The sequence below is a fragment of the Balaenoptera borealis genome, assembly GCF_965194805.1.
Source record: "Balaenoptera borealis genome assembly, chromosome: 2".
In the NCBI taxonomy this organism is placed as follows: Eukaryota; Metazoa; Chordata; class Mammalia; order Artiodactyla; family Balaenopteridae; genus Balaenoptera; species Balaenoptera borealis.
The window spans coordinates 128,461,565-128,604,904 of record NC_138867.1 but is presented as its reverse complement, the minus strand read 5'-3'; the positions used below and the strand labels follow the sequence as shown (position 1 = coordinate 128,604,904).

At 49.2% G+C, this 143,340-nt stretch overlaps 1 protein-coding gene, 1 long non-coding RNA gene and 1 pseudogene across 8 annotated transcripts; 1 reads left to right on the top strand and 2 right to left on the bottom strand.

Moving 5' to 3' along the window:
- Positions 1-45,457: 45,457 nt before the first annotated feature.
- On the bottom strand, positions 45,458-46,173 carry LOC309624011 (RNA guanine-N7 methyltransferase-activating subunit-like protein pseudogene; annotated as a pseudogene). The gene has a single exon. The product of its transcript is annotated as an RNA guanine-N7 methyltransferase-activating subunit-like protein pseudogene (transcript).
- Positions 46,174-52,080: 5,907 nt separating this feature from the next.
- Positions 52,081-137,671, bottom strand: NDST1 (N-deacetylase and N-sulfotransferase 1). 6 transcript variants are annotated; one of them, XM_082381479.1, is made up of 16 exons: positions 131,103-131,272; positions 130,737-130,794; positions 96,026-96,928; positions 89,249-89,743; positions 86,305-86,392; positions 78,840-78,994; positions 78,004-78,189; positions 76,225-76,353; positions 74,429-74,611; positions 73,403-73,499; positions 72,054-72,177; positions 69,964-70,138; positions 67,107-67,277; positions 66,335-66,444; positions 64,530-64,632; positions 52,081-59,733 (listed from the first exon to the last, which is right to left on the bottom strand). In XM_082381479.1, the coding sequence occupies exons 3-16, from the start codon at positions 96,536-96,538 to the stop codon at positions 59,614-59,616; spliced, it is 2,649 nt and encodes an 882-aa protein (XP_082237605.1). In that variant the 5' UTR covers positions 96,539-96,928; positions 130,737-130,794; positions 131,103-131,272; the 3' UTR covers positions 52,081-59,613. The 6 variants fall into 6 exon arrangements, with proteins under 6 accessions (XP_082237605.1, XP_082237607.1, XP_082237606.1 ...); XM_082381481.1 differs by lacking the exons at positions 130,737-130,794; positions 131,103-131,272 and adding an exon at positions 137,354-137,671; XM_082381480.1 differs by lacking the exons at positions 130,737-130,794; positions 131,103-131,272 and adding an exon at positions 131,526-131,757.
- Positions 96,843-125,299, top strand: LOC309624015. The gene is made up of 2 exons (XR_014241742.1): positions 96,843-96,947; positions 122,209-125,299. It is a non-coding gene; the product is annotated as an uncharacterized lncRNA (long non-coding RNA).
- Positions 137,672-143,340: the final 5,669 nt, after the last annotated feature.

The window sequence follows — 143,340 nt, the reverse complement described above, 5'->3', positions numbered from 1 at the left end:
CCTGGCCCCTGAAGTCAGCCCAGGACCTGGCCTCGGGCCTCCAGGTTCCCGCTCAGCTAGAGTAGTGTTCCCTGAGAACCTACTACATGCCAGGAGTTTTAGGTTGGCTCGTTTAATCCCCACAGCTGCCCAATGAGGTCCCTAGGTGCTATCCCTGGCCCAGTTTTATAGCTGAGGAAACTGAGACTCAGAGGGTGAAGGAACCTGCCAGAAGGCACAGAGCCAGCGGAACCCAGGCCTGCGAAAGAGTTGGTGCTCTACCCTCATCTCACTGCACGTGGCTCCGGGGCCCCTCCCCTCTGTGAAGTGGCGATCACACACCCTCCCTAAGTCAGCAGAGTTATCCTCAGTCCTGATACCTTTGAGCTGCTATTTATCGAGTGCCAGATACATTCTCTGCCAGGTCTTCTGTACCATCATCTCCTGACTCTTCATCACAACCCATTTTACAGATCAGGAAAGTCAAGCTAAGAGAGATGCAGGGACCTGGCAAGGTCCCGCAGCTGCAGCAGGAGCAGAGCGCGGGTCCACCTGATCTCTTTCCTTTTTCTTTTTTCCTAACCCAAGAGCAAACTTCCGCTTTCCTTTGCGTGAAAATATTGTCAGTAGATCTGAGTGTGACCCTATAGGTGAACTGCTTTGTCACCACTCCACACTCTGCGCGCGTAGCAAACCCGGGGAAAAAGAAATCAAGGTGAAATCTAAGGAAGTAGAGCCCCCGGGCATCACTTTGGGTAGATAAGCCAAGTTTAACTAGAATCCTCTGCCTCCGTTGGAACCCATGGCTGAGCCCACCACGGGGGACATGTTTAAGCAGACAGTGGTCATATGAAGAGTTTCATTTTCCAGATGAGAATGTTTCCTTAGGAAGAGGTTGCTCTTTAAGTCCGTGTCCTCCCCACTAATCAGTGCCACCTCCCACTCCCTGGCCAGGTTGATCTCTCTGTAATGATGCCCATAAGGCTGCCCACGTCTCCATTTGCCCTTGGCCTTGGGTGTAGCTGCTGGTAGTTCCCAGGGCCACTGAAAGCCAGTTAGAATGTGTTAAGTTCTGCAAGCAGGGACTTTGTCCCTGACCCCAGCCCGCTGCTTCCCCAGAATTTGAGACAGCTAGTCCAGCCCACAAGGGAACCTTGGATGACTCCGTGTGGCCCATCCCTGCTCAGGAGTCCCTCCCCAGACTCACAAGTTTTGTCCCCCCGCTCCTTCCCCAGAAAGGCACTCTTCTAGAGGAACAAGAACCCTCTAGAGGTAGTTGGATGTTGCTTCATCTTAGGACAGAACTAGAAAATTACTTTAGCCTCACTGAGGACAATGTCTCCTGGGGGCGGTAGGGACACTGAGACCCCAAAAGGTCAGGGAGCTTGCCCTGGGCTCCTTCGTTGGCACTTGCTGCCTCCCCAAGAAGGGGCCATGCATTCATCCCCACCAAGGATGCCATCCACATCCTTGAGCCCTCTGGATGCCCTCTTCCCAGTGCAGGATGAGACAAGTCAGGCAGTCTGGGAAGGTGCACTTCCTGCAGCAGGGAAATGTCGTGCTGGCCTAGAGGGCTGGTGATGAGACAAATCACCAATGAAGATCCATGAAAAAACAAACATCGTCCTGGGTAACAGTAACAGCGACAGTGAGCCACCCAGTGGGGTGGGGGTGAGGGGCATGAGGAGCACATCCTCAGTGGTGCCAGCACCAAGCAGCCCAGCCTGGAGGGGTGATGAGGCCTCTGCCAAGGGGCTTCCCACACGCCCTGCATCCTCCCGGGGCATCTTTCCTGGGCCAGTCCTGGGTTGGCACATAAAATGCAGCCAAGTGGCCAGGGAGCCAGGGCTGAATGACAGGAAAGGCTGAAGTTAGGGCGGCCCCTCGCCTACCCACCCATCCCGGCGATTCAGTGCAAGGCTGAGGCCGGACAAAGCACTTGGAAATGTCAGTCAGGGGACAATCTCTTTCCCCAGCTCCCTGCCTCTGACCTTGGGCACCTAGTCTCAAACACACACACACCCCACACTCCAAGGTGACACAGAATAACAGGGCTGCTAATCTGTGGAGGCCAAAAAATGATCTACACAGCAGATCACATCTTTAGGTCCTAGATAGCCAGAACTAACACTCTCATGAGCATTTAAAATGGTAGAAACATAAAGAGGGCCTGTTGCTAAAATGGAGAGGACCCCAGGGATCTCCTAGTGGACCTCAGTCTTCATTCATTTGGGTTGTTTATATTTTTATTTAAATCCACTCCCTGGTTTGACGTGCTTTTATGTATTTTCCCCTAATGGAGGGGGTGAAAATAACACACAACCCTTGTTAAAATGAAAACTGGCAGTCCCCGTGGCACCATCTCCTGAGCCGCTGGTGCTGTGCACACCACGCTTTGGGAAATACTATCTTGGTCCACACTTGCCTTTGTGGGGATGGGGAAACTGAGACCCAGAGTCAGGAGGAGACCCATCCAACATCCAGAGCAAGGCAGTGCCAGGGCCACCTCCAGGACTCAGAGCCCAGCTCCTGGCAAGGCTTGCTCTTTAGGGAGAGAAGACCCAGGACTCACGTCACAGAACTCCCCCAGAGCAGGATGACCCTATTTGCCATAGAATCTGAGTGCAACCTTTTTCCAAGGAGCCTTTGTCCCAGTCATCCCCTGACCCCTGCGTGTTTGGACAGCCCCCATACTGTCTCCCTCATGCCGTGGGCAAGCTGTCCCCTGTCTTGGGCTTGGTTTCCTCACCTCCAAGGGCTACAGTGAAGATGCCAAGCTCCCGAAGGCAAGCACTCTGAAAAAGATGACGGCAGACGTGGGAGAAGAGATTGTTGTCAGCCCCTTGCTCTACGCCTCAGCCTTTCTCTCTGGGAAATGGGTAGAGGTTGTGCAGGTGTGAGGAGACTGAACTGGGCTGGAGGCAAAAGGAAGGAGGGTGGTGGCTACAGGGTAGTCTCAGCATAGAAGGACCGCCACCAGCTCGGCTGGGTGTCCCCTCACCCCAGAGGACCCTCCCAGGAGGCAGCCAGCAGGCTCCCAGGCTCTGGGTGTTAGGTAGGAGTCCGCCCAGGACTCAGGCCACAGGAGGCCAAGGGGGAGACTCATTCGGTCCTGCGAGCAGGGACACCCCACCAACCTGCAGACACGCTTACACACACACCACCCCCCCCCCCGACACACAGACCACCCACCCATGCAACATGCACACACACAGAACTCAGAGTCACGCACGCTCTGGTACACATGCAAATGACCCCGACCCTCCCTACCCCTCCAGCCGCCCCGGGACACACAGTGGGGGCCAGCCTGCATCTCTCCTCCCCCCAGTCCCAAACGCCAGGCCTGGCGGCGTCTCTGTCCCGCTGCCTGGGAGACACATGTGGTTTCAGTTAGCAGCAGAGCGGGCATTTCCGTCCCAGACAGCCGGGCCCTGCCAGGGGCCCTGCCCCACAGGCACCCTCAAGAAGGTCCACCTTGGTCCCCATTCCTCCACTGGCCATCCCAGCGACCCTGGAGGCCCCTCTCCCCTGGAAGACCCTGCTCCCGTCCTCCATGGACTCCCCCTCACCTGGAGCCGGAATCCGCGCCCACTCTCGCAGGGACCGGCTGTGCCCGGGCTCCAGCCCTGCCCGCCTGCCTCCTGGCTCCTGCTCTGTCTTGAGCAGGCTGAGCGGGATGGGAGGAGGGCAGGGTGTCAGGGGCGGGCGGGAGGGAGGGGAGGGGGCGTGTGGAAATGAAACTTTAATAACAGAGCCCCTTTTGTTTCCGAGCATATGGGATATTTCATACATACTGAAGACATTAGCCGTCTATATTTTTAAGGGCTCGGGCTAAAGGATGAATAAATACAGCCCATGTTCTGCTCCGCAAACACGCACATGCAGAGTGCTGACTTCTGGAGCATTTCAAAACCCAAAGAAAAAGCCCCCGGTGACACCGGACACTTAAAAATAAATGTTTCCAAAACCTCAGGCTCGCCTTGCCCCCTCTTACAGCCACCTGGAGGCCTTGGGGCTCCTTTGCTCCCACTGCCCTCCTTCCACCCCCTCCACCTTCCACTCTACAGCAGGAAGGGCAAGGCCCTGGAATCCAGCTCCTATCCCAATTCTCTTTCTCAGGCCCCTCAACCCCCAGCAGGATCCCAGAGTGTCAGAGTTCCCACAGAGCTTGGAAATCTTTGCCCTCCTCATTTCAAAGACAGGGGTCCAAGGCCCAGAAAGGGGCAGGGACTTGCCTGAAGTCACACAGCAAATCAGGAGCTTGAGCCAAGGGGCAGTGCCTTCTTCTTTCACCAGGAGGGATCCCACACTTCCCCACCTCATCTGGGGGGTGGGGGAGACCCCAGGGCCCCAGAGGGAGGGCTGAGGTGTGGGCTGGGAGAGTGCCCGCCTGCCTTTTCCACTAGAGTGCTGCTCTGGGCACCCATCCAGGGGAGACGTCAGCAGGGCTGGAAACTGGGCTGGCCCCAGGAAATCCCCTTCAGGCCCGCAGATCCCAACAGGCCGGGAGGCCTCAGGTGAGGGACCCTCCCCCCCTGACAGCTCGGCTCCCAGTTCCCTTGTGCCTTCCATCTGTCCTCTGTGAGGAAAAACAGAGGCCCACGGAAGGCCAGTCCTTGGCCAAAGTCACAGAGCAAGATGATGGCAGAGTGGGAAAGTGAACTGGCCTCTTCAGACTCTGGGCTTGCTGGCATGCTTTGCTGGTGAGCTATTCCCCAGCTCCCTCCAGACAGGGCCCCTTCCTCCTGGTCTGCAGTTTCCCCTCCTGATGTTTATTCACCCCTCACTCTTGTTCGAGTCCAGGCTCTCCTCGCCAACTATCTAACCATCCATTTAGTTGAGCAATTAGCATGGTGCTTGACACAGAATAAGTGCCCATAATAAATGTGAACAGTTTATTAGGATGGTATTGACTGAGTTTCTACCCTGCACCAAGCCCCATGCCAGGCACAGGAGACAAGCCCACACCCTCCCAGCCTCCCTCTTTGGGAGAAAGTGAGGCTCAGAGAGGTTCTGATGCTTCCCCAGGCCACGCTGGTGGTAGGTACTGAGGCTGGGCCTCCAACCAGGATTTCCTGAGTCCAGAGTCAGTGCTTATAACTCTCTGGGGGCTCAATTGTCCCTTGCCCCACCCTCTACCCTGGTCCCAAGACTGCCCAGCACTGTGTTATTATTGAATGTCTCTATATGCAATAAGAACAGGCAGGCAGAACACCCCCAAACCCTTCCTAAAAAGGAGCACTGATGCAGGAGCTGGAGCCCTGGGTTCTTGGCCTTGTTCTGCCGTTAACAGCTGTGTGAGGTCCCATTGCTAAGGACACGGTTTTTCTCCTCTGTAAAGCAGAGATAGCTGTTGCACTGAATTATGAAGATCATGTGATATGAAGGATGCGAGAGGAGGGCGCTTTGCCAGGTACATGGTGATTTCCCTATCTGGAATTTTATGTTGTGGATGGATCCTGGCATTAAATCCTATCTAGGTTCTAACACGCTGTGACTGGCCTCGTTGCCAGTCAGTGGCCCTCGCTGGGACTCGCATCAGCCTCCAGGATCAGCTTCCTGAAGAAGCCCCCCTTCCTCTCATCCCTCCCCCATAGTGACCCCACAGAAGCCCCATTTGCCCTACAGCAGCCAATGAGTTAGAGGGGCAATCAAGACCCCCGGGAGCCTGGTCCCCACCTGAACCTCCCCCTCCTTCCCAGCCCAGACCCTCTATCCACGTCGGCCTGGCATCCTTGGGCCTCCAGGAAGCCTTCCTGCCTCCTAGTGATCTGAACTAGCACCACCACCACCCACCCATCTCTCCCGCTTCTATCATCAGTTTACTGATGAGGAAGGTCCACGAGCTTCAGGGCACAAACTTGCCACACTTTACTGGTGACAGCTCAGAGGGCTTTTTAGAAAGGGGTCTTCCGATGAGTTCTGTAAGGTAGGAAGGTTTCCAGGCAAGTGAGAGGTTGTTGTCCTGATGCTACTTATTTCATAAGATAATAATCCAACAGCCATTCGCGGAGCACTTACTCTGTGCCCGGCACTTGCTAGTGTTTCAAATGCATTGTCTGCTTGCTCCCGACAACCTGACAATGGCAAGAGGCAGGTAGGGTGGCTAACCTGTTGGCCTGAAGCCCTCCACCTGCACGGGGCAGAGCCGTACTCACCCATGGCCTGCCCAGCGCCAGCCTGGGCTCCTCACTGGCTTTTAGGTCAGTGTTTTCCATCTCACTGACAGTGGGAGCCTCTTGGGGGGGGGGAGTGAGATTCGGCCTCAGAGTCTTCGTCCTCCCCACAGCAGTGCTTTGCTCTTAACCAGCGTGAGTGAATTGGCTGAACACTGGACTGATCGCGGTGAGATTCTCTGATGGAAGGAGGTGGTGTGTCTGCACACGTATGTGTGCTGCTTCTCCAGCCTGGCAAGGCCAGCCCAGCCCACGCGGAGCTGTGACGATGCTGTGTCACCTGGAAGGCAGTGGGCACCCACGTGTGATCCTGCGGCTGCCGAGCGTGAGGGTTTTGATCCACTGTGCTTTCAGTCCTGGCCGGTTCGTCCCTCCTGTGGCAACCTGGTGGTCCCTGCTCCCAGGAGGTCACCATATTGAGGGGCACAGCGCACTAGCGCCTGGCGCACAGGAGGACTCAGCGACCCTCCTCTGTGTGTGGATGGTGAGGGGCAGGGAGGCTCCATGTCCAGGAAAACAGTTCTTGAGCAATGGGCTCAGGATAAGGGGTGTTAAACGCAGACTTGAAGAAACAGGAAACCCCAAAGCCCACTGCCCCCCACTCACCAATTTAGCAGAAGCCACAGGAAGATGGCAGGGATTATCTTGCTTCCCCAAGGACGGTACACCAAGACACCGCACTCGGTTCCCAAATCCTCACTATCACAGCCCTGCAGGTGAGCAGCAGCCCTTACCTTCCAGGCTGCCCTGCTAGCGGTCAGATTGTAAAGAGGGTTCACGAGGGTTGCCACCCTCACAGGCACCACTGAGTGGACACTTGGCTGTACCAACTGGTGTAAAATTGCTACACCACCTTCCTTCACCCTTCAGCCTTTATGCGTTGATCTGGGTCTTGAATGAATCAGGGGCCTGGGACGGAGCAGGAGGTGGCAGCCTATTCTGAGTCCCCTGCTCAGCAGGACACTGCTCACCAGGCCCTGTGTCTTCAGGGGCCAAAGGAAGGCCCCCCGGGGCTGTGAGAGGGGTGGATCACAGGGATGAGGAACCCTCATCTCTGGCAGAGCAACATTCACCAGGGCCCCCTCTGACACATGAGCCATCCTGATCAAATCACCAGTAATTGAGTTGCTTTGGGGGGTAAATTCCATCCAGATGTGGAGGGCGGGGTGGACTTCCTGAGCAGAGCAGGGGCGGGGTACTCATACACGGGGGCCATGCAGCCAACTTGCCAAGCGCCCAGGAGGCCTGGGATAGAACATCGTCTTCTGGAAAAGCCAGAAGTAGAATTTCAGGGCCAGGGCAACCCCTGCAGGGGCAGATGGGGAAACTGAGGTCTGGACTGCTTAGAGAGCAGAAGGGACTGGTCCAGCCATGACTGGGGGTCCCAGATTTCCTGCCTGGCCAGATCTCTTAAATCTGGGGGGTTTAGATGGAAGTAGGCAGGGTAGCCCCTTCCCCAGTAATTCCCATCAGTCCTTGAATTAGGCGGTCAGAAGTGGGGGTCAGGGAGTAGGGAATCTTTGGGTGGAGGAAGCTCTAATCACCTCCAGCTCAAACCCCCAAACCAGAGAGAGCTCTGCGTTCCATCTGCAAGGATTGGGACGGTGGGGGAAGCCCTCCCCTCACCACCCACGCCTGCACGTTGCCGGACAGCCTGTGGCCTGGGCCTCTTTTCCCAGGGGAGGCCCCCCCGCGCTTCTCTCCTTTGACCTCCTCAGGCCACATACCTTCCTGACTCCTTTGGGCTGACTTACTGGAAGGCAGGAAGAGGCCAGCCAGCCGTGGGGCGGGGAGGGTAGGGAGTCGGGGCGGGGTGGGGGGGGGGCATGAGAACTTGGAGAGAATGAGAGGAAATGAGGGGGGAGTGGGCTAGGGTTGGGGGGAGATTAAGAAGGGAATTTTTTTCCTCCTGCCTCATGTTTTGGCTGCCTCAGTGTGAACATGTCTGGGCGCCTTATCGCGAAGGCCAGCCTGGTCTGCACGAGAAAGAAAATAGTGTCTGCGGTGAGAAAAATTACATCTTGATAAAATATCCTTTTGGAATGGCATTGTGGGTCTCTTATCAGCAGGCGGCTGGGCCCTACATACCTCTTGTCTGACTGACCCCGGGTCTGCAGCCCCTTCTGTTTCTTCCCCCTCCCCTGCCCCTCTACTCTGTTGCCTCCCCAGCAAGTGGCCTATGCTGAAAATATCTGGGAAGTCAGGATACCCAAGTGCTGGTCCTGTCTCTGTCTCTGATGCTGTGTGACCTGGGCCAAACCCCTTTCCTTCTCTGGGCCTCAGTTTCCCCTCAGTAAAGGTCAGGGAGGGATGGATGAGCCAGATGTTTACTAAAGATCCTTCCAGCATTAACACTTTGTGATGCTGACATTTTCATACCTTGCGGTTCTCTGTGTTGTGAAAATTTCCAACTTCCACCCAAATGCCATCGCATGCTAAAAACTGTGCAAATCGCCTTCATTTCCATTAGACACATGAAGTTCTTACCTAAACCCAACCCAGAGCTTATGCAGCTGAGAAGCGTGTCCTTTCCAGCTCCCATCTGAGAACGCCCGGAAGAGCATGGGCTTTCAATTCTTTTTTAGACACAAATATTTTTTCCTCAAAATATTTCCTACATAGAAATCCACATGGAAAACAGACAAGTGAAGCAATTGTGCCCATTCTGACCCAGGCCCCATGTCTCCCACACTCTGGGAGCGTGCAAACCAGTGTTTCACATGGATGGAGGTCTGGACACAGCCATGGGAGCCCTGGCTCAGCAACCACCTTGCTGTGCGAACTTGAACGATCCTTTTGCCCTCTCTGAGCCTCAGTCTGTCATCTGAAAAAAAATAGGGGAATAGCACCCACCATGCCCACCTCACTAACCACCCAGCTGTTGCGAGATAAACTAAGTGGGAAATAGGGAAGTGCTCTGTAAACTGTAAGAGCTCCTCCTCCTCCTCCTCCTCCTCCTCCTCCTCCTCCCCCTCCTCCCCCTCCCCCTCCCCCTCCCCCTCCTCCTCCTCCTCCTCCTCCTCCTCCTCCTCCTCCATCATCATCATCATCATCACTGTTGAGAACTTGGAGTCTGTAAATGTGGCAGGGCTTTTAGAGACTGCGTATCCAAGTCCTTCCTCATACAGTTGGGGAAAATCAAGCCCAGAAAAATGGGAAGAAACTTGACAAAGGTCACACGGTGAGATGGCCGCAGAACAGGGGTCAAAAGGAGAGAGACAGGGAGATGGCGGGACCCCCTTCTTTGACCATCTGCAAAGTAAGAGATGCCATCTGTCAGGAAAGCCTCTCTGCGGGCTGGAGGGAGGACTTGTCGATTTGTAGAGATTTTACCCAGCTTGGAAATTCAATCTGAGCCCTCTGAGATACTCAGAGTCTGGGCTCTCCCCTTTTCCAGCCTCCTGGCCCTGCAGGGCAGAGAAGGGGAGAAAGCCCCTTTGTGTCGAAACCAAGCCCCAGCTCTGACCGGTGTTTTTGTTTCCTAACGACCTGCCCCCTGGCAGAGGAGCCCCATCTGCACTCCCTGTGCCCCACCCCGCCAGCCTCCCCTGCCACATTCCACACCACCTTCAAGCCCTGAGACTTGGCCTGCTCACAGGATTCCACAGAGCACCTCTGTCCTCCGGCCCTCTGGGTGGCAGGGCGTGGGCTGACACATGTGTGATAGTCTGCAGGCTGGAGAAAGACAGGGCCAAGGCGAGCATAATCATGCAAGGTACCTCCCTCCTCCCAGCAGGGACGGCCACTGCCCCGTATCTGAGTTCACCGAGCACCTCGTTCTGTCCTGCTTTGTCATTCCAGAGCCAGGCACTGCCAGAGCTGGCAGCCCCCTCAAGGCCACAGTTGGTCGTATGCAGCTCCTGGACTACTATGCCACTGCCTACACATGTGGCCTGATTTCCCTCTGGATCCAGACGTTGCCTCAGGATCCTTCTTATCACAGAAATCCAAGCCAGCACAGCACCAGTCGATCAGAACAGGCACAAATGTTTTTACTAGTAAGAACAGGCCAAGCCGTTCACAGTGCATAAAGCAGAGAGCTGAGGCCCAGAAAGGAGAGGGCACTTGTCTGAAGCCACACAGCAAGTTAGGGACTGAACAGGGAACGGAGCCCAGGGCTCCAGCACTCTCCTGCAGCTCCCCCGAGGCTGAACATCTGCAAGAAAGGAACTTCCCTCCCTGTCCTGGTCTGTCCTCGCCTCAGCTCCCAGCATTCCCCACAGACAGCCTCTTCCCTTGCTCCCTGCCTGTACACAAGTCAGGGCTACCCAGGCATTTCCCTACAAATGAGGAAGCCAGAAACCAAGCCATAAAGGGTGCAGTTCAAAGAAATGGGTCTATTCAGACTCCAGTGGGCTATCATTATGGATGACAAACCTCTGAAGGACCGTCATGGGGCAGAGGGGAACACTTCGTTCAGAGGGTCAGAGTGAGTCTACAGGAAGGCAGATTTCTGTTCAGGCTAAGGAAGAGCTTTCTCACAATCAACCTGCCTAACGATGAAAGAGATTCCTTAGGAGGTAGTGAGTGCCCCATCATTGGAGAAATGCAAGCAAGTTTCAGATTTCCCCATAGGGCGGGCAGGGACTGGGGGTGGTGTTAGAGGAGAGGCCCTCAAAAGCCCTTTTGTGTCCTGAGAGGGTGTGATTTGGGCAAACACACATAGTCGCTCATACTCACAAGCCACAGTCACGCCAACACAAGCCCCTCTGTCCTCTGAGAGCAGAGTCAAGACTTTATCCCTGAGGAGTGTCCTTTGTCACTCAAGCCCTGGCCGATGGGGGGAGGGGTGCCCAGAACCCCAAAAGACTGCTGCCCTGCCCTCGCTGGCCTGTAGAGTCCAGCCCCAGTGCCTCCCTCTCCTCCGGGGAGCCTCTCAAAATTTCCCCCAACTGCAACGCTCTTCCCCACCTCCAAATTCCCACACTAGTGTGTTTTGTTGCTCTAACTCCACCTTGAATCAGAACAGTTTTTGTCAAGATTATTTTTGGTGGCATAGGGACACCACATGCAAACATCTAATCTCTCAGCAGTGAGAAAGTTCTTCTTTGAAAAGGATAAAAGAATAACTCATCAAGGATAGGGTTGCCAGATTTAGCAAATAAAAATACATAATGCCCAGTTCAATATGAATTTCAGTTAAACAACAAATATTTTTTTTTAGTCTAAGTATGATCTATGCAATATTTAGGACATACTTATACTAAAATATTAGTCATTGTTTATCTGAAATTTAGATTTAACTGGGCATCTTGTATTTTATCTGGCAGCACTAATCAAAGAGGAAGTCTTAGTTGGGCGTTAGCCTGTCATTAACACAGCTCTCATATTTGCTTATCTCCCCCTACCTTTTTTTTTTTTTTTTTTAATCAAAGAAAGCAAGTCTCAGGCTCTAGCTAGAATTTAACATTGTTTATTGTACTTTATTTATATGGTTACTCTGTATAACAAGTGATACAAGTCTTCCATTTACAGTAGCAAATACGAAGTTCCTTTTTAAAGAAACGTATTCAAGTTTTTAAAAGTGAGTCAATTTAAAGAAAAGAAGTTATATAATAAGATCACAGGCTAAACTCAGATATGACCAAAAACCAGTAAGGTGGCAACAAGGGATAAGTCTTGGGGCTACCTGAGAAGGTGCTTCTCTCCTTCCCCATCAGTGGGCTCCCAGGGGCAGGGTCCCTCCCTCCCTGGCTCAGTCCTTGGTCCCCTGCTGGCACGGGCTGGAGGATGGAATTCTCCCACCCCCAGGGCAGGCCCTTGGGAAGTGCAGCGGTTCCGTCCCTCATCCGTGTGTGTTGCAATTCTGGGGGAGAGGTTTCAGCCCATCCTCCATCTCTGAGGTCCCCGGAGCCCCTTTATACAAAACAGCCTCCCCAGTCCGGTCTCAACTTCAGAGAGGCTGTTTCTGTGGAGGCAGCCGCCAGGGACTTCTCAATGTGTTTCCAAGTCAAATCCAGACCTTTTCAGCTGTGCCAGGAAACCGCCCCTCCTTTCCCACTCTGGCTGCCTCCTGGAGTCAGGGCTGCATTGGGGGGGGAGGGGGGAGTGGGCCTGCAGGGCCACATCCTCCCACAAAACCCTCCCCCAGGCCTCCCGGCCCAGACCCCATCGGTGCCCCCACCCCAGGCCTGGCACCCTCTTCCCATCCACACCCCCCAGCTGAGGCTCAGAAGAGAGCCTTGGAATTGGAGGTGGGGAGTTGGGAGAGGAGCAGAGAAGAACCTAATTCCCTGGATGGCAGTGATGGCCCCAGCGCCTCGTTAGAGCACCACTGGGCAGGAGTGGAGACCTGTATTAGCAAGTCTACTTCACGCTAGCCCCCTCTACTTAGAAAGCCCTTCCCCGGTCTTTTTATCATCAACAAGTAGTAAGAGCTCATTTTTTTTGAGAGTCTGTATCAGCCACTGTGCTAAGTACTTTCTTTTTTTTAATAATTAGTTAATTAATTAATTAGGCTGCGTTGGGTCTTCGTTGCTGTGCACGGGCTTTCTCTAGTTGCGGTGAGCAGGGGCTACCCTTCGTTGCGGTATGTGGGCTTCTCATTGCAGTGGCTTCTCTTGTTGCGGAGCACGGGCTCTAGAGCGCAGGTTCAGTGGGCTTGGTTGCTCCGCGGCCTGTGGGATCTTCCCGGACCAGGGCTCGAACCCGTGTCCCCTGCAATGGCAGGCGGATTCTTAACCACTGCGCCACCAGGGAAGCCCGCTAAGTACTTTCTTGAATCTTCTCATTTCACCCTTACAAGGACCCTCTGAGGTAGGAATTGTCTTTATCCTATTCTACAGAGGAGACAGTTGAGGCTCAAAGGAGTTAAGTAACTTGACCACGGTCACACAGCTAAAAGGGACGAGCCCAGGATTTGAATCCTGGCAGGGTGACTGCAGACACCTTCACTGAACCACCCGCCTCAGCTGCAGGGTGTTAGTACCAGAAAGTTTCTAGGAAGCAAAGTGGGAAACTGAGAGACCAACAACCAAGGGGCCGCTGGTCTCCGCCGATCCAGTCGGAATCCCCTCCACCAGTGTCTGCTCCACCTGCAAGGGAGCGCTTCACCAAATCGCTGTGTGGCCTGGGGTAGCCCCTTGCCTTCTCTGGGCCTCTGTGTCCCCTCTGGGCTCGATCACAGGGGTCTTGGTCAGGCCGTGATGGTCCCTCCACTCTCCTCCAGGAGCCTTTGGTCTCAGTGAGAGTGGAGCCAGGGGAACACGCTGGGCAGGGAAGGCCTGGGGACCATCTCAGTTTGACTCCCCTCTTGATCCTCAGCAAAGATGCTTCTCCCAAATGCAGAGGCAGGCTCGGCTCAGACATCAAAGGGCCTGCACGGCTGGAGCTTTGATGCCGAGCCTTGTAAAGTAATAGGAAACATGAGGATGACACTGTGCCCAGCCCAAAGTGCAGGACTTGGAAAAATGAAAAGAAGAAACTCTTGGCAGCCCTCTGCACGGGCTTTGGCTGAACTCGTGCCCCTCACAGCTGCCGGCAGCCTGTCCTCTCCCCGCTAGGCTGTTTGCAGCCCCCCTCAGGGGCGGGGAGGGGAGCGGGTCCTATGCACGGCCCCCAGTCTGGAGACCTCTCCCCACAGCAAAGGAACATGTCATCCCTTTCTCCCAGGCTCCAGAAGGCACTGCGGAGAGCACGGAGCTGGGAGCTCACAAGTGGACCTTCCTTTGAAGATCCTTTAGCCCATTTCAGACCTCGAAAGTGTGCGGCTCATAATCCAATACCTTGCTATTTCCATCCCTGCCTCAGGAGCTACTGACCAGACTGTAGAGGCCTGTCATTCCCCTGCTTGAAACCTTCTGAGGGGATAAATTGGGGGAGTGTACTGAACACTGAATGCATGTATCCTTTGACCCAGCAATACCACAGCTAGGAATTCATCCAACATATACTAGCCCATGTATTCAAAGGTGGAGGTGCAAGGATATATTCATTGCAGGACTGTTTGTGGAAGCAAAAGTCTAGAAACAAATGTCACTGTCCATCAGTAGGGACTAGGTAATGAAGTGCAGAGTGTCTGCATAGCCGGACGGCGGCATATGGTGGTAAGATCTGTGCTAAGAAATGATCTGCAAAACATACAACCCAACAGAATGGTGTGTAGGGTAGGCTTCCATTGTGTAAAAAGGAGGGATGGATACATTGAACAAATATAGCCTAGAATACCTCTTCAAGGATATATAAGACCTGACGATAAGGCTGCCTTCTAGGGAGGGAACTGGTGGCAGAGAAGAGAAATTTATTTTTTACTAAGCATTCGGTTGTACTATTTTCTGTTTTTTTCTTTTTTACAATAAGTGTGCAACATAAATTTTTTTAGTGTCAAAAAAAAATGTGAAAGCTTTTTTAAGAGAATGATTCCTTACTCTAGAGGATAAAGTCTAAAGGCCTCAACCTGACTTTATGGCCCAAGGAACCCCCATGACTGCCGCCCCAGCCTCCTCTCCTCGGCCCCTTCCTACACCGCACTCCACCCCACACCTCTGCCACGGGGCGTGGGGCTGTCTCCTCTCTCTCTCTCTCTCTCTCTCTCTCTCTCACACACACACACACACACACACACACACACACACACACACAGAACGAGATCTCCTCCTCTTTTGACTCCTGCAGTCCTGTGTCTGGGGCCTCTGAGTCCACTTAAGACCTACCTTCTTCTGGTGCAGCCACAAAGCCCCTTCCTTGCCGACACGTGGATCCCCTTTCCCTGGGGCTGGGGCTGGGCCAGGCACCCCAAGGCCAGCTCTAGGGGAGTTCTCCTCCATGAAGCACACTCCCCCCAGCTTCAGGGGCCGGGGTGCAGGTGTCCAAGTAGGTGAGGAAGTTCCAGGCAGGACGTGTGGAGCCGGAAACTCACTGGGGGGCCCTTCCACAACCTGCAGCCCTCGGGGCACACCTGAGAGTAGAAAATCATACGCTGGGATACGGCTGATGGGCAGGCCGGCTCAAGAGGGAGAGGGAGGCTGGTCCTCGCCCTGCAGACCTGGGGCCTCATGCACCACACTCCCAGGGGCTTGGAGTCCACCCTGACAGCTCCACCGGGCCTTGAGGAAGGTGGAGGGTATCTGTACCAGGCCTGACAAAATCCGGTGAGGCTGGCCTTCCCAAGAATGCAAAGGAAACCCTAGATTTTGCAACCTCTTCTTTTAAAGGGAAAATAGAGGTCCAGTGACTCATCCCAGATCACACAGAAACCACAGAAGAGACAGGACTGGAACAAGGGATTTTGACCCCATTTTCAAAGGCTGTTTTTGTATGATAGTTAGAAAACAGGGATTTAGAGTCACCAAATTTGCTGTGTGATCTTGGCTAAATCTGCTTTACCTTTCTGAGCCTGTCCATCTCTTATAAGAGGGAATTGAACTCTGTAATTGTCCCTTCTAATTATAATGCTGAGCTGTTTTATTCTAATGATATAATAAATAAAAAGCATCTGACTTTAGCAATCTAGAGTTTTATGATTATAAACATTCTAACAGTCTAACTTCTGAAGTTCCACCTAACCATCCTCTGCCTGTGCTTCTGTCCATCCACCCATTCATCTACCTTCCCATCCAGGACCCGTCCATCCACCTATCCATCCATCCATCCATATATACATACAACCCGTCCACCCACCCATTTGTTCAACAAATATCTATCAGGTTTTAACTATTTGCCAGGGCCTGTAGGTACACCAGTGAACATGACAGACACATCTCCTGCCCTCTCAGAGCTTGAAGCTAGAAGGTACCCAATATCAACCAAATAATCCCACAGATGAGAGTATAATTACAAACCATGCTAGGAGAAGCCCCAGTTCTGTAAATGCTATTCCAGAGGAATTTGGCTGCACCTCCAGTGTGTGGTGGGGCTTGCGGGCAGGTATCAGGGTGGGCTTCCCTAAGGAGGGGTCGCTTGAGCTGAGACCTGAAAGAGGAGGAGGCATTAACCAGAAGATGGGAAATCGGGGTGAATAGTGACCCCACAGGTTGTGGTTTAGGAGGTTCCTGCCTGAATCGCTGTCTGCTTCTCCTACAGTGCGATGGATTCTAAACCCTGTGGTTTGGGGATCTGGCTGAGCACACATCCCAGTGCTGGTCTCAGCTGCCCCGGCCTAGACGGAGACAACTGGGGAGGTGGGGTTCCCCTTCTCCCTCCTTCATTTCCAGCCTTTGCCTGGCACTCACCTCTGTTGCCTGGCACACTGGCCTGCAGTCAGCCCTGTGCCAGGGAGCTTGATGCCAATGTGTCCCAAGGACCTTCAGAGCCTGGTACCTGTACCACCCGGCAGTGTCCCCCTCTGGGGGTAGCACAGCCACTAGGGGCCTCTTGGCTCCTCCCCCTTCCATGGGTCCTGGTTAGTGACACCAGGGAGACCTTTGCCTGGCTAAGGGCCTCCTGTGGCTCCTCCAGGGCCAACCCTGGCAGAGTCCCCAGGAGCAACCCAGACCAGGGTACCAGGGCCAGGCTTGCCCTCAAGAAGGAAGGAGGATTGACAAAGGTCCGTGCGGCTCCCTTAGCCACGAGCCTCCCCTCAGGTTGGTCTGTCCCCTGGTTGGTGCGGGGCTCACAGGGACACTCCACCCCCATCCCTCGACTCAAGCCGCGCCCACTTCCTAGAATGCTCCTCTCTCTCCTCCCATCCTTCCCCCCATCCTTTTAAAAGACCGCTCAAATCCCAGTTTCTCAAAGCCTTCAACTGCTTGGTGCCCCAGTCTCTTCCTCGTTCAAGCCAGTGAGTGCAGCCTGGTGAGAGAGCTTGGGTTTTGGAGAAACAGTCCTGGGTTTGAGTCCTGACTGGCTGTAAGCCTTGGTTTCCTTATCTGTGAAATGGGGGAAAGATGGTAATAATAATATCTACTTTAGTGGGTTCCTAGGAGGAGTAAATAAGAGAAGCCATGAAAAGTACCTGCCACCCAGCCGTACCCAGCTACAATCAGCGTTAGTGCTGCTCTGATCTCCTGTAGTGTTCCATGTCCGAGCCCCATACTCGGAAAGCAACACCACCGTTAGTTCTCCTGGCGGGGAGAGGCTGTGCTACGTCTCCTCAAATAAAAGCCCTAGCCTGGGCGTGGGGAGACTTCGCTATTAGGCCTGGCCCTGCCGCTCACTCCTTGTGTGACCTCGAGCAAGCCCGTCCTCTGGGCCTCATATGACTGACGGAGCTGTCAGTCCCTCGAGGATGGGAACCTGGGCTACCTTCCCCACTATAGCCCAGCATTGACCTCAGTGCCAGGCACACAGGAAGTAGGTCCTCAAGGTTGGCTTGAAAGGGCAAAGGAGGAGAAAGAGGAGAGAGGAGGGAGGGAGAGGAAGGGAGAAGGGAAGGAGGCGGGGGAGGCCTGGGAAGGTAAAGGACTCAGGGACGGGGTCGGGGGGCGGGTAGGGCTGCCCCTTTCCAGCTCAGAAGCACAGGGCTGGGGAAAACGCTGGGTCTACACAAGAAGGCGAGGAGGTGGCTTACAGCCTGGATTTACTGCATCTCCAGCTGCCTGAATCTTGACAAGCCAGGTCTGTTCACTGTGTACCAAGGATTGGGAGAGGTGTGGAGGGATTTGTGTGGCCAGCACCCAGCCTGGGCAGGAAGGCAGCAGTCAGGGAACGGGAGTGGGCCAGGTGTGTGTGCGCCGAGGGCGGGGTTCCTCTGCCTACCACCTCTGTGACCTCAGGCAAGTGAATTCATCTCATCTGTGCAATGGAGCCAGTGATGGTGCCTGCTGTTGGGAGGATCAAACAGTGCCTGGGAAGTGCGGCACGTAGTAAACGCTCAATCAATGTATTAGTAAAAATATTTTTTAATCATTATTATTAATTATTATTATTACTCTTATTGTGTGTCTCAGCACGATCGAGCGTGCGAGGCAAGGAAAGTATAGGCTTCAGCGTGCGTGCACATGCGCACACGTGAAGGAAAGAGATGGCTGGAATGCTTCGGGAGTAATTGACGCTGAGTGGGAGTGTGTCACCAAAGGTGCAGTTTCCACGCAGTTCATGGGATTCTTGGGTTCCAGGAACCCTTGAGAGGTCACCTCCAAGGCCATTCGCCTCGTCCAGTGCTTTTCCAAGAGATCACGGCTCCTGCCGAGCTGTCGCACGCCCCTCTCCCCAAGGACCCCAGGAGTCTTCCTCAGCGGCTCGCTCAAGGCTGCTCTGCTCACCCAGCCTGGTCTTCCGTGTCTGTCGGGGGTAAGCAGGCCTGTCAGTACCCAGGCCCGGGCCTGGGGTAGGTGCTCAGGAGATGATGTCCTGCCCTCGTGGCTGCCACAGTCCCCACCTGAGTCACAGAAGTCCCTGCCAGATGGGCGGGATTATAGCGGAGATGCTGTGGTTCACAGACCCTATGAGCTAGAAGAGAACGGTGATACCGGCTCCCCCAGTTTGCAGATGGGCAAAGCGAGGACCAGACAGGATTTATCCAAGGTCCCCTCAGTTCCCATCCAGGACTCCCCGACCCCTAGCTGCCTTCTTGAGAACAGCAGGGAAGGATGTGTTTCTGGGCCCACAGGCAGACCCCCGCTGGCCACTGCAGGCACGGCCAACCACCTTCCTCCAAAGGTGGGGTCAGGCTCGTTGGACATGGAGGGCAGGTCCGGGATGAAGCAGGTGACCCGAGTTGGGGGAACAAGGACCTGCGCGTGTGCGTGAAATAGGCTCAGGCTTTCAGGAAGTCAGTTTCATCACGCGTCCCCCAAACCCCATACAGTATACTCTTCAACCGACCAATGTTACTTCTTGGAATTTACCCTAAGGAAATAATCCACATGCGTACAAAGGTATAGGTATTGTACAAAGGGATTCAGTGTCTCACTGTCCATATTAGGGACATTTTGGAAATCACCCAAAGCCGACAACATGGGGCAGCTGCACAATGGAAAGGCACCAACAAGGCTGCTGTGGATCTCCAGTCCTGGATGCGGGCAGGTGGTCATCGTGTGCTGCTGAGTGGAGGAAGGCAGGTTACAGGTCCAGGAAGCTGGATGTATACGATGAGCCCACTTTTTGGGAAACTGTGCAAACGTAACTATTTATATACATAAGCCCCAGAATATAAGTAAGAGAAGAGTTTACACAAATATGTTAGCAGTTAATTATTCTGCATGGTGAATCTTGGGGTGATGTTCTCTTTTTTTTGTTGTTCCTTATATGTATATTTTTCCTGTTCTCCTCTAATTATTACGTGTTTAATATTACAAATCATTAGCAGGCCTGGAGATGATGCCGTGTAAGTCTTTGCTACAGTCATGGGACTTGAGAGGAGCACGAGGCAATAAGCCTTGTGTCTTATCTTAGTGCTGGTGGAACCACCTTCTTGCCCAGAATCTGCCTTCAGACCCACTCCCCAAATCACAAATCCGGGGGCCTCACTGTGGTCTCCTGACCCCATGGAGGGCTCAGGCCCCGGTCATACCTCTCCATATGGCTCTGGGCGGAATAACACAAGAGCCTTGGGCAGGATTTTGGGGACATTTTTCTCTTTGGACCTTAAAGCCCTTTCCTGGGCAGCTATGTGCCTCTCCCAGCAGGACAGGGTAGGGGAAGACCATCATCCCCAATTCGGAACAGAGTCAAGTCCCAGGGAGATGTGGCCACTGGCCAAAGTTCAAAGCAGAACCAAAGCCACCTGAGTCCAGCTGCCAAAGAGAAGGAGGCAGAAGCTCGACTTCTGGGCGGCTGCCCCCTGGCCCACTGCCAGCCTTCCCTGCCCCCATCCCCGGTCCCCAAAGACCAGGAACATCTGGCTGCTGGCCTTGCTCCAGGAGGGGTGAGCGGCGGAGGGGCCTCCTTCCGCCAGGCCCTAACGCTGCTGTGATGCAAGGCACATCAATCAAGGCTGCAGGGCTGGCTGGTGCTGGGAAGGGAGCCGGCTCCTTCCCACCTCCTCCCCAGACATTCCTGCGTAATGGAATCTCCTTTCCTGTCCATTTATTACCAACCCGCAGAGCTCTGCCAAGCACAGTCTGCACATTCAAACCTCAGCAGTCCTGCCTTTTCCTGGGGAAAGGGGTTCCCCAGGGGGGACCTAGGAGGAACGCCAGACCCTAACCCTCACTAGCATGTCCCACCCTGTCCGTGGGTTTGCTCAAGGGGCCGGATCTAAGCTAAGCACTTCACATAAAGTTATCTCTCATGTCCATACCTGTGAGATGGGCGCTCTCTCATATCCTTGTGTTAACAGATGAGAAAAGTCAGGCTCAGAGAGATTAACTCACTTGCTCAGAGTCACACAGCAAGACAATGGCAGAGTCTGCCTGATCCCCAAACCCAAACTCTTTCCTTGCTCTTCTCTTCTTGAAAATACTACTCTTTCCTCATTGAATGGTCTTGGTGCCCTTGTCAAAAATTGGTTGAGCGCAGATGTATGGATTTATTTCTGGACTCTGACTTCTATTCCATTGATCTAAATGTCTAGCCTTGGGTTGATACCACACCACCTGGATTACCATTGCTCTGTAGTAAGTTTTGAAATTGGGAAGTGTGAGTCCTCCTACTTTATTCTTCTTTTTCAGGGTTGTTTTGGCTATTCTGGATCCCTTGAACTTTAGCATCAGCTTGTCAGTTTGTACAAAGAAGTCAGCTGGGAGTTTGATAGGCATTGCATTGAATCTGTAGATCACTTTAAGGAATATTGCCATCTTAATAATGTTAATGGAGTCTTCCAACCCATGAAGTTTTTCCACTTATTGAGATCTTTAGTTTACTTCAGCAATATTTTATAGCTTTCAGAGATAAATTTTGCATTTCTTTTGTTGAATTTATTCTTATGTATTTTATTCTTTTGGATGCTATTGTGAGTGGAATTGTTTTCTTAATTTCATTTTCAGATTGTTCATTGCAAATGTATAGAAATACAATCGATTTTGGTATATTGAACTTGTATCTTGCAAACTTGTGGAACTCGTTTATTAGTTCTAATAATTTTTCTTTTTTAAATATTTATTGATTTATTTATTTGGTTGTGTCAGGCCTTAGTTGTGGCAGGCGGGTTCCTTAGTTGCAGCTTGCCGCCTTCTTAGTTGTGGCACGTGGGCTCCTCAGTTGCAGCAGGTGGGCTCCTTAGTTGCAGCTCGCTGGCTCCTTAATTGTGGCATGTGAACTCTTAGTTACGGCATGCATGTGGGATCTAGTTCCCAGACCAGGGATCAAACCCTGGCCCCCTGCATTGGGAGTGCGGAGTCTTAACCACTGTGCCACCAGGGAAGTCCCTCTAATAGTTTTTTAGTGAATTCCTTGGGCTGTCTATATACAAGATCATGTCATTTGCAAAAGAAGATTCGTTTTACTTCCTCCTTTCCAATCTGGATGTCTTTTATTTCTTTTTCTTGTCTAGTTGTCCCAATTAGAATATCCAGTACAACACTGAGAGAAGAGGCAAGAGCAGGCATCCTTGCCTTGGCCCTTCTCTTCTGTCTGTGCCGTGTCTCCCCTTCCTTTCTCAGGCTGCCTTTTCCTCTCCTCCCACCCCAAACAGGGGTGAGTTTAGGGGTATCAGGAGAGAAGAATGTATGTACAGGTAGGTGACAAGTGTAAAATGAGAAAAAAGGAAATCAACTGGACACCTGAATCTTCAAGGAATATATCAGGATCCCCACTGTATAACTGAGAAAACTGAGGCCCAGAAAAAAGATGTAATAATATTTCTTGAACACCTACTATGTACCAAGTAGTCAGGATATAAAGATGAATCAGGCACTGAAGGGTCAAAGCCGGAATTCAAACTGAGATCAAAGCTCGAGGAAACCCACTTTACCATCTCGTAAAGAGGGAAAACATAAAAGGAACCTAACATCGTCACTCCAAAACCTCTTTTAGTTTCTAGAAGTGGCAGGCCCAGAGCTGTCATGAAGGCAGCAGGAGGAAGAATCTGATTCAGGTTGGGGCCCTGCTCCTTTACTTCCTGGCTGTGGGATCTTGGGCACACAATGAGCTTCCCTGTGACTTAGTTTCCCCTTCCGTAAAATGGGGAGAATTATAGTACCTAGTTCAGAGGGCTGTTATGAAGATTAAATTAGTTAATATGTTAAGTGTTTAGTAGAGGTCCTGGTGTGCAGTGGAGCTATGTGTGTGTGTTTGGCACCCATAGATGCCAACCTAGTTATGGTATGGGGTCGTGAAGCTGCTTGTTTCTGGGGACTTGGGAAGGGTCTTGTCCTTGCTGCTTGGGCCCCTTTGGAGTCATGAAAGAAACTGACATGACTTCTGCTCCCTTATGAGACAGGGCTCCATGTCATTTTCCAAGAGCCTACTATGTGCAGGCCCACTGCTGGGGACTTCTCAGAGAAGATGATAGTAACTGTTTTATTCTTTTTTTTTTTTTTTTTTTTTTAAATTATTTACTTATTTATTTATTTATGGCTGTGTTGGGTCTTCGTTTCTGTGCGAGGGCTTTCTCTAGTTGCGGCAAGTGGGGGCCACTCTTCATCGCGGCGCGCGGGCCTCTCACTGTCGCGGCCTCTCTTGTTGCGGAGCACAGGCTCCAGACGCGCAGGCTCAGTAGTTGTGGCACACGGGCTTAGTTGCTCCGCGGCATGTGGGATCTTCCCAGACCAGGGCTTGAACCCGTGTCCCCTGCATTGGTAGGCAGATTCTCGACCACTGCGCCACCAGGGAAGCCCCTGTTTTATTCTTATGTTAGTTTACTATGTGCAAGAGTCAGGGTTCAGCCAGAGAAACAGAACCAGTAGGAGGGACATATTAAGAGATTTATTACAAGGAATTGGCTTACACAACTGCAGCAGCTGGCTAGGCAAGTATGAAATTCATAGGTGATGGTTAATTTCATGTCAACTTGATCTGGTGCCCAGATATTTTGTCAGACATTATTCTGGGTATTTCTGTGAGGACGTTTTTGTATGATATTGACATTTTATCAGTAGCCTGAGTAAAGCAGATTGCCCTCCCTAATGTGGGTGGGCTGCATCTAATCAGTTGAAAGTCTGAGTAGAACAAAAGGCTGATGCTCTTGTGAGTAAGGGAGAATTCTTTCTGCCTGACTGTCTTTGAACTAAGACATTGGCTTTTTCCTGCCTTTGGACTCAAACTGAAACATTGGCTCTCCTGGTTCTCAGGCTTTTAGACTCAAACTAGAACTACACCATCAGCTCTCCTGAGCTTGCCAACTCACTAGACGCGCGTGTGTGTGTGTGTGTGTGTGTGTGTGTGTGTGTGTGCGTGCGTGTGTACATATATATGTATACATTCTATTGGTTCTGTTTCTCTGGAGGACTCTGCCTGATACAGTAGGGCAGGCTGTCAGGAAGGGCAGGCTGGAACTCTCAGGCACAGGTGGAGTATCTTCTTCAGGGAAACCTCAGCTCTGTTGCTAAGGCCTTCCAACTGATTCAATCAGGGCCACCCAGATTATCTAGGATAATCTCCCTTACTTAAACTCAACTGATTATGGACTTTAATTACATCTATAAGATACTGTCCCAGCAACACCTAGATTAGTGTTTGACTGAATAACTGGGGACGGCAGCCCAGCCTAGTTGGCACATAAAACTGACCACCACAGCATTGGCCAGATGTAATGCCAAGCCCAAGCTAGCTGGTTTGCTTTTCCAACAATCCCATAAGGAAGATTTTTTTAAACTCTTTTTTTTCTAGGAGAAAGTAACTTGCTCGAGCTCACACAGCAGAGAGGGAGGAGCTGGGGCTTGCACCCAGGTTCCCTCCAGCGCATGCTCCCACCTCTCTCGGGTTCTGCATCACAGCCCTCATTACAGCCCTGTGTGGTGGATTCTCTTCTCTGCTTTAGAAGCAGCTGGAGGCCCAGAGGAGGGTACGTGGCCGCCCCAGGCACTCAGCTGGGAAGTGGAGGGCTGTTCCACATCAGCTCAGGTTCCCCTCTTCACGACAGCCCTCTGCTTGCTCCCCCTGCCTCAGCCACCCACCCCAAAGGAAAACGCTTCTGCCCCTGAAGGCTCTCTGTGACACGGGCACCCCCTCCCTCCTGGCCTCAGCATTGCCCTGTGTCAGGAGGGGCAGGGCTCTTCCAGGTTTGTCCTTGGAAGGCCTGGCCTTTGAGTAGAGGGTGGAGTCTGGGGTCCCCTGTCTCCAGGGAGCTCTGTTTTGGGTCTAGTCTCATCCTTGGGGATGTCTCAAGGGCATCCCGTGGGAGATGCCCAGCCAGGACCAAATGCCCTCAAAGTGTCTGTCTCCCGAGCCTCAGGCTGTTCAAGGCCTGAGTTGCCCAGCAGAATGTGCATTCCTTGGGAAACCAGGGCGCCTTCTGGGACACCAAGCCCCTGAAGGGTCCCGGCTCAGCCAAGTCTGCGGTCAGTGCTGGCCGTGGCCTGGCCTGCCCACCCCTTCCTTTGGGGGCCTCGGTGCCAGGGAGGAGGCCCTGTGAACAATGCCCCACTCTGTTCTTGGCCCGGGAGGGGGCGGCTAATTCAGCCACACTCACACTGGCTGGGGATCCAGTGCTCCCGGCTCACCCTCACTAACTGGCACCTTGGGCCTCAGAGGAAAGCCAGACACCCTGTGCTAAGCACCCTCCCAACTCCCAGACAGGCCACAACTCAGCGGTCAGGAGTCAGGGCTGAAATGACTTCAGAGGCCCTGGGGCTGGGGGCTAGGGCCCAAAACCCCACCCCAGGGTGTCCTTGCTCGTGCGTTTTGACCAGGCCCCAGGCCTCACTTGGTGAATGAGGAGAGGAGCTCAGAGAGGCTGGGCAGCTTGCCTCTGGTCACACAGCCAGGAAGCAGCAGAGGTGGAACTCAAACCCAGGCCTGTGAGCCTCCAGAGTCCATCAGAGCGCCCTGTGGAAACCCTGAAGTGATCATGAGTCCAAGGGCTCAGGGCACCCTCCATGGAGGTCAGCACACGTGCGCGCACACACACACACGCACAGGCACACACGGGTACACACACAGGCACATGCGAGCACACAGTCCTCAGTTGCCAAACCCTGCCAAGGACAGCCCTGGGAAGGACCCTGAGGTGCTCCAGGCCCAGTTCCCCACCCTCACCTGGAGGGGCCTCTCTACTTCCCACATTCCCAGCCTGGGCACAGGAGTCAGGGCCGCAGCCCAGGGTCCCCTTGCTGTGTGCATAGCAGCGGGGAGGTCAGTCTTGCCCTGGAGCTCCCGCCAGCCCGCCAGGCCTGTGGGTCAGCTGGACCTCCTCCCCCAGGGCCCCCAGGCCCCGGGCCAGGCCCGGCTTCCGGAGCTGCCGCCACCTTGGCCGGCCTCACCACACATGGTTTCAATCAGCAGCCTGCCGGGATGAATGGTGCCTTGTGAGAGGGAGGCAGGCTTCACCTGCGCACAGGCTGGGCCAGGTGGGCAGCCTTGGAGAGGGAGGAGTGCGGGGACCTCAGTGGGGGCTGTGCTGGGGGGGACAGGGCAGCACCACAGGAAAGAGCCAGGGCCTGTGGTCAGAGGAGGGCCGGGTCCTGGGCCTGCCACCCACAGGCTCCGTCTGGGCGACACACAGAAGCTTTCTGGGCCGTGGCACCACCCTCGGTGTAAAGGGGGGTAACAGAGCCCCTTCCCGGGGCTGTGAGGATTCAGTGAGACAGGGCTTGGCGCGGAGAAAGGGCCTGGCACATAGTGTGCACTTTGTACCCAGAGTCCAGCCTGTCAGGGGCTCGCAAACTCAATGAGGAAGGGTAAGGACCCCAGCTTGGAGCAAGGGGGCTGGTCTCCGTTGTGACTTCCTTTGTGACGCGGGGAGGCTACAGTCCCCTCTGTAGTTCCATCAGCTCCCTCCACACTTCAAAAGGCCTCACCCAGGGAGCTTTAGAAGCAGACCTCAGCTCCATGAGGAGGCGGACCGGGAGGGGCTGGCTGGCCTCCCACCTCCACTGCAGCCGGAGAGGCTCAGGGCAAACAGCATGGGAATAACGAATGTTCACTGAGCCCTTGCTGGGCGCCGCGCTCTGTGCATTGCATGCAGCGTCTTACTTAATTCTCCTCCTCCTTCGATTAATGTTTGCATTACACAGAGCCAAACGGATTCAGAAAGGGTAAGCAACCAGGCCGCAGCCACACAGCTGCGGAGAGGCCGAGCACACAACGAGCTCCAGAGCCCGGGCTGGAGCTTCCACACCACCTGCTGCACGGGTGGCCGGCACGGGGCGGCCTGCCCGAGGGAGCTGAGAGCTCCTTCCCTGAGGGTCTCCAGTGCCTGGGGCTTCTGGAGGGCAGTGCTCCCGGCTCAGATTCCTTTCCCACCCACAGAGCTTCCCAAGGCCCAGTCTAGAGGCCCCGAGGACCCATGTCCTCCTTCCAGCACCCAGCACAGCCTGGCACAGAGGAGAGGCTCCTGGGCGTCTGAGAACAGAGGGGAGGGAGGAAGTGTCGAGGGGAGGCGCAAACCTTGTCACGTCTCTTTGTACCAAACCACGGTGGCAGTCCTGCCACCGTCGGGATAAAGCGCAGACCCCTTGCCCCTTGGACGAGGCCCCAAGGACCTGGCAAAAGTCTCCAGCTTCATCATCCCTCCTCCCTCACCCCTGCCCCAACCTCCACTCCCCAGGCTAAGGCCTTCAGCTTCTCGGTAGCCCTTGGCCCTCTGTCCCTCACCTTCAGGCTTTGCTCCTGCTTTCACGTGCCTGGAACCTTTCCTTTTCCACCCAGGCTAACCAGGCCTTCAAGACTCAGCTAAGAACCCGGTGCACCAGGTTGCCCCACCTGCCCCACTGGGCTCCGGGGCATGCCTTCCCCCCTTTTCCGAGGGCCAGGAGCAGAGCCCTGGGGCCTCGTGGGCCATGCTATGGGCCTGGCCCCAAATTCCGAATCTATCTCTGTGGAGGAATGAGAGGCTTCCTCTCTCCTCTGTTGAAGATGGGGCACTGCCTCTTTAGATCGGTCTTCTCTGTGCCTCTTCTAACTCAACCATCTAGGGAGTCCAGGGCGTCATTTGCTGAATGGGTCACTTCTAGCTCCTAGCCTTTCAGTGGTTCTCTCAGCTCTGCTGAGAAACCACTTCTGGAGGATGGTTTTATGATGAGCCGTCCCTTTTGTCTGCTCCATATACTACGCTGTCTCCCTCAAAGTGAGCTGAAGAGCCAACAGCTGGTACTCACATCTCACTGGTTGTCCCCCTTCACCCTGACCCCCATGCCCTTTGGTGTGAAGGGTCAGTGAGGGCCATTGGAGAAAGCAGCCCTGTGGAAATAACTATGGATGTGCTTAAGAGTTTGGCCGCAAAAATATTCAAGTGGCTTTGTTTATGATACTAAAAATCCATCATGTTCAACAATTAAGTAAGAATGGGACAGTCACAAAACTGAATCCCAAGAATGTTTAATGATACCAGGAGACAGTCAGAGAAAAAAAGCAAAAGAGGAAAACCCCCATGCAGACATGTAAAAGAAGCAGGAGGTGTAGTGTAAAAGCATAGACTCAGAAGCTACAAGGCCTGGTCCAAAGGCAGACTCTGCCACCCTGTAGCCAGGAGACGACGGACAAGGCACCAAACCTCAGAACCGAGTTGCATCATCTGTAAGATGGGGATGACACTGCTTTTTGATTATAGACACCAAAGTGTGTTATGAGTGATTTTAATTTTCTTAGGTTTGCTTATTTGTATTTAACTTTTTTTCCTGTAACGAATGTGTATTACTTGTATTAATTTGAAAAATAAAAACAAACATGACTTCCTAAGGAACCAGACCAGTGGGACTCATGCCTGTGATTCCTGCCAGCATGTTGTTGAGGACATTGCTCATTATGATGCGCTGATGAGATTTTCTGGGAGAAACTGATCTGTTTTCGGTACCAGGTGATTTCCCTGACCACACTGGCTGCCCGTGGGCTTCAAGCCACAGCCAGGTACCTAACCTCAGTGTTCAATGTGAGGGGATCATTTAAATAAGCTACAACACAGCTCTACAATGTGCATAGGAGAGCGTGTGAAGGAGTCCCACCAAAGAGTTAGAAGTGTTAGCCCAGGGACCGGGGCAAGAGAGACACTTATGCTTTAGATTTTGTGCACTTCACTGATGACTGCAATTCTTTCACAATAATCTTGTATCACAATAATAATGGAAATAAGTTGATGTACTAGAAAAATATTTAGTAACATGTAAAGATGTTGACAATTTATCACGATTAAAAAGAGTTTTGCAAAATAGAATGTTGGTATATTCTCATTTCTACAAAAACGATTTTATACATCAGACAGAAAGGAAAAGTCCTAAAATATGAACAGTGGTTGTCCTGGAGTCATGGGGTACAGACATTTTCATTTTCTTCTAATTTGTCTGTATGTTCTCAGTTTTCCACAATGGACATCTATAACTTTTGTGATTAAAAAACATGTATTTTCTTAAAAGGAAAGATTTGGCCCAAGGCTTTGCCTGCATTAAGTGTCTAAGTCACGGCAGCCTGCATTTTTAGCCTTTTTCTTGCCTCTACTTTCTCCTCCTTCTCTGTGTGCCTGTTTTCTCACCCACTTTTAATTGGTGCCATCTTGCTGTCCTTCCTGCATCCTTGAAAGAGGTCTGAAATCCTTGTTAAACCGAGGCTAGGCAGAAGCCAGGGCTCAGGTCCAGCCGATGGTTTCCCATCCAGTGGTCCCCCAGCACCCCATGCCGCCTCCAGGAGTATTGTTCTAATTAGAGTGGGGATGCAAAGCAGACCCAAAGGCGGAACTATAAACACCAGAACTATAAACATCTGGGTAACTGACTGCAGCTGTGTAGATGGCCCTGGCCCTCGTGCACACTGGGAGCTGGATGGGGGCTGGGCTGACCGTTGAGGACTTGCCTTGGCCTCACCTCCTTAGACCACAAGCTGCTATGAGCTGGGCAGTTAGAGAACTAGGTGGGTCAATCGTGGGTGAGCTTACATCCAAATGAGCTGGGGGTGTGGGGGCCAAGCATCCTCAAAGTCATTTGAATTCTATTATCTATGCCCCTTGGCCTCAATTTCCCCTTCTGTAAAATGGGGGAGAGAGGAACTAAGAGATTAGACGAGGCTTCTCAGCCCTACCACATCATGCTTGACTCATAAATCTAGGCACTGGGACTAAATGCCTGTAATTATCTGTCTGTAATATAATAAAAATGTATACCATGTGATACTATAAACATATGGTATAATAAAATTATCTCCAGTATAACCCATACATTATATATTACTGTATCATACTCTTTAATATTATATTTCTATATTTTTAAAGTGACTGTGAATATCTGTGATCAGAGAGTATGTAGAGGCAAGCCAGGAAGACTTCCTGTAGGAAGAGAGATTTAAGGGCTATAAATTTGACAGGCAGAGGAAAGGAGAGCGGAAAGGGAAGAAAGAGAGTTGAAAGAGAGATTTATGGGTCTTTTTGGGGGGTGGTCATCTGGGACAGGGATCCATGTCTATACTCCACCCCAGAAACACACAGCCTGTTATAGTGGAGGGCAGGAAGAAAGCACACTGGATTAAAATGATCAAGACTTGCCAGCCCCAGCAGCTCCCAAACTTGGCTGCACAACAGAAACCCTGGGGAACTTGGTAAAACAGAGATTCCTGGGCCCTTTGCAGAGTTCCTGAATTAGAATCTGGAGCAGCAGCACCAGGTATTTGAATTTTGGAAATTGCCCAATTGATTCTGAGGCCAGAAGTGTCTGTGTCTGGCACAGGTGGGTGTTTGGGAACCTTGGCCCAGAGTTCCCAGTGTCTGTGGATAGAACGTGGGGTGGGGAGTCACTCACAGTTCTCACATCCTCCTCTGTTCCTGGCTATCCACATGCAAAAGAATGAAACTGGACCCCAACCCTACACGATATACAAAAATCAACTCAAAATGGATCAAAGACCTAAATGACCTATCTGTTAAGGGTCCAGTCTCCAGAATATATAAAGAACTCTTACAATTCAAGAAAAAATAACCAGACAACCCAATTCAAAAACAGGCAAAGGGGGACTTCCCTGGTGGTGCAGTGGTTAAGAATCCGCCTGCCAATGCAGGAGACACGGGTTCAAGCCCTGGTCCGGGAAGATCCCACATGCTGCGGAGCAGCTAAGCCCACAAGCCACAACTACTGAGGCTGTGTGCCACAACTACTGAAGCCCGTGTGCCTAGATCCCGTGCTCCTCAACAAGAGAAGCCACCGCAATGAGAAGCCCATGCACCACAACAAAGAGTAGCCCCCGCTCACCACAACTAGAGAAAGACTGCGCGCAGCAACAAAGACCCAATGCAGCCAAAAATAAATATTAAAAAAATAAATAAATTTACATAAAAAAAAGAATGAATTAGAAAACCGGGAAAAGGTCTTGAATAGACCTTTCTCCAAAGATATGCAAATGGCCAAAAAACACATGAAAAGATGCTCAACACCATTAGTTATCAGGGAAATGCAAATCAAAAACCACTTTGCACCCACTAGGATAGATACAGTTTTTAAAAATGGAAAATAAGAAGTTTGGGCAAGGATATGGAAAAACTGGAACACTTGTACATCGCTGGCAGGAATGCAAACTGGCTTGGCCACTGTGGAAAACAGTTTGAAGTACTGATTCATTCTACGACGTGGATGAACTTTGAAAACATTATGTTTTAGTGAAAGAAACCAGACACAAAAGGCCATAAATTGTAGGATTCCATTTATGTGAAATGTTCAGAATAAGCGACCCATAGAAACAAAGTAACTGAGTGTTTGCCAGAGGCTGGGAAGAAGGAAGAATGGGGAACGGCTGCTAATGGATATGAGCTTTCTTTTTGAGGTGATTAAATGTTCTGGAATTCGATAGTGGTGATGGCTGCACATCTTTGTGAACACTAAAACCCACTGGTTGTACACTTCAAAGGATTATTTTATGGTATGTGAATTTTATCTCAATTTTTAGAAGTCAGAGCTGCCTTTAATGCTGTGTGTGTATCTTTATTGTGCTAAAATATATATATCATAAAATTTCCCATTTTAACCACTTTTAAGCATTAATTACATTCCCAATGTTGTAATAACCATCACTCTCTATTTCTAACATTTTCCATCACCCCAAGCAGGAACCCTGGATCCATTAAGCAACAACTCCCCATTCCCTCTCCCCTCAACCTCTGGTAACCTCTAATTTACTTTCTGTCCCTATGAATTTTCCCATTCTAGATATTTCATATAGGAGGAATCATACAATATTTGTCCTTTTGCGTGTCTGCCTGTATGGTGAGGCCACTCAAGATGGCTGTTCTCTTGCTTTCTGTACATCCCCTGCTTGACCAGTCTCTGCTTCTCCTGCACCTACTCACTCGAACGTGCTTGCCCCCTGCTCCAGCTACTGATTGTTCTAATCCTCAGGCCAGAGTGGCTCCACCTGCTAGTTTATTAAAGGGAAACGTCTGCCCTCCTGATGGTCATTAACCTGAGGGCTGTGAGGGACGTGCCCCAGCCGCTGGTTTCCTTGGTAACTGATGAGCCAACGTGACGTCACTTCCCCCTATAAATGGCAACCTCCATCTCCCCATAGCAGTGCAGATAGCTTGCAACGTCCTGCCTGCCGGCTATCGTTCGCAGTGGGGGTGTTGCTCCAGGCCCCTTTGTTTTGGGTGCGTAAGATACCCCGTCCAATAAACCATTGATGTCTCTGTCACTGTTTCCAGGCCCTTTCTTCGGTCTTGAGGCTGAGCAACTACAACACTTGCTGGGGTGCAGCCCAACAATTGGCGAGCCGGCCAAGGAAACTCCTGGGAGCACTGAGATGTCTGGAAACGAGGACGGGGAACGGAAGGTTGTGAGAGTGATACCCGGGGTGGCCGTCCACTTGCATGTGGAGCCCTGTGGCAGCTGAATACCATGAGAAACGTCTTTCTCTTCCGTCATGTTGATGCTATCCTGTTAAACCTTCCCAGTTTAAAAGTAGCAGCCCTGTGCTCGTGGCTCATCTGACTACATGAGGTTGGCTGGTGAATACAGACAAAATGTAAGGACCTGGATTATCTTGGATGTTAACTGGTTGGGTAAAACAAGCATACCCCCGACCTAGCATCCCTAAACGATTACAGACACAGGCTTTAGGGATATTAACTCAGGGACAAGCTTGTGAACTGGACATGGCCAGTTACCTGGAAGGATTTGGTTGACCTGGAAGGATTTGGTTGCAGCCTGCAGCAGTGGCAAAATAATATGAGTACCCATTGGCTTCTGGTCCCAGCTATGGAAGGGGGCAGAGCAGTGGTATAGTGTGATAGAACACTAGCTATACGCGGTCTACAATGTGTTACAACAGGTGAAAGACATGGTGGAATTCAAACAATGCAAAAAGCCACTATTTTGGATCTAGAACGGCTGTGCGTGACATACAGGACCTCCACGGACACTGACAGCGGCCAAGGAACCCACTTTACCAGCCGTGAAGTTCAGGAATGGGCCGATAAAAATGACACACTGGCACTTCCACCTGCCTTACAACCCCACTGCTGCCGGGCTATGAATGGACTGAAACAACTATAGAGATGGGAAACCCGCTCTGTCAACACATGGACACATCCCAGGAGCACTCCTCCCCGTGCTCATGCCATGTTAACCCAGAGGCAACCAGTCAACACAATCAGAGCTCAACTGTTGACCACCAAAGGACCGTTGCCAACTATTCATCAGGACAACAGCTAGCTTTTGTCCTTTGCCACAGCATCTGCCCCCAGGGGAAGACGTTATAAAATGGCCCTGGAACTGGCAGGTAAGTGTCTGGTGGTTTGGGTTTGCCGCTTCGTGGGGAATAGGATTAGAAAGGGACTTACAGATTTCACCTGTGTTCTACCTGGCCCCGCCTAAGACTACTAAGGTGATTAATCTGGGCCCCTCACCGGAGAAAGGCACCATTGTATTAACCCTGTGGTCTGTTGTTAAACGACCTCCCCGGTATTCCGCACTGGCTGTGGGTACTGAGGGTGGACAGAGGGTACGGTAAGGCAGGCCAGGACAAAAACCACAGGCAGGGCTGCTATTATCTCAGAATCCTCTTACTGCTTGTATTTTGCTTAATGGTCATGACCGTCCCTGTGTTGTGCCTGTTAAACAGCTCACATTTCGTCCTGTGACGAACCAAAGTACAGAACCAAACTTGGGTCCGCTCGCCCACATTGCAGCAAAGCCAATCTACTGACACCAGGTTGTGATGAAGGAAAGTGCAGTGCGGATTGCAGGGCACCAAGCAAGGAGTCCAGCAGCTCTGCTCAAAGGGCCCGAATTCCCCCAGGGCTTTCAGGGAAAGGTTTATTAAAGACAGGGTGAGGGAGAGGGTTACTGGGTATGGACATTCTTCTGATTGGTTGTGGAGAGGTAATTGGGAGTCAACACCATCAACCTTCTGGTTCCAATGGGTCTGGTGTCTACATGCTTGCGGTCAGCATACAGTTAACTTCTTCCACCTGGTTGGGGTTTCAGTATCTGCAAAACAGCTCAAAGGACTTGGCTCAGAGTATTATCTATAGCCCTTGAGGAGGGGCTAAAGGTCCTTGACTTTGTTTAATAGCTAAATTATTATTTTGTCTTGCTTGACTGTTTTCCTTTTGTTTCTGCATTTTCTTACTTCTCTGAGTAAATTTATGCTATGGAACTTGGAGAAGGCCTAGGAGGCTCAAGTTTTTCTACAAAGAGATAGGCGGAGGACTCAGAGGGGGCTCTGTCCCAGGAAGGCCCCACTGGGTCCTGCTCACTTACAGTCCACAGTCTGAGGGGAGGGAATCTGTTGGCCAACTGGGGGACAACGGTGCCCTCACTGCGAAAAGACTCTGTCTGCTGGGTCTACAGTGAGATGCTGTTGTCGTCCTCCTCGAATTCCATGAAAAATTGACCCGATATGCGCCTGGCTCCAAAGTTTGCCCACCTCTTAGACTCTAGACACTCTCTAGCTGCTGGTGTCTGTATTGCATTTGTGGTATTTGGCTGCAGTGCCCCTCTGCACACCTGACCTCACGGATAGAGTGGAAGATGGGCGGACTGAGATGGTAAGGGTCGTGCAGGGCATATAGTGGTGGAGTGTATGGTCAGGCCACTCAAGATGCCTGTTCTCTTGCTCTCTGTACATCCCCCTGCTCGACCAGTGCCTTTTTCTCCTACACTTACTCACGTGAACGTGCTTGCCCCTGCCCCAGCTGGTGATTGTTTTAATCCCCAGGCCAGAGACGCTCCACCTGCTAGTTTGTTAAAGGGAAACATCTGCCCTCGTGACGGTCATTAACCTGAGGGGCTGTGAGGGAGGTGCCCAGGCTGCTGGTTTCCCTGGTAACAAGTGAGCCAACCTAATGTCAATTCTCCCTGTAAATGGTGGCCTCTGCCCCCGAGTAGCAAATTGCTGCCATGGCCTGCCTGCCATCTGCCGTACTTGCTGGGCTATCCATCTAGGACCCTTAGTTTTGGAGGTGGAAGATGCCCTGTCCACAAAATCTTTACCTCTGTCACCGTCTCAAGGCTCTTTCTTCTGTCTCAAGGCTCTTTCTTCTGTCTCGAGGCTGGGCAAATACAAGGCTTGCTGGCTGGTAGGGTACAGCCCAACACTGCCGTATTTCACTTAGTATAATGTTCTTAAGGTTAATTCACACTGTAACATGTACCAGAACGTCATTCCTTTTTTTTTGACAGAAACGTTTCACTGTAGGTATATACCACATTTTGTTTATCTGTTCATCTGTTGATGGATGTTTAGTTTGTTCCCATCTTAGGCTATTGTGAATAATGTTTAACTCTTTGAGGAACTGTTTGCCATAGCAGCTGTACCATTTTAGAGACACACCAGCAACGTTTGAGGGTTCAAATTTGTCAACATCCTCAGCAAAACTTTTCATTTAAAAAAAATTATAGTGATTCTAGCAGGTGTGAAGTGGTTTTGATTTGAATTCCCTTATGACTAATAATAAACTTCCTTGATGTCTATGCTAATGCAGTACCACATTTTTGCAAGATTATTTTGGCTCTTTGGCCTCTCTTGGAACTCCATATGAATATTAGCATTGTTTTTCCCATTAAAAAAAAAAACTCTGACATTTAATAGGGATTGAATTGAATCTGTATATTGTTCTGGGTAGTTATTATTATTTGAACAATATTAAGCATTCTAACCTTTAAACATGTGTTATTTTTCATTTATTTAGGTCCTCTGAAAATTAAGCAATGTGTTGTAGTTTTCAGGGTACAAATCTTTCACCTCCTTGATTAAATTATGTAATATATTTTTTAAAATTTTTATTGAAGTATAGTTGATTTACAATGTTGTGTTAGTTTTAGGTGTACAGCAGAGTGATTCAGTTATACATATACATATATTCACTCATTTTTAGATTCTTTCCCCATATAGGTTATTCAAAAATATTGAGGAGAGTTCCCTGTGCCACACAGTAGGTCCTTATTAGTTATCTATTATGTATATATATATATATATATATATATATATATATATATATATATATATATATATATATATATATATATATAGTAATGTGTATATGTTGATTCCAGTCTCCTAACTGATCCCTCCCCCTGCCCCCTTCGGTAACAATAAGTTTGTTTTCTACATCTGTGACTCTATTTCTGTGTTGTAAATAAGTTCATTTGTACCATTTTTTTGAGATTCTGCATATAAGCAATAACATGTGACATTTGTCTCACTTAGTATGAGAATCTCTAGGTCCATCCATTTTGCTGCAAGTGGCATTATTTTGTTCATTTTTATGGCTGAGTAATATTCCATTGTATATATGTACCACTTCTTTACCCATTTGTCTTTTGATGGACATTGAGGTTGCTTCCATGTCTTGGCTATTGTCAATAGTGCTGCAGTGAACACTGGGGTGCATGTATCTTTTTGAATTATAGTTTTTCTCCAGATGTATGCCCAGGAGTAGGATTGCTGGATCGTATTGTAGTTCTATATTTAGTTTTTCAAGGAACCTCCATACTGTTTTCCATAATGGGTATACCAAGTTACATTCCCACCAACAGTGCAGGAGGGTTCCCTTTTTTCCACACCCCCTCCAGCATTTATTGTTTGTAGATTTTTTGATGATGGCCATTCTGACTGGTGTGAGGTGATATCTCATTGTAGGTTTGATTGGCATTTCTCTAATAACAGCAATGTTGAGCATCATTACAAGTGCTGTTGGCCATGTGTTTGTCTTCTTTGGAGAAATGTCTGTTCTGGTTTTTGGCCAATTTTTGAATTGAGTTGTTGGCATTCTTTAAATATACTGGATATTAAACCCTTAGCAGACCTATCGTTTGCACACATTTTCTGTCATTCTGTAGGATTTTTTTTGCTCTGTTGATAATGTCCTGTGATGCACGGAAGGTTTTAATTTTTTTTTTTTAAAGGAATTCCTTTATTTTTATTATTTATTTATTTATTTATTTATTTATTTTTGGCTGTGTTGGGTCTTCGTTTCTGTGCAAGGGCTTTCTCTAGTTGCGGCAAACGGGGGCCACCCCTCATCGCAGTGCACGGGCCTCTCACTATCGCGGCCTCCCCTGTTGCGGAGCACAAGCTCCAGATGCGCAGGCTCAGTAGTTGTGGCTCACGGGCCCAGCTGCTCCGTGGCATGTGGGATCTTCCCAGACCAGGGCTCGAACCCGCGTCCCCTGCATTAGCAGGCAGATTCTCAACCACTGAGCCACCAGGGAAGCCCAAGTTTTTAATTTTTATGAAGACCAATGTATCTATTTTTCGTTGTTTTCTGTGCCTCTGGTGTCATATTTAAGAAATCATGGCCAAATCTAAGGACATGGAGATGTGCACCTATGTTTTCTTCAATAGTTCTATAGCTTAGCTCTAAAATTTAGGGCTTTGGTTGATCTTGAGTTAAGTTTTGTATATGGTATGAGGTAGGGTCCAACCTCAAGGTTCTGCATGTGAGATCCAAGTTTTTCAGTACCATTTGTTGAGTCTGTTCTTTGCCCAGTGAGCAGTCTTTGCACTCCTATCAAAAATCAAGTGAAAATCGATGTGAGGGTTTGTTTCTGGGGTCTCAAGTGTATTCCATGGTCTATACATCTACGCTAATGCAGTACCACAATTTTGCAAGATTATTTTGGCTCTTCGGCCTCCCTTGGAACTCTATATGAATATTAGCATTGTTTTTCCCATTTTTAAAAAAAAGAAAAGAAAACAACAACTCTGCGATTTAATAGAGATTGAATTTAATTTGTATATTGTTCTGGGTAGTAGTATTATTTGAACAATATTAAGCATTCTAATCTTTAAACATGGGTTGTTTCCATTTATTTGGGTCCTCTTTAAATTAAGCAATGTGTTGTAGTTTTCAGGGTACAAGTCTTTCACCTCCTTGATTAAATTCTGTAATATTTTTATTTTATTTTTTAATTTTTATTGGAGTATAGTTAATTTACAATGTTGTGTTTCAGGTGTATAGCAGAGTTATACATATACATATATTCACTCTTTTTTAGATTCTTTCCCCATATAGGTTATTTAAAAATATTGAGTAGAGTTCCCTGCGCTACACAGTAGGTCCTTATTAGTTATGTATTATGTATATAATAGTGTTTATATGTTGATCCCAATCTCCTAATTGACCCCTCCCCCCTTCCCTTTTGGTAACCGTAAGTTTGTTTTCTACATCTGTGACTGTATTTCTTTTTTGTAAATAAGTTCATTTGTGCCATTTTTTTAGATTCTGCATATAAGTGATATCATATGACATTTGTCTTTTTCTGTCTGACTTACTTCACTTAGTATGAGAATCTCTAGGTCCATCCATGTTGCTGCAAATGGCATTATTTCCTTCACTTTTATGAATGAGTAATAGTCCATTGTATATAAGTACCACTTCTTCTTCACCTGTTCGTCTGTTGATGGACATTTAGGTTGTTTCCATGTCTTGGCTATTGTAAATAGTGCTGCAGTGAACATTGGGGTGCATGTATCTTTTCAAATTATGGTTTTCTCCAGATGTATGCCCCAGAGTGAGATTGCTGGATCATATGGTAGTTCTATATTTAGTTTTTTAAGGAACCTCCATACTGTTCTCCATAATGGGTGTACCAATTTACATTCCCACCAACAGTGTAGGAGGGTTCCCTTTTCTCCACATTCTCTCCAGCATTTATCCTTTATAGATTTTTTGATGATGGCCATTCTGAATGGTGTGAGGTTATATCTCATTGTAGTTTGGACTTGCATTTCTCTAATAATTAGCAATGTTGAGCATATTTTCATGTACTTTTTGGCCATCTGTATGTTCTTTGGAGAAATGTTTAGATCTTCTGCTCTTTATGACTGGGTTGTTTGTTTTTTTGATGTTGAGCTGCATGAGCTGTTTGTATAGTTTGGAGATTAATCCCTTGTTGGTCACTTCATCTGCAAATATTTTCTCCCATTCTGTTGGTTGTCTTTTCATTTTGTTTATGGTTTCCTTTGCTGTGCAAAAGCTTTTAATTAGGTCCCATTTGTTTATTTCTGTTTTGATTTTCATTACCCTAGCAGGTGCATAAAAGCAGATATTTCTGCGATTTATGTCAGAGAATGTTCTGCCTTTGTTTTCCTCCAAGAGTTTTATAGTATCTGGCCTTACATTTAGGTCTTCAATCCATTTTGAGTTTATTTTTGTGTATGGTATTAGATAGTGTTCTAATTTCGTTCTTTACATGTAGCTGTCCAGTTTCCCAGCACCACTTATTGAAGAGACTGTCATTTCTCCATTGTATATTCTTGTCTCCTTTTTCATAGGTTAGTTGACCTTTGGTGTGTACGTTTATCTCTGGACATTCTATCCTGTTCCATTGATCTCTATTTCTGTTTTTGTACCAGTAGCATACTGTTTTGATGACTGTAGCTTTGTACTATAGTCTGAAGTCAGGGAGCCTGATTCCTCCAGCGTTGTTTTTCTTTCTCAAGTTTGCTTTAGCTATTCGGGGTCTTTTTTGTTTCCATACAAACTGTAAAAATTTTTGTTCTAATTCTGTGAAAAATGCCATTGATAATTTGATAGGGATTGCATTGCACCTGTATTTTGCTTTGGGTAGTAGAGTCATTTTGACAATGTTGATTCTTACAGTCTAAAATCATGGTATATCCTTCCATCTGTTTGTGTCATCTTTGATTACTTTCATCAGGAACTTATAGTTTTCTCAGTACAGGTCTTTTGCCTTCTTAGGTAGGTTTGTTCCTAGGTATTCTTTTTGATGTGATGGTAAATGGGATTGTTTCCTTAATTTCTCCTTCTGATCCTTCATTGTTAGTGTATAGGAACGTAAGAGATGTCTGTGTATTAATTTTGTATCCTGCAACTTTACCGAATTCATTGAGCTCTAGTAGTTTTCTGGTAGCATCTTTGTGATTTTTTTATGTATAGTATCATGTCATCTGCAAACCTTGACAGTTTTACTTCTTTTCCAGTTTGGATTCCTTTTATTTCTTTTTTTTCTCTGACTGCTGAGGCTAGGACTTCCAAAACTATGCTGAATAAAAGTGGCAAGAGTGGATGTCCTATTCTTGTTCCTGATCTTAGAGAAAATACTTTCAGCTTTTCACCGCTGAGAATGATGTTAGCTGTGGATTTGTCATATATGGCCTTTATCATGTTGAGGTAGGTTCCCTCTATGCCCACTTTCTGGAGAGTTTTTATCATAAATGGGTGTTGCATTTTGTCAAGAGCTTTTTCTGCATCTGTTGAGATGATCGTTTGGTTTTTATTCAATTTGTTGATGTGGTGTATCACATTGATTGATTTGCGTATATTGAAGAATCCTTGCATCCCTGGGATAATTCCCACTTGACCATGGTGTATGATCCTTTTAATGTACTGTTGGATTTGGTTTGCTAGTATTTTTTTTTTAATATATAAATTTATTTATTTATTTATTTATTTTTGGCTGTGTTGGGTTTTCGTTTCTGTGTGCGGGCTTTCTCTAGTTGTGGCGAGTGGGGGCCACTCCTCATCGCGGTGTGCGGGCCTCTCATTGTCGTGGCTTCCCTGTTGCAGAGCACAGGCTCTAGACCCGCAGGCTCAGTAGCTGTGCCTCACAGGCTTAGTTGCTCCGCGGCATGTGGGATCTTCCCAGACCAGGGCTCGAACCCGCGTCCCCTGCATTGGCAGGCAGACTCCCAACCACTGCGCCACCAGGGAAGCCCGGTTTGCTAGTATTTTGTTGAGGATTTTTGTGGCTGTGTTCATCAGTGATATTGGCCTGTACTTTTCTGTTTTGTGGTATCTTTGTCTGGTTTTGGTATCAGGTTAATGGTGGCCTTGTAGAATGAGCTTCAGAGTGGTTTTTCCTCTGTAATGTTTTGGAAGAGTTTCAGAAGGATAGGTATTAACTCTTCTATAAATGTTTGATAGAATTTACCTGTGAAACCATCTGGTCCTGGACTTCTGTTTGTTGAAAGTTTTTAAACCGTAGTTTCAATTTCATTACTTGTGATTGGTCTGTTCATATTTTCTATTTCTTCCTGGTTCAGTCTTGGAAGGTTGTATCTTGCTAAGAATTTCTCCATTTCTTCTAGGTTGTCCATTTTATTGGTGTATAGTTGTTTGTAGTAATGTCTTTTTTTAAAAAATTTATTTTTTTTATACAGCAGGTTCTTATTAGTTATCCATTTTATACATATTAGTGTATATATGTCAATCCCAATCTCACAATTCATCACACCACCAGCCCCCCCCCGCCACTTTCCCCCCTTGGTGTTCATACATTTGTTCTCTACATCTGTGTCTCTATTTCTGCCCTGCAAACCAGTTTATCTGTACCATTTTTCTAGGTTCCACATATATGCGTTAATATACGATATTTGTTTTTCTCTTTCTGACTTACTTCACTCTGTATGACAGTCTCTAGATCCATCCACGTCTCTACAAATGACCCAGTTTCCTTCCTTTTTATGGCTTAGTAATATTCCATTGTAAATATGTACCATATCTTCTTTATCCATTCGTCTGTTGATGGGCATTTAGGTTGCTTCCATGACCTGGCTATTGTAAATAGTGCTGCAATGAACATTGGGGTGCATGTGTCTTTTTGAATTATGGTTTTCTCTGGGTATATGCCCAGTAGTGGGATTGCTGGGTCATATGGTAATTCTATTTTTAGTTTTTTAAGGAACATCCATACTGTTCTCCTTAGTGGCTGTATCAATTTACATTCCCACCAACAGTGCAAGAGGGTTGCCTTTTCTCCACACCCTGTCCAGCATTTGTTGTTTGTAGATTTTCTGATGATGCCCATTCTAACTGGTGTGAGGTGATACCTCATTGTAGTTTTGATTTGCCTTTCTCTAATAATTAGTGATGTTGAGCAGCTTTTCATGTGCTTCTTAGCCATCTGTATGTCTTCTTTGGAGAAATGTCTCTTCAGGTCTTCTGACCGTTTTTTGATCGGGTTGTTTGTTTATTTACTATTGAGCTGCATGAGTTGTTTATATATTTTGGAGATTAATCCTTTGCCCGTTGATTCATTTGCAAATATTTTCTCCCATTCTGAGGGTTGTCTTTTCATCTTGTTTGTAGTTTCCTTTGCTTTGCAAAAGCTTTTAAGTTTCATTAGGTCCCATTTGTTTATTTTTGTTTTTATTCCCATTACTCTAGGTGGTGGATCAAAAAAAAACTTGCTGTGATTTATGTCAAAGAGTGTTCTTCCTATGTTTTCCTGTAAGAGTTTTATGGTGTCCAGTCTTACATTTAGGTTTCTAATCCATTTTGAGTTTATTTTTGTGTATGGTGTTAGGGAGTGTTCTAATTTCATTCTTTTACATGTAGCTGTCCAGTTTTCCCAGCACAACTTATTGAAGAGGCTGTCTTTTCTCCGTTGTATATCCTTGCCTCCTTTGTCATAGATTAGTTGACCATAGGTGCGTGGGTTTATCTCTGGGCTTTCTATCCTGTTCCATTGATCTATATTTCTGTTTTTGTGCCAGTACCATATTGTCTTGATTACTGTAGCTTTGTAGTACAGTCTGAAGTCAGGGAGTCTGATTCCTCCAGCTCCGTTTTTTCCCCTCAATTATGCTTTGGCTATTCGGGGTCTTTTGTGTCTCTGTACAAATTTCAAGATGTTTTGTTCTAGTTCTGTAAAAAATGCCATTGGTAATTTGATAGGGATTGATTGAATCTGTAGATTGCTTTGAGTAGTATATTCACTTTCACAATGTTGATCCTTCCAGTCCAAGAACATGGTATATCACTCCATCTGTTGGTATCATCTTTAATTTCTTTCATCAGTGTCTTACAGTTTTCTGCATACAGGTCTTTTGTCTCCCTAGGTAGGTTTATTCCTAGGTATTTTATTCTTTTTGTTGCAGTGGTAAATGGGAGTGTTTCCTTAATTTCTCTTTCAGATTTTTCATCATTAGTGTATAAGAATGCAAGAGATTTCTGTGCATTAATTTTGTATCTTGCAACTTTACCAAATTCATTGATTAGCTCTAGTAGTTTTCTGGTGGCATCTTTAGGATTCTCTATGTATAGTATCATGTCATCTGCAAACAGTGACAGTTTTACTTCTTCTTTTTCAATTTGTATTCCATTTATTTCTTTTTCTTCTCTGAATGCCGTGGCTAGGACTTCCAAAACTATGTTGAATAATAGTGACTAGAGTGGACATCCTGGTCTTGTTCCTGATCTTAGAGGAAATGCTTTCAGTTTTTCACCATTGAGAAGGATGTTTGCTGTGGGTTTGTTGTATATGGCCTTTATTATGTTGAGGTAGGTTCTCTCTATGCCCACTTTCTGGAGAGTTTTTATCATAAATGGGTGTTGAATTTTGTCAAAAGCTTTTTCTGCATCTGTTGAGATGATCATATGGTTTTTCTTCTTCAATTTGTTAATATGGTGTATCACATTGATTGATTTGCATATATTGAAGAATCCTTGCATTCCTGGGATAAATCCCACTTGATCGTGGTGTATGATCCTTTTAATGTGTTGTTGGATTCTGTTTGCTAGTATTTTGTTGAGGATTTTTGCATCTATATTCATCAGTGATATTGGTCTGTAATTTTCTTTTTTTGTAGTATCTTTGTCTGGTTTTGGTATCAGGGTGATGGTGGCCTCACAGAATGAGCTGGGGATTGTTCCTTCCTCTGCAATTTTTTGGAAGAGTTTGAGAAGGATCGGTGTTAGCTCTTCTCTAAATGTTTGATAGAATTCACCTGTGAAGCCATCTGGTCCTGGACTTTTGTTTGTTTGAAGATTTTTAATCACAGTTTCAATTTCATTACTTGTGATTGGTCTGTTCATATTTTCTATGTTTTCCTGCTCCAGTCTTGGAAGGTTATAGCTTGCTAAGAATTTGTCCATTTCTTCCAGGTTGTCCATTTTATTGGCATAGAGTTGCTTGTAGTAGTCTCTTAGGATGTTTTTTTTCTGTGGTGTCTGTTGTAACTTCTCCTTTTTCATTTCTAATTTTATTGATTTGAGTCCTCTCCCTCTTTTTCTTGATGAGTGTGGCTAATGGTTATCAATGTTGTTTATCTTGTCAAAGAAACAGCTTTTAGTTTTATTGATCTTTGCTGTTGTTTTCTTTGTTTCTATTTCATTTATTTCCGCTCTGGTCTTTATGATTTCTTTCCTTCTACTTACTTTGGGTTTTGTTTGCTCTTCTTTTCTCTAGTTCCTTTAGGTGTAAGGTTAAATTGTTTATTTGAGATTTTTCTTGTTTCTCGAGGTAGGCTTGTTTTACTATAAACTTCCCTCTTAGAACTGCTTTTGCTGTATCCCATAGGTTTTGGATCGTCATTTTTTCATTGTAATTTGTCTCTAGGTATTTTTTGATTTCCTCTTTGATTTCTTCACTGATCTCTTGTTTATTTAGTAACGTATTGTTTAACCTCCATGTGTTTGTGTTTTTTACGTTTTTTTCCCCATAATTGATTTCTAATCTCATAGTGTTGTCAGAAAATATGCTTGATATGATTTCAATTTTCTTAAATTTACCAACGCTTGATTTGTGACCCAAGATGTGATCGATCCTGGAGAATGTTCTGTGTGCACTTGAGAAGAAAGTGTAATCTTCAGTTTTTGGATGGAATGTCCTATAAATAGCAATTAAATCTATCTGGTCTATTGTGTCATTTAAAGCTTCTGTTTCCCTATTAATTTTCTGTTTGGATGATCTGTCCATTGGTGTAAGTGAGGAGTTAAAGTCCCGCACTATTATTGTTTTACTGTCGATTTCCTCTTTTATAGCTGTTAGCAGTTGCCTTATGTATTGAGGTGCTCCTATGTTGGGTGCATACATATTTACAATTGTTATATCTTCTTCTTGGATTGATCCCTTGATCATTATGTTGTGTCTTTCCTTGTCTTTTGTAACGTTCTTTATTTTAAAGTCTATTTTATCTGATATGAGTATTGCTACTCCAGCTTTCTTTTGATTTCCATTTGCATGGAATATCTTTTTCCATCCCCTCACTTTCAGTCTGTATGTGTCCCTAGGTCTGAAGTGGGTCTCTTGTAGACAGCATATTTATGGGTCTTGTTTTTGTATCCATTCAGCAAGCCTGTGTCTTTTGGTTGGAGCATTTAATCCGTTTACATTTAAGGTAATTATCGATATATATATTCCTATGACCATTTTCTTAATTGTTATGGGTTTGTTTTTTTTGTTTTTTTTGTTTTTTGTTTTTTGTTTTTTTTTTTACTTACAAGCATTTTATTTGAATAAAACCATTATAATGGCCATTAAAATGATGTGAAATACAATGATCACTCTGAAAGGAAGTTACAGCATCACTGGATTTACAGAAGAGGAAGCAGCAAAGGTGCACATTTGGAGGTGAACATAACATTGTAAAATCAACCCACATTAAATACCATAAAAGTAAATACAAAATGCAGCATTATTTACGTATGATTGAAAAGGAAGGGAACATTGCAGAGTTAAACTTTTGTATAATGCGTGAATTTTGACCTGGTATGTTTAAGTTAGCAAAAAACCTTAGAGTTTGTATAAAATTACTGTGTGCCTTAATCCCACCTACCACTAGATCAAGACATTGAAACTGAGAATGATTCCTTCCTGATTTTACAGCTTTATTCTTGATATCCCTCTAAAAAGAAACCAAAACGATTGTGAAGATGATTCATACCTATAGAGTAATTACAAAGTACCACAGTCACATAATAACAAAAGCCAAATGAAATATACTATAACTGTTTTCCTTTCAACTACTACTATGTACAATATATCACAAGTAAGCATAGCTGTGCATTTAGGAGCTGATTGTACTACTTCTGTAAAATATTAGGAATGAGCACATCCGAGTACAGGGATACTTCCTTACCTTACAAAGTAAAAGCAAGCATTTTCTATGTAAAATTTTTATTTCTGTGTAAAACAAAGAACTCCTGAAAGTCAAACAAGGAAAAAATTCACAACATTCAAAGCACTATTAAGTCATGAAATAAAGAAGAATCTGAGGTAGAAGTCAAGCAATATAAGCCACAACCTTTTTAGGGGAGTATTTATTGATATTTCCAGCAGCCATCATATCTCTCCAGTAAGATCTAATTTAAAAAATGTCTCAAGTTCCAAAAAAATCAATCCACTCTCTACAATCAGATGTAAAACTATGACCAACAGAAAATACAACATAAACTTTTGTCATGTTAACAGAGTAAATGGTTTTACTAAAAGCTGCTGACATTTCTATCAGTAGTAGCAATAGGGAGGCCGTTGGTTGTAACCATAGTGTCCATATTGATGGGGGTAGTAAGATTCTTGTCTGTGCTGTGGGTAACTGTTACCCCAGGATCGTCCATGCCACTGATTGGATCGATTGTCACTTGGCCACCCCCGTCTTCTATCCCTACCCCTAAACTGTCTGTTATCTTGCAACCGATTGCCTCTATTTCTTTGGTTCCCACCAGCTCTGCTATTCCATTCCTCAACAATTGGAGGGGACTCAGGAGGGCGTTTCAGGTATTCCTGGTACTCTTTGTCATCTTCTGTGAATCTACTGGCAAACATCTCTTCAAAATTTGGAACAGCTTCGGAAGTGTCAGTCATTCTGAAATTCCCAGGGATTTGAGGCAGCTGTACTGTTTAATGTTTAGATTGTTTAGATCTCCGGCCCAGAACACCGTCACAGGACCTCTGGACCCCTTCAGCTCTCCAAGGTAACAGGACCTATGGGTTTGTTTTTGTAGGTCCTTTTCTTCTCTTGTGTTTCCCACTTAGAGAAGTTCCTTTAGCATTTGTTGTAGAGCTGGTTAGGTGGTGCTGAATTCTCTTAGCTTTTGCTTGTCTGTGAAGCTTTTGATTTCTCCGTCGAATCTGAATGAGATCCTTGCTGGGTAGAATAATCTTGGTTGTAGGGTCTTCCCTTTCATCACTTTAAATATATCATGCCACTCCCTTCTGGCTTGTAGAGTTTCTGCTGAGAAATCAGCTGTTAACCTTATGGGAGTTCCCTTTTATGTTATTTCTTGTTTTTCCCTTATTGCTTTCAATAATTTTTCTTTGTCTTTAATTTTTGTCCATTTGATTACTATGTGTCTCGGCGTGTTTCTCCTTGGGTTTATCCTGTCTGGGACTCTCTGAGCTTCCTGGACTTGGGTGGCTATTTCTTTCCCCATGTTAGGGAATTTTTCGACTATAATCTCTTCAAATATTTTCAGGGGTCCTTTCTCGCTCTCTTCTCCTTCTGGGACCCCTATAATGCGAATGTTGTTGCGTTTAATGTTGTCCCAGAGGTCTCTTAGGCTGTCTTCATTTCTTTTCATTCTTTTTTCTTTATTCTGTTCTGCAGCAGTGAATTCCACTTTTCTGTCTTCCAGGTCACTTATCTGTTCTTCTGCCTCAGTTATTCTGCTATTGATTCCTTCTAGTGTATTTTTCCTTTCAGTTATTGTATTTTTCATGTCTGTTTGTTCTTTAATTCTTCTAGGTCTTTGTTAAACATTTCTTGCATCTTCTTGATCTTTGCCTCCATTCTTTTTCCGAGGTCCTGGATCATCTTCACTATTATTATTCTGAATTCTTTTTCTGGAAGGTTGCCTATCTCCACTTCATTTAGTTGTTTTTCTGGGGTTTTATCTTGTTCCTTCATCTGGTACATAGCCCTCTGCCTTTTCATCTTGTCTATCTTTCTGTGAATGTGGTTTTTGTTCCACAGGCTGCAGGACTGTAGTTCTGCTTCTGCTGTCTGTCCTCTGGTGGATGAGGCTATCTAAGAGGCTTGTGTGAGTTTCTTGATGGGAGGGGCTGGTGGTGGATAGAGCTGGTTGTTGATCTCATGGGCAGAGCTCAGTAAAACTTTAATCCCCTTGTCTGCTGATGGGTGGGGCTGGGTTCCCTCCCTTTTGGTTGTTTGGCCTGAGGCGACCCAACACCGGAACCTACGCAGCTCTTTGGTGGGGCTAATGGCGGACTCTGGGAGGGCTCACACCAAGGAGTACCTCCCAGGATTTCTGCTGCCAGTGTCCTTGTCCTCATGGTGAGCCACCCCCCACCTCTGCAGGAGACCCTCCAACACTAGCAGGGTAGGTCTGGTTCAGTCTCCCATGGGGTCACTGCTCCTTCCCCTGGGTCCCGATGTGTGCACTACTTTGTGTGTGCCCTCCAAGAGTGGAGTCTCTGTTTCCCCCAGTCCTGTCGAAGTCCTGCAATCAAATCCTGCTAGCCTTCGAAGTCTGATTCTCTAGGAATTCCTCCTCCCATTGCCAGACCCCCAGGTTAGGAAGCCTGATATGGGCCTCAGAACCTTCACTCCAGTGGGTGGACTTGTGTGGTATAAGTGTTCTCCAGTTTGTGAGTCACCCACCCAGCAGTTATGGGATTTGATTTTATTGTGATTGTGCCCCTCCTACCATCTCATTGTGGCTTCTCCTTTGTCTTTGGATGTGGGGTATCTTTTTTGGTGAGTTCCAGCGTCTTCCTGTCAATGTTCAGCAGTTAGTTGTGATTCCGGTGCTCTCGCAAGAGGGAGTGAGCGCAAATCCTTCTACTCTGCCATCTTGAACCATCCTGTAGTAATGTCTTATGATCTGTGTATTTCTGTGGTGCCCATTGTAACTTCTCCTTTTTCATTTCTAATTTTATTGATTTGAGCCCTCTCCCTTTTTTTTCCTGATAGTCTGGCTAAAGGGTTATCAATTTTTATTATCTTTTCAAAGAACCAGCTTTTAGTTTCATTGATCTTTTCTATCGTTTTCTTCATCTCTATTTCATTTATTTCTGCTCTGATCTTTATGATTTCTTTCTTTCTACTAACTTTGGGTTTTATTTGTTCTTCTTTCTCTGGTTGCTTTAGGTGTAAGGTTAGGTTGTTTATTTGAGATTTTTCTTGTTTCCTGAGGTAAAATTGTATTGCTATAAACTTCCTTCTTAGAACTGCTTTTGCTGCATCCCATAGGCTTTGGATCATCATGTTTTCATTGTCATTTGTCTCTAGGTATTTTTTGACTTCCTTTTTGATTTCTTCAGTGATCCATTGGTTGTTTAGAAGCATATTGTTTAGCCTCCACGTGTTTGTGTTTTTTTATATTTTTTTCCCCCTGTAGTTGATTTCTAATCTCATAGCTTTGTGGTCAGAAAAGATGCCTGATATGATTTCAATTTTTATTAAATTTACTGAGGCTTGATTTGTGGCCCATGATGTGATCTACCCTGGAGAATCTTCCATGTGCACTTGAGAAGAAGGTGTATTCTGCTGCTTTTGGATGGAATGTCCTATAAATATCAATTAAGTCTATCTGGTCTAATATGTCATTTAAAGCTTGTGTTTCCTTATTGATTTTCTGTCTGGATGATCTGTCCATTGGTGTTAGTGGGGTGTTAAAGTCCCCCAATATTATTGTGTTACTGTTGATTTCTCCTTTTACGGCTGCTAGCATTTGCCATATATACTGAGGTTCTCCTATGGTGGTTGCATATATATTTACAATTGTTATATCTTCTTCTTGGACTGAACCCTTGATCATTATGTCGTGTCCTTCCTTGTCTCTTTTAAGAGTTTTTATTTTAAAGTCTATTTTGTCTGAGTATTGCTACTTCAGTTTTCTTTTGATTTCCATTTGCCTGTAATATCTTTTTCCATTCCCTCACTTTTAGTATGTATGTGTCCCTAGGCCTGAAGTGGGTCTCTTGTAGACAGCATATATACAGGTCTTGTTTTTGTACCCATTCAGCCAGTCTATGTCTTTTGGTTGGAACATTTAATCCATTTACATTTAAGGTAATTATCGATATGTATGTTCCTATTGCCATTTTCTTGTTTTGGATTTTTTTTTTAGGTCTTTATTCTTCCCTTCCTCTTTTGCTCTCCTCTCTTTCGGTTTGATGAGTATCTTTAGTGTCGTGTTTGGGTTGCTTTTTCTTTTTTGTGTGTGTACCTGTTGTAGTTTTTCAGTTTGCAGTTCCCATGAGGTTTTGATATAGCAGTTTATATATATATACAAGGTTGTTTTAAGTTGCTGGTCTCTTAATTTCAAATGCAATTCCCATTTCTCACATTTGTACTCTCCTCTTCTCACGGTTGCTGGTTTTGATATCATATTTGTGTGTGGATGATTTCCTACTTGACATATTTTATTTTTTGATAGTATTATAAATGGAATTGTCTTTTTAATTTCCTTTGGGTTATTGATAGTGTTCAGAAGTAAAATTGATTTCTGTGTGTTGATTTTGTCGCCTGCAACTTTACTGAATTGATTAGGTCTAAGGGTGTTTGTGTGTAGATTCTTTAGGGTGTTATAGATAGAAGATCACGTCATTTCCAAGTAAAGATAGTTTTACTTCGTTTCCAGTTTAGGTGTCTTTTATTTCTTTTTCTTGCCTAATTGCTCTGGCTAGAAATTCCAGTACACTGAATAGAAATTCCTGATCTTAAATAGAAGGGGGAAAAAAGCAGTCAGTCTTGTCTTGCCCGATCCAAGTGGAAAAGTTTTCTGTTTTTTAACCATCGAGAATGATGCAAGCTGTGTTTCTCATATATGGCCTTTGTTATGTTGAGAAAGTTCCATTCCATTCCTAGTTTGAGTGTTTTTATCTTGAAAGGGTGTTGGATTTTGCCAAATGCTTTTTCTGCATCAAGTTGAGATGATCATGTGGTTTTTCTACCTTCATTCTATTAATGTGGTATATTACCTTGATTTTTATATTGAACCACCTTTGCATTCCTGAGATAAATCCCACTTGATACTGGCATATAATCATTCTAGTTAGCTGCTGAGTTTTATTATTATTTTGTTGAGAATTTTTTGCATTTGTTTTGATAAGGGATGTTGTAGTTTTATTTTCTTGTAGAGTCTGTGTCTAGTTCAGTATCAGGGTAATGCTAGACTTACAGAATGAGTTAGGAAGTGTTCCCACCACTTCAGTTTTTTTGGAAAGAGTTTGAGAAGGATTGGTGTTAGTGCCCCTTTAAATACATGGTTAAATTCATCAGCAAGGCCATTTGATCCTAGGCTTTTCTTTGCTGGGAGTTTTTTGATTAGTGATTCAATCTCCTGACTTGTTGTAGGTCTATTCAGATTTTCTATTTCTTCTTGAGTCACTTTTGTTAGCTTGGGTATTTCTAGGAATTTGCCCATTTCATCTAAGTTCATCCTATTTGTTGACATGCAGTTCATAGTGGCCTTTTATGATCCTTTGTATTTCTGTGAAGTTGGCAGTTGTATGTATATTTTGAGGGGTCATTCTCAGTGTCCTAGATCACCTAACCAATTTGATTTCAAGGGTCCCAGAAAGAACAATCATATGCAGTGAGTTTCCACTTTGGGTGTGCCTCTTGGTCCTTCAGCCCCATCTTCATCAGCCTCAGGACAAAGGTGGCAGTGTCACCCCCAGGCTGAGGCATGGGAGCTGCATGAGTCTGATGACAAGAACTGGATCAGGCTTTACTGAGCACTCAGCATGAAGCAGGTTCAGGTGAGGGCTTTCCAGGCACTGGAAAAGTAAGGCACTCCTTAATCTTCACAATAGCCCTGGCACCTGCCACCCATTACTATTCCCATTTCACCAATGAGAAGTCAGCCTCAGAGACATGAGGTACTTGCTCAAGATCACATAACCAACATGAACCTATCTGACATCAGGTCTGCCTATCTGTGCATATTTCAACAACTATGCTATGCAGCCTCCTCCCTTCCTGAGGGACAACGCCCTAGAATGGGGCAAAGGCTAGAGAATTTAAGCTCCAGCCTATCCCTCCCTCCCTCCCTAAAGGTTTGGCAGAGTGGAGCCTCCCCAGGTACCTCTAGCAGAGGAGAACCTCCATCTGTTACTACACAAAGCAGCAAATACCCCTCTACCCAGTCCCCAGTACCAGTGAAGAAGTGAAGTACAGAATAGCATGAGCAGTACAAGCCAGCAGAGGATGTTATGTGTACTTAGCTACTCATATTTGTAAAAAAAAAAACTTCTGGAAAGATCCACAGAAACTGGTGGTAGTGGTTTCCCCTGAAGAGGTGAGGGTCAGGGGGCTGGGGAAGAGGTGAGGGTCAGGGGGGTGGGTTAGAGGTGAGGGTCGGGGGTGGGGTGAGCTGTTTAGAGGTGGACTTAGATCTCACTGTAGGCAGTGTTGTGTTTTGTCTTCGTGGATATATATATATACACACATACACACACATACATACATACATACATACTTTTAAATGTCCAGCCTGGAGAGGGACAGGGTCAGGCTCAGTGAGTTCTCTCCACTTTGCCTCATGACAGGAGGCAGGACTACCCAGGGGGCTTAAGGCGGTGGAGTCTCACAGACCAAGGACTCGCAGCTCTGTGACCCTGGCAGAATCACTTAACCTCTCTGAATCTCAGACTCCTCATCTACATAATGGGAATGATGACCATCCCTACCTCAGAGTTGTGGCAAGGATGAAGAGAGACGGCACTTGACAAGCAGAAGGCCTTCCCGACAGAGTGAGAAATAGTTTTTATTATCCATGTCATTGAATTCTTTATAATATCATCACCTCACCACCATTAACTACCAGCCCAGTCTTTCCCGGGGAGGCTCACACCGACTCTAGCCCGTCAGAGACTGGGATGACAGTGTCCCCTGGTGGACATGTTGTGAACTGCACCAGATAAGTCTGACCCATTGGAAAAAGACCATCAGTCAAAATTCAGCTTTATTTTTCCCTTTTACCCATCAATATTTCAGCATGTACGACTTAAGGGCAATGACATACTCTTACAGAACAGTAATCAAAATCACGTAATTTAACATTGATAAAATACTATTATCCAAGTACACAGTCCATATTCACATTTTGCCGGTTGTCAATATGGTGTTCTTTATAGGTAACTCTTTCCTGGTCTAGGACCCCTCCAGGATCATAAATGACATTTGATTGCCAGGTCTCTTCTGTATCCTTTAATCTTGAACCATTTCTCCGCCTTTCTTTATCTTCCATGACCCTGACAATTTTAGAGTTCAGGCCAGTTATTTTGCATAATATCCCTCAACATGGATGTGCCACTGTTTTCTCCTTGGGTAGGTTCATGTTAATGTGTTTTTCAGGAATTTCACAGGTGTTAGGCTGTGTCCTTCTCAGGCAAGCAATGTTGGTTTGTCCCAACACTGGTGTTCACTCTAACTCCCCCATTTGTGAGCATGTGGGAGCTGGGAGTCACCTATAGTCACACAGCGAGTCGGAATCCTCAGCTCAGGGGCTTGACAAGCGCTCAGGATACCTGCAGCAAGGCAAGAGCTTCCCCCCAACAGCCAGGGCCTCCTCTGGCCCTGCACTTTGGGTGCCTGTGGGCTGGGGGAACAGCAGGGTTGCTTTCATGGTAGCATCCCACAACAGTCCAGCTGCCTGGACCCCCTTTCTGCTTCACCCATTTCTAATTACTTTTAAGACTTTTTCATTCCATAACTGACACATGCATTTTCATTGTTTTTAGTAAAATATTTCAGCCAAAGCTAAAGTCCCCTTTGAAATCTTCTCCCCTTTCCCTGCCCCCTCTACCAGAGCTAACGAGTTATCAGTTTGGCGTGAGACAGAGATAGCTAGCTACATTGCCAGGAAAAATAATGCAGAATAGCATAAGCAGTACGAGCCAGCAGAGTATGTATGTGTACTTAGTTATGTAGCATTCTCTTTCCACAAATGGTCACACTTAGGTCAGTCTCAAAGATATTTCCTGGTGGGACCTGGAGACTGAGCTGATTATTCTCTCCTCCATCATCATGTTTCAGCATGTGGCCACACGAGTGGCTATTTAGCTGATCCCCTCTAGGTGGACATCTAAGTTGTTTCTAGGGCTTTGCTATTATGGAACACACTGCCCTGTGCACCTGATCCAGGGCTTCTCTGAGGGAAATGCCCACTTTCAGGATCCAACACTGCTCCTGGGGCACCATGTCCCCTGAGTGGTCTCCTCACTTAGGGGATGAGGAGGGTTCGATGTGTCTTTGTTCGCTCAACCTGTTAGAATTGCAGGACTCTTGGGACCTCTGAGAGCACCTGGGCTGGGCTTTCAGAATGTGTTTCAAGGATTCCTAGGGTTCCAAGATAGTATGGTGACAGGAGTTGAACTGATGACAGCCCAGATACTCACCCCAAATCCAACCAGAAACACCCTTCCTGCCTCTACCTGGTTTTCAATTAAGTTTCTCTTTAAAAAACAAAAGGCTGTTTTAAAATTCAAAAATCTCTGATGTAGCCTGACCACCTACCCAGCACCGGAATCCTATCTGTATCATGCAGATCCACTGCTCCCATTAATGCAGCCTCCACCCATGTTCTTGTTGCCCCACGACCCATACCAAGCTCCCAGCTGGCAAACCCCAAACAGGTGTCTGCAAGTGCCGCCCTTGTACCATTGGGGTTGGTGTTTCGCTGTGCTCCCGGCTGTGTCCCAGCACGCCCAGCCGTCCACAGTTCTGTGGAGCTTCTGTGGCTCATCCTTCGTGGCCTGATTCAGTGTTCCCACACTTTCCTGTGCGGCAGGGAGTTTGTTTAAAAGCCACATTTCTGGGTCTCTCTGCCAGAGGTTCTGACTGAGTGGACGGGACTGGGGGAGCCTGGGAATGTGCATTTCATAAAGTTCCACAGAGGCTCCTGCCTCTCTGCTCCCTGCCTCTGCCCCTCCCCCGCAAATCTCAAGCTCAACCAGGCTGGGAGGGCTAGGAAGTCATTTGTTTTTACCCAAAGTTTTCATTCCTCGGACAGCGGGACTCTGAATTAATTAGAACCCGTAGAAGCCCTCTATCTGAGCCAGGGTTTCCCAGAGTGCTGGAGAGGTTGTTAAAATGCAGGTGCTCGGGTCGCACCCCACATCTGCCAGAGAGGAATCTCTGGGGGCACAGCCAAAGAATCTGCATTTTAAGCAAGTTCTCCAGAGTAGCCACTGAGTCCAACTCCTTCCACACCCCTAAGAGATGAGGGAAACTGAGGATCAAAGCATAAGAGTGACTTGGCCCGGTCACATCACACACTGATAGCAGAACTAATTCTAGACTGAGGCTCTTCTCAGTGCTCCATCCCCACCACTTCTCAACCATCTAGCGTGGCTGAGGGCCCTTTGTCACCTGAGACACCCCACTTGGCTGTCCTGGGACAGGCCTCTGCTATCTAGAAAAGCTTCAGTTTACAATCCATTGAATTGATCTTTGATTTGACAAAGTCACCTTGTGTGTACGGGGGCGGCCAGACTGGCTGTGCATGTGAACATCCTTCTCTCCACCCTCCCCTGCGGGCCTTACAAAAGCGTCAGGCAGACGGACAGACGTGACCAACGTGTACAAACAGAACCCCACTTTATTAGCAGTGAGTTCAAGATTGTACATTAATGGAGGGAAGGTTCCCATTTTTAACACAACCCAAAACGGCTGGTTTGAGAGCCCTGACCAGGTGAGCGGGGTAGCGCCCCCCTCTCTACTCCTCTCCCCACTCCCACAAGGGAAAGAAACCTCTGCCTGCTCCCCTAATGTGCCCCGCACCCTCTCCAGTCAGCCCTCTCCTCTCCCCAGGAAATGACATGAATTTCATGCACAAATTACAAAAGGAGCCCTCTTGCTGATAAGAAAAGCTAGCACAGTCATAGAAAACCCTCTCCGCCCTCGTTCTCCTCAAGGGCCACAGAGAGGAAGGAGAGAGGGAGGGATGAACTTATTAGGATAAAACACAGCCAGAGTCTCCCCATAGGCCCTTGACATTGACCCCCACACAAAGCCCATGCCTCTCCCTTGTGGGAACTAAAAAATGTCTCTGGTTGTCTGAGCTGGCGAGGGGAAGCCTCTGGGGGCAGGCAGCCCTGGGCGAGCAGCCTGGGGACCCAGCAGTGCCTCGCAGGCAGTGGTGAGGGGGGCCTGGGACCTCCATCCTCACTTTAACTACAGCAGACCTGCTTCCTTCTTTGACGTCTGAAAATCCATGCTGTAGGCCCATCTGATCATTCTAGATGGAGAAATTGAGTCCCTGGGAGGAAAACTGTCACTCAGCTACTCAGTGTACTCAACTGGGACAAAATTTCACATCTCCTGCCTCCAGCCCAGTGCTCTCCTCCGCAACCGCAGCTTGGGTGGGGCAGCGCCCCCGCGGAGCCCTTCTTTGGTGCATCCCAGGGGCTGGCTCTGCTCCAGTGCACATAGACCATGGGCCTCCAGGAAATGAAAACCCAGAGACCACAAAACAGAGAGAAAGAGAGATGCTCTTTGGTGCCCTGTGTGCCATCACCAGGAGCAAAGCGGGCAGCACAGGATCTTCTGAGTCCGGGATATCTCATTCCCAACAGGCCCACACTGTGTGGTCCAGCCTCTTCTTTCTAGACCCTCCCAGGCGCGGCTGTGATGCTTCCCCCCTCGCCCTCTCCAGCTCTGGCCGGCCCCTCTGCTGATTTGGCACTTGGTACCGGTGACAGCAGAGGGGCATCTTAGGATGGACTGAAGTTTTCAAGTCAGCACAAAAGGTACCAATCCCCATAGCCTAAATTACCCTTGCCAATACAGGGGTTAGAGGAACTTGTTCTATGACACCATGAAGAAACAGACAAATCCAGCATGTGGGACTTCTATAAGACAGCAGCCTGCTAGCCTCCGAAATAATGTCATTCAAACAACCAGAGTGAGCAGAAGGGAAAGTTTACTGACTTGAAAGAGATTTTAGAAAACACAGTTCCAAGATGCAACATGTGTACCTTAACTAGTTCCCGATTCCAAAACCAGGTATAAGTTATTTGGGAGAACTGTGAATATGGATTGATTAGCAGATGTTGCTAGGAAATTACTGTTGTGATACTGGGTGTGATACTGGGCCAATTGTAGGAGAATGTCCTAACTCTTAGGAGATGCAGGCTGATGCATTTGGGGTGGAGTCTCATTATATTTGCAACTTTTAAACTAGTTCAGAAAAAATATGCTTGTACAGAAGGAAAGATTAAAATGTGGCAAAACATTAATTTTAAGTCTGAATGGTGGGCAGTGGGAGTTCATTATAAAATATTTGGTACAACATTTACTTATTTACTTGCTTTTTCTCCTAACAAACCTGCGGGGACAGCTCGATGTTGGGACCGGCAATCTCTGCGAGTCAACCTAGCGGTATTCTTCTACTGGGGACAAACCACTGCTCCCCCAGCTGGGCCCCAGAGGCACTGGCTGCTCCTACTTAGAGCTCGAAAGAGATCAGTCTTTTTAAACCTCAGACTCTTTCTCCCGGCACAAGAGGCCCGCACTGTGGGCAGCTCTAGAGCCCCGAGTGACGGAGGCAGCTGCAGGTGACACATGCCACCTGCACCGAGCTTGAGGCACAGGTGTGTGGAGGAGATGGCAGAAGGGATGGTAGAGTTTTTTTTCTTGTTTTTGGCCAGTGACTTAGTAAACATGGAAGATGCTGAGGATACTGCGCCCACTGACCTCTGGTTTTCTCCTCTCGTTGTGGGGGGGGGGGGGGGGCGTGGTCTGTGTGCTCAGCGGCTGAGAGAACCTAGAGGGACTTCTCTCCCCTCCCCAGTACCTACCGGTCCTGGAAGTGGGCTCTCGAGAGAGATTCATTAGTGGGAAGGGAAAAAGTAGCAGTGACAAGACAGACTTAAAACATGTGACAGGTCAAGTCCCCAGACTCCCAGAAGGGCCTGGACAAAAGTCTCCAGCATTTCCTCTGCTACCACAGGGCCTCAGACCTGCCTGTTTCTTCCTCAGGCCAGAGGACAAGGGGAGCGGACCTGCCCGCCCCACGAGGACAGGCTCCGGGCAGCCTGCCCAGGTGTCCAGGCCCAGAGGGAAGATCTCAGACGGTGGGAGCTGTGACGTCCTCGCGGGTCACGGAGCAGAGCCCTGCGCTGACAGATGGGAAGTGAGGCCCAGGTTTTGCACCGCGGAAGCCGCTGCCCGCTCTGGGAGTCTGGTTCCTGGTGCAGGTAAGTCTTCACAAGCGTACACGCAGACACGCCACCCTGCCCTCAGACACTCCGCTCCTCATCTCCTGCAGGGTTAGCAGCGCCCAGGGTTCCCGGGTTCTAAGGCCCCAGTGAGAAGCATGATGGAAACGCTTCACTCAGGAGACAGCAGAGCCATATGCAGCCGGCCCCGTAGGACATTCCACTTCTCCATCCCAGTGGAGACCCTGGGAACTAAGACCCAGGCTCCCAGGCTGGGAAAGGACCTTTTGAGGTGGGGAGAGCACGACAGGGATGCAAATGCAGATCTGCAACTGAGAAGGCTCAAAGGCACCCTGGCTGGGAAGGAGTGGTTTGTCCCCATATCCTGGAATGACCAAGGGCGTGACTAAAGGAGGGACAGCAACCTGGCACAGAGTAGGGTCCCAAGGATGGGCTCAGAGGCAGTGTGGCATTGGAAGAAGAGCACTGGGCTCGGAATAGGGAGCCTCGAGTTCAGTTCTGGGCCCTGCTCCCCATCAGTTCTGTGACATCAGCCCCGGAGGCCATCTCCCATTTCTGGACCTGTGTCCATACCCGTTGAAGGACCCTTCAGCCCCAACATGCTAGAGTCTTCTGAACAAGACAAGGCTCTCCAGAAAGGATTTCCCAGGTGTCAGTTCAAAGCTGAACTGGCAGTGGGAGGGGCTGGGGAAAGGCACCCCAGCCTTAGTCACTTCACATTGTTAAAAGATGGGGGCGGGAGGGGTGGGTAGGAGCAGGCCCCAACCAGAAAATAGCCCAGAGATCCCCTTGTCTGCAGGGGGCCTGGAGGCAGTTCTGTGGCTCCCAGGGCAGCTCCCAACCTAGCACCATGTGAGGGAAAGGGGAACAGGCCAGCCTTTAAGCCCCGGGGTCTCCTACCCCATCCTGGCTGTTTCCTTTGGCCAAAAGTGCCCCAGGGTCACCGCGCTTCATGAAGCCAGATCTCCTGGAAAGAGTAGGTCTTGCTTATGCATCTCGCCACCTGTTCACCCGGGGCAGCCATGGCACTTGACCTCTCCCAGGGCACTTCCATACTGTGTCCTTGAGGCCTCCACACATGAACATGGACCCCCTGCCCTTCCATCCCATTCTCTAGCACTGAGATATGACGCACTTTGGGACTGGGGTTTGCCACCATTTTGTACGACTGAATTAAAAACAAACCCAACCAAAAAAAATATAATATATATATATACATGTTATATATATATATGTAACACAGTGCGACCCCAGCACCCAGGGCATAAACTCTGGCACCAAGAAAAAAAAATATTAAAATACTTTAGCTTCTTAGTATTTGGGAGGTTAAGGGGCTCTCTAGAAACCCTTGGCCACAGGCAGCTGGGCGCAAAGCAGGGATGGCGGTCTCCTCAACTCTGCCCAGCATCTGCCAGAGGCCAAGGCCAGGTGGGCTTAGGGACAACATATGTACACTGGAACATGTATACGGCCGACTCCATGACCGCCTCAGTCTTTTACCACAGGAAACACCACACATGTCATATCCCAGGGGGAAGAAACGGGGTAGGGTTGAGGCCTGGGTCTCTGGGTCCAAATGCATGGCAGTGCCCCAGGGCCCTGAAGGAGGCCTTTAGGACTGGGTGGGTACTGTAGGAACCAGCGATTCTTTCTCTAAAGAGGGAAGGTGAGATGGGAAGGTATGAAGCAGAATGGGTGTGGAGGTCAAGCGTTCTCTCGAGGTGGACACACTCACACCCAGCCTAGGGGACCACCTCTGGGTTCCCAGCTGACCCCTCTGAAGAGCCTGGCTTGAACCATCAGGGAAACGTCCAATCTCTCTCCCTGGTTTGGCAAAAGCCCCAGCTGGGCTCTTCTCCTCGTTGGCTGGAGGACAGGGAAAATAGGGCAGCTAATACTGAGTGGACACCCTACTGGAGCAGGGAGTGATGGGACGGAGAGGGTACGGTGGGTAGAACACAGGGACGGAAAACAGAGTCTTGTGGACTCCTTCCTACCAGCTTGTGGTCTTCCACCAACAGGAAGTGGCCTCCTCATGAAAGACTATGAGCAGAATGGACCCCAGTTGGCGAAGGAGGTCCTAGAGGCCACCAACCCAGCAACCCAGCACTGGACGCTCTGAGGCGCGTGTGGACCTGCCTGGGCTCTTCTCCTGGCCCTGCCTGGGCCGCAGCAGAGTATTGCTTGTAAGTTGCTTGGCCAGCCCGGGCCCAGCTCCCCACTCTGCAGGTCAGTCTGGCTCAGCGTGTGGCGGGACGTCCCTGCCGTCACATTCAGTCTGGCGGTGGTGGCCATGGCTACCTGGTGTTCTGGAGCTCCTCCCGTAGCCAGGTGGGCAGTGTCTGGCCCATCTTGTACAGCAGCTTGGAAAGCTCGACATTGTGGTCCCGGTAATAGTCCTTCAGGAAGGCGCGGGACTGTAACAGGAAGGAAAGCTCAGATCCTGGTCGTGTGCTGACTCAAGAGTGACACCCCCCCCCCCCCCGCTTCTTTAAAACCACCATCCTGTTGGCATCCTCCCACACTCCCGTTATTTATTCACAATCTTCTTCAAAATCACAACCTTCAAAAGAAAACTCATATAGTAGGAGCACCAAAATATAGCACACAAAGTCAAAATTCTTGTGATAGGGAGAAGAGAGACAGAATTAAAACTAGGAGCAAACAAGAAAAGAGAAACATAGTATTTTGTTGAGGATTTTTGCATCTATGTTCAGGAGTGATACTGGCCTGTAATTTACTTTTTTTGTGGTATCTTTGTCTGGTTTTGGTATCAGGGTGACAGTGGCCTCATAGAATGAGTTTGGGAGTGTTCCTTCCTGTGTAATTTTTTGGAAGAGTTTGAGAAGGATGGGTGTTTGCTCTTCTCTAAATGTTTGATAGAATTCGCCTGTGAAGCCATCTGGTCCTGGACTTTTGTTTGTTGGAAGATTTTTAATCACAGTTTCAATTTCAGTATTTGTGATTGGCCTGATCATATTTTCTATTTCTTTCTGGTTCAGTCTTGGAAGATTGTACCTTGCTAAGAATTTGTCCATTTTATTGGCGTATAGGTGCTTGTGGTAGTCTCTTATGATCCTTTGTATTTCTGTGGTGTCAGTTGTTACGTCTCCTTTTTCATTTCTAATTTTATTGATTTGAGTCCTCTCCCTTTTTAAAAAATACTTATTTTATTTTTAATTTTTGGTTGTGTTGGGTCTTCGTTGCTGTGTGTGGGCTTTCTCTAGCTGCGGCGAGCCGGGGCTACTCTTCGTTGTGGTGCGTGGGCTTCTCATTGTGGTGGCTTCTCTTGTTGCGGAGCACTAGCTCTAGGCGCCTGGGCTTCAGTAGTTGTGGCGCACGGGCCTAGTTGCTCCGCAGCATGTGGGACCTCCCCAGACCAGGGCTTGAACCCATGTCCCCTGCATTGGCAGGCGATTCTTAACCACTGCGCCACCAGGGAAGCCCTCCCTTTTTTCTTTGAGTCTGGCTAAAGGTTTATCAATTTTGTGTATATTCTCAAAGAACCAGCTTTTAGTTTTATTGATCTTTGCTATTGTTTTCATCTCTATTTCATGTATTTCTGCTCTGATCTTTATCCTCAACAAAATACTAGCAAACTGAATCCAACGATACATTTAAAGGAGCATACACCATGATCAAGTGGGATTTATCCCAGGGATGCAAGGATTTTTCAATATCTGCAAATCAATCAGTGTGATACACCACATCAACAAATTGAAGAATAAAAACCATACGATCATCTCAGTAGATGCAGAAAAAGCTTTTGACAAAATGCAACACCCATTTATGATTAAAAACTCTCCAGAAAGCGGGCATAGAAGGAACCTACCTTAACATAATAAAGTCCATATATGAAAAACCTACAGCTAACATCATTCTCAACGGTGAAAAGCTGAAAGCATTTCCTCTAAGATCAGGAACAAGACAAGGATTCCACTCTTGCCACTATTATTCAACATAGTTTTAGAAGTCCTAGCCACGGCAATTAGAGAAAAAGAAGAAATAAATTGGAAAAGAAGAAGTAAAACTGTTACTGTTTGCAGATGACATGATACTATACACAGAAAATCCTAAAGATGCTACCAGAAAACTACTAGACCTCATCAATGAATTCGATAAAGTTGCAGGATACAAAATTAATACACAGAAATCTCTTACATTCCTATACACTAACAAAAAATGAAAGATCAGAAAGAGAAATTAAGGAAACAATCCCATTTACCATCACATCAAAAAGAATAAAATACCTAGATGTAAGGCCGGATAGTATAAAACTCTTAGAGGAAAACACAGGCAGAACACTCTGACATAAATCGTGGCAAGATCTTTTTTGATCCACCTCCTAGAGTAATGAAAATAAAAACAAAAATAAACAAATGGGACCTAATTAAACTCAAAAGCTTTTGCACAGCAAATGAAACCATAAACAAAACAAGAAGACAACCCTCAGAATGGGAGAAAATATTTGCAAATGAAGTGACCAACAAGGGATTAATCTCCAAAATATATAAACAGCCCATGCGGCTCAATATCAAAACAACCCAATCAAAAACTGGGCAGAAGATCTAAATAGACATTTCTCCAAAGAAAACATACAGATGGCTAAAAAGCACATGAAAAGATGCTCAACATCACTAATTATTAGAGAAATACAAATCAAAACCACCATGAGGTATCACTTCACACCAGTCAGAATGACCATCATCAAAAAAAATCTACAAACAGGGGCTTCCCTGGTGGTGCAGTGGTTAAGAATCTGCCTGCCAATGCAGGGGACATGGGTTCAAGCCCTGGTCCGGGAAGATCCCACATCCCACGGACCAACTAAGCCCGGGCACCACAACTACTGAGCCTGTGCTCTGGAGCCCGTGAGCTACAACTACTGAGCCCATGTGCCACAACTACTGAAGCCTGGGTGCCTAGAGCCCATGCTCTGCAACAAGACAAGCCCCCACAATGAGAAGCCCGTGCACCACAACGAAGAGTAGCCCCTGGTCGCCACAACTAGAGAAAGCCCACACACAGCAATGGAGACCCAATGCAGCCAAAAAAAAAAAAAAAAAAAATCTACAAGCAATAAATGCTGGGGAAGGTGTGGAGAAAAGGGAACCCTCTTGCACTGTTGGTGCGACTGTAAGTTGATACAGCCACTATGGAGAACAATATGGAGGTTCCCTAAAAAACTAAAAATAGAATTACCATATGACCCAGCAATCCCACTACTGGGCATATACCCAGAGAAAACCGTAATTCAAAAGGACACATGCACCCCAATGTTCATTGCAGCACTATTTACAATAGCCAGGTCATGGAAGCAACCTAAATGCCCATCGACAGACGAATGGATAAAGAAGTGTGGTACATATATACAGTGGAATATTACTCAGCCATAAAAAGGAACGAAATTGAGTCATTTGTTGAGACGTGGATGGATCTCGAGACTGTCATACAGAGTGAAGTAAGTCAGAAAGAGAAAAACAAATATCGTATATTAACGCATGTATGTGGAACCTAGAAAAATGGTACAGATGAACCGGGTTGCAGGGCAGAAGTTGAGACACAGAGAACAAACGTATGGACACCAAGGGGGGAAAACTACGGTGGGGTGGGGATGGTGGTGTGCTGAATTGGGCGATTGGGATTGACATGTACACAGTGATGTGTATAAAATTGATGACTGATTAAAAAAAAAACAAAAAAAACAAAAACGGAGTGGTGCAGAAGACCTAAATAGACAGTTCTCCAAAGAGGACATACAGATGACCAACAGGCACATGAAAAGACGTTCAACATCACTAATTATTAGAGAAATGCAAATCAAAACTACAATGAGTACCACCTCACACTGGTCAGAATGGCCAAAATCAAAAATCTCCAAACCATAAATGCTAGAGAGGGTGTGGAGAAAAGGGAACCCTCCTACACTGTTGGTGGGAATGTAAATTGGTGCAACCACTATGGAAAACAGTATGGAAGTTCCTTAAAAAACTAAAACTAGATACAATATGATCCAACAATCCTCCTCCTGGGCATATATCCAGAAAAGACAAAAACTCTAATTTGAAAAGATACATGCACCCCAATTTCATAGCAGCACTATTTACAATAGTCAAGATGTGGAAGCAACCTAAGTGTCCATCAACAGATGAATGGATAAAGAAGATGTGGTATATATATACACTATGAAATATTACTCAGCCATAAAAAAGAATGAAATATTGCCATTTGCAGCAATGTGGATGGATCTAGAGAATATCATACTAAGTGAAGTCAGACAGAGAAAGACAAATACCGTATGATATCACTTAATATGTGGACTCTAAAGAATAAATCTATTTACAAAACAGACTCAGAAAACAAACTTATGGTTACCAAAGGGGAAAGGGAGGGGGGAGGGACAAAGTAGGAGTATGGGATTAACAGGTATACTGCTATATATAAAACAGATAAGCAACAAGAATTTACTGTATAACACAGGGAACAATATTCAGTATCTTGTAATAACCTATAATGGAAAATAATCTGAAAAAAAAATATATATATCACTGAATCACTTTGCTGTGCACCTGAAACTACCACAATATTATAAATCAACTATACTTCAGTTCTTAAAAAATTATCAAGGGGTAATGGAAAAAAAAGGGAAATGTAACCAGAGTCACAGTGTGTGCCCTTTCCCCTATATCCTTATACATGCCGTCCTTTCCTACAAGAATGCCTTATCCTTCCATGCCATAGGTCCAAATACTACTCCATCCTTCCAGGCCCAACTCGAGAGACACCCCCCCACCCCCCCCACCTCGTCTGAGAAGCCTTCTTACCCATCCAACTTCAAGTGGCATGTCCTTGTTCTGAAGTCTCACAGCACTTGTTCATACCTAACTACACAAAACACTTCCTCCCTTGTATTCTACTTATTGGCACATGTGACTCATTTCCCTCCTAGACTAGGAGCTCCTTGAAGGCAAAGAACAGGTCTGATTCATTCTCAAAGCCCCGTAGCATTCAGCCCTTGTAGAAGAAATACTCATTTGACTAAATCAATTCTGATCCACCATATCCCCTAGCCCACATTTCCTCCTGCTAAGAACACCACCCAAGAAATGCCAAAGCCATTGAGTGCTGGGTGTCAGGTAAAGAGAAGACTCCCTCCAGTACAGGGACCCCCATCATTTATTCCCCTGCCGCAGGCAGCAGGTCTGCTACTTACATCCAAGTCCATCTCTGGGTACTTCCGGCCCTTGCTTTTGCCTAGACACTTGGTTTTTCCTCCTTCGAGCAGTTGGCACCAAAATCCTTTCTTTGGATCAAACCTGTGAAGGTGGGGAAAGCCTGTGGATGGGAGCTGGCCCGGCCCAGCCCAGCCCCTTCCCACTTCAGGCAATGTTCACAGACCTCAGGAATGGCAGAGCCTACTAGAAAATCACAGGATCCACTCCCATATGCACACTCTGGTCTGTGGGACTGATACTTGCATCTGTTTGCCCAAGCTTTGGCTCTGGGCTCCACTAAACACACCTGCCCCCTCTTCCCAGCAGAAGGCAGGCCGCATGCTCTGAGATCTCTCTTCTCCTGACTGGGCAGGCTCAGTTCCTGCAGCAAATCCCTAACATGAACACTTCCCATCCTTCCTTATTCTGGGGATCCTCTTAGCACTCTCCAACTCAGGGGTGAGAACCCAGTAGGGGGAAAAAAGTTTAGTGGAGGTTCTTTTGCTTTTTAATAAATGCAATCTTTATCAAGAAATGCTGTATCTACAGTTGCATTTAAGCATGTGCGTCACTGGAATGTTGTGTTTTTTTTAAAATAAATTTCAGAAATGATAGAGCAAGACTGCCTTCAGAATTGAAGTCATGCTGGACCTTCAAAGGTACTTTTGGGAGAGGACATCTGATGCTGTCATGGGGAGGAGAGGCATAATGGCATCAGAATTCAGTCCCAGATCAGGAACCATTAGGAGGTTCTTGGGCATGAGGACAGAAGGAAAACAGAGTTCACATTTGGCAGGAAAGGGAGACGGGGATTTTTGAATGGGTCCCAGGGTAGGCACACGTGATGGTAATGGTGGTGGTGATGATGATGAGAGTAGCTATCATTTACTGAGATTAGTACATCCCGTGCACTGAGCCAAGAGCCCCACCCACATGCTTTCATTCAAGACAGTGACTCTCCAGAGGTAGGAATTATTACCTTTATCCCCAATTTACGGAGAAGGAAAGTGAGGCTTGAAGGAACTAAGACACATGTCCAAGGTCCACAGTTAAAGAAGATGTCTGGGATCCTAACCCAGGCATCTCTACTGCCACAGCCATACCCTCAGCTGCTGCTCCTTTCTACCCTCAAAGGGAAGGACTGACTACCGTTCTCCACCTTCCGGTTTCAACTTCCAAAGTAAGGAGAAGGGAATATTCTTGCTGAAGGGCTTTCCTAAGAAGGTAGCTGGGGAAGGTGACTATTTCTCCTTCTCTTGAGACCCCCTCATTCAGATGTGTGTGTCACCTGTCTGTGACCCTCGGAGACAGCCTCTCCCCAGCCCTGAGCCCCTCAACATAGGCTGGCACTTATCCATCTTGGGACAGCGTTCTCAGTGCACTTGCACTGGGTTTTGAGTGATGGGAATGATTAGTCAATGACAATATTTATAGTATCTTTTTCCTTAAATTATATGTAAGTCATAATCTAATGATAAGAAACCCTTGTGGGAATTGGAGTTGCTCATTGCTGGTCTAACTTACTTAGGTAAAACACTCTGAAAATGTTCAGCCCAGAGTGGAAAGAACACCCCAGGTGTAGGACTGACCAGAGTCATCACATCACTTTTTCTTGAGTCAATATCTTTATTAATATGACTCAAGTCATATTAACTTTCCTGCTAAACTGCCATCAGGGACATGCATACTTTCTCACACTTGCTGACTAATCTGTGTTTTTCTCCTAATCATTCAAGCCTTTGGCTTTTGGGCCCAGGTGCCTGCTCAGGACATCCCCCTGTTGAAAGGCCAAGGTAACACTCACGCCAAGGTTTTGTGGTAGTCAATGGTGTTCGTCACCCCAAGGAACTTTTGCACTGTGTCCATCACTTTGGCAGGTTCTGTTCGCAGCAGTTTGCCATCCAAGACCAGAATCTGGAAAAAAAGAAAAAGGAGAGTGTGATCTGAACCTGTTTTCACTCCAGTGGCAAACAGGCCCCCAGTCTTCTGGGTCAGCAGCCATGGTTATAAATTGGGGACCCCACACTCTGTAGACTGCTTCTTCCTCCACCTGTGGACGGGAGATGTCCCCATGCCTCAGTCCTGGGCAGTCTAACTCCCTGCTTTCTGCCGGCTTCCTCTGACCGATGCCATCCTCTCCTAGGGTTTAGGCTGTCGGCAAAACCCTGCCTGCCCCTCATATCCCTGTGACATCCCCTCTCTGCCTCTCTCCAAGTTTCCGGACCACATGTCACTCTCCTGCCTAAATCCTCCAAGGGTTTCCCTAAAATGCCTCAGCAATCTGGCCCCATCTACCTCTGCAACCAGGCTCTCCCTCCGTCACACACGCCTGTCTCCCTCACTCCCAGGGGCCTATCCCAGAACTTTCTGGGTCCCCTTAGGGATACAGAGCCTGTTGTGATGGGACAAGGGCTTGGGATAAACAAGACTGAAACCTTTGAAGACCCCAAAGATCTAACTCTCCAATGACACCATGTCTGGCCCTGTAACTGGTAAAAGAGATTTTGAGGCTCTCTGCTAACCGCCCAGAGCCAGGGCTGTGATTGCCCTCCCGAGGGTCAGGGACAGGCAGCTACCTGGTTGGCGTGAAAGGCGCTGAGCCAGCGCTCGATGTGGGTGGCATACCAGCCGGGGACCAGGCAGCGGTTCTGGAGGGCACGCAGTTTCAAGGATGCATCGGGCGCAGCTGTGATCACCTCGTGGAAGGTGTACTTCAGGGCCACCGGGTCATCATGGGCTCGCTGGTGCTGCAGACAAGGGGAGAGAGAGGGTCAGCATGTCACGTGGAGGGACCAAAGGAAGAGGCTTTTGTGGGACAGAAACCAGGAGGCAGCCAGAAGACCCTGAGCTGGAACCAGGAGCCCCGGGTTCAAGTTCTGGTTCTACCTGTCATTACCCTTTGACTTCAGGGAAGTCATAGCCCCTCGGAGCCCTAGTTTCCCCATCTTTGCAAGATGGGAGTTGGACTAGATCAGAGCTTCCAAATGCTGGTTGCTTCACACCATCTATGCAATTTCTGCCATATCCACAAACCACCTGTACGTGCCAAGTCAACCTAAGTTTCTTTACATTGAATCATCTTTCTTATTCACGTAAATGTATTTCAAAATAAAACTCAATACTGCCTCCATAAATAGAAAACTAGAATCAGTTGTCATATATAAAGGTAATCATTCATAAATACAATAAAAATAAAGCAATGTTCTCAAACACCAGGCAGATACAAATGTCTGCTACCGGCCCTGATACAGTCAGGAGGGTGGGGTCCCTGTGATGGGATTGGTGCCCTTGTAAGAAGAGGCACCAAAGAGTTCGCTTGCTTGCTCTGCCATGTGAGGACACAGTGAGAAGGTGGCTGTCTAAAAGCCAGGAAGAGCGCTCTCACCAGGAACCAAACCGACGGTCACCTTGATCTTGGACTTAGACTTCTAGGCTCCAGAACTGTGAGAAAAAAATTCTGTTGTTTAAGCCACCCAATCTATAATATTTTGCTATGGCAGCCCAAGCAGTCTAAGACAGGAGGATTGGGGAAGAATTGGAAAGGGGAAAACACCAGGTTTGAACCACCTAAAATAATGCCACGGGCAGTCAGCATCTGCAGAATTCCCAAGTCCAGAGATCAGGAACCTGTCCACCAGGGGTAACCCTCACGAGCCCCTACACCTCCACTGAGGACCACACAGAGCTCGGGTGGGGGAGGTGCAATAATGGTGCATAACAGCTCCCCCTCCTGACCTCCCCTCTGAGGCAGGCCACTGTCCTTCCTCTCCCTCCAGCACCTTCCTGGATCCTCCTGGTAGGAATTAGTCCCCCTTCTCCTTATCCCGCCTCGACCATGGACAGAAGAAAGAACAGGGTCTTAGACCTGGAGGAGCTGGGTTCAAAATGGCAGCACATGAACTTGAGCTAGTCACCTGGCTTGCTGAACCTTGGTCTTCTCATCTGTGAGAGGGGACATGCACAAAGCCCTCTGCCCTCTAGAAAACTGCTGTGACGCTCCAATGAGGTGAAGATGTAGAGCAGGAGCATTAGAACAGAATGGGGACGGACTTCAGCCAGGGCCGCTTTCCCGCTACAGCCTTCTCCTTCCTCTTTCCTTCCCCCATAAGCGCAGACAGCCAATCTCTGCTCATTGCCAGGAGGTGGGGAGCACTCGGCAGAGCAGAAAAGAGAAGTGGCCTTTGTTCCCCCACAGACAAAGCCCAGAGGGAAGGAGAATATTGGGATATAGATAGAAAGTCCTAGAGAAGCAAGTAGAAGAGAGAGATTGCCCACCAGATGAGGAGGGTCCCCAGGCTTGGGGAGTGAGAGGAGAGAGAGAGGTCTGTGGGAACAGGGAGCAAAGAAGGTCTGCACCTGCCTCCTGCCAGCCTGTGGCCACAATGAGGCCCCAGAGACGAGGCTCAGAGGGTGGCCAGACCTAGAGGGGCCTTCCTGGACCGGCTCTAGACGAGGAAGCCCCACACCCTGGCACTGTGGCATAATCCTAGGAAGACTGGTAGGCAGGGGAGGAAACCCCCAAAAGGCCAGAGCCTAAGCTTTCCTGCAAGCCCAGTGGAATGATGTTCAGAAAAAATTAAGTCAGGTCATTGAAATTAAAGAACCTTCTAGTTCTTACATAGTCAAGTAGGAACTAGGAGTCACACTCTCTAGCACAAACCGCAGTCCACGTAACTTCCTTACCTGATCGGGCATTTGCATTCTCCACTAAGAATGGCAGGTCCTGTGTCTTGTTCTTCTCTGACTTCCCACCCCTCTCCCGCCCCGTGCCCAGCAAGGAGGCCACGGTTAGTATGAGCCCAGATCACTGTTCACCAAATCTAGGCTTCATCAAGATGGAACCAGCCTCCACCTCTTGTTGGTGTCAGAGGCAGGTCCCCAGATGAAGCTGGGACGGTGAGCAGGTAACTCGGCTGGGATTCAACATGGATTTCTGCCTGGCTTCTCCTCCGGGCTAGAAGCGCAGTGGAGGCGGGGCCGTTCTTACCCACCACAGCATTTCAGGAGCCTACTGAGGGCTGGCACAAAGGAGGCGCATAATAAATATCTGCTGAGGGACTTCCCTGGTGGCCCAGGGGTTAAGAATCCGGCTGCCAATGCAGGGGACACGGGTTCGAGCCCTAGTACGGGAAGATCCCACATGCCGCGGAGCAACTAAGCCCGTGCGCCACAACTACTGAGCCTGTGCTCTAGAGCCCACAAGCCACAACTACTGAAGCCCATGCGCCTAGAGCCCGTGCTCCGCAACGAGAGAAGCCACTGCAATGAGAAGCCCGTGCACCACAACGAAGACCCAACACAGCCAAAAATAAATAAATAAAATAAATTTAAATAAATAAATAAATAAATAAATATTTGCTGGTATTTATTGGTGGCTGAGTGGTAGACAGAGCCCGTACCCCCACCCAGGGCCCCACCCCGACCCCGGCTCACCTGGTACCAGGAATAGGCTCGGTCTGCTGGGTTGATGAGGATGGTCAAGACCTTGGCCTTGGGTAACAGGGCAGCCGCCCGCCGGGGAGCCACTTCTGAATCAAAGTAGTTGGCGCTTTTCTCAAAGTAGAAGTCAGAGGTGGTGTTGGAGGGGATAGGGAAGAACTCCATGTACCTGCAGGAAGCCCAGAGAGGAGGGCTCACAGGCAAGACCCAGGATGAAGGGGTCTGAGGGACGCAGCTGGGAGGGCCGCGGTGGCTGGGGGTGGAACTTGAGAAAGCAAGCAGGCACATGGCTCTCAGTCAAACAAGGACTCACTTCTGGCAGGGGTCCTAGACGGAGTGGCCACTTGGCAGTCTCCCTTTTATGAATTCATTCCTTTTTCGGGGAGACTCTGGGGTCAGGAGGATGTGAAGACTTGTGGGTATGGTATGGGTGGCAGCGTATGGGAAGGGGGCTGCATCTTTCCATCCTAAATGGGATGGTCCCAGAGTGAAACTGGCAGGGCCCTAACTCTCACTGCCGCTAGGGGGCACGCGGGGATGCCTCTGACCCGGGGACGCCAGCACTGAGGGGAGGGACGCCCTCTGCTGCCTCCAGACTGACTTCTGATGGTGCTTTCTAAGCTGCTACTGTGGACCAGGAGACAAGGCGGGGACGGGGTTCACCTCCTGCCACCCATACCCCCTCCCCGGCCTCATGCGGGAGAACCTGATAGCTTCCCAGATGAACCTCCCACGTCCCACCCAGAGTGACTGTCCACACCAGTCCTGTGAGACCACCTGTAGGTTGAGGGCCCCTCAGAAAACTAAGTGAACACTCCAGACCCTCCCAGGAGCACCTACTGAGGCAAAATAGAGGTACAACTTCAGGGGTGTGTGGGAACCAAAACCCACAAAGCCTACCCTAGTTAAGGGTGTAGGATCCCTACTCTATCCTGTGAGACAGGGTTTCTCTGAGGTGGTCCCAGGGACCCCTTTATCAGAAATCAGAATCACCTGGGGGCTTGTGAGATTTCTGCACCCCTACAAACAAAATCAAAATCTTGAGAATGGAGCCGAGAAACTGCTAGCTCTCTCACATTTCTGAATTTTCTTTACAAAATAGCATTTTTACGTCCACAATCCATTGTTTGTTATATCTAAATGGAGAAAGCTCTGAGAAAGAAGCTTTTTTCCTAAGTTTGTAGCAAAGACATTTGGCAGCAAAACCTGACTTATGAATCTTACTTGGCATAAATATTCACATACTTTGCTACAGATATATTAATGTATTTGCTAATGGGCACTGCCCCAGACCTTGGTGAAGGTGCTGTTAAATATATTGTGTCTCTCTAAATCCAGAAAGAGATGACTTTCAATAATGCATCTGGCTACAGTGGGTTTTAGATAAGAGACTGTGGCAATATTGGAGCGAGAAATAGACAGGTAGATTGACAGACAGATGATTGGCTGATTGAAAGATAGACAGCTAGAAAGAGACTGATGGAAATACACACAGAAAAATACCACAACACAAACAGAAGAACGCCCATGATATCTCTACTCAGGTAAACCACTGACATAAAAATAATAAACAAGAGTAATACATGTGTTACAACCGCTGGTGAGAATCTGCAATTTCAACCACCTCCCCAGGAGACTCCCTGAAGGCTAGCAAGCCACCTCTGAAGGGCTCACAAGAACACCTCCTGCTCCACAGTCAGCCATCCACAGTGGGAAGGGCCAGCCTTCGGGTCAGAACCCTTGGATTTTAGCCCCAGCTCTCGGGACCTCGGGCATGTCCCTCTTCTCCTCTGGGACTCAGGGTGTTTCTGTGCAGGCAAGGGAGGGGCTGGGCTCTGATTTCTAGTATTCTCTGAGCCCAGGCAATAATGTAAAGGGGCAAAGGGCTTCCCCATCAACTATCCCATCTGTGACCAGGCTCCAGCATCATGACTCAAGGGTCACTGTGTTTTGTCCCTGTTTACAGGAACTAGCTGTGTGTAAGCGAGCTCCAGCTGCTTCCTGCTATGGCCACAGCAGACCTCCTCCTGGGCAGACTCCATGGTGACCATCCCATCCCACTGTTGACAGAAAGGCCCACTCACCAGTCGATGCCTTTGTGATAGTTGTGGCCGTTAAAAAACTGGATCTCCTCAAAGGTCTCGGAGCTGGGGTAGTTGCTGCTGAGGTCGGGGTGCACGCCCAGGAACAGGTAGAGGGCCGTGGTGCCTGGGGGGAGGGAAGGTAGGTGAGACCTGGGCCCAGCACCCCAGCACAAAGATGGAGTCTGAAATTCTGGGTTCTGGTCCTGGCTCTCCATTACTCACTGGGAGATACTGGAAAAGTCCCTCCCCTTCTCTGGGTTTAGTTTCCTCATCTCTACCATGAAGGAATCATACTAAACTCAGGATGGGCAAATACATGGCTTGCACGTGGGCATGCCAACTCCTGCATCCACTGCAGACGTCACTAATCCATCACGGCATTCTTCATCACTAAACAAAGACTTGGCCTCAGAATCCTCTCACCACTGTACTCCAGCAGTCATGTCCACTTGATTACTGTCTCCTCATAATCCAGGAATTAGACGGTTTCTGCTGGTCCCTTCTGGCTCTGGGCCTCTGTGCTCTATGGCACTTGGGAGGAACTCAAGGACAAGGGAGTTCCAGACTCTTGTGTGCTGATAAGAAATTCTTGAAGGGCTAAGAAATCTGGCTCAGATGCCTCCTCTTTGGGTACCCTTCCTTCACTCATACTCCCTCCCCTAACTGACAGTACAGGACCGACCCCCTCCTTTAGAGAGTTCATTCCTTTCCTACGTGTGAGTCTACAGTTAATATGCTATAATGAGAGGTTCTAGAAGAGAAGGAGACTACAGAGTTTGGTGATCAAGAGTGTAAGTTTTGGGGTCACAGAGACCAGGGTTCCAGACCTGGATCTGCCATTTCCTAACTAAATGTGTTAGGGAAAGTCACTTAACTTCTCTGAGCCTTGAGTGTTTTGTCTGTAACATGGGAGTACCCATCCATGCCATATAGTGCGCATGGTAAATGCTTAGCAACCATCTCTCCACTGCTCCCTCCTGCACCTCTGGCAGACATGACTAATTGATCACAGTCTTCTTTGCTCTGAACCAGTTTTGCCTGGCACTGCTCCAACTTGCAGAGTAGCTGATCTGGGCTTCTCTGATTTGACTCTGAGACTCCCAGCAGGACACAGGGAGAGCTCCCTGAGGCTGTGGTTCAGGACAGATAGGAGAATCCAATGCCCAACCTCTATCCTCTTCCCACCTCCACACTGATGGGCAATTCATGTTCACCCCAGCTTCACTCTCACTTCCTAGGAAAGAGGGGGCAGATTACTGGGGAGTGGGACTAGGGCATGGTGGCCCTCAGAATTCTGTGGCTGAGAGAGCAGGCACTGGGAGAGGCTGGTCAAGAGTGGAGAGACCTGCCTGTTTTCTGGGGGCCAATGATGAGGAGCTTTGGGAAGCGGTCACATGTCTTCTCCTTGGACCAGATGTCTTTATGGCGTTTGTCTTCACAGGGATCCTAAAACAACAGGGGAAGAGATGTCAGGGGTGCCCAAGAATGGACACTGGACTCCCACTGCACATGGATATGTGGATCTTACAGCCCTGAATGACAAGTGTAACTGCATGTGTCCTTGTCACATCCCCATCTTGGGACACTGAACGGCTGGCAGGCAGCGACCATGTCTAGTCAGTCTCACGCTCCCAGACATAGCTTAGTAAAATGCTCAGCACAGCACTTGGCTCATGAGCTCCTATTGTTGAATTTAAAAGTTCAGCAAGAGGTCAGCAAACTTTCTCTATAAAGTTTAGTAAATCTTTTGAAATGTTTAGTAAATATTGTATTTTAAGCTTGGGTACTATCCGGTCTGTTGCAACTACTCAACTCTGCTGTTGTAGATTGAAAGCAGCCACAGATGGTATGTACAAGAATGAGTGTGGCCATGTTCCAATAAAACTTTATTTACAAAAACAGACTGCAGGCCAGACTGGCTCACAAGCCATGGTTTGTGGACCCCTGAGACCATCAATTCCAGCTTCTGCTTCCAGTTTTTGACAGCGCCCTGGGGCAACTTCCCCAAGAACTGTCCCCCAAGCCCTGTGATCAGTCCCCTTTCCCACGCTCAGAGCCTGCTGGAGTGAGAAGGTACATGCCAGGCAGGGCAGCTGCTTTCCACACTTGTTTACACTGTGTTCACCTACAGTTCTGTGGTGCTGTTTTTCAGAGGCTGTGAGTATGCATGCACATAGGTCTGCGTGGGAGGTCTAGTGTGCACAAGAGCAAGCAAGCATGCCCACGCTGGTGAGCAAGTGTGCACCTGAGTTTACACTTGAGAGAGCATGAGGGCCTGAGGACTGAGTCCCTGAGACCATACCTGGGGTGCATGCCCGTGGGTGGTAGGCCTTCCATCCCTGCAATGAGGCACCCAGGCCACCCATCCCACCCACCTGCCAGAGCGGGTCCTTCTCCTCAGAGAAGATCTGGAAGTACTTCTGGGCCAGCTGCACCGGGGGCAGTGTCTGCAGCCGGAGGTTGGTCCAAGAGTGCAGGAAACGCACCAGGTGCTTGAAGGTGTACAGGCCCAGGCGGTCGTTCCCGTAGTTGGACAGGTGCGTCATGAAGATGCTGATCTGCTCCGGGGAGGCAAGATGCGAGGCGGGGCCAGTTAGCCTCTGAGCCCCTTTCACTACCTTCACCCCCACTTCTGACCCTCTGGTCTTGCTTGAGCTTGTAGGGCCGCTCAATGACCAGTCCAAGGTTCACCGGGGCCGTCAATAAACTCACAGCGTGACCTTGGGCTAGGTACAGCCAGGTGAATCTGGTCTGACTGACACCTGAAAGGGGAAGCTGACCTCCTGTGCAGTCATATGGGTGCTCTTTTGTACTTTTTTGGCAGGAGGGTGAGGGGGTGCATGGAAGATAAGGTGTACACGGTTACCCCATAAAGCTGATAACACCACCACTTGATATCTATCTAATATTATTAAAGCATGGATGATTATTTCCATTTTACAGATAAGGAGAGACCCAGAAAGTTCAGCTGAACTTTCAGCTGAACTATATATATAGTGCATTTTAAACTATCTATCTATGTAGATATATAGTTTAATATATACCTTAACAAATTCAGTTTACTATGTATATTAATATACAACATTTATATATTTATACACACACACAAAGACTGGAAAAAGAACAGACAAAAATGCCAACACTATTGGACTTCCCTGGTGGCGCAGACTAACAAGAACCTGCTGTATATAAAAATAAAATTAAAAAATTAAAAAGAAATAAAATAAACACACAAAATAACAAGTTTAAAAAAAAAAACAACGAATCCGCCTGCCAATGCAGGGGACACGGGTTCAAGCCCTGGTCCGGGAAAATCCCACATGCCGTGGAGCAACTAAGCCCGTGCACCACAACTACCGAGCCTGCACTCTAGAGCCCGTGAGCCACAACTACTGAGCCTGCGTGCTGCAACTACTGAAGCCTGTGTGCCTAGAGTCAGTGCTCCGCAACAAGAGAAGCCACCGCGATGAGAAGCCCGCACACTGCAACAAAGAGTAGCCCCCGCTCGCCGCAACTAGAGAAAACCTGTGCGCAACAACGAAGATCCAACGTAGCCAAAAATAAATAAATAAATAAATTTATTTTTTTAAAAAAAGTGCCAACACTATTGTATGGAAGTGCAAGATTATAAAAGGAAAACAAAGACTGCTCAGGGGCTTCCCTGGTGGCGCAGTGGTTGAGAGTCTGCCTGCCAATGCAGGGGACACGGGTTCGAGCCCTGGTCTGGGAAGATCCCACATGCCACGGAGCAACTGGGCCCATGAGCCACAACTACTGAGCCTGCGTGTCTGGAGCCTGTGCTCCACAACAAGAGAGGTCGCGATAGTGAGAGGCCCACGCACCGTGATGAAGAGTGGCCCCTGCTTGCCACAACTAGAGAAAGCCCTCGCACAGAAACGAAGACCCAACACAGCCATAAATAAATAAATAAATAAACAAACAAATAAATAAATAAAGTCTTTCTTAAAAAAAAAAAAAAAGACTGCTCAGATTCTCTACCAAGGTCATGCAGCGGAGCGGGGACACAGCCAGGGCTAGAGTGCGGGTTTCCCAACTCCTGGCCGCATACTTGCTCCTGTCCGCCCCCCCAGGCCTGGGAAGGCCTCCCTCAGCTGCAGACGACTGTCCTCCCTGGCTCTTCACCACCAGCCAAGGGCTGTGGAGCACTCACAGGGTTGAGGAGCACTGTGAGGAAGAGCTCGCCCCCGTTGATGATCTTGTCCAGCTCACTGGAGCCGCCTGGGTACTCGTTGTAGAAGATCGTGTGTGTGAAGAGGCCGCAGGTCTGCCGCGGGAGGACCTGAGGATGGGGTGGGAGAGAGGAGCTATGGCTTCTCCAGGGACAGATGGTGACGAGCAGGGTCACCAGAAAGGTGACCTCAGAAAGGCAGCCTCTTGTGTGACCACACAGCCCCCCAACCCTTGGGGGTCTTCTCCACCAAAGACCTGCAGCCTGTGACACTCCCCCAAGTGACCCCATGGGCCCTTGCCATTTTACATATGTACACACTTTTCATATTTCTCTCTACAAAATGAGCAGACTCCAAAGTAACAGGGGCAGGCAAGTGAGAATCTTTCTGGAAACTTGGACTGTGTGCCCAGCCAGGGTCCCCGCCCCTCTCTAGAGCAGCTCTCCCAGGCACACTCTGTGACTTCTCTCCTGGCTTTAGAACCTGCCTCGTAGCACTCTTGGTTGTACACTGGTTTAGCTGTTTAGTATGCGATCCAGGAGGGCAGAGAACTCACCCGTCTCGTCACCGCCTCATCCCCAGAGTCAGTAGGAACGCCTGGGAGGTCAGTGGATAGATGGATGCAGGCATGAATCTGGCCTTCCCATAGCTGCCCATCTGGACTGATGAGAACCATCTAGCCACTCCAGTGGCTGAGGCCAAATACCTGGAGTCATCCTTGCCTTACCTCTCTCTCCCATACTCTATATCCAACTCATCAGCAATTCCTGTTGGCTCTAACTTCTAAATATGTCCAGAATGTGATCAGGTCCCAGCATTGCACCCTGGTCCAAGCCACTATGCCTCAACAGGAAGACTTCAGCGGCCTCCTAACTGGTCTCCCTGCTCCCCACTTGGCCCCCTACAGGCTTTGCAACTCATAGCAGCCAGAATGATGGAAATCCTCTTAAAATATGAGTTAGATCATAAGAGCACTCCATTCAAAACCCTCCCATCACAGACTAAAAGCTAAAGTCCATCCAGTGGCCTTATGTTGCCCTGCATGATCTGGTCCATCAATCACCACTCTGACCTCATCTCCTACCACCTCCTCCCAACTTGCTCCCTTCCAGCCATACTTGTCTCTTAGTTGGTCCTCAAAACCACGCAGCACAAGCCTGCCTCAGGGCCTTTGCACTTGTTTTCTCTGCCACGCATGCTCTTCCTCATGTAGCAGCATGGCTCATTCCCAGGAAGGTTCTCCCTAACCATCCTGTTTAAGCTTCTCCTCTCCTCAGCACCCCCTGTCTCCATTCCCTGCTTGATTTTTCTCCACAGCACTTATGCCATCTGACCATTGTATACTTTACACAGTTATGAACGCACTGTCTCCTGCCACTAGAATGTCAGGTCTACAAAGGTGAGGACTTTTGTTGATTTTGTGCACTTCAGTATTCCCAGATTTTGTGCACTTCAGTATTCTGTAGAAAAGGGACAGACACACATTTTACATAAGCCAACAAATGGATGAGACAGAAGCCTATCCCAGGGCCTCATTAGAGGCCCCTTAAAGAATGCTTATCTCCTGATCCCCTGTCACAAAAGCATAGGAGTAGCTCATGAAAGAGGCAGACTGGCAGTCCTCCTTCCCTGGGATAGAGAGCCTCAGGTGACAGAGGGGACAGTAGAAAGTGGCCTGAAACCCCTAACCAGCTCCCCAGACTTATGCTTCCCAGGATAGCATGTGCATACCCGCCTCCCAGGCTCTGGGCCGCACTCACCATGATGCCGTTATGGATGAAGCCGCGGCGGTAGCGGGCTGGCTTCAGGTGGGGGTACTCCTCCGTGCTGGTCACGCGGATGTTCCACACCTGCTTCCAGGCCTCGTACAGCTGCACGTGCACAGGGTACACGCCCGAGTGGTGGGGCGCCACTGCGTACCCCATGTCTGTGGGAATGCCGTGCTCCTGGGGAGAGGAGGGCCAGGGCAGGGTGAGCACAGGATTTCTTCCCCTCTGGGCTTTATCTCCCCTTTGCAGAGAAAAATCAGGGGCTAGAACGGCAGAGCAGTGGGTCTGAGCCCTTGAGGTGCAGATGGGGAAGCTGAGGCTCAGGGCCCAGAGTCTCGGAAAGAGGCACCAGCTGAGCCGGGACTCCAATTCGGCCCAGTGTTCACTTCCTCCAGCACCAGGAGTGAGGAACAAGGACAGGTGCTGTTCCTGCCTCTCTTGGCCTCTGACTGGCTGGTGGCTCAGGCTGAGCCAGCAAGCAGGCCTCATCCCCTCCTTGCTGGGCATCTCCTCCAGCCTTCTGGGGTACCCACTCTAGCCTGAAGATGAGAGCTTGGGCTCAGGAAGCAAACAGGCCTGGGTTTAAGTCCTGCACGGACCTCTTATTAGCTGGTGTGGCCTCCCAGAGCTCCAGTTTCTTGTTTAAAATGAGGCTATTGAGATACCGGCCTCTTGGGATCCCTGTGAGGCTTCAGTGAGACAGCAGCTATAAAGATGTTAATAAAAAGCTGTCAGACGAACTGCAAAAGCAGCACAAGGCCAGTAGTTCTGACCCCCAGCCCAGCCCCAAGCCCTCCCGGCTCTGCCCTGTAGGGAATCTTACTCACGACAGCGAACTTCTTGTTCAGGGCCATCTGCTCAGCCAGTACGGACTGGTTGTGGAAAAGGTGGGGCTGCATGTGGCTCCACATGTGGGGGAACCACCAAAACTCCTTCACGTACGACAGCAGCAGGTCGTCCCCCGCGTCCTCAGCATCGGTACCTACAGCCCGAGCACAGGCAGCTCAGCCCGGCCCACCTGCCACGAGGCCCAGGGATGGGTGTGCACGGCCACAGCCCACCTGAGAGCTGCTTAGAGTAGTTCTGTGAGCTACAGTGTGGGGCAGATAGAGCCCCAGTCCAGGGCCCTGGATTCGAGTATGGCCTTGACTCAGTGGGTGACTTTGACCAAGTACTCCCCACCTCTGGCCCTTGGAGCCTGTCTATGCAATATGCAGTTCAGAGGCAATGATTCTAATGGTTTCTTCTAGCTCTGACTTGCCTACTCTGATCCTATTCCTATTTTTCTACTGGGTCATTTGTCTTTTACTTATTGACTTGTAGATGCTCTTTGTATATGTACAAGATGTTTAACCCTGTCTTGTGTATATCACTACAACTACATCTGATATACTAAGGGTTAAGAATATAAAAATACACACAGACAACCAAGTGTTGCTCTTATTTGGCTTTGGAGCTATGCTGCAGACTTTCCTCCCAGAACTTCAGACTAATAGGGTTTGCCTAGAATTCAAGAGAGGCTGTCCTCACTGTGGCCCACGCAAAAGGCAGCTCGAGGGAATGCTCACTACAGATGACTACTCAGAGGCTGTTCCCTCCTGCCCAGTCCCAAGGGGCAGCTTGTGAGGACCTTGGGAAAGCCCCCAAGAGGAGGGCAAGTATGAACCAGGTGACCCTGAGCCTTCAACCTCAACCCTTAAGACTCAAAAATAAAAAATAAACTCATTCAAGATGAAGGAACAAGATAAAAACCCACAAGAACAATGAAATAAAATGGAGACAGGCAACCTACCTGAAGAAGAATTTAGAGTAATGATAGTAAAGATGATCCAAGATCTTGGAAAAAGAATAGAAGCACAGATTGTGAAGATACAAGAGATGTTTAACAAAGAGCTAGTGATTTAAAGAACAAACAGAGATGAAGAATACAATAACTGGAATGAAAAATACACTAGAAGGAATCAACAGCAGAATAATTGAGGCAGAAGAATGAATAAGTGAGCTGGAAGACAGAATGGTGGAAATCACTGCCACAGAACAGAATAAAGAAAAAAGAATGAAAAGAAATGAGGACACTCTCAGAGACCTCTGGAACAACATTAAATGCACCAACATTTGCATTATAGGGGTCCCTGAAGGAGAAGAGAGAGAGAAAGGGCCTGAAAAAATATATGAAGATATTATAGCAGAAAACTTCCCTAACAGGAGAAGGAAACAGTCACTCAAGTCCAGGAAATGTGGAGAGTCCAATACAAGATAAACCCAAGGAGGAACATGCCGAGACACATACTAATCAAACTGACAAAAATTAAAGACAAAGAAAAAATATTAAAAGCAACAAGGGAAAAGCAACAAATAACATACAAGGGAATCCCCAAAAGGTTATCAGCTGATTTTTCAGCAGAAACTCTGCAGGCCAGAAGGGAGTGGCACGATATATTTAAAGTGATAAAAGGGAAAAACCTACAACCAAGAATACCCAGCAAGGCTCTCGTTCAGATTTGATGGAGAACTCAAAACTTTACAGACAAGTAAAAGCGAAGAGAATTCAGCACCACCAAACCAGCCTTAGAACAAATCCTAAAGGAACTTCTCTAGGCAGAAAAGAAAAGGCCACAATAGAATCAAGAGAATTACAAATAGGAAAGCTCACCAGTAAAGGCAACATAAAGTAAAGGTAGGAAATCATCCACACACAAATATGATATCAAAACCAGCAATCGTGAGAAGAGGAGAGTACAAATGCAGGATATTGGAAATGCATTGGAAATTAAGAGACCAGCAACTTAAAACAATCTTGTACATATATAGACTGCTATATCAAAACCTCATGGGAACTGCAAACCAAAAGTCTATGATAGACACACACACAAAAAAGAAAAAGCAATCCAAACACAATACTAAAGATAGACATCAAATCACAAGAGAAGAGAACAAAAGAGGAAGGGAAGAAAAAAGACCTCCAAGTCCAAAACAATTAACAAAATGGCAATAGGAACATACATTTCAATAATTACCTTAAATTAAATGGATTAAATGCTTCAACCAAAAGACATGGGCTCGCTGAATGGATACAAAAACAAGACCCATATATATGTCATCTACAAGAGACCCACTTCAGACACAGGGACACAGACAGACTGAAAGTGAGGGGACAGAAAAAGATATTCTATGCAAATGCAAATCAAAAGAAAGCTGGAGTAGCAATACTCCATATCAAACAAAATAGACTTTAAAATAAAGACTCTTACAAAAGACAAGGAAGGACACTACATAATGATCAAGGGATCAATCCAAGAAGAAGATATAACAATTGTAAATATATATGCACCCAACATAGGAGCACCTCAATATATAAGGCAAATGCTAACAGCCATAAAAGGGGAAATGAACAGTAACACAATAATAGTAGGGGACTTTAACACCCCACTAACACCAATGGACAGATCATCCAGACAGAAAATCTACAAGGAAACACAAGCCTTAGACCAGATGAACTTAACTGTTATTTATAGGACATTCCATCTGAAAGCAGCAGAATACACTTTCTTCTCAAGTGCACATGGAACATTCTCCAGGATAGATCACATCTTGGGCCACAAATCAAGCCTTGGTAAATTTAAGAAAATTGAAATCATATCAAGCATCTTTTCTGACCACAATGCTATGAGATTAGAAATTAATAACAGGAAAAAAAACTTTAAAAAACACAAACAGGGGCTTCCCTGGTGGTGCAGTGGTTGAGAGTCTGCCTGCCAATGCAGGGGATACGGGTTCGAGCCCTGGTCTGGGAAGATCCCACATGCCGCGGAGCAACTAGGCCCGTGAGCCACAACTACTGAGCCTGCGCGTCTGGAGCCTGTGCTCCGCAACAAGAGAGGCCGCGATAGTGAGAGGCCCGCGCACCGCGATGAAGAGTGGCCCCCACTTGCCACAGCTGGAGAAAGCCCTCGCACAGAAACGAAGACCCAACACAGCCATAAATAAATAAATTAAAAAAAAAAAAAAAAAAAAAAACACAAACACATGGAGGCTAAACAATATGTTACTAAACAACCAACAGATCACTGAAGAAGTCAAAGAGGAAATCAAAAAATACCTAGAGACAAGTGACAATGAAAATACAACAGTCCAAAACCTATGGGATGCGGCAAAAGCTGTTCTAAGAGGGACGTTTACAGCAATACAATCTTACCTCAGGAAACAAGAAAAATCTCTGAAAAAAGGTTATTCAGAGATTAATAGGCTAATAAACAACCTAACCTTACACCTAAAGCAACTAGAGAAAGAAGAACAAAGAGAACCCAAAGTTAGTAGAAGAAAAGAAACCATAAAGATCAGAGCAGAAATAAATGAAATAGAGACAAAGAAAACAATAGAAAAGATCAATGAAACTAAAAGCTGGTTCTTTAAAAAGATAAACAAAATTGATAAACCTTTTGCCATACTCATCAGGAAGAAAAGGGAGAGAATTCAAATCAATAAAATTAGAAATGAAAAAGGAGAAGTTACACTGGACACCACAGAAATACAAAGGATCATAAGACAATGCTACAGGCAACTATGGGCCAATAAGATGGACAACCTAGAAGAAATGGAGAAATTCTTAAAAAGCTACAATTTTCCAAGACTGAACCAGGAAGAAATAGAAAATATGAACATACCAATCACAAGTACTGAAATTGAAACAGTGATCAAAAAACTCCCAACCAAAGTCCATGACCAGATGGCTTCACAGGTGAATTCTATCAAACATTTAGAGAAGAGTTAACACCTATCCTTCTGAAACTCTTCCAAAAAATTACACAGGAAGGAATACTCCCAAGCTCATTCTATGAGGTCACCATCACCCTGATACCAACACCTGGCAAAGATACCACAAAAAAAGAAAATTAAAGGCCAATATCACTGATGAACATAGATGCAAAAATACTCAACAGAATACTAGCAAATCGAATCCAGCAACAGATTAAAAGGATCACACAACATGATCAAGTGGGATTTATCCCAGGGATGCAAGGATTCTTCAGTATCTGCAAATCAATCAATGTGATACACCACATTAATAAACTGAAGAATAAAAATCATATGATCATCTCAATAGATGTAGAAAAAGCTTCTGACAAAATTCAACACCTATTTATGATAAAAACTCTCAAGAAAGTAGGCATAGAGGGAACTTACCCCAACATAATAAAGGCCATATATGACAAACCCACAGCTAACATCATTCTCAATGGTGAAAAGCTGAAAGCATTCCCTGTAAGATCAGGAACAAGGCAAGGATGTCCACCGTCATGACTTTTATTCAACATGGTTTTTGAAGTCCTAGCTACGGCAGTCAGAGAAGAAAAAGAAATAAAAGGAATCCAAATTGGAAAAGAAGAAGTAAACCTGTCACTGTTTAAAGATGACATTATACTGTACATAGAAAATCCTAAAGATGCTACAAGGAAACTACTAGAGCTCATCAATGAATGTGGTAAAGTTGCAGGACACAAAATTAATACAGAGAAATCTCTTACATTACTACACACTAACAACAAAAGATGAGAGAGAGAAATTAATGGGACTTCCCTGGCAGTCCAGTGGTTAAGACTCCATGCTTCCAATGGAGGGGGCGCGGGTTCGATCCCTGGTCGGGGAACTAAGATCCCACATGCCGCATGGCGCGGCCAAAATGTAAAAAGAAAAGAAAGATATTAAGGAAACAATCCCATTTACCATCGTATCAGAAAGAATAAAATACCTAGGAATAAAAGTACCTAAGGAGGCAAAAGACCTGTACTCTGAAAACTATAAGACGCTGATGAAAGAAATTGAAAATGACACAAACAGATGGAAAAATATACCATGTTCTTGGATTGGAAGAATCAATATTGTCAAAATGACCATACTACCCAAGGCAATCTACATATTCAATGCAATCCCTATCAAACTACCAATGGCATTTTTCACAGAACTAGAACAAAAATTTTTTTAATTTGTATGGAAATACAGAAGACCCTAAATAGCCAAAGCAATCCTCAGAAAGAAAAACGGAGCTGGAGGCATCAAGCTCCCTGACTTCAGGCTATACTACAAAGCTACAGTAATCCAAACAGTATGCTACTGGTGCAAAAACAGAAATATAGATAAATGGAACAGGACAGAAAGCCCAGAAGTAAACCCATACACCTATGGTCAATTAATCTATGACAAAAGAGACAAGAATATACAATGGAGAAAAGACAATCTCTTCAATAAGTGGTGCTAGGAAAACTGGACAGCTACATGTTAAAGAATGAAATTAGAACATTCCTTAACACCATACACAAAAATAAACTCAAAATGGATCAAATAATGTAAGGCCAGACACTATAGAACGCTTAGAGGAAAACATAGGCAGAACACTCTTTGACATAAATCACAGCAATATCTTTTTTGATCCACCTCCTAGAGTAATGAAAATAAAAACAAAAATAAACAAATGTGACCTAATTAAACTCAAAAGCTCTGCACAGCAAAAGAAACCATAAACAAAATGAAAAGACAACCTACAGAATGGGAGAAAATATTTGCAAAGGAAGTGACTGACAAGGGATTAATCTCCAAAATATACAAAACAGCTCAGGCAGCTCTATGTCAAAAAAACAAACCACTCAATCAAAAAATGGGCAGAAGATTTAAATAGACATTTTTCCAAAGAAGATATACAGAAGGCCAAAAAGCACTTGAAAAGACGCTCAACATCACTAATTAGTAGAGAAATGCAAATCAAAACTACAATGAGGTATCACCTCACACTGGTCAGAATGGCTATCATCAAAAAGTCTACAAACAGGGACTTCCCTGGGGGTCCAGTGGTTAAGACTCCGTGCTTCCAATGCAGGGGATGTGGATTCAATCTCTGATCAGGGAACTAAGATCCCACATGCTGTGCAGTGCAACCAAAAGAAAGTCTACAAATAATAAATGCTGGAGAGAGTGCAGAGAAAAGGGAACCCTCCTATACTGTTGGTGGGAATGTAAATTGGTACAACCACTATGGAAAACAGTATGGAGGTTCCTTAAAAAACTAAAAATAGAACTACCATATGATCCAGCAATCCCAGTCCTGGGCATATATCCAGAGAAAACCATAATTTGAAAAGATACATGCACCCCAATGTTCACTGCAGCACTATTTACAATAGCCAAGACATGGAAGCCACCTAAATGTCCATCAACAGACAAATGGATAAAAAAGATGTGGTACATATATACAATGGAATATTACACAGCCATAAAAAAGAATGAAATAATGCCATTTTGCAGCAACATGGATGGACCTAGAGATTATCATACTAACTAAGCCAGACAGAGAAAGGCAAATATCGTATCACTCATATGTGGAAGCTAATTTTTAAAAAAATGATACAAATGAACTTATTTACAAAACAGAAACAGACTTACAGATAACAAAAATGGTTACCTAACTTATGGTTACCTCAGGGGAAACATGGTGGGGAGGGATAAATCAGGAGCTTGGGATTAACATACACTACCATGTATAAAATAGATAACCAACAAGGACCTACTGAATAGCACAGGGAACTCTACTCAATAGTCTGTGATGGGGGAATTCTCTGGTGGTGCAGTGTTTAGGACTCCACACTTTCACTGCTGAGGGCCTGGGTTCAATCCCTGGTCAGGGAACTAAGATCCCACAAGCCAGGCAGCACAGCCAAAAAAAAAAAAAACATCTGTGATAACCTTTGTGAGGAAAGAATCTAAAAACGAATAAATATATGTATAACTGAATGACTCTGCCGTACACCTGAAACTAACACAACATTGTAAATTAACTATACTCCAATAAAATTTAAAAAAAAAAGAAAAACTCGTGACAGTGCTCATCTCTGGGGTGGGTACAATTATAGGGCATTTTCATTTTCTCTGCTATGTATTTCTGTAAAATTCTTAAAATTCAACCAATTCCTTTCTAAGGCAGAAGTAGTATAAAGAATATTAAGAGGTGGTGGTGAGAGGGAGACAAGAGGGAGAAGATGCCCACCCCCTGAACAGCAGAGCCTGAGGCCCGGGGACAGATGGGTGGGGGCCATCGTGTGTCACTGCTGTCTCCAAATGCCCTCTGCCTGGGGCTGTGACTGCTCTGTGGGCTGTCTGGCTCTGGGAGAGGCCACAGAGGTCAAATGTGGCCCTAAGGGGGCCCATCCGCCCACCTGCTGACCCCATGGCATAGCACTCCGAGGGTCCGGATGTTGAGGGCCCCTGGAAGTTGCTAGTGGGGGCAGAGCCAGGCCCACTTACCTGTGTGGAAGAATTTCCCTGAGTAGCCCAGGTTGAAAGTGAAGTTTGGGATGTGTGTCCGTAGTTCGTTCTGCGTATCAAATAGGGCCTAGGATAGGCAGAGTGGGGAGAAAGGGGTGAGGGGAAGCCAGAAGTTCCCCGCTCCTCCCATAAGGGTCCAGAAGGGTCCTGCTCCTGCAGGACCAACTACAAAGTTTGCAGGGCTCATAGAAAAATGAAAATAGGCACCCTTGCTCAAAGATTGTTAAAAATGTCAAGAAGTAAATAGCAGAGCATTATCTTGAATGGGCCCCTTCCAAGCATGGGGCCCTGTGTGACTATACAGGTTCCATACCCATGAAGCCAGCCCTGTGCTGCCACCTCCACCAGGCCTCTGGCAAGACAGGACATAGACTCTAGCCTGGTTCTGCCATGCCCTTGAGAAAGCTTTGCAACTGCTCCAGGCCCCAGTTTCCCCAGGTGTGAAATAGGGATAATAATAGCTCCCTCATGGGGCTCTTGGGAGGATTAAATGAGATACTGCATGTAAAACAGCCTGGCATTTTGGTAAGTGATGAAAAATAGTGCCATTATCATGTCTGTGGTCACTGCCACTGTGAGCCTCATGTCTTCATCTGTCAAATGTGGGAGATTTCACCTCATTGGTGACTGCAAGGCTGATGTCAAAGGACCACGACTTTTCCAGAGGCGTACTGTGTGCCCAGCAATGCAATGTTTCCATGCACAGCGCACCCAGTGCTTTGCAAGTCAATGAAGGGATGCTGACACTTGTGAAACAAACATACAGTTGTCCTCTGCAGTCAGGACTCAAAAAAATCCCTACCAGGTATGATGCACAAGGCTGCTAGGAAACCTGTAAGAAGAGCCCGCTATCAGAACACTTTGCAAACAAAAAGTTCTGGCCTTCCTTGGGGCCACCACCGGCATCTTACCAAGGCCATGTACTACCTGATGGACCTTCATGCTCTAGCTGTGTGGCCTTGGGCCAGTTACTTCACCTCTCTGAGTCTTAGTGTCCACCTCTGTAAAATGGGATTTAAAACAATACCCACCTCACAGAGCTGCTGTGAGGATCAGATGATGCAACGCACAGAAAGGGCTGAGCAGAGAGCCTGGCGCTCGCCAAGCCTTGAATAAGCATTGCTGTTGGTGTCATTTAAGTTGCACTGTACAGACCGTACTGTACAAGTTAATGAGGCAACATTCATGTCTCTGCAAGAAAAGCTCAGTTGTAGCCAGTCCTTGGGATTAAAGGAAAAAAAAAACAACTGTCCTTTCTGACTCAAAAGGATGTTTAAGGCAAATGGGACCTGGCTGGCATAGAGCTCTGCAGTCTGCACTGAGCTGAGTACACTGAAGAGGGCATCTCTTTTGGTATTCTTAAGGCTCCAAACTGCTAGCATTCCTCTCATTCCAATAATGGGGAAAATAAGAACGAAGAAGGGCAAGCCCAGGGTTCACACAGGAGACACAGTGAGCCTGGCAGCCTGATTTCCTCATGAGGTCGACCCTGGACCAGTCTCAAGGACTCATCCTGGACAGCAAGAAAATACCTAGGTTACAGCAGGACAGAGCGAGGTTGGGCCACCCGAAGAACGTCCTAAGGAGAAAACAGAGTAATCTTCTTTGCTAGAGGTGGGTCGTGGCATTGCATGAAGCCTCAGAGCTGGAAGGCTCAACAGGAGCCGTCTCAGAACTTTCTTTCAATAGCGGAGCCCTTGAGGAAGTGAAATCTCAGGAGCAAACACAATGGGTAAAGCAGATCAAAGCAACACTGCTCTGTCCCAGAGGTAGAGCCGGGAGGGCTCAGAGCCTGGCATCTGCACATGCCCCCTCACCCCAGCCATCCGGGCCCTTCCCATCCACCCCATCTTGTCATTTCACCGCTGAGGCTCAGACAGGGGAAGGGACTTGCCCAAGTCACCCAGTCAGTTAGGGGCAGATTGGGACTGGAACCCAGGTCTTGACTCCGCAGACAGTGCCTGCTCTGCCCTTCTCCTCTGGAGGTGTAAGGAGGAGCAGAGAGTTCACTCTAGACCAAGGCAGGAGGACAATGTACCCCGCCCCCTGCCCCAGCCCAGGGCCTTCCTTCCAGGACCCACGGCCGATCCCAACACAGCACCCACACGGAGGAAAGCATTCCTCTTAATCAAGTCTCTTTTTCAATCCTCCTCCTAACGTCAAAAAGAAGTCTTGGTTTGGTGCTAATACGTTTCTAACTCTCACTAATCTCGTGTAAGAGAGGACAGGCCAGCAGTAGGCAGCAGTACTTCGCTAGAATTTAATCCCCTGTTTCGTTTTCATTGGATCTATTGTTATGGTTGCCCTCTATGTATGGCAACTGATACTGATTTCCCCATTTACACTAGTGATGTTGTTCCTTTTGCATACAACTCTGAGTAAAATAGTGAGTAGATGAAAATGGTCTTAATTTGCAGGCTTCTCTTTTACAGTGATACATGTGTAAAATTTCATGGTTTGCAAAATGCTTTTACATACAGTTAGTTTAGTTTGGTAAACATTTTTTGAATTAAACACATGCCTTTCACTATCTATATAGACCGCAGTTAAAGTATGCTTTGTATATGATTCAAACTCTAATTCTTGTTTTATGAGTTTTGTAGGAGCTTTGGTACTGACATAAACATTTTTGAGAGTTAAAAATCACGTCTGGATTAAGAGGTAGGTACTCTCTGCACAGCTACCATCTCTCTCTCCATAGTTATATTCTTGAGCTCCATACAACCAGATGCAAAATTCCTGTATATTCAATACTTCAAATAATTTTAAATGGCACTTGCTTCTAATAAGACAATAAAACCAAGTGGCCAAGGGAGGGGGACTGACAGCACAGGGGAGGTGCAGACAGCAAAGTCACGATGGGGACAGTAAGGTCTGAAGGTGGCGAGGCCCACCCTACATGGTCTGGCACCCCCAGCCGTACCTTCACGTCCTCCACCTTCATGCGCGTGCCCTCCTTGCCCACAAAGATGTCGTCAATGTCCACCAGGATGTAGCGGTCCAGAGGCAGCGAGAGGCGCTTGCCTGTGAGGAAGGCCACGGCGTCGATGAAGACGAGCTTGTGCAGCCAGAAGTTGAGGTTGTTGCCGAACAGCACACGCTGGATTCCGTCGTGGAGGCCCAGGTCCTGGACCACAGTGGCATGCAGCGCGGCGTGAAGGCCGGCATCCGCGCCCAGGTGCGGGATGGACTCGGACGACCGCGTCTTGGCCAGCAGCACAGGCTCGTAGGTGGAGTGGTTCGACTGGAACACGGTCCAGTCCTCGCCGGGCAGCACGCCCTTCTCCACCTCGCTGGGGCGGGTCACGTACAGCAGCGGGGACTTGGGGTTGATGCTGCAGTCCTTCAGGCCCAGGTTGGAGTGCAGGAACAGGGGGAAACCTTTGAGCTGCGCGCTCAGCAGGCTGTTCTCATTGGCCTGCAGCCGGGTGGGGCGGGGCAGGGGGAAGAGAGCCGTCAGAACCACAGCCCCAAGGGACCACGGAGTATCAGTTGTGGACTCATAACAGTCATGTCAACAGTACTCACTAACATTCACAGAGGGCTCGGCACGCTCCTGATCCTGTGCTGACCTAGCGGTGCAAACCCCGCTCCGCCTGTCATCGTAATAGACCAGCTAACACACATGCCGCGCTTACCAAAGCCAGGAACCAAGCTCGTGCACCTGATGTGAAGGGGTGCCGTAACCCTCGCAGTGACCCCACGATGGAGGCATCACTGCCATTCAGTCCCATTATACAGACAAGGAGACTAGGCCCAGAAAGGCTAAGCAACTTGGCCAAAATCACACACAGGGAAGTCTAGCAGTGGAGAGCATGGATTCTGCCACCAGACTGCCTGGCCTTGGGCAAGTTATGTAACCTCCCCGCGCCTCAGTTTCCTCTGCTGTAAAACACGGCCAAGAATGGTAAATCCCTCAAGGGGTGACGGAGGAGGGTGAGCGCTGACTCCCACAAAGTGCTTAGAACAGGGCCAGCGGCATCGCCCATTGCTCGTTCAGTCCTCACATCAGCCTCAGGAGGAGGGTTCCTCTGTCATCCCCACTTCACAGACGAGGACACCCAGGCTCTGAGGGCGGTGCTGCCCTGAGTCGCACAGTGGTCAGGACGAGCCACACCTCACAGCCAGATGGCTGACCCCTGAGCCCACACACCTGACCACCAGGCTCCCCTGCCTAGGGTTTCCAAGCTGGCTTTTGTCACAATCCTTTCTTCAGGAGAAATCCTGGGCGGATGCCAACAGAGAAGAGATCAAAGAGGAGGTATCTTCTGGGAGTGTAGGAGCAGACACTCTGCCCACAGTGCTCCCAGCCCCCACATGCCCCCCGCACTCCCAAGGCCACGCCCCAGAGGAGCCCAGCTCCCTGTGCCTCCCTCTCCTCCCAGGACCCACCTGCAGGCAGTACCCACAGCACCCCCCTTTTCCTCTTCCTTAGACTCACAGCCCCTGCTCCTTATCCCTCACCCTCCCAGCCACCTGCCTCTGGATACAGTACAATTTGTCCTTGTCCCTGTGCCAACTCCTTTTGGTCTTCTTGGCCTGACAAACTGCTCATCCTTCAAAACCCCATGCATCAAGACTTCCCTGGTGGCACAGTGGTTAAGAATCCACCTGCCAATGCAGGGGACACAGGTTCAAGCCCTGGTCCGGGAAGATCCCACATGCCGCGGAGCAACTAAGCCCGTGCACCACAACTACTGAGCCTGCGCTCTAGAGCCCGAGAGCCACAACTACTGAAGCCTACGCGCCTAGAGCCTATGCTCCGCAACAAGAGAAGCCACCGCAATGAGAAGCCCGCGCATCGCAATGAAGATTAGCCCCCGACCACCACAACTAGAGAAAGCCCACCTGCAGCAACAAAGACCCAACGCAGCCATAAACAAACAAACAAACAAACAAACAAACAAACAAAAAACATGCATCTACCCTCTTCTCTTCATTGGCCTCCCTGGGACATTAAAGCCTCAGCTGTAGCACTTCTCACCTTGGCTGCTGCACTATCTGTTCAGAGTCTCCCCCACCAGTCTGCACCCTCTCAAGGGCAAGTACTATGTCACTTCCACCTTGGATCCCTGGTGCCAGCACAGGCTTGACACCCAGTGGGAGCAAACGCATATCGGATGAGTAACTGGATTTTTAAAAAGAAAGAAGAACAGACAGATCCCAAATACCTGGCACATGACAGCTTTTCATTACGGGTTTCATTTGTTTATCCCACAATTATTCACTATACCAGGCACTGTGTTAAGTAACAGGGATACAGTGAGAAAAACAGACATGGCTCCTGCCCTTGTGAACTGTAAAGGCGAGCAGAGAAGAGAGAGAGTAATCAAAATAGCAGAAATATATGTAAACTTCAGTGTGACACATGCTACACAGAGGAGGTTCATAGTCCTAGAAGAGTAGATAACTGGGCATAGTCAGCTGGCTTAAGAGAGGCTTCCTGGAGAAAGGGACTGAGCAAGCATCAACTAGGGGAGAGGTGGGAGCCAAGTTCAAAGAACAGCAAGTGCAAAGGCCCTGAGGTTGGAGAGAGCTCAGCACAGTCAAGGAATATCAAGAGGCCAGCAGAGTGATCAAGAGGGAGGAAAGGAGATGAGGTAGAAAGGTCAGCTGGGACCAGACCTGCAGGACCCTAGAGGCTTGAGTGGGAAGCCATCAAAGACTCCATCAAAGGGTTTTGAACAGAGGGATGACAGGTTCCAATTTGCATGTTAAAAAGATCCATCTGGCCACTGTGTGAAGAATGAGTGGGGTGGGACGAATCAAGAGTGGACAAAGGGCAGCAAATGAGGTTGGAGAGGCAGGCAGAGTGGTACACAGGGCCGCCCTGGAGAGCTCACCGCGTGAGCACCGAACAAGGACACTCAGCTGAGGGCTGAGCCCTGGGCCTCAAGTAGAGCTACATCTGCCCAGGGTGCCTTTTAGTAATAACCTTCATGCAGAAGTGCTTTTTTCTAATTCCCACGAAGGCTCTGCAGGGCCCTTGCCTCGTAAACCGAGAAAAGAGGCCTGCATTTGACTCTCCACTCACCAGGAGTACCTGCCAACTCCCACCCTGTCCTGAGCCAGCCTCTGGTGTTGACAGCCCCAAACTGAGAGGCCCCTCCCCCAGCCCCCGGTTCTCCAAGACCACTAAGCCGGCACTGGGGACAAAGGCAGTGGGGGCCAGCGACATTTCAGGCCCTGTCTATCACCTGCTGTGGCCTGGGAGGCCACACTGGACCACAGGCACTGAGAGATCCTATTTCAAAGCCCCGATTCCGAGCTGACTGCCAGGCGCTGGCAGCTCAGCCAGCTGCCCAGCTGGGAGGCATCAAGGAAGGGAGAAAGCCAAGTTGCCGACTGTCCACCCCAGTCTGCAGTGAAAGCAACCATCTGGGGAAGGGAATGGAGAGTAAGCCTAAGCATTGCAGAGAGTGACCCCCACTGCGGGCCTCGCCCCATGGGAGGGGAATCCCTCCTGTTCTTCAGCACTGGGGACCCACGCAGGAGACACCAAATCTTCCAGTGGGGTCATCAGGCAGAAGAAGGAAGAGCCCTGATCGGGGAATGGGAGACCTAGTACAGACTTAGGTAGTAACTGGATGCATGACCTTGGGAACCTTGGGGTCTCCAAGGTGCTTCCTCTCAGGGCCTCAGGTCCCACGTCCGTCGGTCAGTTTGCTCCAACGCGCTCACCCGTGGTTGGCTTAGAAGGGCTGAGCGCGGTGGTCGAATCTTGGCTCTGACTTATTAGCTGTGTCGGTCTAGACAGCCACATAACTTTTTGAGCCTTGATTCCTCACCTGAAAATAAAGTGCCCACTTCACAGGGTAGCTGTGAGAATTACATACGATAAGGCCTGCAAAGCAATGAGCTCAGGGTCTGGCACGTAGTAAGTGTGCAATCAAGCATCAGTGGCCCTTGTCAGGCCTCCACCAGGATGTGCTCAACCCCGGGGCACCTGGAGCTGCAAGGCTGAGCCAGGAAATGGGGCTACCGATGAAGACCCGCTCCCACCCTCAGGGTCCTCAGGGGCACATGTTGGCCAAGCCACAAGACAGATAAAGAGCTACCACCAGCTGTGAGTGCCGAGGTGAGATGACAAGGCATGCCACCTGCCATTTATTGGGTGGCTCTGGGTACCAGGCACTGTGCTAGTGCTTCCCTTCCACTGTCCTATCTCCAACATGGCACAGTGAGGTGGTGCTGTGATTGGCCCCCACTTCACAGATGGGTTGAATATCCTGCCCAAGGACACTCTGCCTATAAATGACAGAACGAGTTGAACCAGAGTCTGGACTTTTTAGCCCCTGCTCTCCCACTGACCTGGGAATCCACTGCCAGCGGGCATTGGAAAGTGAGTGTCTCCAGATCCCTGGAGTCCCAAGCCCGATGCACAGCATTGAAGCAGGCCTTGCAGAAAAGCAGAAGGATGCAGCTTGACCACCAGATGGCTCCCGTTAGAGCAGAAAGTCACAGGCCCCTGATCAAAACCAAGGAGGGGTCTTGTCTTACACAGCAGGGTAGGAAGAGCACGGAGACCTGGAATTGCCACTGACCCCACAGGGAGACTCTGAGCACCTCCCTGCCCCTCCTTGGGCCTCATGTTCACCTTCTGTAGAGCAAGGAACCGGGGGCCTGATAGGATCCAAGCTATGTTGTACCGACTGTGCCCAATGACCACAGCCCACTGCTTGGTCCCCACAGACTGTGGGAGCTCTGTGCACCAGTTGTGGCCTCTGATGCAAATTCTACTAAATAGAATAAATGGTGTTTGAAGTTCCTGGACTCATCCCACAGTGTAGGAATAAAGCCTCTGGAGCCAGACCACCTGGGTTCAAATCCTAGGTCTGTGCTTATTAGAGGTGTGAGTGTGGGCACATTGCTTCACCCCTCTTTGCCTCAGTTTCCTTCTCTCTTAAATCAGATGACATCCACCTGGCTTGGAGGATGGTTTATGAGGGTCAAATGTGTTAATTCACATAAAGCACGTAGGACGTGCGTGGCGCTGGGTGAGCACTCGGCAAGTGTCAGCCATTGTGATGTTTTTCAGGCCTGGGGCTCTGAATCAAGCCTAATGAAGTTCATGGCAGGAAAGGGAACAGAGTCCAGGAGCAAAGGGAAACAGACAATGAAGCTGTCTGATGCTATGCCACTGCCCAGCCATAAACCGGGCCAGCGTTTCCCAGACAGTGAGCCATGAAATAAAGGGTTTTGTCATTAAGCCAGCTGGGGAACAAATCTCACCAGGTTGCTCTACTGCAGGACTTCTAAGGGCCTTCAATTTCTTGGCCCACAAAACCTGTTTTAGTGGCAGAGCAACCCGATCCATTAGTGCATGAAAGAACACAGCCGTGAGAAACCCTCAGCTAGACCAGGCTCCTCCCAGCACGGAGCACGGGTCCAGGGCGAGGCTGCGCCGCCAACGCTTGGGGACGAACGAGCAGCCGTCGGTGGACACGGCCCACTTCTGACCCATCTCCTGCTCCTCTCCCCACTCATGCCAAGCAAGAGCCGACCTTGGGACCCGTGTGTTTACTGTCCTCTCTGCCTGGAAGGCCCTCTGCACAGAGAGCCACGGGCTCCTCTCACTCCCTTCTGGTCACTTTATCAAAGATGACATCACTGGTAATGCATTCTATCAAAACCAGCACCAACTGCCCATATCCATCACCCACGTGCCCTTCCTCGCTTTCTTTTTTTTTTTTGTACTTATCACCACCTGTCACATGATATGTTTATTTGTTCACTGTCTAGTCACCCACCCCACCCACTGCACTGAAATGTCCACAGCACCACAGCCTGGACTTTGCATACTTCGATAACCACTGTGTCCCCAGTGCCTAGCGAAGGACCTGGAACATGGTAAGCACTCAGTAAATATTTGCTGAATGATGGAACAAACACCCCCGAGCACCCAACTACAGTCCCAACCACCCGCCATGCGCGTCAGAGTTCTCTGACCAGAGCCTCTGGATCCCCCATCCCGCTGTTCACAACCTCCTCCCCAAGGACAGCTTCTCCACGACACTTTCTGCAAGGACTGTGGTCCCAGCAGTTGCTCTGGGTATCCCGCGGAGCCCAGAGCAGCTCACCTGTCCACTGGGATTTCTTTCTCCTCTTTCTTCCAACGCAAAATGGCTCTGGTTCAAGAGGTACATAAACTCCACACCCCTCCACAGCCAAGAGGAAAGGGCGCAGGACCCAGAGCCCCCAACCGTCTAAGTCCAGGTTCAGATCCTGGCTCTCCCACTTACTGGCTACATGGCCGCCTGTAACCTAACTTAATCCTCCTGAGCCTTGGTTTGCCCATATGCAAAACAAGGACACACCCCATCCACTGGGAGGACTGCCATGAAAGGTTTTGAGGGACCCAGCAGAGCATATGCTCTCCTCCCTTGCACCCATCCCTGGGGCCTCCCTTAGGCACGAGCCTGCTGTGTGCCGGGCCCCATGCCTGGAAGGCAATGCCCCTGTCGTGTGCTCCCAATGAAAGCTAATACTTAAAAAGTACCTATTAGACACCAGGCGCCAGGCGCTCCAAGCGCCTTACCTACACTCACCCACTTACCTTTCATGACAACCGAGGAGGAGGTGCTACCATTACAACCCATTTTACAGGTGAGGAGAGTCAGACACCCAGTTAGCAAGTGTGGGGATGAGAATCAAACTCAGCTGGAGCTCTCCACAGCTCGGGGACCCGCTCCCCACGTACCTTGAAGAAGCCGATGATGCCCACGCCGTAGGCCACGCAATACTTGTCCAGCAGCTCCCGGTTCCAGGCATCCAGGTTGACGTACTTGAGGATGTTCTCATAGATGATGAGGGCGAAGCGGCCGCGGCCCTTGTCAGTGAGTGTGGGCATGTCACCCTTGCCCGGTGCGATCTCTGTGCGGTACTTGAAGCGGCTGGACTCCAGGATCGCCACCACCTCCTGGCCCAGCTGGGAGTAGAGGCTCTCCACGAACACCAGCACCAACGGGTCCGTGCGGGAAGGGGCGGCCACCTGTATGGGCTTGAGTGGCAGCAGGCGGCTGGGGGCCACAGGCGGCGGGTCCCCACAGTCAGGCTCGGGGGCGTCCACCGAGGGCTCCAGGCCCCGCTTCCAGCCATATAGGTAGTAGGCCGAGACAAAAACGCTGAACAGGCAGAAGGCGAAAAGCAGGAAAAGTACAGCCTGCGGGGACATGTGCCGACACAGCCTGCGGAGGCGCGCCAGGGCGGGCATCCTGGCCCCCGAGACCTCGGCCACCGGGGGCCCGGCCGCCCTGGCTGCCCCAAGGCCCCACGCAGGAGAAGACTCCCAAGTTGTCCACCGACCAACAAGTTCACAGAGACTCAGCGAGCAAGGCCCGAAGCGGGCAGTGGCAGTGGCAGTGGAGGATCCGGGCCCCGGCCCTTCCTCCCAGCCAGGGGCGCAGTCCGCGGCTGGTTGCGCTCCTTCCTTCCTCCGCGCCCCTTTATGTCACCATGGCAAACCCCCACGCGGTCCTGTGCACAGCAGAAGTGCCCCAGGGCGTTAGGGCCTCCTGGGGGGGCTGGGCAGTGGGCCGAAGGATGCTGCGAATGCCTGGGGGTGCCGCATGCCGCTCGCTCGGTGGGGCCCCCGGGGCTAAGGCTGTGGAGAGAGGAGGAGAGTCAGAAGGCGGAAAGTCAGAGTGTGGGCTCCGGGGGTCCGCTGACTGTGGACCCACAGGTCCTGACCTCGGTGGGCCCAGATTCAATGACCGCTACCCAACCTGAGTTCATCATTTGGGGCAAGCTTGTCAATCTCTCTGAGCCTCAGCCTCTCCATTTGTTGACAACAGTACCTGCCTCACAAGAGGCTGGGAGATTACATCCACTAATGTGTATAAATCACACTGGGCAGTACCTAGCATATGATGTCTACAATGATAGTTGCTATTTATCATAATGATCAGTCCAAGACTAAACCAAGAAAACTCCAGAAGCAGGAAGGACAAAGTGAGACAACAAACATTTGCAAGGCCTAGGAGCTAGAGGTGGAATTCTAAATCACGACCCAACACCACGTTCTCACCATCTTCCCCTCACTTACCCACGTGCTTCCCCACCCATTTCTCTGAATGCACCCAGAAGCCCCATCTGACAGACGAAAAGACTAAGGCTCAGGCTAGGATTCAAACTCAGGGCTGTGAGGCATCAGCAGCTTGGCTGTGCTAGGAGCCCCTCTCAAACACCAGTGGTCTCATCTGGAAAGCACCACCCCTGCAGCATCGGGTTGGGGCCAAAGGATAAGTGAGTAAACCTGTCAGAGGAGCCCGGCATAAGCAACACTCAAGAAATCGCAGCTGGAGTCAGCTCTACCCACCACCAGAGCCTCCCATCAAGCATCTTAGATAGCCTCAACCACCAGAGGACAGAGAGCAGAAGCAAGAAAAACTACAATCCTGCAGCCTGTGGACCAAAACCCACAGTTACAGAAAGATAATCAAGATGAAAAGGCAGAGGGCTATATATCAGATGAAGGAACAAGAAAAAACCCCAGAAAAACAACTAAATGAAGTGGAGATAGGCAACCTTCCAGAAAAAGAATTCAGAATAATGATAGTGAAGATGATCCAGGACCTCGGAATAAGAATGGAGGCAAAGATTGAGAAGATGCAAGAAATGATTAACAAACACCTAGAAGAATTAAAGAACAAACAAACAGAGATGACCAATACAATAACTGAAATGAAAACTACACTAGAAGGAATCAATAGCAGAATAACTGAGGCAGAAGAACGGATAAGTGACCTGGAAGACAGAATGGTGGAATTCACTGCTGCGGAACAGACTAAAGAAAAAAGAATGAAAAGAAATGAAGACAGCCTAAGAGACCTCTGGGACAACATTAAACGCAACAACATTCACATTATAGGGGTCCCAGAAGGAGAAGAGAGAGAGAAAGGACCAGAGAAAATATTTGAAGAGATTATAGTCGAAAACTTCCCTAACATGGGAAAGGAAATAGCCACCCAAGTCCAGGAAGCGCAGAGAGTCCCAGACAGGATAAACCCAAGGAGAAACACACCGAGACACATAGTAATCAAAATGGCAAAAATTAAAGACAAGAAAAATTATTGAAAGCAGCAAGGGAAAAACGACAAATAACATACAAGGGAACTCCCATAAGGTTAACAGCTGATTTCTCAGCAGAAACTCTACAAGCCAGAAGGGACTGGCATGATATACTTAAAGTGATGAAAGGGAAGAACCTACAACCAAGATTACTCTACCCGGCAAGGATCTCATTTAGATTTGATGGAGAAATCAAAAGCTTTACAGACAAGCAAAACCTAAGAGAATTCAGCACCACCAAACCAGCTCTACAACAAATGCTAAAGGAACTTCTCTAAGTGGGAAACACAAGAGAAGAAAAGGACCTACAAAAACAAACCCAAAACAATTAAGAAAATGCTCATAGGAACATACATATCGATAATTACCTTAAACGTGAATGGATTAAATGCTCCAACCAAAAGACACAAGCTTGCTGAATGGATACAAAAACAAGACCCATATATATGCTGTCTACAAGAGACCCACTTTAGACCTAGGGACACATACAGACTGAAAGTGAGGGGATGGAAAAAGATATTCCATGCAAATGGAAATCAAAAGAAAGCTGGAGTAGCTATACTCATATCAGATAAAATAGACTTTAAAGTAAAGAATGTTACAAGAGACAAAGAAGGACACTACATAATGATCAAGAGATCAATCCAAGAAGAAGATATAACAATTATAAATATATATGCACCCAACATAGGAGCACCTCAATACATAAGGCAACTGCTAACAGCCATAAAAGAGGAAATTGACAGTAACACAATAATAGTGGGGGACTTTAACACCTCACTTACACCAATGGACAGATCATCCAAACAGAAAATTAATAAGGAAACACAAGCTTTAAATGACACAATAGACCAGATAGATTTAATTGCTATTTATAGGACATTCCATCCAAAAACAGCAGATTACACTTTCTTCTCAAGTGCACACGGAACATTCTCCAGGATAGATCACATCTTGGGTCACAAATCAAGCCTCAGTAAATTTAAGAAAATTGAAATCGTATCAAGCATCTTTTCTGACCACAATGCTATGAGATTAGAAATGAATTACAGGGAAAAAACGTAAAAAAGACAAACACATGGAGGCTAAACAATACGTTTCTAAATAACCAAGAGATCACTGAAGAAATCAAAGAGGAAATCAAAAAATACCTAGAGACAAATGACAATGAAAACACGATGACCCAAAACCTATGGGATGCAGCAAAAGCAGTTCTAAGAGGGAAGTTTTTAGCTATACAAGCCTACCTAAAGAAACAAGAAAAATCTCAAGTAAATAATCTAAACTTACACCTAAAGAAACTAGAGAAAGAAGAACAAACAAAACCCAAAGTTAGCAGAAGGAAAGAAATCATAAAGATCAGAGCAGAAATAAATGAAATAGAAACTAAGAAAACAATAGCAAAGATCAATAAAACTAAAAGCTGGTTCTTTGAGAAGATAAACAAAATTGATAAGCCATTAGACAGACTCATCAAGAAAAAGAGGGAGAGGACTGAAATCAATAAAATCAGAAATGAAAAAGGAGAAGTTACAACAGACACTGCAGAAATACAAAGCATCCTAAGAGACTACTAAAAGCAACTTTATGCCAATAAAATGGACAACCTGGAAGAAATGGACAAATTCTTAGAAAGGTATAACCTTCCAAGACTGAACCAGGAAGAAACAGAAAATATGAACAGACCAATCACAAGCAATGAAATTGAAACTGTGATTAAAAATCTTCCAACAAACAAAAGTCCAGGACCAGATGGCTTCACAGGTGAATTCTATCAAACATTTAGAGAAGAGCTAACACCTATCCTTCTCAAATTCTTCCAAAAAATTGCAGAGGGAGGAACACTCCCAAACTCACTCTATGAGGCCACCATCACCCTGATACCAAAACCAGACAAAGACACTACAAAGAAAGAAAATTACAGACCAATATCACTGATGAATATAGATGCAAAAATCCTCAACAAAATACTAGCAAACAGAATCCAACAACACATTAAAAGGATCATACACCACGATCAAGTGGGATTTATCCCAGGGATGCAAGGATTCTTCAGTATATGCAAATCAATCAATGTGATACACCATATTAACAAATTGAAGAAGAAAAACCATATGATCATCTCAGTAGATGCAGAAAAAGCTTTTGACAAAATTCAACACCCATTTATGATAAACACTCTCCAGAAAGGGGGCATAGAGGGAACCTACCTCAACATAATAAAAGCCATATATGACAAACCCACAGCAAACATCATTCTCAATGGTGAAAAACTGAAAGCATTTCCTCTAAGATCAGGAACGAGACAAGGATGTCCACTCTCACCACTATTATTCAACATAGTTCTGGAAGTCCTAGCCACGGCAATCAGAGAAGAAAAAGAAATAAAACGAATACAAATTGGAAAAGAAGAAGTAAAACTGTCACTGTTTGCAGGTAACATGATACTATACATAGAGAATCCTAAAACTGCCACCAGAAAACTGCTAGAGCTAATTAATGAATATGGTAAAGTTGCCGGATACAAAATTAATGCACAGAAGTCTCTTGCATTCCTATACACCAATGATGAAAAATCTGAAAGAGAAATTATGGAAACACTCCCATTTACCATTGCAACAAAAAGAATAAAATACCTAGGAATAAACCTACCTAGGGAGACAAAAGACCTGTATGCAGAAAACTGTAAGACACTGATGAAAGAAATTAAAGATGATACCAACAGATGGAGAGATATACCATGTTCTTGGATTGGAAGAATCAACATTGTGAAAATGACTATACTACCCAAAGCAATCTACAGATTCAATGCAATCCCTATCAAATTACCAATGGCATTTTTTACGGAACTAGAACAAATCATCTTAAAATTTGTATGGAGACACAAAAGACCCCGAATAGCCAAAGCAGTCTTGAGGGAAAAAAACGGAGCTGGAGGAATCAGACTCCCTGACTTCAGACTATACTACAAAGCTACAGGAATCAAGAAAATATGGTACTGGCACAAAAACAGAAACATAGATCAATGGAACAAGATAGAAAGCCCAGAGATAAACCCATGCACCTATGGTCAACTAATCTATGACAAAGGAGGCAAAGATATACAATGGAGAAAAGACAGTCTCTTCAATAAGTGGTGCTGGGAAAACTGGACAGCTACATGTAAAAGAATGAAATTAGAACACTCCCTAACACCATACACAAAAATAAACTCAAAATGGATTAGAAACCTAAATGTAAGACTGGACACCATAAAACTCTTACAGGAAAACATAGGAAGAACACTCTTTGACATAAATCACAGCAAGTTTTTTTTTGATCCACCACCTAGAGTAATGGGAATAAAAACAAAAATAAACAAATGGGACCTAATGAAACTTCAAAGCTTTTGCACAGCAAAGGAAACCATAAAGACAAAAAGACAACCCTCAGAATGGGAGAAAATATTTGCAAACGAATCAACGGACAAAGGATTAATCTCCAAAATATATAAACAGCTCATTCAGCTCAATATTAAAGAAACAAACACCCCAACCCAAAAATGGGCAGAAGACCTAAATAGACATTTCTCCAAAGAAGACATACAGATGGCCACGAAGCACATGAAAAGATGCTCAACATCACTAATTATTAGAGAAATGCAAATCAAAACTACAATGAGGTATCACCTCACACCAGTTAGAATGGGCATCATCAGCAAATCTACAAACAACAAATGCTGGAGAGGGTGTGGAGAAAAGGGAACCCTCTTGCACTGTTGGTGGGAATGTAAATTGATACAGCCACTATGGAGAACAATATGGAGGTTCCTTAAAAAACTAAAAATAGAACTACCATATGACCCAGCAATCCCACTACTGGGCATATACCCAGAGAAAACCGTAATTCAAAAAGACACATGCACCCCAATGTTCATTGCAGCACTATTTACAATAGCCAGGTCATGGAAGCAACCTAAATGCCCATCGACAGACGAATGGATAAAGAAGTTGTGGTACATATATACAATGGAATATTACTCAGCCATAAAAAGGAACGAAATTGAGTCATTTGTTGAGACGTGGATGGATCTAGAGACTGTCATACAGAGTGAAGTAAGTCAGAAAGAGAAAAACAAATATCGTATATTAACGCATGTATGTGGAACCTAGAAAAATGGTACAGATGAGCCAGTTTGCAGGGCAGAAGTTGAGACACAGATGTAGAGAACGGACATATGGACACCAAGGGGGGAAAACTGCGGTGGGGTGGGGATGGTGGTGTGCTGAATTGGGCGATTGGGATTGACATGTATACACTGATGTGTATAAAACTGATGCCTAATAGGAACCTGCAGTATAAAAAAACAAACAAACAAAACAACTAATACTAAACTTTCATTGGGTTATTTGTATGGAAATATGTTAATATAAATGTTTCAGACATTACATGAAATTTCTAAAAATCTTATATGTTCTGGTATAATGTTATAAGTCATAATCCTAGTTATTACCTTAAAATGTATATCTCAGAAATAACTAAAAAAAAAAAAAAAAAAAAAGAAATCGCAGCTGTCACTATCTGCCCCTTAATGCAACAGGCATCTCTCATCCTCAGGGTACGTGCCCACAGTGGCACAGGACAGCAGGTGACTGAACTCCCCAACTTGAGGATCCCAAGTTGCCCAACTTCCTCACCTAGACAGCGCCCCCCCACACCACGGCCCTCCAGTCTCCCTTTAACATGAGTGGAGGCCGCCGCTGAAAGCTGGCAGAAGAGCTCCCCTGGAGATGGGAGATGGGGACAAGGACAGAAGGTGTGAGGGACTGGCCTGCTGCCAGGGAGGGAATGTGAGCCTCAGATCCAGAGTCGGGGTCGGGGGGAAGATCTTCAGAATCCCTCCCGGCCCAAGACTATATGGTGTGCTTCGCGTGGATACAGTATACCAGAGACCCTACAATTGTACTTCTAGGAACTTATCCTAGAGGGAGTAACTGCAGAAGTGTGTCAACATTTCCCCACAAGAATACGAATCCCAGTGCTGTTTATAACAGCAAAGGATGTTGTTTATAATAGCAAATGCCCAACCATAGGGGATTGTCTTTAGCAATTACAATGCAAGCATGTGATGGAATCCCAGGCAGCCATTTACAATATGTTGAAGGCGGACGTTTACTGACATAGAAGTATAATTACCAGGACTTCCCTGGTGGTGCAGTGGTTAAGAATCCGCCTGCCAATGCAGGGGACATGGGTTCGAGCCCTGGTCCAGGAAGATCCCACATGCCACGCGGAGCAACTAAGCCCGTGTGCCACAGCTACTGAGCCCATGCGCCACAACTACTGAAGCCTGCGCGCCTAGAGCCCACGCTCCGCAACAAGAGAAGCCACTGCAATGAGAAGCCCGCGCACCGCAAAGAAGAGTAGTCCCCGCTCACCGCAACCAGAGAAAGCCTGCACGGAGCAACGAAGACCCAATGCAGCCCAAAATAAATAAATAAATTTTCAAAAAAAAAAAAAAAAGAAGAAATATAATTACCATATATATTGTTAAAGTGGAAAACATTTATAAGACCGTATGCATGGTCATATTTTTGTGAAAAATTTTATGCATAAGCCAGAAACTGGTACTAATCCAAGAAACAAAACAAAAATGGTAACAATTATCTCTGATTTTTATTTGCCTTTGTTTCCTAAATTTTCTACAATAATCATTTATTATTTTTGTGAATATAAGAAAACAAATGTTTTTAAAAGATGTGCTCAGAAGCAAAAGGCAGGGGTGTGAAATGAGGACACGTCTTGGACATCGGGTCTGCTCCCAGTTCTGCCATAATGTGCTGTGTGACCCCAGGCACACCCTGCCCCTTTCTGGGCTTCTTGCCTGTTAGAGAGAGGCCTGGGCCAGATGGTGTCTGGGGGCTCTTCCACCTCTGATATTCTACAATTCAGTCTCTACTATGTGCCAGCATCACAGGGAAGCCGGGACAGCCAAGAAAACAAGCACCTACAATGCGGGGAGTGTGACAGGGGAAGGGAGGGTATTTGAGAGAACTGAGGGGCACTTAATCCCCCTGCAGGAGGAAGGGGGAGGACCAAGGAAGGCTTCTTGGAGGAAGTGGTAGCAGAACTGGCCAGAAGACCGAGTAAGGGTTGACCAGGGGTAGGAACAGTGAGGAACACATACACAGCTTGGAGGCAGGGGAGTAGGCAGAGCTTTCCAGGGAGTCCCTGCAATTGCAGCTGAGAGCGGGGCCAGAAGGGGCAGGCTTCCTGGGCGAAGCCAGAAGAGCTGAGGCGACTGGCCCTGCAATTATTCCCAAAGGGCACCCACGTCCCACTTCCCATTGATAAGGGCAGCCCTCTGCCCTGCAGCCACAGCGAGCCCCACCCCTTGGCCCGGGGCCAGGGCAGGAGCACAGTGAGTGGGGAGGCAGAGCTGCCTCGAAGGTACCCTGCCTGCTGCCTGGGGGCACCTGCCTACTCGGGCCACCTAACCCCACAACCCCTGCAGGCCTGGGCACTGCGGTCTCTGGCCTTTGGTCTATTGCATTAACAGCCTTTCAACATGTGTGCTAATGACGACACAATCAGCAGTCTCAGGCATCTCGGGGTCACAGACCCCTGTGTGAATCTGACAACATTTCTCCATAAAAAATATGCACATATGCTAGAAAATGTTTTAACAATTTCAGAGTCCAAACCCCGTGTCCCCAGCCCCATCCATGGACCTAAAGCCCTAGGTAGTAGAGCCTAAGGATTACATGGGCAGACTAGAGCCAGGCAGCTTCGTTCAAACCCAAGCCCTACCACCCAGTAACTGTGCAATCTTGGGCAAGTTATTTAACTTCTCAGTGCCCCCAGCTTCCTAATCTGTAAAATGGGAAAACTTGACATACTTCCCAAAGTTGTGAAAATTAAATGAGTGGACACATAGGTGGTGCCATGCCTGGCACACAGTGCTGAACAAGGGTCAGCCGCTGTTGTCATGCACTCCTGTTGCCTATTTAACATACTCACAATGTGGGCAACACCTGAGCGCACAAAGCACCATCAAGTTCCTTGCTCGCGCTCTCTCTCTCTCTCTCAAGTCTCAAACAGCCCTTGGAATCCCAAATCCCCATTTTGAGAAACTGTGTCTTGCCCGGGAGCTGGATGGATGAGCAGAGGCCAGAGAGAGGCCAGCAGGCTAGGGAGAAGGCCATGCAAAGCCCAGGCCCGAGAGAGGGTAAAGGGAGAAAGAGGGTGGGCCAACTAGCCCCCATCCCCAGAGAAGGCCGAATACCCTGGCAAAGTGCTGACCACCCGTGAGCTGGCAACGGGGGCCTCCAGCACTGGCCCCACTGCAACCCCTCAAAGGCCTGGCACCAGCCTTCAAGGCCCTCCGTGCCCGCCTGAATTCCTGCACCCCTGTGGCTCAAGGGATGGCAAACTGGGGGTTTCTAACCCCTCTGGAGCCACCCAGGCCTCAAGGACAGCTGCAGGGCTGAGGCCTCAACACCTCCCTCCCGCCCTGGGCCTGCCTGGGCCTTGCCGACATCACCAGCCGTTTTCCTAAACTCCAGCCTCGCCCAACCAGTCACCAATCTTGGTCATGCATCTAAGTCTTTGCTAATGAAGTTCCCATTGCTTGGAATGCCTCCCCCTACCCCTTGGGACACTTACTCATCCTTCAAGACCCCAGTTCCAATGTCATCACCTCTCTGAAGTCATCTCCACCCACCACCCCGTTTCCCGCCCCCATGTCCCATTCCTTAGGCTCCCACCCCATCCCTAAGCTATAGCATGGAAGCTGAAAACCAGGACCCTCAGGCTAAAACAGGATGCAGCATTCTTGTTCCTTGACAGCATTTTTCTTTGAGATTAGCTATCAACATCTTAAAATCAGGAGATTTCATATAAAAGTCAGAACTTCCGACTTCTTTAAAAAGAGTACATTTTAGGGACTTCCCTGGCAGTCCAGTGGTTAAGACTCCGAGCTTCCACTGCAGGGGCATGGGTTCGATCCCTGGTCAGGAAACAAAGCTCCCGCATGCAGCACAGCACGGCCAAAAAAAAAAAAAAAACATGAAATATAAAAAGAGCACATTTTGGTGACACACACGCCCACTGGCCACCATCAGCTGAGGCTATAAAGTGCCAGCCTCACATGGGTTAACACAGTCCCATAACCAACCTCCCTCTCTCATTTGGCTTCCTGCCCAGCCCCTGAGCACACCTGAGTGTGTGGTCCAGGCGGAGCAGACTTGGGGGGTTTCTACATACGGCTCTGTGCCCTGGAACCTGCAGATCACGGGGCCGGACCAGGATATACTGACCTGTGCATGGGCAGGCCCTGCCTGGTACCTGGCACACAGAGGCCTTCCCCACATGCCTGGGTGCCCCAAAGGGCAGGGACAAGTCTGATTCATTGTGGAAGCTCCCATCACTTTTCCCAGCAATGGTCCTTATTGAATACTCAGGATATAAATGATGAGCAGCTGTTATTATTCCCAGTTTACAGATAAGGAGACTGAGGCCCAAGGTGAAGTGACTTTCAGTCCTCCATGAAGCCCAGGTGTTTCTATAATTAAAAATAATAGCAATAATACCATTATAATTATCATCATTGTTATTTTTAACTGCATTTACCCTGAGCCAGGCACTGTGCTAAGCACTTTTACATACTTTATCTCAGTTAATCCTTACAACTAGTACTGTCATTATTCACATTTACAGTTGCAGAAAATAAGGCTCAGAGATGTTAAGTCACTTGCCCAAAACCATACAGCTAGTCAGTGACAGAGCTGAAATTTGAACCCAGACCCCATGAAGTGGTGATGGATCCAGAGCCCATAGGGGAATATTGGCAGGGACAGGGGAGAGCATGAGGGGGCCTCAGCTACCAAGGCCTCCAGCCCTCAGCCAGGCTTCCACTGTGCTCTCCCAGCCCTAGGCCTAGCTTTCCCTGCCAAGGTGCTGGGGATAATGAATGAGATGCTCTGGTTGTCATGGAGATGCCATGGCAACACTGCACTTTCGGGAAATACCACGGTAACTGTGGCCACTGCTCTGGAGTTGAAAGTCACTCACGACCCCACCCCTCACTCCAAAATGCTCTGGTGCCCCGACAGTCCTCTCTAGGACCCAAAGGAAAAGGAGGCAGAGGTACAAGGGACTTCTCGGAGACCAAGCTGTCTAGAGAGCAGGACCAGCTCTGCCATGGATAGACAGGTGGGCTCCAGGAATGAGACCAAGAGCTCCCTGTGCCTTTTATGGTAAAATGCACTTAACAACCCAACTCCCATGTACTTGCTGCCTACCATGTGCAGCAGGCCTCCTGTGAAGGGCCGAATGCATCATGCTGTTTCACCCCAACCGTCTGAGGGGCAGTGATGCAGTGGCTGCTAGCATCTCTGTTAAAGGCTCAGACTGGAGCCAGCTTGCATGGTCTTGAATCTTGCCTCCATTATTTACCAGCCTGTGACCTTTGCGCAAATCTCTCGACCTCTCTGAGTCTCCATTTCCCCAAGTATAAAATAGGGTTTATACTACTTATCTATTTTGCAGGGCTGTTGCCAAGACTAAGAGAGATGATATGCGTAAAACTGCTCAGTGCCTGGCACACAGTGATACAGGCTAACAAAATGATTATCCATTTAATGGAGTTGGAAACTGAGGCTCAGGAAGGAACTGACCCAAGGCCACATATCAAATTGACAGTGGATCCAGAAAGAGGAAGAGACGTCAGGCTTGGGAGCACACGGGAAGTCGGGAACAAGCAGAGGATCCATTCCCTGTTCCCTCATTCTGTACCTGAGCACCGCCAGGTACCAAGCCTGGCACTGGGCACTGAAGATGCAGGCCTTTGGGCTCCAAGGTTTTATCTGGTGTGATGCTGCTGCCGGGCGAATGGAGCAGGTCCCCAGAGCCCCGCATGCTCACCCAGCCCATGCTCACCCTGCCTGGGTCACTCCCGACCATGCCCCCTACTCCCTCCCCTCTCACAGGCACACGAATGGACAGGCAAACTCACATGGTGCCGAGATGTTCAAATGGTGTCATCACGGGCATCTGGGTCACAGGCACAAGTATGGGGCGGGGAGCTGAGAGGAGTGCAGGGAGAGCCCCACAAGCAGGCTCAAAATTATGTGAATGGGCACCCGGCCTCGGGGAGGAGGAGTGGCTGCCGGCCGGGCACTGGTAGCCCCACATGCAATCCCAGGGCCACTCCCCAGAGCTGACTTGGCCCCTCCCATCCTGTCACACCCCCAGCACAGTCACGCCACCACCCATTACCCAGCCATACCCCACAGCCACGCTGCTCCACCAGCTACCCCGCCCTAGCCTACCCCACCCACTACGTACAGCAAAGAAAATCCTCCACATTTGCTTCCCAGCTGTGCAGGAGTTTCTCCAGCGCAATTACACCCTTGGGAGGCCGAGACCAGAAGCAAATCCCTTCCTCTGCTGTAATCTGCTGCACACCCCATCCCCCATAGCCCCGCAGTACCGCCTGGCTGGGGGCTAAGATGCCGCCCATCAGTCACCCCGGAGTCCATGGTTGCCACCAAGGGACTGTCAGAAGTCTGGCTCAAGGGTCTCAGGGTTACAGAGTATACAGTCCATCTTGCGGTGAGCACATGGGGACACTGAGGCCCAGAGACAGAAAAGGACCCCCTCGGGTGGCGTTCCCAGGCCTGCCCCAGCCCCACCTGCCTTGGCCCATTTTCTTACCCACTAAAACCCTGCAGGTCCTCCTCCAAGGCCAGCCTCAGCCGAGAGCTGGACTCTGCCAGCTGTGGATTTCAGAAGTCCTAGATGAGTTCTCCTGCTCCATACCCCACCATGCAGTGCCGGATTTATGCTGCCAGATGTCGGCTGCAATTATAACTAGAACACTGGTCCCCAACTTCACCTAAAGCTTTCCAAGGCAGAAGCGGTCTCCCACCTACAGCAAGTACTTAAGAGCGAAGTGCCCTTGCCAATGACCTTTCCCTTTTTGAATGTGCTATGAGGAATCGCCAAGCCAAATGCATTAAAACATGAACTTCCATTTATCAGACATGATATGCCTGCACTACATGCTACTATTAATCCTTACAATAGCACCATGACCTACGTTCCCTTCATTTTACAGATGAGGAAACCGAGGCCCAGAGGGGGCCCGTGACTTGCCCAGCCACAGAGCTAACAAGTGGGTAACTGGGAATCTCAGCACCGAGGCGCCAGCTCATCATCCTTCAGCAACACACGCCCTCCGTGTTCACCTAGGACAGCTGACATAAGCCAGCGCCCACACACCCCATGCTCCACTCCCTTTGAATACCACTTTCTGTTTTTATTTTCATGCATTTTATGTGTGTTTTAACATCAAAAGCAGCCTCTAACGATCCTTCTTGGAAGCAGACCCACAAATCACGCATCAATTGACAAGCAAACAAAGCATAAAGCGCCGGTTCACTCCCCAGTTCTCAACCTGGGATTTGTTCTGGGTTCCCGGGAGGGGAATGCCCAACAAAAACCTCAAGAACTTATACCCCCCACTTGTTGAGAATTTGTGTTTCTTCCAACAAGCCCTGAGTTGAGAGTTTATCTTTGCACCAGCTCTGAAAAAAAGAGTTTACTGAGCAAACAAACAAGACAGCTGGGGGCAAGGGGGTTTGCAGAGTGGGGAACAAGACAGGTCAGGACCAGCTGCCCTCTGGTCCCACTGAAGCTCTAGGGCAGACCAAGGTGGGCAGGACCCTCACAGGGCAAGCTCTTCGTTAGCCCACGGAACTCCCCAAAATAGGACTCTCTCCACCCAACCCCCAAATCCATCTACGCAGAGCCAAATCCATTCCTAGCTATTTTTCTTAGGCTCAGATCACAGGCACTTGAAAAAAACAGAAAGATATTTCTTTGCAAATATCATAACCTCCCTCGCTGACAGCAGCCAGCACTGACTGAGCTCCTGGTAACTTGCCAGCCCCACACCAGCTTTCCCTGATTTATCACACCCACTCCTCACACGCTGAGAGCTGGTGTCACCGATACGTGCACTCACAGACAGGAAACCTAGGCTCAGAGAGGGTACGAAGCAACTGACTCAAGGTCACACAGCTGGGCAGGGGGAGAACTTGGACAACCCCAAGCCTGCCCACCTCGGAGCCCCTGCTTGTAACCTCCGGGCAGCTGCCCAGCATTCCACACCATTCTTGAACCAGGTCGGCGGCCCAGAACGTACCCAGAGACAGGCTTCCTGCAGGTAACCAGCCCCAGCTGCCTCAGAGCAGGCTGATCGGCTCCTCTGGCAATGGGAAAGCCTCCCTTCACGGGCAGACAGGGGCACCACAGATCCCCAGAGGCAGGACCTCAGCCAGACGGTCTTCACCTTCCCCCGCCCCAGGGGCCTGTGTCATCCCCAGATAGGCAGAGACCCCACATGAGAAAGGGAGGCTGCCTCTACGCCCCAGGCAGAGGTCTCATGCTGAGGAATGGGAGGGAGAGAGAGGTGGGGAGGCTCGGAAGCAGGAGATCTCAGCTAAAAGGGCCAACTCAAAGGACAGCAGTGACTGGACAGCCTCACAGGTCTGCTGCACGCCAGGTACAAGCACTTCCCAATCATGACCTCAGTTATTCGTCATCTTCTCTCAAAGAAGTACAAACAAGTTTACCATTATTCATTCCCCCCTGTCTGCCACCCTTGCAGAGGAGCCAGGAAATGCTGGTCAGCCCCAGCCCCCGCCCTCCTACTTGCCCACTCCAGGTTGCCGTATGATCCCTGACAGATTCTGAGAAACAGGTGTATGGGGGGTGGGGAAGCCCTCCATCTCTAGGATGCGGAAGCAAACTCCATGTGCGCCTGGAGTCCACGTCGGCATTCCAGCGCTTCCACTGGCTCCCTCTGGGCAATACCCTTCCCTTCTCTGAGCCTGTTTCCTCACCTGGACAGCAAGGGGTATAGATTAGATCAGAAGTTTGTGATCTCCTGGGGTTACAGAACCCTTTGAGAGGACTTCCCTAACCAGCACAGTGGTTAAGAATCCGCCTGTCAATGCAGGGGACCCGGGTTCAAGCCCTGGTCCAGGAAGATCCCACATGCCGTGGAGCAAATAAGCCCGTGCACCACAACTACTGAGCCTGCGCTCTAGAGCCCGTGAGCCACAACTACTGAGCCCGCATGCCACAACTACTGAAACCCACGCATCAAGAGCACATGCTCCGCAACAAGAGAAGCCACCACAATGAGAAGCCCGCGCACCGCAATGAAGAGTAGCCCCCGCTCGCCACAACTAAAGCCCATGCGCAGCAACGAGGACCCAACGCAAAAAAACCAAAGAAATAAAAAATAAAATTAAAAAAAAAAAAAGAACCTTTGAGAGTATCATGAAGGCTGTTAGTGGACTCTCCCCAGACAGATGCCATACTTACTTACTCCATACAAATTCAGGGAGGTTGTGACCGCACCCTTCTCCAAAAGCCAAGTTAAGAATATGGAAACTCTGTAGCAGCCCCTCTGACTTAGACAAGCCATAGCCTCACCGTCAAGATAGGACTGAAACCATGAATGTAACATCTGAGCCCCTGGGACCGCATCATTCCAGCTCCCCCCATGGCCTTGCAGTAAATCTTTAACTCCCAGACCTGCTGGCTTCAGGTGGATTTGTGAACTTGCTGAGCTGTCAGAAGAAGCTCAAAGAGAAGCTAAGCCCTTCCTTCCCACCCCTCAGCCATGGTCTCCTTTACCATCAGGAATCTGCCAGGTCAGCCCTGGCCCATCTCCCTGGGGCAGTACTGGGGGCTGGGACACTTGAGGAACCCACTTCTGGTCCTGAATGCAGACGGGACCCAGTGCCAGGCTTAGGGGCCAGCTCGCCCTAACCCCTGCACCCCCCGGCCCCCTCCTGCATTGGTATGAACACGCACACACTGTGGGTACACACACATCAGACAGACCTGGGAGGACTGGACAGGAGGGAGGGGACACGGGGCTGTGGTCAGAGGGTACAGGGAGGTCGGGGAGAAAATGACAGGACCCACCCGAGCTCCAGGTAGTAGCCGCTCAGCTCCACTCCACTTCGCGTCACCACATCCTCTTAATGGCTTCACGCTCCTCACGTAACGCAGTCACAACTAATCCCAGAGCCAGGACAAATGGCATGACTGTCCACCCAATTCCCTCCCTGGGAGGGAGGGCGTGGCCCTAGGGCACCCTGGGCCACCAACCACGTTCCCAGAAGCCTCCAGGCCTCCCCACCGCCATGTCCCTTGCCAGAGGCCACCGACCCCTACCTCCTGAACCTCAGGAAGAGGATGTCTTGTCTGACTCTGCCCCATGCCCAGGGGACCCCTCAGCAGGCAGGGATCCCGCTCGCTCACCCCTGCCCTGCCAGAGGTGCCTTCCATGGTAGAGGAGAAAGCATGTCCCTGACCCTGATGCCAGTGGGCCCTAGGCTTCCTCTCAAGAAAGGTGGCAGCCAGGAGCAGCTGAGCCCTCACTGTCAGCAAGGGTAACTGGGCTCTGGCTGCAGCCCTGCCTGACTGCCTATGCGATCCATGCAGGGCCCTTCCCCCACCCCAGACCTCAGTTTCCCCGCCTGTCCTGAGAAGAAGAGGAAGAAGGACTGATATCTTCTATCAGGCCAGCAGGTGGTCAAAGTGCCTGTGATGTTGGCTTTTGGTCCCTGACCCAACCCCAGCTCAGTGGCCAGGCCCTTCCCATTGCCCTCGCTGCCCCGTCCCCAACTCCCACAAAGAAAGAAGGGTAACTGCCAGAGTGCGGAGGTGCTACGGCTGAAAAGGGCCTTCCAAAGCCCAGAGAGGAGAAGCAACTCGGCCACGATCACACAGGCAGCGGGATGAGGGCCAGGCTAGCCTGGGTTTGCTCTTCAGCAGCAAACACGAAAGAGTGTCCACCTGCGAGGGTATTTGCCTTTTTATTTATTTATTTATTTTTGGCTGCATTGGGTTTTCGTTGTTGCGCGGACTTTCTCTAGTTACGGTGAGCAGGGGCTACTCTTTGTTGCGGTGTGTGGGCTTCTCACTGTGGTGTGCTTCTCTTGTTGTGGAGCACGGGCTCTAGGCTTACAGGCTTCAGTAGTTGTGGCTCACGGGCTCAGCAGTTGTGGCTCACGGGCTCTAGAGCACAGGCTCAGTAGTTGTGGCACACGGGCTTAGTTGCTCTGCGGCATGTGGGATCTTCCTGGACCAGGGCTCGAACCCATGTCCCTTGCATTGGCAGGTGGATTCTTAACCACTGCGCCACCAGGGAAGCCCTGGTATTTGCCTTTTTAGAGGATGCCAAGGAGAGCGCAAGGAAACTTGCTAAGTAGCAGAATTTCAGGTCCCAAGAGCAGCAGTGGGGAAAATAATGGCATGTCTGTACATGTAGGACCTGGGGGTGGAGACTGCCGACTGTCCAAGGCCCCTCATGTCAAACCACGAGGGTGGCCTAGGCTCCTGCCAGTCCCGGGTGATCCCAGGAACCCCTGCAGGGATTAGCGGCTGTGGCCACCTCTTCACAAGTCACCTGAGGCCCAGCCTGCAGGCCCGGAGGTGGTGATGGGGAGATTGGCCCAGCTGGACACCCCAAGACCAGGCTTCCCAGAAGCCTTGGGGAAACTGAAAAGGCTCCAGGCCCTGTGGCCAGAGTGGAGGGAAGCCAGGTGCACTGGGGGCAACAAAGAGGAAGGGAAAGCCTTGAGGCACTTGGAGCCACAGAAGCCCCCTAATCTCCTGGAGGCCTGGTGGGCACAACCCAGGCCTGCTGAGACCAGGGAAGCTTCATCAGGGCCCGCATGAAAGCAGCTCGCCCCTCCAGACTCGCTGGGGCTTGTCGCCGTGACAGGAGCCCGCCGCTAACATGCCTCCCCTCCAGGGTGAGGGGCTCGAATGCTTACATGGAGGCGCAGCTGGCAGGGGAAGGGGCAGCAGGTGGGGAGAGGGGGCGGGAGGACCTCGCTTTCTCTGGATCACAGGCCGCTAGAGAGCAGAGACAGAGTAAGAAGCACCGGGCAGGTGACCTACTTATCGAAGGTCCTTTTTAAAGGGGCCAGGGGACCTTGGTGAGACTCTGCAAGGTAGCTGGCAGGTGTCCCCAGACCCCCAAGGTTCGGGGACCAGTTCCTGGGGTCAGGAGGCTGGCGCTCTAGTCCTAGACTGGGCTAGAGTGAGGCATCCAGGCAGCAGGCACAAACATGAAGGAGGCGCCCACTCCCAGCTGCTGGCGTGCACCTGCATGACGGCGGCGAGAGTCGCACCGCGGCCCCAAGCACTCCTCACAGTCTGCCTCTAAGTGCCTCCCTCGTCTCGCCCTAGGCCCAGCCTTGCACTAACCTGCCAGTGACCCCACCAAGCACCCGCTCCTGTCAGGCCTTGCTTTGCTCACCAGTAAAATGGAATGGCGCCAGATGACTCCAGGGGCCCTTCTAACTCGAAGCTGGGCAGTTCTGCAGGGAGTGTAACTGACCTCCACTGCTCCTCCCCAGAAATGGGCACAATGGCCCCCACTCCCGCCACCCATAAGCCCATCGGGCACCATGCTCCACCATGATACAACCTCTCCATATAACAGTGTGCTATGCCCTTTGCTAAACGCTTGGCCTCTGCTTCATCAAGGCCTCATTTTACAAATGTGGAAACAGGCTCGTGGAAGTTAAGCAACTGGCTCGAGCTTCCAGGTGGGAAGTGCTGAGCTGAGATTTGAACCAGCGCCTGGCTGTAATCCTACATTCCATGGGATCCGCCACAGATAACCCAAAACTCACTATGGCTCAGAAGATGCCATTGGGTCTTTGCACCTCCTACATCTTCGAGTGTGCAATGCTGAGGCTAATGCTAAAGGCGGGCTGCTGGAGGCGGGAGCAGGCAGGCAGGAATGGGAAGCCTGTGTGGGTGCTGAGCATTTGCAGACTGACCAGCCTCCACCCCAGCCAGCTGTCCACTGCTGTGGCTACAATGTCCTCGTCACCATCAGCACACCACAGCCACCACTGTGCCATTTTTAAATCATTACACAGATGCAAAGCTTTTTCACAGATGCTGCTCTGGCATCACATGACAAGCTTCTAAGATCATGGCAGGGATTTCTTCCCTCTTTCTCAAATGAGGAAAGTGGGGTTCCTGGAGGAAGAGTGACTTCCCAAAAGCACATGGTGAGGCAACGTTTGGCAATGAACTTGGAGCCCACATCTTCTTCCTCCAGGTCCAGAGCTTTGTCTACTCTTCTATGCCCTTGACTTTTCAGTTCAACCAGCATTGATGGGTCTTTGTAACAATGACCTTTTTTTTTTTTTGGCTGCGTGATCTCAGTTCCCCGACCAGGGATTGAACCCAGGCCACGGCAGTGAAAGTGTCAAATCCTAACCACTAGACCACCAGGGAACTCCCAACAATGACCATTTTTGAGAGCTCATTCTGTGCAGGTATTATACCCAGCACTTCACGTATTATCTCATTTAGCCATCAAGACAACCTCATAAACTAAGTACTGCTACTGTTTTCATTTCGTAGACAGAGACACTGAGGCTCAGAAATGTGGAGTATCTTGCCCCAGTCTGCCGTGTTAGGAAGGGGCAGAGCTGGGATTCAAACTGAGGTCAGTCTGGCTCTGGGGCCTGCGCTCAGAACCTCCGTGCTTTGTCTGGGACCAGAGGGGAAAGGAGAGCAGACACACTCGAACAGCATGTGTGCCTGGCAGGTTATGGCAAGATTAGGATAATAGGAAGACAAACAAAGCTCTTGGAGAGCCCAGAAGATGGAGGTTGTTTCAAACGTCCAGGCAGGAGGCCAGGAGTCTGAGCAAGGGACACGGGAACAGAGGGAGGTGACAGAAAGGAGGGAGGCGGCCTTGTGAGACCTTGGTCAAGTGCCTTGCTCTCTCTGGATCTCAATTTACCCAGCTGTTAAGAAAAGTTCCTGGAATATCTCCAGAGCCCTCTCCATCCTGAAAAGCCCTTGGACCCTGGGAAAACAAGCAATGCCTGGTGACAGCCTGGCTGCCAGCCCTGGGGGAACCTGAAATGTCCTTGGCCGTCCTGGCACGATTCAACTGCTGGGTAACAGGCTTGCAAAAGCACAGGGCTCGGCCAGCATGCCTGGGCACCACTGAAGTGTGGGTCCTAAGGGGGCCACATTCCGCCCATTGTCAACCTCTCCATGGCCCCACTGGAGCAAGTACCACCCAGCCGGGACCCAGACCAGCAACCGAGGTCACATCCAAGTGCCCAGTGGAATGTCACTCCAGGCCTGCCCTGCCCCCGCTGATCCTGTCCAGACAACTCGAGTACATTCAACATCACCCACCCCTCAGAGCCCCACACTCACATTCCCTAAGGTCAGCCACTGGGACGTAGAGACAAAGGGTTCTGTAGGAGATCTTCGGGAAAATGACCACCCCCATCCCCAAGGGACCTGTTCAAGACAGAGGTTGCCCATGCCAAGTCAGTGAAGACCCGCAGTTAAAGGAAGGGCAGGAGAGTCCATCAGGGCTGGCCCTCAGTTCTCACTCCGGCAGGTGGAAGGGGCTCAGCCCAAGTCTCCGAACTCACAGCAGCCTCCTCAGACCATATGAGTACCGGGTTCCTACTCGATAGCCTTCCACGGCCCCCACCACCTACCAGGCAAAACCCCTTATCCTGACCGACTGCACAGTCACTAACAGCCCCTGTTAACTGGATGTGGTATATGCCAGGGACTTGGCTAAGTGCTTCGTGTGCATTTTCTCATTTAACCCTCCACAGCGACTCTGTGATGCAGGTACTATGGTTGGCTCATTTTCACAGATGAGAAAATTGAGGCTCGGAGAGGTTATGTCACTGGCCCAGAGTCTCACAGCCAGGCGGCCGAGCAAGGATTCGCACCCACACTGGCCTTCAAGCCAGGTTCTTCACCCCTGTGCATCCAGCCTCCTCAAGGGCTCCCTGCCGCCCTCAGAACCCTGGGGCCAACTTAACACGTCTATGTGCAGGAGAGGAAACCAAGGCACAGAGAGAAACCTCTCTCTGTTGACAGCCGAGCCAGGGAAAGGCCTGAGGCCTCTGGCCTCCCCTTCCAGGGCTCCCCCTAGCCGCCCCCCCAAGAAGCACGGCAGGCAGAAAGGCCAGGGCCACCACCAAGACAGTGAGTCCTCAGAATCTGCCTTTTTCCTCTGTCCAGGAGGAAGGGACAAGCAGGAGGAGGTTTACAAAGAAAGAAAAAGAACACGAAAGGCCCAGGAAATACTCATTCTTACAGACAGATTCTCAGAGTTCGGGAGGTCCTACAGGGCACCCCTCACACCCCTTCAACAACAGGAACGTGCAGGCCCAGGACCAACCTCTACCCATGTGTCTCCCCTCCCACCAGGTATGCTCCAACCTAAAACATCTGACCTGAAATCTCCATTTCTCTCCCCAAACCTGCTGTCCTGCAGCCTTCCAGTCCCTCAGGCCAGAAACCCTGCCGTTGACACCTTCTTCCTCTCACAGCCCACACCTAATCCATCGGCACATCCAGTGAAACCAATTCAGAATCTGACCCCGGGCCGCCTCCCCACGTCCCCACGCTGAGCCGTCCTCCCTCACCTGTGGCACCCACTGGCTGGCGGGCATCCCGCTTCCAGCCTCCAGGCTTCTCTCCACGCAGCAGCCCTCAGGATCCCTCTCAAACATGTGTCAAAACAAGGCAGCCCTCAGCCCCAGCTGCTCAGCAGCTTTACTTTACTTTACCCTTTACTCAGACCAAACAGCGAAGTCCTCTCGAAGGTCAGGAGGCCGTAGGCAATCCCCTCCGCCCCTGGGCAGACTCCCTCTGGCCACATCTCCTCCCAGGACTGCTCTTATTCTTCTGCCCCTGCCACACCAGCCTCCTTGCTGCTCCTCGAGCACACCCTGCACCCTCTTGCCTCAAAGCCTTGCGTTGCTGTTCCCTCTGCCTGGAATGCTCTTCCCCACATACCCCGTGGCTCCCTAGCTACACTCCTGGAGTTTCCTGTCCCCTTACCAGAGACTTTCCATGACCCCCAACATAGCAGAGCCACTTCCTTAAGTCACACTGTCCACCCCCAACCCAGCTTTATTTTTGTGGCAGGCACTTCTTGCCAGCTGACAAATAGCTAGTATTCATTGGTTTGTTGACTCTCTCCCACCACCAGAATGTCACCCCCAAGTCCAAAACAGGGACTAACCTGTTTTGTTCACTGCTGTGTCCCAGTGCCCAGAAAAGTGCCTGGAACAAAGCAGATGCTCAATAAAAATGTGTTGGATGAGGGACTATGGCTTCCCTCATCTGAGCACTTTAGTTTCTGCAGTCCCCTAGGAGACCAGGGTTGCCTGGAGGCGGAAATGAAACTCCACCTGTGCCAGCTGGAATCTTGATGGCTGTCACATGAACAGTCCTGGGACAAGTAACTGCTTGGACCCGAACAGGACTTACGCCGGTCCCTGTCCGATACCTTTGCCCACCATTTTGGCCACTTTGGGGTCTGACAGCTGGGCCCACAGGGCGGCTCCAGCCCCAGCGGGAACATGGACTGGGCTGAAGCTGGGCTCCCTCCCAGCACACCAGTGCTGCCAGGGTCCAGCATCTGACAAAGGCTGCCCCATGCTCCCAGCTAGAGGAGGCGGAGGAGTGAGGCCCAGTGCCATGCCTGCCCTTTTCCTGTTGTCGGCAGGAGGACTGTCAGAAGGAAGCTTTGTTCTCAGAATAAAGAGCATGAAGCCCAGTGCCAGGCGGAAACGGGCACAGAGGCAGCTGGCCCATCAGAGACAGTTTAAGGAAAAAAAAAACAAATGGGATGGAGGATGTTTGAGAGGTAATTTGCACACCCAACCGGTTTCATGCCTCCAGGGTGGCTGTGACGATGGTGGCTTCACTTTTCCAGGACCAAGCCTCAAGGCTGTCACAGACAAGCAGACTGTCCCAGCTGGGTGATCTGGCACCGACCCTGCAGAGTGAGGTGAGGACAGAGGAGTGGGTTCTCGCCGGGAGTCAGAAGATCTGGGGTCCAAGCCTGGCTTTCCACACACTCATGTGTGACACAGGGGGAGTCCCTCCCTCCATGTACCTCAGTTTACCCTTCTGTAAATGGCTTGTATAGGCTTGCGCTTGAAGCCTCAGCCTGCCTGCCACAGGATCACACAGCAAGGTGCCCCTCAGCCTGTGGCCAGGTCACTGGGCAGCCCAGGCCAGTCCTCCAACCTCCTTGGGCACAGCCCCTGCCCACTCAGACCGGGGCTTCCAGCCTGCCTCCTGCCCTGACATCAGGGCACTCCTCTTCTGAGCTGTTAGCTGAACAACGTGAAATCTCTGTGGGCCCTGCCCAGACACTGGCACCTGCCCGGATCCCCCGTCATCCTCTCCAAGGATGGCTCACCAGACGCTTTCAGCCACAACCACCAGCAGAAGCCCAGCGTATTAGTGCACCCAGGGTAAAAGAGAAGCCTAGAGAGGGAAAGGGGCACGCGATGTCACACAACTGCCACTCAGGGGTCCTCTCTACCAGCCCTGGCCTCCTTGAGCTAAGGCAGGGTCCTCAAAGCGTGTCCACAGACCCTCGCGTCTGAATCTTCTAGGGAGGGGGACACTGTACCCTGGACTGAAGGAATCAAAGATGGGGGCCAGAAACCTGCATGCTTTTTTTTTTTTCTACAAGCTTCCCAGGTTTTTCTTGTCCCCAGTACAATTGTGACCTCTCTGCTAAGACCTCTTCAAGGAGGAGATAGCTTAGCTGGTCTCTAGGGAAGGTTCAGATTTCAATTAAAAGAGTGAAATACGCCTTGGACAGACAGATAGCTGGACAAAGAAGCTGGTCGCTAAAGCGTACACTCTAGGAGAAGAATAAAGCAGAGAAAGGCCTGAAGGAGGGGAAGCCTAGTCCATTAAACACCTGAACTGATCCTTCCCCCCATCCCGCTGTCTCCCCAGGATGCCAAGGTCTGCACTCGATGCCATCTGAAGGCTGCTGACCCCAGCCTCCCTCTCCCCAAAAGCTCCTCCAAGCCCCCTGGGAGAGTGAAACGTGGGGACAGCTTCAGGAGAAATGTCCCTCTCCTTGTTTATACTGCACCGTGGGGACAAACTCTGAGTGACTGTTTATCCGCAGCTTAAGAAGCTGCCTGGGTCAGTGGCTAAGCAGCCACAGCTTATCTGGGAGGAGGATTCTCTGGCCATGGGGCAGGCTGATCCAGAGGCTTCCATTAAATGGAATCTTCACAGCTGGTGAGGAGCAGCAATGCCCCGCCTTCATTCATAAAGGAAACATTTATTATGCTCCTGCTGTGTACGCAGTCCTGAGCCTGAGCACAATGCTTCGAGGGACACAGAGATGAGTCAGACCCCCACCACCACCACCAAAGAGCCCACAAAGCAGACAGATGGGGGACCACACCACAGCGCAGGAGAGAAAGCTGGCCGTGCCTACAGGATGGGGTCGAAAATTCAGACACCTTGGGGGCTAGAAAGACTGTATAAGTGTGCGAAGTGGACGGGGGAATGGGGCAAAGAGGAGCTTACGTGCTTCATCTCCAGTAGTGGCCACTGGAGAGCTACACTCAAAGTTGTATGATCTTCTCATTTTTGAAGTAAAGCCAGAAGTTGGGATTCTTACGTAAAATCTCCTGTTAGCAACTAGCTCAAGATTTGGCATGGGCCAAGTAAAAGCTGCCCATGGGGTGTATGTGGCCTGCCAGTTTGTGGCCTTTGTTTTCTTACGGAGAATAGAATGCAAAGCTCAGTAGATGAGCCTTCCCTGCAGCCAAGGTGCCAGGGAAGCCTTTCTGGGAGAGGAGGCTTGGCGCTGGGCTGCAAGGATGGGTAGGCCACTCGTGGGGAGTCATGGTGGGGGCGTGTACCCGTTCAAGCCATAGGGGCCATGGGTCAAGGGTGCCACCCCCCAGCCTATAGCCTGCTTATCCCCCTAAAAAGGGGTTCCTGTCTCCACCCCCAAAGCAGGCACAGAGGCATCAGCTCTGTCTGTCCCCAGGTAGCCAGGGGAGGGGCCCCTTGCCCAGCAAACCTCCAGACTAAATCAATTGGTGGCAGAATAGCACGGGTTCGATTTCATCCCTGGAGCTTGGGGAACAGGTCAGCTAATGCAATAGCCCTGTGGGGGGAAGGGAGAGGAAGAGACAATGGAGGACAAAACGAGGTTGAGAATCATGTCCTGCCTGGCCAGGCCCCACTGGTTACATAATCTTGCCTTAGGACAAAGCTATGTTCAAGGCACCAGTGAGGGCTTGGGCTGGGGAGCCCGGGGATGAGGAAGGTTCCTCCTCCCTCCGCTATTCTCCAACCTCACCCTGCAGCTCCTGAAAAGCCCAAAAGAGCTGCAGGTGGAGACTAAGACCCCAAGATAAGGCACTTAACAGGATCACACAGCAAATTAGCAGCAAAGCTGAAACTGATAATAATAGCAAACTTTAACCAAGTGGTTACTTTGTACCAGGCACCAGGATAAATTCTTCACACACATTATCTTATTTGAAAGCCTATAACACTGTGAGATAACTATTCTTATTTTCGCCATTTTACAGATGGGGAAATTGAAGCACAGACACAGTAACTTATCCAAGGTCACACAGGAGCTGGCTTAGAGGAGGAGCCAGTTTAGAGAAGCCAACAGTGGCCTCCAAGACCATTCTCTGAACCACGACACTATACTGCCACCACGCTACTTTCGACTAGAACCATACTGCCTCTCCAGCAACCTTCTCTCAAGCCTGTAGAGCACGCGTTCGGCCCCCGGCCCTCCCATCAGCACTTTGGGTGACACCAAGCCCTCTGACAACCTGATGAGACCTACAGATTCTCTCTGCAGAGAAAGAATCCATGGAAATGCCTACAAAATGTTGCACAAGATTTTAGGGGCTTACATACCCCTGCACTGGTGAGAAGAGATATATCCAGATCATGGAATACTCCAGAGATAGGAGGTAGCAGAGGAACAGGACTCCCCCAGGTTCTCTGGTCCCCTCATGTCTGAACTTGGAGCCCAAACGGTTGGCCACTTTAGTCCACAGGCGTGGGCACTTATCAGGGCTCAGGGCCTAGTCATCCCGTCAGGGCTAGGAGAACAGAATGAATCACGATACACAATAGCCCCCGCCTCTGCACCCACTGGGTGTGACTCACAGCTCACAGCTGCTGGGCAGACAGTGCATCTGGACGGGGGTGGCATCACCAAGCATACCACCATGCTTCCCCACCATGCAGGTCACCATCCAATGGGCATACCTCACTGCAGACTGGACCTGGCCTTGTCCTGACTCTAGCAGCTCTGAGCGTTTCCAAGAGGGGACCCTCCACGATCCCCGCGAGCCTCCAGGCCAGCCAAGGCCACGGGAGCAGTAAGTTGAGACAACCGCCCCTTACAAGGCACCGCAAGACCCAGGCTCCCATCCCAAGTCTTCTGTGCCTCACTGTGCAGCCTCAGGCAGCAGCCCCCTCGCCGCACCTCTCAGAGCCTCAGTTTCACCAACTGTAAAGTGGGAAGACTACCCTATCAAGCCCTTCCCAGCTCCACAGCCCTGAGTCTATAAACAACAGCATCTGACAAACTTCACAGAGCCCTGGGATCCTGCTTTCAGGAAGTTACATAAACATCCTTCAGAGAAACAAAAGTCAAACCTAAAGACTCTACTTTCTTTTTTTGTAAGGATATCAAGAAGCCCTTTTTATAGTCTGACTTCCCCCATTCTACTTCCATTGTTCCAGATATCCTCTCAGGACCTAGAAAATACATTTGGTTTCCGTCTGGGGTCTGGGCTTCTTGGTGCTCTTTCTCTTGCATGCTGCCCCACCCTCCTTGGCAGCTTTCTCCCCCGGACACACCCACCTCTACCCCCAGCATTGGTCTGGGCCACTCTGAGGGCTACGGCTACCCAGCCTGCCAAAGGAGGCGTGGGGGGCAGGGACAGTCTTCAGGAAACAAACCCTTCCCTGGTCAGAACAGAGACGGCTCTGTGTCTGGTCCCAATCGTGACACGGTGTGTGGCCCTGTGCGAGTCCCTGCTCCTCTCTGGGCCTCTGTTCCCCACTGAGAGATGAAGGGGTTCCTGCACTGTGTCAGGAAAGCCCTTGGGCTCCTGGACCGTACCCTGGAGACACTGAGGCAGAAGAGAAGAGCAGGGTGGACACTGGGCACTGATCTTGACACCCCACCTCTCCTGCTAGAACCAGAGAAGACCCTGGTTTTTTTCTCTCTGATTCTATCTCTTGCCCTAGCTGTGGGACCTTGAAGTCAGCACTGTGCCTCTTTGTGCCTCAAATGGCCCATCCATAAGAGGAGAATGACAGTGTCTGCAGTGGAGGCCCCAACTTGGAGGCTTGAGCCCTAACCATCCCAACACAATCCCATCACCACCCCCCCCCACAGTAAAGCCCAATTTACTCATTTGATAGAATATATATTTCTGCAGCTTTATAAAGCCTGCTACCCAAACACTCCAAGACAACCCTCCACCACCCTTCTTCCAATGAGATTGTTTCCAAGCACCCCTAAAGAATTCCTAGATTCTACCTCCTTATGACTGTGTGCCCTCAGTATTTTCATCTATAAAATGGGGCCAATAATGTTGTCGACGTTATAAGTTTACTCTGGGGATTACTCCAGATAAGATTACATGGAAGTGCCTATCAAGCACTGACAAGCTCTCCACAAATGTGAGCAGCAATTATATGATCACCATTATTAAATTACTGAGATGCTTAAAACCACTGGACTGGTGACCCCTTGGCCCTCTTGGACCACATCTGGTCACTGTAATCACACATGCATGCACATACCCCCGGCCCCAGCACACACCCTTCTCTGAAGCAGGACCCACTCTCTGACCCCAGCCCTGGCCCCAGCCCTAGAACACAGCCAGCTTTTTCCCGGCACTCATCCTTCCCACCCACAAAGCCTCCCACCTTCGAGTCCCCCAATCCCACCTTCTTTAAGTGGCCCCAGCACTGTCTCCTGTAATCATGTTGTGGCACTGTGGCACAAGATTGTTTCCTGGGCAGGAGAAGCTGTTATAAGACGGTGGCTCTTTGAAGACAGGGTAGAGAGAAACTGGGCTTTCCTCTGGGTCCCCAACCTTTGCTGGTGTCTGAATACGTTAAGAGCCCAAAGAAAGAAGCATCATTTTTTTTTTTTTTTATATTACCTAACCAAGTGTTTGTGGATGTTTAGCATGCACTGGAATCACCTGAAGAACTTAAACAGCTTGCTGGGTCCCCCTCCTCACCCCGCCACCCCGCCCAGTTTCTGATTCGGTAGGTCTGGGGTGGGGCTAGATAATCTGCGTTTCTAATAAGTTCCCAGGTAATGCCGATGTTACTAGTCCAGAGACCAACCTTGAGAACCACTGACTTATAACCTGCAGGTGGATCAGGCAGCGCTTCTGTGAACAGGTGATGCTAACAGTCCTGTAAACGCACAAGCAGGAGCCGCCCGGTGTGAGGAGAGGAGGAAGGGGACCTGGGCAGAGGGTGCAGCCTGAGTGAAGGCCCTGCGATGATGACATTCATTTCTCCTCACCTGGCCTCTGCCTGGGCACGTAGCATTAACCAGCGGCGGCTGCACAATAACCACAGCAAACCTCCACCGAGCGACAGCCCGGACCTGCCCGGACAGGCCGAGCCTGGGCCAGCCCGCAGGTGAGGAGAATCCAAGCTACGCCTCGTGGACCAGACCTCGGCTCCCCACCACTTCTCAGCCACGTGAGCACCAGGATTCCGCTCCACACCTCCAGACACAATCCCTTCCATCCTGGCCAGCTCTGTTTCCTCACTCCCAGTGCCTCACACGACAAGTCAGTTTCATCCGACCAGAGCAGCCCCTCGAAATCACCAGACCCCGAAGGCAGTCCCCCGAGTCTGAACCTCTGCAGGCCGAGCCGTCCACCTTGCCGGGACTTAGTCACCGTATCTGCTAAAAGGGGGTGGTAACACTGCCCGTCTCCTACTGCTGTTGGGAGAATTAAAATAAGCTTCTTAGTCATTAACTACATCATCAACTACAACAATAACCATAACTAACATGGACTGGGCTTGTAGTTAAGCACCTTCCCTGCATTTTCTTTCTAAATGCTGTGAGACGGGGACAATTATTATCCCCCTTGTACAGATGAAGAAACTAAAAACAGCTTGCCCAAAGTCCCATAAGTACGAAGTGGCCCATCAGAGATTTGAACCCAGATCATCCTGCTCCAGAGCTTAGTTTCCAGCCTCTCCTCTATCTGTGTCCTAGCCACCCACCTCGAGTGAGATCTAGCCCAGGTCACCTCTCCCTGCCACCATCCTCTCCCCCTTCCTGGGGCACAGGGAGGCTGAGCAGGAGGCCTCTGGAGGCTGCAGCCTCCACAGTGTCCACAGTCTAGGGTATGGGTCCCTGGTCTTGGGGACAGTCAGAAGGCCTGCCAGCCAGGCCAACTTATCTGGCACAAGTTTTAGATACCACTCCACGTGGCCACCAGGGAGGAGGCTGGGACTACAGAACTTGAGCACCTTAACCTTGATGAAAGAAGAGAAGAGGAAAAACAGGTGTAACCGAGAGAGGAAATCCTGCCAGGCTTCCAGGATAAGACGGGCAGGTCCCACACCCTAGGCAAATTGCCCTTTCTCTCCAGGCCTCAGTTTCCTCATCCATACATGCCTCAAGTCATTAGACAGAAAGTTGAGAAACTCAAACTCCAGAGATTCTTCCCTCTATCTCTAAAAGGATAGATCATCTCCTAGGTATAAACAGTAATTATGATAACCATTGTTGGCTTTGAACTGCTCCCACTTACTGGGTTCTTACAATGGGTCAGGCACTGATCTGCTCAATCTCCCTAGCAAAACAGGACTGTTACTATCCTCATTTTGCAGCTGAGGAAAACGATGCCCAGAGAGATTTAGGTACTTTGATCAGGATCCCACAGCTAATGGTGGCAGAGCTGGGATGTGAAGCCAGGACTTCTGACTCCGCTCTGCAATGCTGCCCACACCCAGTGGGGCAGGAATGGGCTGCCCACAGCCACTGCCTCCAGAGCACAGAGCCTGGAGGAGATGAGACATGTCCTGAAGGAACTGGAATTCAAAGCCAGGTGTGTGAGGGCCCTGTAGAGGCCCAGATAACAGACTGTGCACATGGAAAGCAGGGAGCAGGCAGTGCGAGCTCTGCGGAATTAGGAAGAGGTCACGCTGGAGCTGGGCACTGGCTGGGGGGGATTTGGGGGTGGGTGAGCGGAAGTGACTGGGGTGCAGCACCCTCACTGTGAGCAGAAATGTGGAGGCAGGAATGGATAGGGCGCACACAGGGAGGGAAAAGTGGCAGGTTCTCTTTGAGGGTTGAGGGAGACTGGGAGGTGAGGCACTGTGGTCACATAGCAGGCCACCTACCACGCCTTGTCCGCAAATAAATAAATGCTCATTTGCAATGCACATTTTAAAATTAAACTAATCCAATCTGTATCAACAAATAAAACAGGTAGGAATAAAAAGGGCCAGGAGGCAACTTGACACAAACCCTTCTTCATCTAGATAAGAGCTTCAGGCCCCTCTGTAACTCCTTTGGTGACAGACTGGCTTTAGCCCTGAGGCCACACAGTCCAACACATCCACATCCACCCCTGCCTCTAAGTTCCCAACCTCCAAGCTGAAGCTGATGGACAGAGCTTTGTGCCAGCCCCACAGGCAGGAGAAAGCACCTTGGCTGTGACCCCTCAGGCCGGGAGCCCCGGCTTTACCTTCTAATGAGGGGAAGGAGAGGGACAGCCCTGCCCCCCAGCCCACGCACCCCACCCCTCCCACTCCTCACTTTCAAATCCATCAGCCCTTTCCTCCAGCCCCTACTGATTCAGCCTGACTTGTGATTCAGCCTTGTTTCCCCACATTTGAGGAACGAGAGACTGAACCCATTTCACAGACTGGGAAACGAAAGCAGAAGGTTCCAGTCCTTTGTGAAACCACAGTCCCTGGCAACCCAGACTTTGGTGGCTGATCCAGAAATTCTGAGGGGCCCCTCAAAGATCAGCTGGGCTGAGTGTTTTCCATGGGGCAAGGGCTCTCCCAGGCAGAGCGCTGCAGGGGAACTTCCAGAAGGGGCAGCTATGAAAAGCTATGAGAAAAACGGAGTAGAAGTGGGCCGAGCACCACCCCAAGATTCTCGGGTGAAAAGGGAACTGAGAGAGGTCACCCAGGCCTGACCCTCTCAGTACACGCCTCCGGCACCCTCTCCAACTCTCTGGCCTCTTTGCATACTGTCAGCAATGGGGACCTTGCTGCCTCCCCAGGCAGTTAATTCCCGTTAGCTTCATTGTCACCCTTGGTGCTGTCTCTGCCCTTGAGAGCCACACAGGACAAGACTATGCCCTCTGCCAGTAGACAGCCCTGCAGGGAATTGAAAGCAGTGACACTGCCACTTAAGGGTCCTTCCCCAAACCCTACACCACCTGTGATGACCCCATCCCCAAGATACCTACAAAGTCCTGCAGCCTCCCTCTCCTTCCCTCTCAGTCCCATGGCCTGAGTCAGACCTTTGGTCAACTTTCTGCCAGACCACAATTAGCATCATCTCTGAGCTGGTCTCAACCCTGCCAGTCTTGGCACCATCTTTGGCCAAATGACCCCTGAGAGGAGCAGCACAACAGGGCAGAAACTGTTCAAGCCTGGGTTCAAACACAGTTCTGTAAGTGGCTCGACCCCTCGGAGCCTCCACTTCCTCATCTGAAAATGGGGTGGGGCTGGGGGTGGCCAGCAGCAGCTACTTTGCAGGGGTATTGTGAGATTTCAATGGAGCGTCTGTAAGGAGCCTGGCACAAGACACAGTAACAGGCATCGACTCAACGAGCTGCTTACAACCCTCTGTCCTCTCCACCAGCCACAGAATGAAATCCAAACCCCCGAGGAGAACACTGCAAGCTCCCCACGACCCCATCTTGCCTCCCACAGCCCCCTTTCCCACTGCCTGCACCCTCACAAACACTTCCTCCCCCAGGAAGCCCTGTCGACATTAACAACCAGAAGAGCTTTTCCCCTCCACTGACCTTCCAAAGCCCATCTATCACTGATCCCATCCTGCCTCTTCGCCATCACTTGATCCTTGCCTTCCCTCCCCTGCCAGATTAGCGGCCTCTCCAGCCAGAAAGCAGGAGCATCTCACCTCATTTCATTTCCCAGTCACCCCCGTCCACAGACATTTTCCATACATATTTAACAAATTACCCTAACGTTCCATTTCAAGTAAAGAATGTCCAAGTCCTCCAAACAGTCCAGATATTTCAAGCCATACCCAAAACCAAATTCCAAGCCAGCAGAAGTCTACCCAGTCTCTAGGGACTCGCAGGCCTGGCTTTGACCCCAAAGTACAGAAACCGGGTCAAGCAGGCCCAAAGCCCAGGGCAGAGAAAGCTCTGGGCTGCTAAGACCAGAGTCCATTTCTAAGTCTCTCACGTGCAGGGTCTCTCAGTTGGCCCCTAGGTCAACCCCAGCCTATGATTTCATACTCTTAACCACATCCTCAACTTGTGATTGTAAAGCTGTTCTTTGTATACCCCTTGTGATAGGAAACTCATTATCCGTCTTTTCATTCTTGCTGGTTCCTCCTCCCTTCACCTGTTGATTCTCTTGCTCTGATCTCAAGGAGAGTCTGACCACATGCCTAGGGTCATCCCCATCCCTCAGGAATCTTTTCAGCCCCTCTACTCAATCCCCCACATTTCTGAGCCCCCTTAAAGTCTAGCTAAGTAGTGGAATTTCCACTCTTGTTCCTACCAGCTGGCAGTGAACTGTCAGCCCAGGAGGACCTCCTATTCTCAGGACCCAGGAAAAGCCTACGGACACTGCAAATTCCAGAAGCAGTGCTGGCACAGCCCTCGGAGAAGTTAGAATAGTAATGCACAAACTTTCCTCTCCCCAGGACTTTTTTAAGCTATCTGCTCCCACTCCATTGTTTTCAGATGTCATTCACTAACTAGCAATTTGTTTTCCATTTTTTTAGAAATTACTCAAGGCTCCCACTCAGAGCCTGACCCACAGTCATGGGATGGTACCCTACCAAAAGGCTAGGCCAGCACAGGGCACTAAGGTGAGTGAAAGTCTGGACCACCCCACATTCACTCCTGGGCTATTTACATGGAAAATGCATGCCCTAGGCTCAGAAACCCATACACGCATGCATTTTCCATGAGGATTCTGCAGTCGAGACATGTGCTCAAAGTCCACCCTTCATTACTGTTCTCAAGGACCCTTGGGGCTGGGGCATTACTTTTTCAATGAGGACCCTGCTGATGAGTCACACAAGAGGACACCTGCAATATGAATCCCATCATCCCAAGGGCTCCACTCCTGGCCCTACCTCTGCCCCCTGCTGATCTGAAAGTGACCTGGTCTGGATGGAGTAGAAAGGCTCTTCGGTCCCCTGGGTGCTGGGGAGAGGCCTGTTGACAAAGCCACCAGCTGTCCCCAGCCAGAGCCAGGGAGCGCTCCTCCCTGCACCACCCATACTACGAAAGCGTTCCTGCCACGGACCCAGCCAGCAACAGAACTTGGACCCTTAACGGAGCTCCAGGCCCAGGCTCCAGCTGCCCACAATAACAAGAGCCAGGGCACAAGACCTCAGCCCACACCAGTACCAGACAGAAGGAGCAACACCTGGGGGTAAGGGTAAAGGGAAGAGCGGCCTGTGTCCTCATGATTTCAATGGAAAATGAGCTCGGTCACAGCAGGATCTTATAAAGCCTTGCAGTTGAGACTCAGGCTGGGGGAGGGGAGTCAAATCCAAGTTCCACCACATCACAGCTGTGCGACTTTTACGATTCTGTGCCTCAGTTTGCCCCGCTGTAAAATGCTGCTAATAGTAACATGGGAGAATTAAATGAGATAATGTATCTAAAGCAATTAGCCCAGGGCCTGACATATAGTACACATGCAACAAATACTTGTTGAACATAAACATGCCACCGTTTACTAAGGTACCACAGGTTCTCATTTCATCCATATTCTGGCAGATTCTATACTTTGCCCATTTTACAGGTGAGGAAACTGAGGCTAGGGGAAGGTAAGGAACCAGCCCAAGGCTACAGAGCTGGGAAGTGACAGACACCCAGGTCAGTCTGAACCTCAAACCAGGGACAATAATGCCCCAGGCCATTCCAAATGCTCTGGGGCAGGGGGTGGAGGGGCGGTTTTACAGCACCCGGGTGTGATGGTGGGATTCTGTATCCTCTGGGCCTGGCATGGCTCCTAGCTGACCCGCTTGCTTAAATCTGGGAAAGAGCCAATTTCCCAGTCTGTCCCAGAGCCCACGCGTTCGCGCGCCCCCTCCTACCCCGTCCCAGGGTGTTAAAGGGCAGCGTTCAAAGCGGGGGTATCGTTGCTCCCGAGAACCTGAGGGAGGAGGGGAGTTAGAGACCAGGCCGATCACAGCCCAGAGAAAACCGGTCCGGCTGCCTTACCCTTTCCGAAGCGGGGACCTGGCCTCTAACCCCGTCCCTCGCCAGACAAAAGTTTCCCCTGTTCGGGAGTAGAGGAGGGGGAAGGGGCATTCCTCGTGAGTGACATTATCCATGACCTACAGCTGCCGCGCTGCCCTCACCGGCACCCCGGCCTGCCCCCGGCCCCCGCCCGGTCCCCCACCCCTTTGTCCTCCCACCCGGGTGCGCGGGGCCCGGCAGACTCTACGAGCCCGCCCGGCGCCCGCCCGCACCAAACTTGCGCCGGCGGCCGCTTGGGCCCCGCGCGGCCTGCACGCCCAGCTCGGCTCGGGCCCCGCAGGCTCGGCGACAGGGGACTGGCCCGCCCCGGCCCTCCCAGCCTCTTACCTGCCACGGCTGGGGCGCCACCCGGGGGAGGGGGCGCTCCCGGCGAGCCGCCGGACGCCTGGGTCCCCTGGGCCGTGTGTGCGCTGCCGGGCAGTGGCCCGGGCCGGACTTAACCCCTTCGCGTCCGCCTCCCGCAGCTCCCACCCCCGCTCCACGCCGCAGCCGTCGCTGCCGCCGCCCGCCCCGCCTCCCGCCCGCTCTTCTCCCCCTCCCCCTCCCCCTCCCTCTCGGTGCCCAGCCCCCAGTCCCGGTCCCCGGCACTGCGCTGAGGCAGCGCGCAGCCTCCCCCCTCATCCCGCGGTGGGAGGTGGGGGTCTCCCTGAAGACTGGAAGTTGGGGCGCGCCGCCTCGCTCCCCGCGGGCCCGCGGAACACAGAGGGGTGAACCCGCGCGCCAAGGGGCCCCCAGCCTGTCTCCCCTTACCCCCTCAGTCCCTGGCGCCTACCTCCCCGAATGTCGGCGGAGGGAGCGGGGTTCGATCCCGTGGTGGAGCGTGGGTGCCGGCCGGAGATCGGCTCCGGAGGCCCGAGCGGCCGGCTGGCGTGCGGCGAGCACCCCGGGGCGGGGGCCGGGGCGGGACCGGGCGCTGCTATCGGGGCTGGATTTCTCGGCTTCCACCCGGATTCTCCCTCGGCTCTCCCGGCCGATTCGGTGCTGCTCGGCGACCACGTGACGCAGGCTGCCTTTGACCCCAGTCTCAGAGCGGGTAGGGGGCGGGGGCCGGAGGGGGTGTCAGATGCGGGACCCACGAGGGCCCGGGGCGGCTGCCGGGAGTCCGGGAGGCGGTGACCCCGGGGAAACAAAGCCCGGGGGAAGCCAACAAGTTATTCGGGGGTCAAAGAGGGAACAGCACTGGGGGTCGGAGAGGCTGCAGAGAGACCGAGAGAGACAAAGACCCGCGCCCGCCGTGCCTCCGAGGGTCCTCGGAGCGCCCTGGCTGGCCCGAGGGGGCCTCCTGGCTCTACCAACACTGGGCTGATGACAACCCTCCAGGGCCTCCTCAGACGGCTCTGCAACAATCAGGTCTCTGCTGGAGTGACCCCTCCTGGGCAGTCCTTCCCAGCCCCACCTACCCCTTTGCCCTTACTCTCGAAAACCCCTTTATTTCCTTTTTCGTGACTATCTGGTTCACTTACTGGTTGCATTGTTTACTAGAATGTCATCTCCCCCAACAAGTTGTTCCCAGCTGAATTCCCAGCGCCTGGCACATAACAGGCAGATAGAGGTGGATGACATTGTGCAAATCTCTTCTCCCACTGCGCCTCAGTTTCCCACCCCTAGTGCAACCATCTCAAGGACCCTGCAAATTAGGCAAGATTACACTGGTCATCCTCATTACACAGATGAGAACAGCGAGGCCCAGAAACACAAAATGATTTCTGGGCGTCTCTAAAATGGCTGAGAGCCCCAGCCTGCACTCAGATCTGACTGTTCCAGGTGGGGCTCTTTACCATCCATGAGCCTGCCTGTAATGAGGGACTGGGTCATTAGTTGATTGGTTGATTAGTGAGCCATAAGGAGCTTGCTAATGATGTAGATCACCAGGCCACCCTAGAGATCCTGGCTCTGTGGGCCTGGGGTGAGACTAGCAAATTTGGAAAACAATGGATTGGTGGTTTCCTAAGGACCTTCAGAGGCTCGAGATTACCTAATTGTAGGAGCAAAGCTTAAAAAAAATATGAGCAACCAAAGCAGAGCCAAGAGAGGTAGAGAAGCCAAGCTTGACATACAAGAATAGGAAGAGAATCATCCCAATTCCCCTAAAGGGTAACCTCCTGTGCTGGGGGGAGGGGGGGAAGGGGTTTCAGCCAGCCCACTCATGTCTCAGAGGAGGAAAGACGCTGAGGCCTGAGCAAGGTTGATGCTGGGGAATGAGACAAGGCTCTGGACTCCCAGTCATGCCCATGTGACAGCTTTGCACGGAGTGTAGTCAGTAGGACTAAGCCTAAAGGTGGTGATCACAGGCCCAAACTGCAGGCCATGTTCAAAGATAGGCTTGTGACCTCCTAGTGTATACTCCAGCCATGCCACCAATTTAGCCAGGGAAATCAACATCCACCAGCAAATTCTCTTTTATAATCTATGTTCCTGTGGTCAATGATCTAAAGTTCTTGAATACTGTCTGGGTCTTGGGCAGGTTAAACAAGCCCCTAGAATCTTATGCTAATCTCTGCTTTAGAAGACCATTTTCATCCACATGAGGTCCTGTAGCATCTTCCCTGTGCCAGGCACTGTGTTCTCGGTAACAGAGATACAGGGTTGAAAGAGACATGGGTCTGCACTCTCAAGAAGTGTCGGGGTGTGTTTGGAGGTGATCTGCATGTCCCTCCCTGTGTCCGGAGGCTGGCTGAGCTGAGGGCCTGCTGGGGAGGCCCAGGGCAAGTGCTATGGCCCACAATAAGAGGGGAGCAGAACAAGGGAACTTTGGGGGGAGGCAGCCTCTGAGCAGGATCTGGAGGGACTGGAGGGGATCAGGGCGGGGATACGGACATTCCCAGTACAAGGAACAACCTGTTACAGGCCACATGGAAAGTGTTCAGGAAAAGCTGAGTGTTGCATGGAGGTGGGTGGGGGGAAGGGTAGAGGAAGCAGGAAGGAAAGAATGAGCAAGAAAACTGGAGAGGTGGGTTAGGAGCAGTTTATGGGTGACCTTCTATGAGGGGCCCAAAGGAAAGGACATTATCCTGAGGGCCAGGTGGAGTGAGAAGGCTATAAGCAGGGGAAGGAGATAATAAGAACGATGCTGTGGGAGGGTAGAGGGGAATGGAGGCCGGTCAGGTCACGAAGCTATTCTTCTGCCCAAGCTGAGCGAGAGCCAGCATCTCACCAATGGAGTTGCAGGTCCCAAGCATTGGCAGGGGGGAGGGGGGACAGCTGTGAGCTGGGGTGACTCCCCATCACTGACAGCTCTTCCTACTCTTTTCAAGTCTTCAGTTACCGTTCACCAAGTTGGGCCCAAGGCCCTCCAGCTCACTGTTACCCAGAAAGCCTGCAAAAAGGCAAGGCCCAGGCTCCACCCTGGGCATTGGCCTCCATGGGTCTAGGTGAAGCTGAGGACTCGCATTTCTAACCATACCTTGGGAGGTTCTGAGGAAGACTGTCGAGGTGCCCTGCTCCTCCATCCCCTCAGGACCCACCCACACCTCCCAGAGCTTTGGGGACCTTCTTTGTGCTGGTAACTTCCCCTGCCCACACCCCCTCCTCAGTCCAGTGTCCTCCCCACTGGCCACTTGACATGCTCCTTGGCTGCCCCAAGGTCCCCTTTATCCAACTCTGTAAACCAAAGGCTGAACTTCCAAACCTGCATCCACCCAAACCTGCTTCTCTCCCTCCTCCTATGTGTCCAGTTCACATGTCCAGTCCAGAAATCTGTCACCAGCCCCTGTTCCCACATCCCATCCATGAGCCAGGGCCATTGGTTCCGCCTCCAGTTTTCTTCTCTAACCCAACCCCATCCCTTCATCACTACCACCCTAGTCCAAGTCAACATCTTGTCTCTGCCTCGGCCCATGTTAACAGCCCCTTCACTGCTCTCCCTCCCCCCAACTTTGCCTCCTCTAATGCAACCTAATCATGCCCATTTCTTACTTAAAGCCACCAATGCCTTCCCATTGCTCTCAGGATAAATTCCCCACCTTGTTGTCCAGCCTTATCTCTTGTCCTAAGTGGTATGCCTGGCCTTCCCCTTTACCTGACTAATTCCTCGTTCAGAGTGTGGACTACCTGGGTTTGAATGCTGGCTCTGCCACTTACAAGCTGTGTGACCGTGGGCCAGTTTTTATTTTTTTAAAAATAAATTTATTTATTTATCTTTTTTTTTTTTGGCTCGTTGGGTCTTTGTTGCTGCAGGCAGGCTTTCTCTAGTTGTGGCGAGTGGGGACTACTCTTTATTGCAGTGTGTGGGCCTCTCATTGTGGTGGCTTCCCTTGTTGCGGAGCACGGGCCCTAGGTGTGCAGGCTTCATTAGTTGTGGCACACGGGCTCAGTAGTAGTGGCTTGCAGGCTCTAGAGCGCAGGCTCAATAGTTGTGGCGCACGGGCTTAGTTGCCCCGTGGCATGTGGGATCTTCCTGGACCAGGGCTCGAACCCATGTCCCCTGTATTAGCAGGTGGATTCTTAACCACTTTGCCACCAGGGAAGTTCCTGTGGGTCAGTTTTTCAAACTTTCTGTGTACATCTCTAAAATGGGATAATAGTCTGTACTGCCTAGGACAATTGTGAGAATTAAATGAGTTAAACATGTAAAGCCCTCAGAGTGGTGTCTGTCACATGATAAGCACTATTAAAATGTTAGCTAAATGGTTAATTTTTATTTTGCGGGTATCAGGTTAAATTTCATTTCGTCCTGGGGCTTTTCCTGTGTCCCTAACCCAGACCACTTCCTGGTCTACATGTCACAATCCCTCTTCATCATTCTTGTAGTTACTTGTCGGCTGCCTCTCTCTAGAGTGTAAGCTGTGTGTGAGCAGGACCACATTTGTCTCGGACACAGCTGAGCTCTGGAACCCCACACAGAGCTAGGCACAGGGCAGGCAACCAGCACATATTTGCTAACTAAACAGATAAAATGAAAGTCAACAGATTCATCACAAAACAAAGAACACTGCCTCCGTACAACATGCCCGTCCATGGTACTTCATTCATTTAGTCATTTGACATTGATTAGTACCTCTCCTATAGTTTTCCTCACACCATCCTGGTGGGGGAGGAAAAGCAGAGGGATACAGAGATGAACATGACAGATGTGGCCCCTGTCCTCAAGGAATGTATGGTCTACTGCAGAGACAAACATGTAAATGCACCAGAAGATATGACGCAATGTAACCATGTTGTTATACTGGCCTGAAACAATTCTGCTTCCCAAGAGGTCTTTGGAACAGGAAAGTGAAAAGTAAATGAAAACAGACACTGTTGCCTACTTTAGCCCCTACCCCCAGGTCTTAGCAGGGTTGTCTATAACAGAGCAGGAAAGGTAGGTCCTGTCCCAAGGGCATTAAGATCATCCCCTCTTTCCCTGCCTGGAGACCTCCTATTCAGCCTTCAAGGCCCCACTTAAGCAGAACCTCCTCTGGGAAGTCTTCCTGTTCCTGCCAGGGATCTCTATGGGACTTGGTCACGGCTCTAGTGATTTTCTGGGACTATGGTGGGATTTGTCACAGAGAATCCAAATTTCATGTCATTTGCTTCTTAAAAAAGTAAAAGGTGATTCAATGAATGTGTAACTACATGTGATTTCACGTTTGGACTTCAGTGGAGGCAGAAAATAGCCTCTGTCAGACCATGTGACCTGATTTGTGGTTTGGAGAACATGGTCACCGTAATTACAGCATTGACCACATGGTGTAACAGTTTCCTCTCTCCTCTCTCCTCTCTCTCTCTCTCTCTCACACACACACACACACACATGCACACGCAGGCAGTTCTTCAAGGACAGGGACTATTTGCTTCCTGGCAGACCTTGATATCTGTTAATCAAATGAAGGAGAAAAATCTGTGAAATGGGCAGGTTATCCATGCTTCAGATGGACAATGGATATAAACTGTTCTGAAAAGCAACCAAAGAGTGTCTGAGGTGGGGAATGGGAGTAATTAACAGCAAATAATTGCTTACTCTGGTGCATGCTACCTGCTTTCCGCCATTTGTTATTGAGCAGCCCAGAGAGTTGTAGCTCAGAGAGGTGAAGCAACTTTCCCAAGGTCACCCAGACAGCCGTGGCAGAGGAGGTTTTGAATCCAGGCCCCCCTAACTCAAAGGTTAACTTCTTAGCACTATTACCCCACCTCCCAGTGCCCGGGGGGCAGTGAGTCTCCAAACTGTGCAGGACCACCTGGGTTCTGTGCCCTATTCCCCCGCTTCCACAGGGTTCGCCCACCCTTCCCTGTTGCACCCCCATTTTCATCTATGCTGCTGCTGTCTGAAGAGCACTTGCAGCTGGTTTCCAAAGCAGTCCCGTCTCTGGGGCCAGGTTTCCTGTTTCAGGCAGAACCCACCCAAGGATGTGTGTCCCGCCTTCCCCAGCCCATTCCTCACTCCCAGGAGCTGCCTGGGCCAAGGACTCAGCTAGCACAATCCCTTGCACGTGCAGCACTCTTCCTGTGTTTTCTAAAGCATTTCCCCATTCTGTAAACCAATTCCTGGGGACTCCACAGCAGTCCCGAGGATTTTTCACAGTGGAGGCTTTTTCACCCCCATTTGATGATGATGAGGCTTTTCCACCCCCAAAGATGAGAAAATGGAGGTTTGGCCAAACCGTGGAAGATCCCCTCAGCTGATCAGAGAGCCGAGCTGCAGCTAAACACCATTTCAGACCACCGGCCGCATTCTTCCAAGTCCCTGGAAGGTTCAACTTGACCAAGAGAACGGAGATGAAGGGTGAAAGATCTTCAGAATCCTCACACAGAGAAGATAATAGCTTCTGCAAACAAATGTAAATCGGTTAATTTCCCTTTTTACTGTGTTCATTGTGATGCACTAATTACAACCTGGCAAAAGAAAAATACAAGCGCGTGTGGTCTCTAAATGACACTACCGCAATAAGCTCCAAGTCCTCTGAGGGCAAGGCAGGGTCTGGGGCTCAGTTCCAGCCTGCTAATCTGGGACCAGAACCCTCCTAATGTGAGGGCAGAAGCTAAGGGCAGCGGCGGAACTGTTCTTTCCCAAACCTCTCCAGAGGGGCTCTGCACTGGCCTTGCCCTCACCCCCAGGCCATTTCTCATCCACTCCTCCACTATCTGGCCTCCTCATTCTTCAGTTCTCTTCACTTGACCACCGGGAGCTAACTCCTTTTTTAAAAAATTGAAGTAAAGTTGATTTACAATATTGTGTTAGTTTCAGGTGTACAGCAAAGTGATTCCGTTATATATTATTTTTCAAATTATATTCCATTGTAGGTTATTATAAGAATAATACTGAATATGCTTCCCTGAGCTATACAGTAAATTCTTGTTGCTTATATATTTTATGTATAGTAGTGTGTATGTGTTAATCCTATACTCCTAATTTATCCTTCCCTCACCCTTTCCCCTTTGGTAACCATAAATTTGTTTTCTATGTCTGTGAGTCTGTTTCTGTTTTGTATACAGATTCATTTGTATTATTTTTTTAGATTCCACATATAAGTGATATCATATGGTAATTGTCTTTCTCCTTCTGACTTACTTCATTTAGTATGATAATCTCTAGGTCCATCCATGTTGCTGCAAATGGCATTATTTCGTTCTTTTTTATGGCTGAGTAATATTCCATTGTGCATATATACCACATCTTCTTTATCCAGTCCTCTGTTGATGGACACTTAGGTTGCTTCCATGTCTTGGCTATTGTAAATAGTGCTGCTATGATCATTGGTGTGCATGTATCTTTTTTAATTTAGAGTTTTCATTTTTTCCAGATATATACCCAGGGGTGAGATTGCTGGATTATATGGTAACTTTTATTTTAGTTTTTTAAGGAACCTCTATACTGTTTTCCATAGTGGCTGCACCAATTTACATTCCCACCAACAGTGTAGGAGTGTTCCCTTTTCTCCACACCCTCTGCAGCATTTATTATTTGTAGACTTTTTCATGATGGCCATTCTGACCGGTGTGAGGTGATCCCTCACTGTGGCTTTGATTTGCATTTCTCTAATAATTAGTGATGATGAGCATCTTTTCATGTGCCTGTCGACCATCTGTATGTCATCTTTGGAGAAATGCCTATTTAGGTCTTCTGCCCATTTTTAAATTGGATTGTTTGTTTTTTTGATATTGAGCTGTATGAGCTTGGAGCTAAATCCTTTTAACATGACTCAGATCAAAAGATTACATTCATCAAAGGCAGGGGGCACATTTCTCCTCAAGATTCCCATCAATTATTCCAGTTAATTCTCACCACTCCCATGGGGTAGGCGGTGGGCACCACAATCCCCACTTTCTAGTTAAAGAAAGTGCGGCACCTGGTCTGGAGATTGCTGTCCAGTTCTCCTGGGTCCCCGCACCCCTTACACATACCCAGCCCACCTCATTCGTTTGCATTCTCCTCCTGGGCTACCTTGTCATCTTCGTTTATGATTCCTGAACCAATCCAAACTGCCTTTTTACAGAAATGGAGACACTGAGGCCCAGAGAGGAACAGGGGCCTGCCCCCATCACCAGTGATGCAGCCGAGCTACGACGACCCTTCCCCATTGCCCAGCTGTGTGTGCATCAGAAGCTGAGAAGAAGGTGGCACCAGTAAGGCAAGGACTCCCAGGGTCAAGTCTAGACACCATTCCTGGGCCCTTGGAGATGTGCCAGCATATGGGGGGAAGGGCAGTGTTGACCCCAGTGGGAAGTTGGCTCTGGAACTGGCATGGTGGCCAGACTCTTGTCTGGGGCTATCTGCTCCAACAGGCATGGAAATTCTTATCATTCCAAGGCCTCCTCTTCACACAGACCTGTCTGGGCTGGGTCTGTCCTGAGATGGAGCTGGGGTTGGGGGAGGGAAGCAGGAGGGAAATGGCAGGGATACCCACCCCCCATTCACACATAACATGGTCACACTCATTCACTCATCCGCTGCACACACCACTCACCCCACCCACCCCCCTCTCCCCCAACCTGCCCTCCTTCCACTGCTTAAGAGCTTTGGAGCCAGACTATTCTGTGTGGAAATCCAAGGTCAGCCTTCACTTACTGTCACTTAATGTGGCTTCAATTGTTTATTTGTAGAATGGGGATAATAGTACTTACATCATAGGGTTACTGAGAAGATTAAAGGAAATATTAGGAAGCCACTTAGCACCATGCCTGGCATAGCTGTAGTTGTTACTGTTGTTTTATCCAGCACTCCGCTATAGCTCACTGGGGTTCCCCCTCTATTGTACATACACACCCCTCCCCAGAAGCCAACTCCCAGGCTGCCCTCAGCCAGCTGAGCCCACCCTCACAGCCCTACCGCACGCCCTCTTACCCCTCTACTCCAGGCAGCCTGGGACCCTCAAGGCCTGGGTACCGGCCATGTGTGCCCAGCATCCCTTCTGCCCAGAATGCCCTCCTCTCCACCTCTTCACAACTCTAACTACCCTCTCCTTTCCTTCAAGTCCCAGCTCCAGTCCCACTTCCTCCAGGACGCCTTCCCTGACTGACCTCTGATCTTCCTCCTGTGAATTGCTAAGGTGCTCTGAGTGAGTCATTGCCACTTAGTACTGCCTTGGAATTCCTGACTCTGTCAGTAAGAAAGCCTCTTCCTTCTTCCTCCCCACAATCTCTTAAAATTGAAAACAGCATTCTACAGGCAGATTTGAAGCACCCTAAATCAACCTGCTGATTCCTGTGTCACCCCACATCCTAGCACCTGCAGTCACCCATCACACATCTTCCTAGAGCTGGGAACAGGGTGGGGCCCAGAGACCACGCAGTGCAGGCCAGTTACCCAGACAGACAAACAGAATACTCTACAAACTGGGAGAGGCTAGAAGGATCCTCACTCTTGTCATTGGGGTCCGTCCCAGGAACAGTTCTGCTGAGGGATGGGGAAGCAGAGAGGGGCATCTGGAGCGGAGGCTCCCTGAAGCTCACCTGTAGGAACAGGTGTCGAGGTAGACCCTGCAGCCTGTAGAACAGTGGCCTAGAGGGGAGGGGAGAGAGGGGCAGGACTCAGACTCCACACCTTTCATGGGGAGAAGGATGCAGACCTGTTCTGGGAGGCCCTGGAAGATGCTCTGGGAACCAACCGTGAGGGTGGAAGAAGCTGCAGGAAGCAGATCCCACCTGACACCCAGAAACTCTAACCATTCCAAAAGCCCAGCAGCCATGGCGGCAGTGAGTTCTCCACTGGGGAGGTGGGGGGAAGGGGTAGGCAGAGGCTGGTCAGTGCTGGTCAGGGTGGGCTAGAGGATCCCTGCATTGGGTGGGAGAAGGATCAGAATTCTTCTTAGATTCTTTTAGGCTCTGAGAGTTAGTGTCTAAGACTCAAAGTCAGCTAGCAATGTAAAGATCTGGAAATCTGGTACTAAAATTCTATTCAAAATTCTGAAATGAAATACATCAAATTAAAAATTTTCCAGTAGCCATGTTTTAAAAGCAAAAAAAAAAAAAAAAAAAGGTGAGATTCATTTTAGTAATACATTGTATTTAACCCAATATATTTAAAATATTATCATTTTGACATGTAATTAATATAAAAAAATTATTAATGAGATGTTTAAAATTCTTTCTTTTATACCAGGTCTTCAAAATCCACTGTCCACTTTGTATTTTACACTGTCCACTGTGTAATTAATATAAGGAAATTATTAATGAGATGTTTAAAATCCTTTCTTTTGTACCAAGTCTTCAAAATCCACTGTGTATTTTACATGTACGGCTCATCCCATTCAGACTAGTCACATATCAAGGGCTCAGTAACCACATGTGGCCAGTGGCTACAGTGTTGGATGGCACAGTTTGGAAACCTAAAATCTATGACTCACTTTGCTGAAATTCTGGGATGCTGTGCCTCTGAGATTCTAGAATTCTGCAGCGTATTCATGTTCTGTAATGCTACAACTGTGATTCCACCAGACTAAAATGTTGCCCCAAGTCTGCGTGCGGATAAGGCTTCTCCCCACGTGTCTTTTGTGTGGAAAGAAATCTAGGCCCTTCAAAGCCCCTGGGTTGGGGGAGAGGGGAGCAAGGAACCCTCCCCTCAGCTGCCCCCACCATCTGGCCCAGGCGGTGGAAGAGGGGGTGGGCGTGCCCGTGTGCCCAGGGCGCTGGCCTCTCCACGTGGAGCTGCCTCTCCCACCATCCCTCTGGCTCGTCATTTCTCCATCCATGCGCACAAGCCTGGCAGTGGGACTCCTGCCTCTGAGTCCTCCTGGGGAGGGGGGCTGACCCTGCCCCCCAGCCTTGGCTTCTGTCCACTCTGGAGAGCATCTGGGGGTGCTGCTGGAGCAGATAGAGCTGGGGAGTGTGGTTCAAATCCCAGATGGAAGCCCCTGAGGATGGAACTGGTCTCCATCTGCTCGAGCCTAGGGCCCAGAGACCCACCCATTGCATCTCAGAAGGCTCACTGTGAGGTCCTGTGATATAGCCTGAACAATGCAGATAGGGAAAGTGCGGCCCAAAAGCAGAAGGGATTTCCCCCCCAGGCATAAGTCGAGTGTTGTGATCTGCCAGAAGGATGCCTCCTGCTCAGCCACAGGCCTCCTCTTCCTACTCTCAAACTCCCCGTTCCATCTCTGCCCGTGGGGAAAGTCAAGGCGCAAACCTGGAATGGCAGGGTGTTAGCGAGGCTGCTGGAAGGCCCCACAGGGGTTGTATCCAGGGGGTGACTTCTTGGCTTCCGGATGCTTGTGCAAGGCCCGGAGTGTCCTGCTTCCAACCAGGCTCTTCCCAGGCTCCCCCTGCGGCAGGCCCATAGGCCCTACAAAGGGTCCGGAGAATGGGCACTGGGGCATAGGCAGGAGTCTGGGTGAGGCAGAAGCTGGAGCTGGGTGGGGAGGGTCTCAGTTGACATCAATCAGCTTCTGCATCTGCTGGTATCCAGTTCTGTCCTCTATTTCAAAGTCCTTTCACAGCCACAGTCCCATTTATCCTCATGAGAGCCCAAGAGGAAAGGTGGGAGGGAGGATGTGCCATCAGCCCATCAACTCCCAGCACGAAGGCCATGCAGAGGGCCTGGTGCTGGAGATTTGTTACTGTCCCACTTTTCACAGGTGGGGAAACTGAGGCCCAGAGTGGGGCTATGACCTGTCTCGGACTATAGAGCCAGAGGGAGGCTGGGTCTAGGCCCCTGGGGAATCACTGGCTCAGCACCCATTCAGGGAGTACACCCGCCCCACCCCCGCCCCCCCCATCCTGCTCCACTCCCAGGCACCCAGAGGCTCTGCAGCTGAGGAGACAAAGATCAGGAGTTACCCGTAGCCATATTTTCCAGGCTGGGCTGCTTCCAGGCTGGGTTTCCCCTTGGAGGAAAACCCCAAGGTTGTTCTGCGTGGTCAGGAGAACCAGAGAGGAAATGACAAAAATCCTGCTACAAAGGGCCGCAGAAAACAGTCCGACCTTTGGCCTCTAGGGATCTGGCTCTGCCAACGTGGAGGCGCGGAGGTGGGGGGTAGGGGGATGCCGCAGGAAGGTAGCCCTGGAATCCTGATTTGGAAAGGCATCAGCTTTGGAGTGAGGTGGGCCTGGGCTGAGTCCCAGCACTGCTACTTAGTTAGTAGCTCTGTGATCTTGTGTCTGTGACTTCAGCTGGGCTCTCTCCGCGGTGAACTGGCTGATACCCATCTCCAGG

Bases quoted from the DNA above. Each gene is read 5' to 3' on its own strand.
- NDST1 (XM_082381481.1), bottom strand. From the start codon at position 96,538: ATGCCCGCCCTGGCGCGCCTCCGCAGGCTGTGTCGGCACATGTCCCCG. The intron at 74,612-76,224 runs GTGAGTGCTCCA...TCCCCGGAGCAG, and splicing joins TCACAGTGCTCCTCAACCCT to ATCAGCATCTTCATGACGCA. The intron at 70,139-72,053 runs GTGAGTGGGCCT...GGCTTCCTGCAG, and splicing joins TATCACAAAGGCATCGACTG to GTACATGGAGTTCTTCCCTA.